The sequence below is a fragment of the Crinia signifera genome, chromosome 7, assembly GCF_055691185.1.
Source record: "Crinia signifera chromosome 7, ASM5569118v1, whole genome shotgun sequence".
Lineage (NCBI taxonomy): Eukaryota > Metazoa > Chordata > Amphibia > Anura > Myobatrachidae > Crinia > Crinia signifera.
This window is the reverse complement of record NC_139223.1, coordinates 123,267,101-123,411,279: the sequence shown is the minus strand read 5'-3', so window position 1 is coordinate 123,411,279 and position 144,179 is coordinate 123,267,101. Positions and strand designations below refer to the sequence as shown.

Here is a 144,179-nt window from a genome sequence, read left to right as displayed (position 1 = left end):
AAATGCTCTCTCCGGAGAGTGTTTAAATCACTGTCCATTACTGTGGCACTTGGGAGACAGTCCACAGCGCTGGTGTGGACACTGCCCCTCCGAGGGAGGGATTACACTAGACCACCAGGGTGGGGAGTGCAGGCAGTAGATTAATTCCAGTTAGTGAAGGTCCAGCATAAGGGGAGGCAGCACCTGCCTGCAGTCCCTCCCACTGGCTTTATGCGCCAGTTCACTGCTGTGCTTCCGCCTACAAGCTGTATTCCCACACTATCCTTCCTCTCCAAGATGGTGGAGGCCATCTTTAGAAACACTTTACAGGTTCTCCAGGATCGCTGTGCTCAGTCTCCTATACAACCGTCTCCTGCTGACAGGTTTTACTGCACTCTCTATCCTACCCTGCTACTAGCATACTGTGAAGAAGATACAGTGCTATATAGTCGATTGTACTTGTTATTGTACTTTAATATCTGCTGTGTGTATGTTATTGAATGTGCAAAATTTACTATACTGCTGTTTCTACTGTATATATTCTGATCACTATTGTTCACCTGGAACTAGGTGTATGAGGAGAAGGGAATTACTGGTTCCTAAAAACGATCCCGGTTGAGGATTTTACTGTGGGAGAGTTCTCCGCCGGTGGATTCACATTTGACTTGCCTAGTCAAACCCTCGGTTTTGCCTGTCATGTCAGCAACGTCCCTTAAGGACATTACTGATAGATGCTTGGGTTGGCCACGGCACCCAGAATTTTCACAAAAATAATGGAAGTCATGACTGCCTCTTTGCGACGTCAGGGCATCAGAGTGATTCCCTACCTGGAGCATCTCCTGCTACTAGCCAGTTCGCGGGAGGTGCTTCTCAGTCTTCTTCAGACCACCATGGTATACCTTCAGACATGGATGGCTGATAAACTGGAAGAAGTCTGTTCTGATACCAAACACACGGATGTTACATCTGGGAGCCCTGCTACACACCGGGGTTCAAAGTCTATTTCTGCCTCTGGACAAGTGTGGGCTGCTGCATGACAGCATTGGCCAGTTTCTTCAACCTCCCAGGGTCACATTTCATCATGCTATGCAGGTTCTCGACCTGATGATTTGACATGGTCGAGTGGGCACAGTTTCCATTCTTGCCCTCTGCAAAGACTGATTCAGACCAGATGGGATGATTGGCCTCAACATCCCAGGTCTCGCAGAATGTGGCTCACAATAATGGTGCGTTCATCCTTGACCTGGTGGCTCAATGAGACTATATAGCTATATATGAGATATATATAGCGCTATTCATGAGATATCTTTACCCCATCACTGTTACATATATATATGTGTGCACATACAGTCGGGCAAAAAAGTATTTAGTCAGCCACCAATTGTGCAAGTTCTCCCACTTAAAAAGATGAGAGAGGCCTGTAATTTTCATCATAGGTATACCTCAACTATGAGAGACAAAATGAGGAAAAAAAATCCAGAAAATGACATTGTCTGATTTTTAAAGAATTTATTTGCAAATTATGGTGGAAAATAAGTATTTGGTCAATAACAAAAGTTCATCTCAGTACTTTGTTATATACCCTTTGTTGGCAATGACAGAGGTCAAACGTTTTCTGTAAGTCTTCACAAGGTTTTCACAAACTGTTGCTGGTATTTTGGCCCATTCCTCCATGCAGATCTCCTCTAGAGCAGTGATGTTTTGGGGCTGTCGCTGGGCAACACGGACTTTCAACTCCCTCCAAAGATTTTCTATGGGGTTGAGATCTGGAGACTGGCTCGGCCACTCCAGGACCTTGAAATGCTTCTTACGAAGCCACTCCTTTGTTACCCGGGCAGTGTGTTTGGGATCGTTGTCATGCTGAAAGACCCAGCCACGTTTCATCTTCAATGCCCTTGCTGATGGAAGGAGGTTTTCACTCAAAATCTGACGATACATGGCCCCATTCATTCTTTCCTTTACACGGAGCAGTCGTCCTGTTCCCTTTGCAGAAAAACAGCCCCAAAGCATGATGTTTCCACCCCCATGCTTTACAGTAGGTATGGTGTTCTTTGGATGCAACTCAGCATTCTTTCTCCTCCAAACACGACGAGTAGAGTTGTTACCAAAAAGTTCTATTTTGATTTCATCTGACCATATGACATTCTCCCAATCCTCTTCTGGATCATCCAAATGCTCTCTAGCAAACTTCAGACGGGCCTGCACATGTACTGCCTTTAGCAGGGGGACACGTCTGGCACTGCAGGATTTGAGTCCCTGGCGGCGTAGTGTGTTACTGATGGTAGCCTTTGTTACTTTGGTCCCAGCTCTCAGCAGGTCATTCATTAGGTCCCCCCGTGTGGTTCTGGGATTTTTGATCACCGTTCTTGTGATCATTTTGACCCCACGGGGTGAGATCTTGCGGGGAGCCCCAGATCGAGGGAGACTATCAGTGGTCTTGTATGCCTTCCATTTCCTAATAATTGCTCCCACAGTTGATTTCTTCACACCAAGCTGCTTACCTATTGCAGATTCAGTCTTCCCAGCCTGGTGCAGGTCTACAATTTTGTTTCTGGTGTCCTTTGACAGCTCTTTGCTCTTGGCCATAGTGGAGTTTGGAGTGTGACTGTTTGAAGTGTTGGACAGGTGTCTTTTATATAGATAAAGAGTTCAAACAGGTGTCATTAATACAGGTAACGAGTGGAGGACAGAGGAGCCTCTTACAGAAGAAGTTACAGGTCTGTGAGAGCAAGAAATCTTGCTTGTTTGTTTTTGACCAAATACTTATTTTCCACCATAATTTGCAAATAAATTCTTTAAAAATCAGACAATGTCATTTTCTGGATTGATTTTTTTTCCTCATTTTGTCTCTCATAGTTGAGGTATACCTATGATGAAAATTACAGGCCTCTCTCATCTTTTTAAGTGGGAGAACTTGCACAATTGGTGGCTGACTAAATACTTTTTTGCCCGACTGTATAGATAGGAGATACAGAAGATTACTCGCAACGCCAGGCAGGTATGCATAAAACTCATAAATTACCATTCTCTGTCATATGAACATATCCACTGGAGACTGCATTGCTCCATTAAAGATATACGCTGAGACAACATATAATTGATATAAAGATTTAGGATATGACCGTGAGAAATCACACCTATGGACAACTGCCCTGGACTGTGACAAACTGCCATAAACGCAATATGCATCCAATAGACAAGATGCTTACTCAGCTACGATCCAATGTTTGGAAATATTGCTGTCAATCAAAGCTGCGGGCAGACTTCCCGCCCCCATCAAGCAGGAATCTGCTGATAGGGGAACACTACTGCCAATCACCAAAACGAACGGACCATCCGCCCTGCACGCCCACGGCAACAGGGTATTTAAGGAGCATCCGGTTCAAGAGTCGGGTTGGCCTTGAAAAAGCTGGAGGCGAAGCGCGCGCCGGCTAGCGGTGGTGCCTACTCGTTCGCCATTACATAGCACTGCATTTTTATTTCTGTACTTTTACCCACAGGTTACATTAAGCTCAGTCATGTCATGCACCGACTGCTGATCCCATACCCTGTAGAAGGGCAGCAGCGGTAACTTGACTAATAGCTTAACATCAGACACTCTATGAGATCGTGTCACGCTTAAGCTTCACCACGTATCCCCCCATATCACTGAAGACACAGTGGTTCTAGTGTACAGCCATAGAGCTGTTAGATTTGTCATAAGACCCTCTGTAATCTCAGTCTCAGTACAGTGTATGCCGCAGGGATCTTTGAATATTAAAGCACCATGTGTTGAATACCAGTGTCAACATCGGTAGACAGCATTTTAGTCTACCCATTTGATTAAGTTAAGCCTCAGGCAGCGGCAACACCAGGGCCATCCGCAGCCCACTCTCTATATATGCATCAGAAGCATATCACTACAGTGTATCTAAGTGAAAATATGTGTATGTATGTCGATGTATAATACAATGTTGCAATAAAGGTGTCTTTTGAGATAGACTAACAATTGCCCTTCTGCACTCGCAACTCCATTAACTTGCTGAATGACTTAGACAGCAAACCCTTTTGCAAAACTTATATTATAATCATTGTTCATCAACTAGAAGTGGGATGCTGCCTTAGAGAAATATATGCCACCTCATTAGAGGTAATATCTTTATGTCGACAGTGGCAGTTGACACACCACTAATAAACTCTGTATTCGGACAAAGACACATATAGGTGTCAGTTACTCTGAATTAAGGATTAATACCATGCTGCAGCAAGGTGTCTGACTACACGTATTGGCTTTTTTACGTACAAAACACCCCCAACCAACAGGCCATTGGGCCAGCACACAGCGTGTCGACTGTGGTAGTCAACACATGACTGTATATCTCTAATACCAGACACAGTAATTTATCAACCCACCTAAATCTCAAGGTGACAGTGCTAAGGTGTTTTGATTGTGCCAATAACTATCGTTTGGGCTTTAACACATTTATCTGCAGAGGCCCAAGAGCCAATACACAGATAAGAAACTATTAAAACCCACACATGAGAAACGTTGCACAGACTGCTCTGCATTCACCTAAATGCCAAGATGACCATTTAAGACGACACAGAGTCGACTGATGCAATTTTGACCTAACCCCAGTGGTATAGATCTCCCAGGAGAATATATATATCATCTCACGGGAACTATAACCTGGAGGTGATCTGACGATTTACACACAAACTAACATGCTGCATGGCTGTAGGCACAACTTCTTACCTGAGTAATAAAAACACAGAGACACGGTACCAACCCTACAATTTATTTTCTGGTGCATATACACACACGTGGATTCTGAGACAAACCTGTCAGATTATACCAGTGCGATATGAGTAGGCCACCGATTTTAAATAAACACACCTATCCTTACCTTGTATTCACATATAAATGTTACATGTGTGTTTGTCATATTTCGCTTAGTTTTAAGTAATTATCTAATAAAGGTTAAATTTTGTTTCATTTAAGGACCTAATAGGTGCACCCGATAAGTACATAATCTCTCTCTCTCTCTCTCTCTCTCTCTCTCTCTCTCTCTCTCTCTCGTCATCTCACAGTGGGATGGCCCTATTGGATTCCACAATGCATTCTTAGAATTCTAGTCCTTGCAAGGAAGGTGGACTCTAGCGGAATCCAAACTGTCGATCAACATATTGGAACTGTGAGCAGTCTTCAATGCTCTACAGTTGTCACAGGGTCTGCTGCAGGGCAGACCTGCCTGGTCCGAGCGGACAATGCCTCTACAAAATATGTACTGGGGTACATAAATCACCAAGGCATAAAGGCCATGAGGGAAGTCTCCAAGATCCTTCAGTGGGCCAAATGTCATACACCAGCCATTTCAGCACTTCCAGGAGTTTTAGAATCGGAGGCGAACTTTCTAAGCCGTCAGGACATACACATCGGGGAATGGTCTCTGCATCCCAAAGTATTCCTTTTGATTGCCAAGTGATGGGGCAAACGAGATGTGGATCTCATGGTGCCGTGCCACAACCACAAGGTGGTACTGTTTGGGTCCAGAGATCCTCGAGCGGCGTTCACAGGCGCGCTGTCCATGCCATGGAAATTTTATCTTCCATATGCCTTTCCTCCAGTGTCTCTTCTTCCACGAGTACTGCGAAAACTGAAACAAGACGGGGAAGTCTAGTACTGATGGGCCAGGAGGCATTAGTTTGCAGATATTCTACGTCTGTCTGTGTCTCCACCGTTTTGGCTGCCCTTGCTACAGGATCTTTTCAGTCCAGGCCCTTGCTTACATCCAGATCTGGATTGGTTGGCTTAGACGTCGTGGCACTTTCTGTGGTACTTGCGGCCCTTACTTTCCCCATTTGAGCCGTTATCGTCTGTGGATTTGAAAGGGCTATAGCTTCTGCCAGAAGAGTATCAGATTTGGGGGCTCTGTCCTGCGGCTCACCATTCTTGGTGTTTCACTAGGACAGGGTTGTTCTGCGTATGAAACATTCCTATTTGTTGAAAGTAGTATCCAAGTTCCTCATTAATCAGGAAATTGTGGTGCCGGCATTTAATTCCTCAAAACTGACTCCCGAAGAGAAATCTTTGGATGTGGTGCGTGCTCTATGTAAGACTATCAGACGTTCTGATTCCCTTTTTGTGTTGTATATCTTGCACACAAAAAAATTGGGTAGTCACAAACAGACTGGTCATTGCTCAAGCATATGAGCAGGCTGACCTACCATATCCTACTTGGATTTCTGCTCACTCAACCAGGTTTGAGTGTCCCTCCTGGGCTGAATGATGTGGCGTTTCTGCTGAACAGTTCTGCAAGATTGCAACGTGGTCCTCGGTCCATATGTTCCTGAAGTTTAATGCCTTTGACACAATCGCTTCCCAAGATGCTACTTTTGGTCGGTCGGGTTCTTTTGGCCCCTCAGGTGTCATCCTGACCTTAATTATACGGATTTTGGACATCCCTTATGTTAAACCTATGGGACCCATGAAGCCTTAAGAAGAAAAGGGGAGTTAACTATAACTCCCTTTCTTCAAAGTTCCTGGGACCACAGGGTGCCCTCCCTGACGCACCGAATATATTGGGTGCATCTGTGACCTTAATCACCGGTCCTTTTCTTCTTTGTATGAATGTGTCCATTTTCTGTCTTCTTTCGATCTCTACTTCCTGCTGGGTCTTGCTAACCAAACTGATACCCCTTTTCCACTTGCAGAGCCGGGTCATACCAGGAATGTGTTCCCGGATGCTTCCCAGGACACTACCCGGGAATGTACCCTTTCACACTGCACTCAGACCTGGGATCAACCCAGGACAGCCCCATTCACACTGATCCCGGGAAATCCTTGCAAATACATATGCATGTCATTAGAAAAGGACTCCAGGGCATCAGCATTTGTGAGCCCAAGAAAGCTCCAATCAGCAGCTTTTTTAAAGTCCCATGTACCTGATCCCGGGTACGGGACCATTCACACTGATCGCATCCCGGGTCGATTCTGGAATCTACCCAGGTCAGGACCTGGGTAGAAATCCCGAGATATTCTTTCAAGACCCTTTCACACTGAGCTAAAACCCGGGTTGATGCGCGTTCATGTGCAAAAACCCAGGATATTTTTGCAAGTGGAAAAGGGGTATGAGTGACCCATCCATGGAGGCTGGGTTAAGGGGAGAGGAGCCAGGTATGATGGGATGCCTGAGGCCGGTTTCACACACTCCGGCTCCTGCCGGACGGTGAAATTCCGCACGGCCAGGGAGCCGTGCCGCACACATTAGTTGTGAATGGACACTATTGTGTCCATTCACACGGGACGGCCACGGCCCGGCCGCACGGCTGCAGCCGGATCCCGCCACTGGAAGGGACGGCTGCCGGGCTGTGGCCATCCCCTCCATGATAAAGTACTGAGTGCGGCACGGCTCCCTGGCCGTGCGAGAGTTCACCGTCCGGCAGGACCCGGAGTGTGTGAAACCGGCCTGACGCTTTGGAGATTGGTGCCCTTGTCTTCTGCATCCACCTACAACCCCCGATGTTAACCCTGTGGTCCAGGAACCTCAAAGAAAGGGAGTTAACTGAAGGTAGGTTTTACCATAACTCCCATTTTTTACAATTTGAGTAAAGTTCTGGACATCTATTTAAAAGCTTTTTCTGTCTGCTGCGCCAGGTGTAATGTACACAGGAATTTGAGAGCTGTGGATTTTTTGTTGTTGTTTTTTTTACATTTCACCGGCGTTGGCTTATCTCTGCACCGGGGTAGAGGGTGCCACCGGGCTGCCGATTCAACAATGAATTGGCTGTATGACACCTTTTACCTTGGTATGTAATGCAACTAAATGAGTTACCATGGTAACAATTTAAAAATGCTTCCTAGCATTTCTGGACACAAATTTGTTAACCTTTGCTTTGCAGGTAAGGCACTGATACATTTCCTGGCACCGTGGGCCTAATTTCAGGTCACAACACATTAGTGGCGCTCAGCAAAGTGTCCATGCTTGGTACCAGTTCCCAGATCAGGACTGCACATGTGCAGCATGAGTCCTGAGTCATTGGACACAGTATGGGTTCAGACATTAGTAGGTGTTGAAGGTGACCCAATTCTGCACCCGGAGGTGCAGTAATAGATCACAAATGTGTGTGGGGGGGGGGGGGGGGGGGAATATATATATATATATACCAGGAGTGGGCTGGTTACCACTACATGAAACACAATTTCCACTGGCAAGCTGCATGCATGGAATCTAAGTCACCGCTTCAGGGTTGATAACTCACAGTACCTCCTGCTAGTGTCTCCAGTCTCTCGGCGCTGCAGGTCTGTGGTGATGGACAGACAGGCATGTACAGGTTACCAGAGGGCTTGAACCCTGTCACGCTGGCCATGCCATAAGGACATATGCAAATTGGTGAGTATTACTCACCATTCCCTGACATGTTCCTGGCCCTCAGATAGCACTGCCTCCGGTGGACAGAAATTTACAACGCGCATGTGCCGGGCTTACTTTAGTTTACAGACAGCCCCTGAGTGCGGAAGCCGGTGCATGGGCTGCGTGCTGACGAAGCACGCTGGCTGCCGGGACCGCAAGGCAGCACTGGGAATGGGCGGAATCAGAGGTGCCCCCGGTATCAGCGAAAAACGGTACATTCGGTACATTTATTTTTAGCCGGTACAGTCCGTTAAAAAACGGTACTGTACCGGCTTAATCGGTACAGTTGGAGGGTATGTATTCCACACACACAGTTAGTGTGCTGTGGGTAGAAAACATTTTTATTTATTTATTACACGTTCTCCATCATCGATTCTCCTGATTTAATAATAAGTGGAGTGGGTGGTAGTGATAACAAGTACATCAGGTATGGGCGCAAAAAAAAACTGAGCTGCTTTGTCAAGCTGCGGTGTACTGATATAGGCGGGATTCACTAATAACCCCTGCTGTACATCGCCGGCATTCGCATTGTTAATAATTGCATATGCGATTATTAAAGCCAAGGCGAAGGCCGGTGAGGTACAGCGGCTCCCCCCTCCCTGCCTGCACCCTTACCCGCTGTGTGGGTGCTCCGTTTCCTCCTCCCTGCACTCAGAAGAGGTGCAGGGAGGAGGAGGTCACTGGTCCGGGCAGCACAGCAGGAGGCTGCCCGGACACAGGTGAGGGGGGTGCGGCGCTGATCGGCGGGGGGTGCGAAGGGAAGCCCATAGGCTTCCATGGGGTTACGCCATCTAGAACTGGCGTAACCCCCCGCAGTGAAGCCCCGGCGGTGGGGCTTTGCTGCATATTAAAATGTGTTAAAAACACCGAAAACTGGGTTTTTACAGCATTTTCAGTTTGGTGCACCAGTCCTGTCAGGTAAATAATAAACAAGGAAAAAGGGTGTACACTGCGCTAAAATCTAGTAAACAATTTGTTTCAATATTCGGTACATGTGAATTAGCCGGGCTGCCGATTTTGTCCTTAAGTTTAGTTAACTTAAGGACACCCGACCGACGCGATGCCCGCGATTTACCCCCAAATCGCGGGCATCGCGTCGGTCGCGGCCGTTATAAGGGGACTCGACCGACGCGATGCCCGCTATTTCCCATAGACAGTAATGTTAAAATTACTGGACCCGATTTCCCATGTTAAATGTATGTTAAATGATGTGCAAAATAAAATGACAATGTGAAATGGGCCAATATGGCCATTTCACATTGGATATGTTTTAAAAAAAAAAGTTTCATGGCCCCCCACCACCGTTAACGCCACCCCGCTATTGACGCCAACCCGAAGCGTGGCGAGCGGCGGCGGTACGCGTCCTCCGACCTGTTCATACCCCTACTATCCACGTCGGCGTGGAGTTTAGAATAGAAAGTGAGCCCGAAGCGTGGCGAGCGCAGGGGATACCTTCACAGGTATACGCGTCCCCTCGCGGGCTTCACAGGTGTCCGCGTCCCCTCGCGGGGCTCGCCACGCTTCGGGCTCGGTGGCTCGCTGCACTCGCCACACTTTCTATTCTCAACTCCACGCCGACGTGGATAGTAGGGGTATGAAAAGGTCGGAGGATGCGTACCGCCGCCCCTCGTGGGCTCGCTGCGCTTCGGGTTGGCGTCAATAGCGGGGTGGCGTTAACGGGGCCATGAAACATTTTTTTTTAAAACATATCCAATGTGAAATGGCCATATTGACCCATTTCACATTGTCATTTTATTTTGCACATCATTTAACATTACTGTAATAATTTTAACATTGCTGTCTATGGGAAATCGGGTCCATCGCGTCTTTTAACATTACTGTCTATGGGAAATCGCGGCATGGCCGCGACCGACGCGATGCCCGCGATTTTTCGGGCGCGATGAAAAAATCCGCAGCCCGGATAACTCACAAGTACCCAATATTCAATAGAGTGCAATTATGGTGCCACTAATATATTTGTGGCACCATAATTGCACACTCTATAGAATATTGAAACAAATTGTTTACTAGATTTTAGCGCAGTGTACGCCTTTTTTCCTTGGTTTAAAAATAAGCCTGAACCAAAATAGATGAACAGAAAGCTTGGAAGAAACAAACAAACAAAAAAGCTTCTGATACACTACATTTCCCGTGAGGCTTCAGGGCTGTGGTCATGTGATGAGTAAGAGCGAATGAGCTAGGCTGAGGCGGAGGAGCCTACAGTACAAGTAGCAGCGCGCGGCTTCGGTCGGATTCACTGTGGTGCGTGGACTGAGGACTCTGCGGAAATGAGACTGAGAGCAGCATGGCGGGTGCTCGGTGCTGGCAGGCTACAGCGGCGGACGGGGCTCCTTCTTCTGGCGAAGGAGTTAGAGTGTTTGTTACCCGGTGAAGACTAGGAGCTGCGGGGAGAAGGTAATGTAACCGTTCCATGGGCTGCTGATAAACCACGGGCGTGCTGCTACTGGCCCCGCCTGGCATCGTGTGTATGTTCCTGCTGCTTCTGTCTGTGCGGTGCCCAGGTGTGTGTTTAGTTACGCTAGTCACCATATTCCCGTGAACGATATAGCATAATACATTATTCCCTGGGCCTACACGGATGCGGCCTCTCGCTTATGGGGCGAGTGCCTAATACACTCTCTATAATGTCCAGTACATTATGCACTCTTAAGTCCCCCGTACGCTAGGCCGAGGTATCGGTGGCTAAGTTTTGATCATATACAATGACTGCAACTTAATTTATCTGATCCTATGCACCGCTCCTGGTGTATGATAAACTGCTATTGCAGCATTCGCAATTTCCTATTTCGATTTGATGTGCGTGGGGCCACGCATCCGACCAGAATGATTAGTAAATTACATACAATGTGACACTTCACATGATTTTATTGGCCTGATTTCTTTAGAAAAGGGCCAACGTGAACTAATGTATGGCCACATCTACAGTACATTCTTATCAATCACTTTCATTGTACCAGACGCCCACACACTAGAACAATTTTTTTTGCTGATTTCATGCTTAAAAAATTGGACGATTTTTACAGATAATCTGCCGAAATCGTTAGGATGCGTGCTCCAGTGGATTTTTTTGCTTAATCTTCTGATCTTACATGCTTAAAAGATCAGACTATTTAGCTGAAGATCCATAGGAGCGCACATGGGATCTTAAGGGAAATCTTTATACAAGCCTAATTTATGCACACGCCTTATGATCGCAGTTCTTTCTAGTGTGGACATCTTAATTCACAATACCCATAGTGTTCAAACTGGTTCAACAAGGTCATTACCATACTAACAGCACTGACCTGTTAAATTGGCTTTTTGTTATAAACTAAAGCAATGTTTCATGTTTGCCCTGGTGTTTTTTGAGTGTATATTTGAGAAACAAATATGGCTGCCATCATATGGCTCCTCCCCATTACCTTCCCCCAGATCCATGTGCTCGCAACAATAGTACAAACTGAGATGCATAGATCTGTGAATGCCAGCAGCATTGTTATAGTATTGTGGGGATATCTGAATAATTATATCTTATAATAAAGGTTCTCATGGGCTAGTATTGTGTTATGCCTCTTTCAGACCGCACTTACCCGTTATTTTGCCATATTTTTTTTTTCATAGTTTTAAAACCGTAAACACCCCTTTCACATTACAGCTAAAACACGGTAAATTGCCTTTTTTTTTTTTTTTTTTTTTTTTTTTTTTTTTTTTTAAATGGCTTTAAAACTTTTCTAGCTGTAATGTGAAAGGTCCAGAGAGAATTTACCATTTTTAAAATACCTGTAATCCAAAATGGGTTGAAAGCAGTGTCCTACCCGTTTCAGAGCCAATCCATTTGTAGTGTTATAGCTGGCAGACCCGTTTTTAGAAACTTTTTAAAATACCTGGTCAAAGCCAGGATTATGCTGCTTACAGACCGCATAACTGGCTTTGACCCTGTATTTGGAAACGTTTCCAAAAATGGGTCTGCCAGGTAAAACCCCTTTCACACCGCATCTCTTAAACCTGGGGTAGCCAACCCTAGTCCTAGTGAGCTACCAACAGTGCATGTTTTGCAGGTCTCCTCACAGAATCACAAGTGAGCTAATTAGCTCCACCTGTGGATCTTTTAAAATGTCAGTGATTAATGAGTGCAGCAGCTAGGTTATCTGGAAAATGTGAACTGTTGGTAGCTCGCCTCCTGCAAGCTGCAGCTGTGTGCTCCTGCTGTCCGCCCCCAGGTCATCACTGATGCACAAACGGAGAACCCTGGTGAGGACACAGCAGCAGCAGAGTGCCGGGGGATTCATCCAGGGCTTCCCTCTGATGATACTGCGTAGTACAGCAGTGTATACTGCATGCGTTGTTTTTTTTTGGGGGGGGGGGGGGGGGGCGGCGGCTCCAGTGCTATGAATATTTAATGAGTGCTCATCAAATTCACTGCGCTGAAATACCGTTTCAGACCCGATTTTGATGTCAAAATACCGGGTCTGAAACGGGTAGGACCCTCCATTTTAACCATTTTACAAAAACTGTTTTTGTAAAACGGTAAAGTGATTCTGCACCTTTCAGACCGCACAGATTACCATTTTAAAACAGTTAAAAATCGGCAATATACCGGTTTTTAAGTGCGATCTGAAAGGGGCATAAATCACATGTGCTGGCTTTTTGTATCCTAAGAAGCCTGGAGTGGAGATGCGGCAGGCCACTCCAGTGCAGATTAAAGCTGATTTGTACTTTTGTTAAGTTATTTTATATAGCGCATACATATACTACAGAGACTATTTGAACATTCACATCAGTCCCTCCCTGCCCCAGTGGTGATTACAATCTATATTCTCTATATTCCACATATGCTCATGCAATACAATATTTGAATGGTAACTTTCTGTATTTGGTAATGTGAGTCTTTATAATGTATGTGAGCATTGAAGCATAACAGTTTAGTGGTCCCTCCAGGATCAAAGATGGGTGGAGAGGGAAAGAGGGCACCATGAATTTAGCAATCCTGGGATGCCGACATCATTGTTGGGGGGGGCCTGCCTAGCACCTGGAGTGAACACTTACTGTACATGAAAATACTCTACTTCACTACATCTAGCGTAGTCTTCAGTAAAATTATCTTAACGAGTTGAAGGTATTTTCTGGCTATAACATTGCAAAGAAATAATCAAATGTATGTAAATGTGTATTTCTAATCTTTATAAGAAAACACCAGATTTCAGATGTACTTTGGTATTTAGATTTTTCTACTATCACTTGTGACTTTTTTTTGTTTTTGTTTGTTACAGCCCCTATTGTGATTGTAATTGCCTGCCCTGAGATGTCTGCATGTCTTTAAAATGGCAACACTGTGACAACAGGCCTCTACTCCTTGGAAGATGTTGCTGTGGATAATGTGGAACACTAAATGTACTGTAAGTGAACTCTTATATTACAATCCCTTGTTAATGAATTGTTTGAACTATAAAACGCCATGCTTTCATAGCACTAGGTTTACTCAAAGGCTTTAAATTGTGGAGAACCTGGAGCCTGCTCTGGAATGATGACAGAAAAGGCCGAATTGCAGTGTCTCCCTAAGCAGTTTACTCTCTACAGGGAGGTTCAATGACAAATCCCCTTGAAGCGAAAACATAACTGACCTTTGCAGTCTCCAGGCTTGTTCTCCGATGTGACGTAATAGTTCCTCACCCAGCCTCCATGACTGCCAACTTTATGTAGTCCTTATAAATATACAACTAGTAGCTCACTTGTATTTCTAGTCGCAGTATAAAATATGGAGGTCTCCATGTGTGCAGCTCTACCACCACCCTGCCATTGTGAGACTTGTAGTTCTGACTACTGCATTGGTTCTCAAACTGATCAAGGCACCTACAGTGCAGATATTAAAGGTATCATGGCTGAGCACAGATTGACTCTAACATGATTTTTGGTTCTACTTAAAACCTGGGTGGTCAGTTTTATTGAGGACCATTGTGAACCTCTGGACTCCTGTATAGTTATAGACTGACCCTTTCTCTTAAGGGTATGGATTGTTGGTTGACAGTTATTAGGTCAATCAATAGTAGTCGACAGGCAGTAGGTCAACAGGAGGGTTTTGTTTTTTCCAGGTCTACCTAATGACCTAGACCCTAATGACCGCATACATCTCTTGAGAAGCATAGCCATGTTTTCTAATACTTTGCACCATAACTTTTTTTTTTTTTTTTTTTTATCAGGTGATGCTGGACACATGTTTAAACATCATTGACCTGTTGTGAAGCAGTCTGCCGGTAAGAGCATTTTCTATCAGCCCCCAGATGACAAAATGGAGTCCCTGACTAGTATTTGTGGGTTTAGCCTTAGAATGGCTGAGGAATGATGACAGAAAAGGCCGAATTACAGTGTCCCCTTAGCAGTTTGCTCTCTATGGGTGGCATAATGAAAAAAATCCTTGAAGCGAAAATTCAACTGACCTCAGCTTGATCACTTTGTTTCACTCTGTAGCTATTCATTGCTGCAATAGGATCTAACATCTTCTCCATTCCCCTAGATAAGGTACAGTGATGTGGATTCCAGTGTGACCTAGATGCTGCAAGTACATGGATCTATCATGGACGACTTTTCTGCAGCACAGCCCGACTTGGAGAACCTGCCTGCAAAAATATTCACCAACTGCATGTGCGGGAATTCTTATCCTTATTCCATGGGAAGTGACATCCATATTCCTGTTGTGTAGGACTACGTCTGGCTTCACTACATCTGCATAACCCCCCTTACAATGACAATCCATAAATGGTGCTTACACTTATCTGACTGATATGATACTGACATGAACCTAATTCTGCCATGGCCCCAGACCACCATAGATGTCTCTATATCTATAGATACTAATGCAGAAATAAATAAATGCACACACTTTTGGGGTGATTTAATTGTTAATAACACCTATTGGTTATTACTCTTGTCATGATAAAAGCATTTGGTTTAGTCTCTTAAAGCTGCTAAACTTGTCCGACCAACTTGGTTAAGGTCAACAAATATGAATGTTCCCACACTTCTGTTTGCCACCACATGTGTCATTGGGCCCACTCACAGCATTCAAGCCTGGATGGTGCATCAATTTAATTGCATTAATGTGCCCACTGATCAGCACTACAATAAACTATTTCAGATTTCTTCGCTTAATGCGTTTGGGTTTTTTGTTTTTTAGTTAAGTGTTCACTAGTATAATCCGTATTGTATGTTTATTTAGTCGTTTGGTTTTGAAGCGTTTTCTTAGTGATCTAGCTACATTAACCATTTGAGTGTCAACATCTGTGAGGGATGTGCAAAATATCTGTTAAATGCCGGTGTTCACATTTGTTGAAAATTGTAAAAAAAATGATTGTCTTTTCAAAGTCATTACAGGGGATTTCAAAGTCATTACAGGGGAAATCTACTAAGATGTGTATTGTAGTTCACATGTGATGTTGCTATGGGCAACCAATCAGATCTGGTCTACCATCTTCTAGAGCAGGCATTCCCATCCACGGTCCTCCAGGCACACCAACAGTGCAGGTTTTGTAGATATCCAGGCTTGAGCACAGGTGACTTAATTAGTACCTGAGTGATTCTGATTAAACCATCTGTGCTGAAGCCTGGATATTACTAAAACCTGCACTGTTGGTGTGCCTTGAGGACCGTGGTTGGGAATGCCTGTTCTAGAGGGTGCTAAATAATTAAATTCTGATTGGTTGCCCATAGCAACATCACATGTGAAGTAGAATACATGTTGTAAATTTCCCCCTAAAGGTCATTATGATGAATACAAATGTCTGCTTGGCAATTTTGACAAATTCACTTGCCATTCAAAGGATTAAGTAATATTGCTCAGAAAATAGCCTGAAATAGCCCTGCGTGTGTGTGTAGGCCCCATAACTGGGCAGCAAGGTGTGGCCATGATGATGCTGTGAGTCAATTCTCTATAAGGACATGTCCTTAAATTGTAGGGTGACCGTTTTTATATTGTGTAAAAGTGCAGGGCATTGACCTTTGGGAACAGTTACAGCATTGTAGGGTTTGCACATTGGACTCATTGGGCGGTATTCAATGAGCCTGATTCGCCAGGTTTTTATGGCGAATTTGTGCTGTTTGGCGAATTTCTGACAAAAACGGTGAATCACCCTATTCAATGACCACATGGCGAATACATTTTTTCGCCATGATTCACCGAGTAGCAATCGCTATCTTTTTATGGCGAAGTGGAATGTGAACTTTTAAAATAAAGTGTTTTGTTTTTTATATTTGGTGTCAAAAAATCAGGAATTTTATTCTGAGGAGGGGTATGCTATTTTTATTCATGTGCTGTAAGCACATGAATATATATTTAATTTTAAAAATAATTTTTTTTTTTTAACACAGCAGCCAGCAGGGGGTGCCGGAGCCGAGCCGCTCATTACATATTCCTATATTCACTGCACGATCATTACGATCGTGTGTAGTGAATATAAGCTCCGCTGCTGGCACCCCCGGGGGGGCAGCCTGTGCTGACTGGCACCTGGGGAGCCCACCTAACCCCCCACAAAGGTCTGGGCTAGGCAGAGAGACTACCATCTCTCTGCCTGGCACCGTCCTCAGGCTCCCTGCGGCAATCGCCGCAGGAGCTCATATTCGCCAGTCAGGGGCTCGCTGCCCCTGACTCGTTGAATACTGGAGCCCGCCGGCTCCGGAACGTGGCGAATGTGCAGCGAATCCAAAAAAGGATTCGCTGCACCTCGCAGGTATTCACATTGAATACCGCCCATTGTCTATCAATGATTTCCCAACTGTGTGCTTAGGTATCCTGGGGTTAGTGGTCGGGTACAAATTAATAATCATGGTCATTGTAAAAGGTGAAACCAATGCTGTTGGTCATCAATCATAACATTTGTGAAAAATGAGAAATTAATCATAATCCTCTCTATAACTGACCATAAGGATGACCTAGAAACACAATTTACTGACTGTAAAATTTGATTCTGAATGAAACTTTTGGCTCTGGGGTGCATTGAAAGAGTTTTGATGCTATCGAGTGCTGTAATGTGCCTCTGTCCAACAGGAGTCACAAACCTAAAAAATGACACTAGGTGAGAGTCCAGGCACTACAGCTGGAAAGATGTGAACCAATGTTAGTCTCTCAATCATTATATGTGATGAAAAAAAAAAAAAACCATGACACCACTTATCTCAGAAAGGAACTTTTACCCTAGATTAGTGGTTCCCAAACTTTTTTGAATCATGGTACCCTAGAGCATCAAAATGTTTTCAAGGCACCCCTAGGGCAAATGCTTATCGTGAAATTCAGAAACAAAATATAAAATTAAGTACATTGTATTTGTCAGTTATCTGGTGAGGGACAGGTTTTGCTTCTATTTGTCCACTTATAAAATGATTGGCAGCCACACACACTGGTTTTGCCTGGTAATTGACTATATATAATATGAATTGATCCTGGTCCACCAACCCAAGGCACCCCTGCAAGTGTCCTGAGGCACCCCAGGGTGCCTAGGCACACAGTTTGGGAACTACACTAGATACTGTGTATGTCTTGAATTTTAATACAACATAAAGGTGTAAAATAGAGTTGGAAACTTCAACCAATATTGTATGTATGGCCAATTAACATGCCAGTATATTTTTGGATTGTGGGAGGAAACCCACGCAAGCACGAGAATGATATACAAACTCTGCACAGTTAGGGCCATGCAATGTCTAATGTATTCCCTATGGCTACATACACTAATATCTATAGATGAGAGCTAGGTTATTTGAATACTGTGACTCCATGTGATATGGTCAATGATGCTCTTAAGTGCCACACTATCTAACTTGTATTGTGACAGATATGATCTTCAAAGTTTGAAATCCTGCTGATTTGGTTGACTTTCTTCATGGTATTGTAATACGCAGGTCAAGAACATAATACAATGACAATGATGGGTACTCTTTACCTAGAACGGCGCCTGCGATCAGAATCGCGGGCGTCGGGGGTAAAAAATCGCGGGCATCGCGGGTACATCAAAATCGTGTACCCGCGATCACCGCGATTTTCCCATAGGGAACAATGTTAAAAAGCCTAATTGATCGCGATTTTAATGTTAAATGCCTCAATGCCCGCGATTTTCCCATAGGAATCAATGTTAAATGGGCTACAGAGCCCAAATAGACCCAATTAACCCTTAAATGTCACCCCAATTTTTTTACGCCACCCCACGATCCACGCCAACCCGAAGCGTGGCGAGCGCAGCGAGCCCGCGTCCTCCGACCTTTTCATGCCCTACTATCCACGTCGGCGTGGAGTTGAGAATAGAATAGTGTGGCGAGCGCAGCGAGCCACCGAGCCCGAAGCGTGGCGAGCGCAGCGAGCCCCGCGAGGGGACGCGGATACCTTCACAGGCAAACGCGTCCCTTCGCGGGCTTCACAGGTGTCGGCGTCGCCACGGACACCTGTGAAGTCCGCGAGGGGACGCGTATAACTGTGAAGGTATCCGCGTCCCCTCGCGGGGCTCGCTGCGCTCGCCACGCTTCGGGCTCGCTGCGCTCGCCACACTATTCTATTCTCAACTCCACGCCGACGTGGATAGTAGGGCATGAAAAGGTCGGAGGACGCGTACCGCCGCCCCTCGCGGGCTCGCTGCGCTCGCCACGCTTCGGGTTGGCGTGGATCGTGGGGTGGCGTAAAAAAATTGGGGTGACATTTAAGGGTTAATTGAGCCTATTTGGGCTCTGTAGCCCATTTAACATTGATTCCTATGGTAAAATCGCGGGCATTGAATGCAAAATCGCGATCAATCTGACTTTTTAACATTGTTCCCTATGGGAAAATCGCGGTGATCGCGGGCATCGCGTCGCGGCCGTTTATGTACTGCCCGCGATCCCGCGATCACCCCGATGGGCGCCGTTCTAGGTAAAGAGTACCCAATGATGTAATATGCAGCAGTCATAGGAAATATACATTTGCTCTTTTAGGCATCCAATGTGGATAATTTTGATTGCCAGTGTCTAGTCTCATACCCCATTCACACCAGCCTAAATTACCGGGTTGGCCCGCGACTTGCGCTGGTGTGCAAGGTTCCCAGGCCAAATTCCTGGGAAAATTTCCCGGGTATTCAACCCTGCTAGGGGTTGCTCCTGGGAAACAGGCCGGTGTGAAAGGTACTTACCCGGCATCCCGGCTTGGTTCCATCCAGGCAGCAGGTTCCAGGATCTGGGCGGCTGTGTGCTTGTAGCGCTATTTGCCAGGCAGCGGGGTGGGAAGAGCTGCTGAATTTGAAAAGACTGGCTGGACGCTCTCAGCCAATCAGCTTCCGGCCAGTCTTTTCAAAATGCTTTCAAATTCTCCCGCCCGGCAAATAGTGCTACAAGTGCTCAGCTGCTGCTGCCGGGTCACCGCAGTCTGGACCCTGCTGCCCCCTGACACCAGAAAATGCAGGGGCTAGGCCGGTGTGAAAGGGGCCAACCCGGGAATGTCCCTGCATGATCCAGGGACCATATTCCCGGGTAAGTCCCTGCATTTTCTGGTGTGAAAGGGGTATCATTTGCATAATGTTGCTCAAATGAATATGTATTTAGTACTTTAATGGCAAAGGAATTGGTTTAACACGCGTACAACGTTGCAGATCACTCAACGGAATTTAGTGTAAGAGAAAGCCACGGATGCTGCATTGGACCTCTTTATTTTTCTACATACAGTACTCTGTCACATACAGATGTATAAATATTTATCAGTGCAAGCTATTCATGTACAGTATGTATGTTACTACAAGCTGTCTGATTTATGGGAAGAAGTTGCAAGAACAATGCTCAGTACAGCACCAAGAAGGGTATCCACAGATATGGGAGGTCAGAAGGCAATGCTTTCTGAAGAATCTGACATTTCCTAACCTGGTCAGACCAGATACAAGTGAGGCCTGTATGTGTTCACATCTTTTGATGAGGCCGGAGTATTCACCAATTGCCTGTTCACCTGTGTTCTCGGTGTTCCTGTACTTATCTCCTGCATATCCACCACAATATCAAGTCTCCCCAGTTCTTTAGCTCCCGGACATAGGCTTATGGCTTTTTTTTTTTTTTTTTTTTACTTCCTCTATAGTGATCTTTTGTTTTACTATTTCACGTTCTTTGTTGCTTATATTAGGGAACTCAGCAGAGGTATATCGTTTCTTATAATATTGAACAAATATTTCCGCAAGAGCTGGGGCAGTTTCTACTAATATTTATTATTTATTTACACTTTCTTATATAGCGCAGCAGATTCTGTTACAATGGTAGAAAGTGATAAAACAAACTGGGTAACGACAGACCGACTTGGAGGTTAGAGGGAACTGCTGTAAGCTTACAATCTATAGGGACATAGGAGGGAAGCACAAGGACAGGCATCAGTAATATCATAGCTTGTAGGTCCAGAAGGGAAGCTATATAATACATAAGTGCCTCAGAGGGTTATGCGTGTAGAACGTAAATATGATAGGCTTGCCTGGAGAGGTGAGTTTTCAGGGAACACTTGAAAGTCTGGAGGCTAGTAGAGAGTCTTATTGTGCGTGGAAGGGCTAATCCTTGTCCTGTTGTTATCTTTAGAATATTATTTGATGGTGTTGCATTCCTGACTAATTGAGCCATATAAGTTCCAGGTCTGTCCCTACTTAAATATCTACTATTTGTCTTATTGCACACACTTGTAATTCATTAGTCCATTATGTATAAGCTTGTAGCCATATTTTTTAGCCTCCTAGTGATTTACTTCTACTTTCTAAGTCCTGGTTCTTTTTCCTAGTGACTTTTTTTAACATGTGTAATTTTCTTAATTAAAAATCCCCTTAAAACTGCCTTTCCTGCATCCCATACAGTATCGTTGGAAGCAGATCTGGTATTATTACCCATTCCAGCACTATTTCCGACCCAGTGCCCATCTGCTCCAGCCATGATGGATGACACTTTCAAATCTTGCATCGTTCATTCTGCTGTTGCATAATCTGGATCATAATAGGCGCATGGTTTGAAGATATTTTACTTTATTTTTTAAGTAGTTTATCATCAAGAAAAGCCATATCTATCCATGACAAAGAATTATGAGATTGTGAGTAGCATGAATATGCAAGTATATCAGGATTTTTCTCCCTCCATATATCCCTCCACCTTATATCCGATATAAATTTATCAAAACCCTTGTTTCTTATTTTACTTATCCCACCCACTCTATTCCACCAGTTGATACTAGAGTCCAATACGTTATTAAAATCTCCCAGGCACACTGATTCTGCCCCATTGGACCTCGCCACAAATTCTAATGCTCGTTTCAATATATCAGTGAATGAATGGAATGGTGGAGGAACATATACTGCCATAATACACATATTCATGTTATTTAGCTGATAGTGTAAAAAAATATCTTCAGTTTTTACCAATCACTTTGTCTTGACACACCAACAATATATTCGGTACTTATGTAATATCTGGACTCCCATGTTAAATGCACCCCATTTTTTCATACCCCTTGTAACGATCAGATCAGGTGATCGATCAAATTAACGTATGCCTCCTGTTATGATTATCTGTTCAATCAATGTATGTCTGGTATGTTTGGTAAAATCATGCCGCCTGTGATTATTATGTGGGAGATCAGAACATGTCATGTATTATGTGTGTGGACTATTGGTGACCCAGGGAGTGTAGCCATCTGTGGACTCCTCTGGAGTTAGGATGTAAGATAAGATCTGAGACCCCTCATAAACCAGATTGGGGGGGAGAGCAATAGTGTCCAGCCAACAGGCCAAAAGGTGCTCTGGCCCTGCACTAAATCACCTCTTATCACTTGAGGAATGTAGAAAATCTACTTCAAAGCAGGGACAAATTCTTTGTGGGAAAGATCCTATATCTAGGGACCTTCACTAGGCTCAGCAAGGGAATGGTTAAAAATCCCAAGGGTGGGAGGGATGAGGGAGTCTTCAAGGTATAACTAAGACCCTTCTCCCTATAGTCAGTGTCACTACCTGGGGGTCTAGCAAACAGGCTGTAGGCGACGAGAGATTTCTTGTGGAGAACCCCCCCACGTCAGGATCTGTATTTAAGTGTAAGATAGGTTCTGTCATTTTTTCCTTTTATTTTATTTCTGAAATTGCATTTAAAACTCATGTGTACTTTTAAAATCATTGTAAAATCTTGTAACTATTTTCTAAAGCTCTGTAGTATTTCTAGGAATAAATAAATACATATTCTCAGTCCTGGTTCTGTGTTCTTAAGACTCATTAGCCTCAGAAGAGAACGCTCCAGCGTGTTACCATTTGTATATTGTATTGTGCGGTCAGGTGCGAGCCAAGCCGCCCCTTGCGCAGTTTCAAGCGCTAAAATCAGGTTTTGGCTGGTGGCAGTGTACCTCAAAGAAAGGACCCGAGTGTCCTAAGTGAACCCCAGTCACGGCCGGAGCTGCTCAGATTGACGTATCGGAGCAGGCGACCGGTGGGTCCGTGACATTTGGCGGCAAACGGTGGGGTGGAGAATTAATTTTTCTCTTTAAGAACTTAAGTGAGTGTGGGTAGAATTTTGTGAGAAATACCCACATCACCAGAATCAGAACTCAGAGCTTTACTATAGTTTTAAAAGTCACACAGTGGATGCAATTTCTGTTCCCTCCCTTCTCTTGTTTTCTTTCCTATCATTTTATTTGACAAGTGTGAGACTCAGGATGTCTGATTACCGGATGATGAGACGTGATGATCTGGCGACTATATGTGTACGGAGGGACATCCCTTGGTCTGGCCTGAGTAAAGAACTGATGATAAAGGCACTCATGGAAGCCGATCGGGTTCTAGCTGCTGGAGGAAGCCAGTCCAGGGACACTCCTACTCCAGGGACTCAGTTGGCACAAGACAACACAAGTGATGCCCCGCCAGGGTCAGATGCATCTGCTGGCAACAGTGAGTCTACACTGCAGAGTTACCTTCAAACTGCTGTCAGGCAAATGAAGGACCTGGACCCCACAATGGCCGTGCAGCTACTGCAGCATTACCAGGCAACTGCTGACAGAGAAGCTGCAGAGCGCCAGGCTGCGGCCGACAGAGAGGCTGAGCAGCGCAGAGCCGAGCTAGAGGCTGCAGAGCGTCAGGCAGAGCGTGAGTACCAGTTGGAACTGGTGAGGCTCAGCGGCCAGAGCGCTGTTGGTAACCCGGGTAGGAGAAAGCCCCGGCATGACCAATTTCCCGTGCTGGAGAAAGATGGTGACCTGGATACTTTCTTCAGGAGTTTCGAAAAGACTTGCCGGCAGTTTGCACTGGACCCCAGTGAATGGGCAAGTTATTTAACCCCTGGGCTGAAGGGAAAGGCTTTGGATGCATTTGCTGACCTTCCCCAGGAGCTGGATGGAGATTATACTGCCATAAAGAAAGCCTTGTTAAAGCTTTTCAACATCACCCCTGAGGCATACCGACAGAAGTTCAGAGACTCAAAGCGCAGTCCCTCTGATACCTATGGGGGCCTGTTAGCACAACTGTCAACCCTATTGCATCAATGGGTTGAGGGCTTGCAAGTAAAGGACTATGATAAATTGAAGGACCTCATTCTGCAGGAGCAGTTCATTGCACTCTGCCCAGCTGAGGTTAAAGAGTGGGTCCTGGACCGGAATCCCGAATCAGCAGAAAAGGCTGCCACCCTGGCAGACCAATACACCAGCACCAGGGCTTCTGTGGCAAAGAAGACCTGGGGGACGCCCGGGCAAGTCAGCTGGAGAGAGCGGAGACCCGGAGAATCGCCCCAGCAGGCCTCTTCAACTAAACCAGCAGCCGCTGCATTTGTTGGGGGGGTGGGGGGAAAACCTGTTTTGGCAACTGGCCGCAGGTGTTTTACTTGCGATGAAGTGGGGCACATCAGTTTCCACTGCCCCAAGAGGAACTCTCCTGTGGGGGGCCCAGCCGTGAAACCTGTGCCTGTCGTCCTGTGTGTAGGAGGACCCCAGGAGAAACCCCGGGACAATCTACAATCAGTCCAGGTAGGACAAACGGTGGCGCTTGGGCTATTAGACTCGGGTGCAGATCTGACGCTCATAGAACCAGCATTGGTGGGCCCAGAGGACATCATCCCAGGAAAGACTATTGCTGTACGGGGGGTGGGTGGGGTCCACCCTGGTGTTCCTATGGCCAGGGTATACCTTGATTGGGGGGTTGGAAGAGGCATCCGTGATGTTGGGGTGCTGGACAATCTACCTGCCAGTGTGCTTTTGGGGACTGATCTTGGAAGGATGCACACTGCCTATGTCAATGAATGTGATGTTGGTAATGACACTGTGTTACTAGCTAACCCTTCTGTCCCTCAGGCGACCCCTGCTGAGCTTTACAATAGTAATGTTAATGTATGTGATGTTGCAGATTTGTGTTTAGCAGAACCTATCCCTTTGCAAATGTACAGGGGGGGAGTAGGGCACAATGTCTGTACTAAGGTAGAATTATGTGATGTATCATGGCCAGATAATGTTGTGGAAGCACCAGTATCAGGGGTTATACAGAATACTGAGGCAATCTCTGTGTTAGCAGTTCAGACAAGGAGAGCTGCAGCCCAGAACAGCTGTGATTTAACCCCTGCCTGTGTGGAAGGGGACTCCCTGGAAGTAGACCCCCCTCCCCTCCTGTAGAAGTCTCCAGTTCAGATACTGTCTTGGAGGAGGGGGGGGGTTTACCTGCCTTGTTTCCCCACACTGATCAGCTGCTCAGAAGTGAGGCATTCAAAGCAGAACAGCAGACCGATCCAAGCTTGGCCGCTCTCAGAGAGCAAGCCAAGGAGGTCCCAATGGGGGATAGCTTAGTCAGAGTTTTTGTAGAAAATGGGCTGTTATACCGTGAGCCACATTCCTCAGAGGACCCTGAAGATGAAGGTCCTCACAGGCAGCTGGTGGTTCCACAGGCTTATAGGGAAGGGTTAATGAAAATAGCTCATGAAATTCCCTTAGGCGGACATATGAGTCCGAAAAGAACTCAAGCCCGTTTGAGACCCAATTTTTTCTGGCCTAGCATGGGGAATGATGTACCCAATTACTGTCGCTCCTGCCATGCCTGCCAGTTAGCTGGGAAGCCCGGTGACCAGGGCCGAGCACCTCTCATTTCATTACCACTTATCGCAGAACCATTTGAGCGGGTTGGGGTAGATCTTGTGGGGCCCCTAGCTATCCCCAGCAGCTCAGGGAAACAATATATTCTCACTGTGGTGGACTATGCCACGAGGTACCCCGAAGCTGTAGCACTCTCCTCCATCCGCGCAGACAAAGTGGCGGATGCACTCATATCCATTTTCTGCAGGGTGGGGTTCCCAAAGGAGATGCTAACTGACCAGGGTACTCAGTTCATGTCCAAGCTCATGCAGAGTCTCTGTAAGAGGATGCAGGTGGATCACCTCATCACCTCTGCCTATCACCCCCAAACGAACGGCCTCTGCGAACGCTTCAATGGTACCCTAAAACAGATGTTGAGGGTCTTTGTGGAGTCCCAGGGAAGGGACTGGGAAAGGTTCTTGCCGCACCTCCTGTTTGCATACAGGGAGGTACCTCAAGAATCAACGGGCTTCTCCCCCTTTGAACTCCTGTATGGGCGCAGTGCACGTGGACCCCTGGATTTGATTAGACAGGAGTGGGAGGGAAGGTTGATCACCCCGGAAACATCCGTGGTGCACTATGTGGTGCAATTCAGGGAGAAAATGCAGTTCCTAATGGAAATGGCACAGAGCAACCTGAAGGCTGCACAGACCAAGCAAAAACAATGGTACGACAGACAGGCTAGAGAACGTATCTTTGAGGTGGGGCAAAGGGTATTGGCTCTGGTTCCCATGAGACAGAACAAGCTGCAGGCTGCCTGGGAGGGTCCCTACACTGTAGTACAGCGTATTAAAGATGTTAATTACATTGTGGAAAAGGGGGAGGGACGTAAGAGGCAGAAGATGTATCATGTCAACATGCTCAAACCTTATCATGAAAGGGGGGCTTGTGTGTTTGCTGTGTGTAGTTTGCCTGAGAATGATCAGGAAATTGACCCCCTGATGGATTTAGCAGCTGCTGCTTAGGAGGGGCGATCCCTGTCTGATGCCCACTTCAGTGATAAACTGACAGAGGCACAGCGAGAACAGCTCACTGACACACTGCAGCCCTACAAGTCACATTTCACAGGGAGGCCTGGGAAGACCCACTTGGTAACTCATCATGTAAACACAGGTAGTCAGACCCCCCTCAGGCAGCCAGCATACCGGGCTTCTCCTGAGGTGCTGGAAGCCATGAAGAGGGAAATTGATGAAATGCTGCAGCTTGGGGTGATTCAACGGTCTCACAGTGCTTGGGCTGCCCCAGTTGTACTAGTCCCAAAGAAGTGTGGGGGCACCCGCTTCTGTGTAGACTATAGGAGGTTAAATGATGCCACTGTGTTTGATGCCTATCCCATGCCCAGGATAGACGAACTGTTAGATCAGCTGGCCCAGGCACGTTACATCACTGTCATGGATTTGAGTAGAGGCTACTGGCAGATCCCACTGTCACCTGAGGCCCGTGAGCGGTCTGCATTTATCACACCATTCGGCCTGTTTGAGTTTCTGGTCATGCCATTTGGAATGAAAAATGCACCTGCGTCCTTTCAGCGCCTGGTTAATGACCTGCTGGAAGGCCAGGAGCGACATGCCGTCGCCTACCTGGATGACATTGCGGTGTTCAGTCAGACCTGGGAAGAGCACCTGATCCATCTGAACAGTGTGTTAAGCAAAATCACTGGGGCTGGGTTGACGATCAAACCAGAGAAATGCCAGCTTGGGCTGGGTGAGGTACACTACCTGGGCCACTGTGTTGGAGGTGGTACCCTTCGCCCAGAGTCAAGCAAAGTAGAGGCTATAACAGAGTGGCCCACTCCCACAACCAAAAAACAGGTCATGTCCTTCCTAGGTACTGCTGGGTACTACCGAAAATTTGTACCCCACTACAGCACCCTAGCAAAACCCCTGACAGACTTAACCAAAAAGAAGTTGCCCCAGGTGGTCAATTGGACGGAGGAATGTGAGGGGGCATTCTTGGCACTGAAGTCTGCATTAGCTAAGTCACCTGTGCTGCAGGCCCCAGATTTCCAAAAGAAGTTTGTAGTGCAGACTGACGCTTCCAATTATGGGTTAGGTGCTGTGCTCAGCCAGGTCAATGAGAAAGGAGAGGAGCATCCCATCCTGTTCTTAAGTAAGAAATTGCTCCCCAGAGAAGTGGCCTATGCCACCGTTGAGAAGGAGTGTTTGGCGATTGTGTGGGCCCTCCAAAAACTCCAGCCATATCTGTACGGACGGGACTTTTTAATCATTACAGATCACAACCCACTAGTATTTCTGAATAGAGTTGCCGGAGATAATGGAAAACTGCTAAGATGGAGCCTCATACTGCAGCAGTACACCTTTACCATCCAGCACAAAAAGGGTGCCCACCACAGTAATGCGGATGGACTCTCGCGGCGAGGTAGTGAATAGCGCACTGACGAGACGATGACGTGGGTCACCGCCTCTGTGCGCCATTTTAAAAGGGGGAGGTGTAACGATCAGATCAGGTGATCGATCAAATTAACGTATGCCTCCTGTTATGATTATCTGTTCAATCAATGTATGTCTGGTATGTTTGGTAAAATCATGCCGCCTGTGATTATTATGTGGGAGATCAGAACATGTCATGTATTATGTGTGTGGACTATTGGTGACCCAGGGAGTGTAGCCATCTGTGGACTCCTCTGGAGTTAGGATGTAAGATAAGATCTGAGACCCCTCATAAACCAGATTGGGGGGGAGAGCAATAGTGTCCAGCCAACAGGCCAAAAGGTGCTCTGGCCCTGCACTAAATCACCTCTTATCACTTGAGGAATGTAGAAAATCTACTTCAAAGCAGGGACAAATTCTTTATGGGAAAGATCCTATATCTAGGGACCTTCACTAGGCTCAGCAAGGGAATGGTTAAAAATCCCAAGGGTGGGAGGGATGAGGAAGTCTTCAAGGTATTACTAAGACCCTTCTCCCTATAGTCAGTGTCACTACCTGGGGGTCTAGCAAACAGGCTGTAGGCGACGAGAGATTTCTTGTGGAGAACCCCCCCACGTCAGGATCTGTATTTAAGTGTAAGATAGGTTCTGTCATTTTTTCCTTTTATTTTATTTCTGAAATTGCATTTAAAACTCATGTGTACTTTTAAAATCATTGTAAAATCTTGTAACTATTTTCTAAAGCTCTGTAGTATTTCTAGGAATAAATAATACATATTCTCAGTCCTGGTTCTGTGTTCTTAAGACTCATTAGCCTCAGAAGAGAACGCTCCAGCGTGTTACCATTTGTATATTGTATTGTGCGGTCAGGTGCGAGCCAAGCCGCCCCTTGCGCAGTTTCAAGCGCTAAAATCAGGTTTTGGCTGGTGGCAGTGTACCTCAAGGAAAGGACCCGAGTGTCCTAAGTGAACCCCAGTCACGGCCGGAGCTGCTCAGATTGACGTATCGGAGCAGGCGACCGGTGGGTCCGTGACACCCCTACTATCCAAATACGCATGGAGTTGATTTTATATAGTGTGGCGAGCGCAGCGAGCCACCGTGCCCGAAGCGTGGCGAGCGCAGCGAGCCCCGCGAGGGGACACGGTCTCATAAGAAAAACGGGAGCCCAGATATTACATAAGTACCATATATTCTTATGGACTAGAATTGATACCCCTCTAGAAGCATTTAAAAAAAACGTGAACTCCCCATGCCTAGCAAATGTATTTCACTTGTCTACATCTGGGCCCCGTATTGTTTCACCTTATTCATCACAGTGGGGCAGATGTACTATTACGCCAATGACCTTTTATAACGGGTTCTGCATAATGAGGAGAAGTGGGCACCCATTACAGCAGGGCTGGGCAACACCGGCCCTCCAGATGTTGATGAACTACACATCCCAGCATGCCTTGCATCAGTTTCAGCATGGCCACATAGCAAAACTAATGCAAAGCATCCTGGGATGTGTAGTTCACTAATATGGAGGGCCAGTGTTGCCCAGCCCTGCGTTACAGCCTGATGTATTAACCCCCTTGTGCCGATAGGGAGAGCCGTTATGTCCTGTGCCTACAGCTCTCCTTATTGGCAGCCCTGCATATATGCCATGTAAAATTAAAATCTCCCTTCCCCCCATGCCGTCTCTCTGGGCATGCGCAAGATCTAGAGCGCAGCCCGGAGCGAGCAGCAGGTGTATAGGGCAACGCTAGGGCTGGTGAATCGGCCAAGGCGGTTTAACGCCTAGGTGGCTGTTCACATATAGCCCCAGCAGCTGATTGCAGGGGACAGCCCCATTGAGCGTTATTAGTGGGCTGTCCATAGCGCAAGTTGATACATCTGCCCAAGGAGCTCATTTTATTTTATCATTCAACCCACGTACTTTCCAATATACACTCTTCACCATTACACTTTGATGTTCTTAGAAATTCATTTATCAACCACATATTGCAAGATCTTCCTTCCCACCTGGCCACAACGGCCATCTCCTGACCTTGATTCCATACCCCACACACTCCCCGCCATCCTTCCATATGTCCTGATTACGGCTTGTGCTGGGGACCCTGGAAGATTGGAAAGGTATCGCTTTGCTCCTGGGCCAGTGAGAAGGGACGAAAAAAGTCAGCTGCAAAAGTGATGATGTCATCTGGTTTCCTGAGGAGTAAAAACTGCATGAAGTCATCCAGAAGGATTTTTATTTCTGGGTGGCGGCGAAGGTAGGTTTCATGATCTGAGATGAGTTCCTCCTGGAAAAGAGGCATGAGACGTTTGACTAAGGCTGTCTACACATAGGATCTGATTGAAAGTTGAATCTATGAATGCTTATTTATATTTATATGTATAAGCAAAGATGCACACTTGCAGTTCGACATCTGCATTTTAAGATGCACAGGCCTTATTCTTAAATCTAGTTTACAGATGTATCCAAAGGATTCAGGGGCAGATTTATTAAGCCTGGTGAAATGATAAAGTGGCCGGTTATAGCGCCCCAGCTAATCAGCTCCTTACTGTCAAAGTTACATGCCCGGTTTAGGAAGGGACAGTTAGGAGCTGATTGACTGCTGTGTTATCATAGGCCACTTTATCACTTCACCTGGCTTAATAAATCTGCCCCTGAATTCTTCAGAGGTAAATGATGTCTATGGAGAGGCACAGATGTGCTACACACAGACATGTTTGTGAGTAAAATGCATCCTACTTCCCCATTGTATGTGCTACGAAGGCAATTCAGTGCAGTGTGAGCGGTCAGATGTAGGCAGTCTGTGCCCGATATCTTTCCAAGTATAGGTATGCAGGAAAATTACCAAAGATTAACCATCCGAATTAAACAGTGTTGTTAGCAGCCAGACATGGAAGGGATGTCTGGTGGCACATCACTAGGAATTGAATCACCCACTATTCCCTATTCATTCTGTACACAGGTACCTTTCTGTCCTGGAATTCTGAAAGCAATTGAGCATCCTCCTCAAAATTCAAAGCCTTCTTTTCAAGCACAGGTTTGGGGTCTTCTTCCTCTACAAAGATATTTGAGAAACGTGAAGGGGTATGAAGGCCACATACAAAGCAAAGGAGAATCACGTGTCCAACAATCATCCAGTATGAATGCTCAGCACAACAACAAGGTCTGTGGCCAAGTCACTGTAACTGCAGAATTGCATAATGGTCCATTTATCCTGATCACTGAATTACGCTGTGTACGCTGGCTGGTAGGAGGCACTGCAGATAAATGATCCTTATGTTGCGTTATTTGATAGCATTAGTGTATGGAATAAAAAAATACTTTTTTAAAATTCTTTCTATATTTGAACAAAAAATAAAACAAAAAATTATGCAAACAGAGTCCAATGGAGTAATCTCCACCAGTGTACTAAAGAGGTTGTGTAAAATCACCCCCTGAAAATAATATAAAGCTGAGAGTTCTTTGGCCAATTATATTAAAATAAATTTGTGAATTTAGTACCAGTGGCCTGATTCAGAATGGATTGCAATTTGTCAGACTATGGAATGACTGCGCGTGCATGGCACATGTGCGGCCTCAAATAGCATCAACATTCCTGACCACTATGTACTTGCAGTTTGATCGCAGTAGTCGCAGTTTGACTGAAACCTGACATTTTCAGGGCGTGTTGTAAAAACGCAGGTGTGCCCAAGCCTTGTTGAGATACGGTAATATGCAGACTGTACGGTCATTAATAAATCACATATCAGGGGCGGATTGGGCCACCAGGATACCAGGAAAAATCCCGCCACTCTGACCCAATCCACCCTCTTTTGGGCCGGCTGGTCCTGCCTGCTGCCCAGCCTGGAGACTCAGAGGTCAGTCCGGCCGCCTGCAGCGCTTCCGGGGAGCGGTGGACTGGCCTCCCATCATAAGCATGCCTGCGCACAAGGGGTTGCACAGGCACCTCCTAATGACGCGCCCTCCCCGCTGCCTCCTACCCTATGATTTAAAAACATTGATGGTTTGTGACCGATGCCGAATAGTTTTGACATCGATGGGGGAGAACCAGATGTTTTCCCACCATCAATGTCAGGCTTAACTGAATAGTTTTGTTTTTCTTTATTCATCTAGACCGGGACACGGAGCATAGCTCCGCCCCCGACACCCATGAAGCCCCGTCCCTATATTTTGAATGGCCCAGAGGCCACTCTTTCAAAGCAAATGGATGACCATCATTATGTAAAAACATCGATGGTCATCCATTGCATACTTATACACCATTGATGGTCAGTTGAACTTTTGCTATCGATGGAAACCATCGATGGTAAAGGCAACGATGGCCATCCCTACCTCTGCCCGTCACCTCCATCTCCCCTCCGCCCGTCAGCAGGAGCTCCTTCCCCCAACGCCTCCTTCCCTTCTCTGCCTGGCAGCAGCTGCTTTGCCCCACACGTTGTTGCAGTGGAAGCTAGCTCTCGCCTCCCACTGCAGGCTCCAGGCAGCTCCTTCCCATATACATGCCACTGTGTATGTAGCACAATGTGAACATTATATGTGTGTGGCACTACAGGGGGCATTAAGCATGTGGCACTACAGGGGCATTATATGTGTTGCACTATGGTGGGCAGTAGGTATGTGGCATTATTGGGGCATTGTGTGTGGCACTAAAAGGTCAGCATTATGTGTGTGGCACTATGGTGAGCAGTAAGTGTGTGGCACTATTGGGGCATTGGACACTAAAGGGTCAGCATTATGTGTGTGGCACTATGGGGGCATTATGTATGTGGCACTATGGAGGCATTATGTGTGTGGCACTATGTGGGCATTATGTGTGTGGCACTATGGGGGCATTATGTGGCACAACTGGGGGGGGGGGGCATTATATGTGGGCAACAAGCATGTAACCCTCCCAGACAATGAGCATGTAATCCCCTGGGCAATGAGCATGTAAATCTCCTGGGCAAAAGGCATTTAATCCTTCCTGGCAATGAGCATGTAATTACCACTGGCAACAAGCATGTAGTCCCTGTGGTAATGAGCATGACCCCCCCCCCCCCCCGTGTGAAGGATCATGCAACCCCCCGGCATGGTGCATGTAAACCCTGGCATCAAACATGTAACTCCTGACAACGAGCATGTAGGTAAGCGCACTTATATGTCATAATATTTGATTGGCATTATGATGTGTGGCATAATGTGTAATGAGCAATATGGTGCATGGTATATTATGTAATGTATACATTTATACATCATATAAGTGTGGTGTAATGGGTAATTTGGTGTGTGACATACTGTGTAATGGCATTGCTGTGTGTGGAATAATGTGTAATGGGCACACAGCATATGGCATAATGTGTAATAGGCAATTCGGTGTGGGGGCGTAATATGTCATGGGCATTATGGTGTGGGACGTAATTGGCATAATGGTGTGTGGCCTAATATGTAATTGCTATTATGGTATGTGGCCTAATATATAATTGGCATTACGGTGTGAAGCGTAGTGGGCAATACAGTGTGAGGCATAACGTGTAATGGGCATCACAGTGTGAGGTGCAATGTGAAATGGGCATTACAGTGTGTGGTATAACGTGTAAGGCATATGGTATAATATGTAATGGCTGTGTGATGTGTAATAGGCATTACGGTGTAAATTTTTGGCGCATGCCTTCGGCGCGCACTGTCCCTATTGCCAAGCCCTGGCATAATGTGTAATGGGCATTATGGTGTGGCATTATGGGTGATGGGCATTAATGTGCATGGGATTATGGGTAATGGGCATTACTGTGCATGGCATTATGGGTAATGGGCATTACTGTGCATGGCATTATGGGTAATGGGCATTACTGTGCGTGGCATTATGGGTAATGGGCATTACTGTGCATGGCATTATGGGTAATGGTCATTACTGTGCATGGCATTATGTGTAATGGGCATTATACTTTTAATTTTTGCAGAGCGCCTTAGGTGCACACTGTCCCTGTTTCTAGTATGTGTGTGTGTGGGGGGGGTTTGATTCACTCTTCACCCGAACGCCACAGCCTGGCCCTGCCGCCCCCAAGAGGAGAAATCCTATCCACTGCATTGACCATAGACCCACCGAGCCAGAGCTTTCCACCGCTTGCAGGGGAGCAAGTTTCCCGGGCTGGTTTTAAATCCCAATCCGCCTCTGTCACATATCATTTTTGAGATCCATGTAAAAATATGTGGAAGTCTAGTTACACACACTCCATTTTAGGATAGTATGGCCGCCATTTTGGTTCGCAGAGTTGCGCAAATAAAGTTTCCATACCCGAGTATGTGTGACAAAGTGGACCAGAAGAGTAGCCATACTATCACACATAAATTCATAATAACATACTGACACTAAATAAAATATAGTTAAAGGTTTAGAACGCCACACATAGCTTAGTTAGCCCTGCATACATCTGACTGTATCATGTTTAGTACCGTTCCGTTCCGTTCATTGTGCGAAGTATTCCGGTCATTGCGAATATTTCGCAATATACACGGCTCGATAGTTATGGACATAATCCATATTCCAGGGACAGTTTCTGTTGAAAGTATGTAACAAAGGAATCTGGATGAAACTGGTTCTTATCACTGCTGACGCCGAAACCATCAAACAAAGGACTCTTAAAGTTCACCCCCCTGCACCTAGTCAAACCAGTTGTATCATCTAACCCCCCAATCACAGTGGACCTGACATACGATCTCTGACCAATGGAAATGGCCTTTGACCTCCCCCTTCTGACCCTATAAGATAGGCAACCCAGAGCAGTCACAGTCACTTCGGCACATCTACCTTTCCCTGACTGTCTACCGGACTATAGTTCAGCCCTGAACGATAGTGAGCTCTGACCGGACTGCGCTTCGCATATTTGATGAGACGGGTAACGGTTGCATTCACGGTATTTATTCTTATTGTATTGTTGGCTGGTTGTGTCTTGTATCTGTATTCTTTCCCCTTAGCAGAGCCTGTTTAGTATTCATTGTTAGCATATTGTATCACTTGTTAAACCTGTATTTTCTATTCCTGTAACCCCCTTTTGTCCATTAGGGACTTAAATACAACCTTTTTATGGAGTTCTTATCTCCTTACTTCTATACTGTGGTTTGTGTCTGTTATTCGCATTTAGCGATAAAGGTATATTACGGACACTGTCCATAAAGGTATATTCGCAGATTAGAGACAAACTACTGCGAAGGAATCTCTTATTAAGGTATTGGTTCTTGGTGTACAATATACAATCAAAGGTACGCTACGCTGCGCTACGTTTTGTTCGCATGTAGTTAGGTATAAAGGGTACGCAGGTTGCGGACTTATTACGTAACCTGCGCTTTTCACTTATTGTCTCTCTGGTCATATTTAATCGCCATTAACAATTGGGGGCATCGTCCGTCCGCTCCACATTCCGGAACTCAGTACCAGGCGTGCGACCCGACCTATACCAGCAAAAGGGTGGAAGTATTATCCATTGCTGGATAGGCCAGGTCCGCGGCAGTGCGGGGTTTGGGAAGTGCTAGCGTTGAACCCGGAGCACAATAAGTGAAAACCACGTGTTTAAAGCATATATTAAGTATTTAGTAAACTGTACTTCTGCCTGCCACAAGTAGTTTAACGGGGTATAGTGTCTTGAGTTGCTTGTTCATTACAGTATATGTACCACGTGCGATAAGGTTCGCACACGTGGAGTCTGTGTTTATTATAGTACATAGAGGATCCCCTCTGTGCAAAACTATAACTTTTATTGTTAGTTACTGCAAAACCAGGGACTCCGCCACGTGGCGACAAGTCCTGGGCCTTTTACAGTAACGTAAAGCGTCTAGTGTGTATTACGCAAGGTGCGCGCGCACGTGCCCACATCGGGAAAGTTTCGCATCTTTGTACGTGATTTACGGATTAAGTGCAGGATTTATTTCGCATCTTGATACGTAACTTTCGGACGGAGTTAAGGGATTTATTCCACATTTAGGCGCAATTACTGCGTATAGCGAAACCCGAGCGCAACCTTGCAAATACACTATAGAACACGTGGGTGGCCGATTCATCGGCGGCCTGTGAACAACGCACGTACACACGTGGCAGTTCATTGGTACTGCACATGCAGCACACATAGGAACTCAAAAGGTGAACAGTATTAAACCACTAGCTTTATTAAAACAGTATAGTAATATACTGCGAATGAGGCGGTGATTAATAAAAGAAAAATATTTTTTTTTCTTTTTGTTCATTTTTTTATTTTAAAACAAGTAACTCAAGCATTATTTTAATAGATTCCTATAGCGTATTATAAGGGATTTATACCTGCATAAGTATCTAGTGAAAAGCTACCGGCCTGGGAAGATTTTCTGTACAGAAATATTTCAAAAATAAGCATAAGACCAAGGTGTAACTAGCGCCCAGTGTGAAAAATAACTGAGGCGAACGGGTGTGTGACGGCACGACTCAAGCGCAGTGTAGTCCAGTGTAGGACAGTCCAGTTAGGACTGGGTTCACGTGCCGACGTGCCCATAGGAACTGCCCCTTCAGTGGAATTGATTCCGCTAGGAGGGTACAAGAAGATACATCGGAACGCACTTGTTTCCGATTAGCTACTTTAGAAATCCAATTTTTGGGGGTACAGGAAAACAAGTTTGTTGTACCCTGGAAAAATTGTGCCGCACCAAGCAAGTTGGCTAGAAGTTCGCTGCTAGTTGAAAGACTTGGTGATTGAGTATCATACCTCGTATCCTTCGCACCTGCTTGACTGTGGGATGTTCTAGGAAGCTGTAGAATGGAGTGTTTGGGGAGCTCTCAGACAATTAATAACCCACCGATATCTATTAAGCTGTGAACGTTTATTCCTGTAATTATGGGTAATAACGGGTCACGCTGTGATAACGTGCATGTTAGGGAGGAAGCAAGCCGGCCAAAAGGATCGGCTGCTTTTATTATGTGCTGTAAGCACGGTGAACTCGCAGTTGTTTACCAAAATAAATGGAGAAAAATGACACAAGGCAGCAAGTTAGAATTTCCCAGTGTTGGTAGCTTCGATCCAGAAATCTTATCAGCAGTAAAAGATGAAATATGCCTACTCTCCAGTCGTAAGGAGAGAGTGAAGCATATAGATATTCTTAAATTGTGGCAGAAGGAAGAACAGGAACAATGGGGAACCAGAGGTCTGGCAATACTTGACGCAATCAGCCACAAAAAAAATGCAACCGCTGCCACAATAGAATCAGCTCCCCCACCCCCATATGTGCCGAAGGGGTTAATGACTCATAAGAAAGACATGAGTAATAATGTATCCATTGCTAACTTGTACCCTGTTTTTACCCCCTATAAGCAAGATACAGATCCACAAAGGAGATTCCTGACATCAGCCATCCCTTGCGAAGCTAGCGGAAAGGAGAGAGAGGCTGAGACAGCCCAAGCTGCTGCTGCCGTTCTGGTCGAGGAGATGGCTGATGCCAGGAACACGATTGGAGACACAGGTAAGTACACACAACACAGCACAGAGATAGGTGCTCCTGGGATGTTGTCCAATGGTGCAGGGGGAATACAGATCCACCCTCTGCACACAGTGGAGCCTCCTTGTGGACGGGGAGACAGGGATGAGGTAATGCCTGTAAAGGATAGTGACATGCACAATACATGGACACGATTGGAACGTCATTCAATCATCAAAAATTTCCCTGATCCCAGCAAAGATCTGGCAAAGTGTCAGAAATTTGTAAGGGAGCGAGGAAATTCAGATGAGCCCACCAATAAGGATTGGCGATACATGTTGGGAGCTTGCCTCCCTTCACACATAGATGTCCAGAAGTTCATTCGAGACAGTGGGGTGGAGGGCGATAAGATTTTAACTGAACAGGGCAACCAGGAAAATATACGCCTAATAAATATACAATTGGGTGTATATTTCCCAGCGACAGTTGAAAATACCCTAGGGTTCACCATCACACAGAAAGATGGTGAGTCCACCAGCGGATATTTCAACCGTGCTTTACAGGCGTTGCCAAAACACTCTGGTATCCCCAGCCCCAGGGACAACATACATCTTAAGGGAGGGATTGTCTCTGTGCTGATACAAGGTCTTAGGGAAAATCTGAGAACCAACATAGAAACCATTCACCCCAACTGCAGACAGATGTCAATACACACTTTAAAGAAATCTGCTGTTGATCTGGACAAACGATTTATGACAGAAAGACAAAACCAAATAGTATGTTTCAAATGTGGAAACAATGGACACATAGCCAGACATTGCAGGGTAAGTAACCATAGAAAACATAACACATATGTAAGTAACTGAGAGACACAATGGGAGAAGACAGGTAGGTCTCAACACATAGCCATAGCTCCACCTAGTAGCCAACGCCGCCCTAAGCATGACACATATATGCAAACAGGGAGTAGGACACACATACACCCCACATCCAGGTAACATAAGACAATATCTGAGGGAGGAGCCTCAGATATGGGTAAGTGGAATAGTTTAAATATAAAGTTCTTTTTGTATCAAACCCGTTAACAACATTCCCTCCTGGTCTAGGTTGTGCCAAGCAATTAGTAGCAGCAATTGGGGTAACAGGAAAAATACAGCATTACCCACTGACGAAACCAGCAGATGTTACAAGCGGGCCTCTGCATACCAAACACTCTTTTCTGTTGGCTGCAGCGGCCCCGACTAACCTCCTGGGTAGAGATTTACTATGTAAAATGGGATGTGTCATCTATTGCACCCCTGATGGGGTATTTCTGGACACTCCTAGAAATCTTACACAAGAAGTGCAAGATATGCTGGACAGTCCTCAGAGGCTAATGTTGTATTCCACTGTTATAGAGTCAAATCCATCTAAGGTAGCTAAAAACTACAGCACAAATACCGAGTTCCCTTTGAACTAAAGATGGGAAGGATACAGGATCAATGGCAACCATAGCTTCAATAGAAACCCTGTTAAAAACAGAAAGTATAGCGCCCCAAAGTACAGCTTCACCATTCGAAATCTGAGGTTGAGCTGGAAAAATACCCAGTGAAATAACAAGGTTCCCAAAAGAGAACTTTTAGCTAAATACCCCTAGACACAGCCCATAGTCACAACCACACTGGGAAACAGAAAGAAAGGGAGGGCTTACAAATCAGAACAGGAGTTGAAAAGGGTAAGAACCAAATAGTTGAGAGCCAATTCCCCCATAGTGCTAAATCCTGGTGTCATCAAAATAAAAGAAAAATTTTCGGTTGAAAATAAATGTACACATTACTGTCATTAATATTTTCTACCCTTTTTGAGTTTTTCTCTCTCTTTTTCCAATTTTTTTTTCTCCTTTCCCTACTTTTCTGTTCCAGAAACCTCAGAAAGCCACCAAGCCCCTCCCCCGGGTCTTGCAAGATCGCACACTGTCCTTACGGCCCACAAATGGGTAAATACCAATACAATGGGTTAATGATCTATTGTTATGTCCTTTCCTCATCCACAGCACCAGCAGTTGGCGATAGACAACTTCTGGTGTATCCTCCTGAGGCAGGACATAAGGTATCTCAGGACGGATTGCGGTTGCGCCTGAACAAGGGGGGGAGGGGGAGGGAAATCTGGGACACATTAGTAACCATAAACCCACAAATCATAGAAAAATAGTTCGAAAGATCTGTCGCACTCCCAGCAGAGAAAATACCCATTGTGAATATGCGATACCCCATAAAGCCACAATAGTAGTCACAATATATTTTTCAGTAAATCTTGAACAAAGTCCCAGTAACTTTAAGCATTGCTCCTAATGTTACCCAGGGCAACCACAGCCACCATCTTGTGAAAAGCAGTCCAAGTAATGCACAAAGCATTCCCCTTCTACAAAGAATGAAAAGGGTTGTAAAACGCATTTACATATAAATAGGTACAATCGCAAAACCCATGTCTTCACAGACAAATGTGGATAGTAAAGAAGAAGAAACAGGCTTGATTACAGCCTTTTGCCATGGGTAAAACTGACACAAGGGACCATGTGATTTAGAATATTAGACCTGCTGAGGGGGCGACAGATATAGTGACGTAAGAAACCTGGCGATGCCAGCCTGACCAATGTCGTACTGCAGTGTACAATTAAACCCTATTACTTAAGCACTTCATACTTGTCTACACAGTGTAGTTGCCATAGCACTACTGGTATACAAAACTGAGAATGTGGTGTGTTTTAACTGTTTATGCTCCTCATATAAGTCTGGACACTCCTAAAATTCTGCCTAAACATGTGAAAAATATTCATCAGCCAAGTTCACTAAATGGGAACTTGCATTGATGTTACCAGTAAAATGGGTAATATTGTAAACCCAGCAACACTCTTACCAGGTGTGCCCGCCAAGGCACAAAGGGTGGATTGGTGCTGAGGTTGCTGGAATGGTGGAATTTAGTGGGAGCCGAGACGAATATGATTGCATGACATGTTCGAATCAGACCTTTTGCAGCATGCCCCCAAAGGGTGGTAACAACCCATTGGAAGAGGTAATTCATTTTTTTTCTCTCCCTCGTTCTTTCCACAACACCGAGAGGGAAAATTGTACACTGGCTATACCGTAATAGATGGAAAAGGCATAGTAGAGGCTGAACCCATTGGACGTCTCACTCAGCAACAGCAGTCTCATTAGTAGTACTGCGAGCTGAGAGAGAAAAACAGCCAATATTCATGCCGACTCCAAGTATGTTTGTTGGGGTAATACAGAAGATCTTAGGCCCTATGGCGCCTCAGATGTTTTGTTTCAGTAGCTGGCACTCCAGTGGCGCAAGCGTTGTAAGTTTAAAAGATTTCTGGGTACTTATGTAGTATCTGGGCTGCCGATTTCTAAATCGGGTCGAATCGGGCACATCGCATCGCATGCGACCATCGATGCGATGCGATGCGATGCGATGACCCGATTTTTCCATAGGAATCAATGTTAAAATGGACTGAGTCCATTTTAACATGGAATTCAATGGGAAAAAGGGGTCCTTTTCATACCCCTACTATCCAAGTGGGCATGGAGTTGGATATAAACCTGTGGCGAGCGTAGCGTGCCACCGAGCCCGAAGCGTGGCGAGCGTAGCGAGCCCCGCGAGGGGACACAGAATACCGGCCCCTCGCGGGGCTCGCTTCGCTCGCCACGCTTCGCTCGCCACGCTTCGGGCTCGGTGGCTCGCTACGCTCGCCACAGGTTTATATCCAACTCCATGCCCACTTGGATAGTAGGGGTATGAAAAGGACCCCTTTTTCCCATTGAATTCCATGTTAAAATGGACTCAGTCCATTTTAACATTGATTCCTATGGAAAAATCGGGTCATCGCATCCGATGGTCGCATGCGATGCGATGCGATGCGATGCGATATCGCATCGCATCGCATCTGATTGTATGCCTTAACTTAAGGCATACAATCAAAAAATCGGCAGCCCAGATACTACATAAGTACCGATTTCTGACAGTCACACAGCTGCCGGACAGAGTGGCTGTTATCAAGTGTAAAGCCCACATCTTCGATGAGGATTCAGTGTCACTTGATAATGAACATGCTGGCAAGGCAGCTGGGTGAGCCATGCGCTCTGCGGATAATGTTTGTGTTCCCCCTGTAAATGTCAGTATATTCACATAGAAATACAAGATTTGTGTCCCCTGCAGGAGAAGCAGTCTGGAAGCCGAAGGGATGTGGACAGGAATAGAAAGATGGACAAGGAAAACCAGTAACTCTGAGAACATGCCAAACTGTCAGGACAGAGATAGCCCATGGCCTGACTTGTCTTGACAGGGAAGGTATGTGGAAAAATTAGTCCGAAATTACTAGTGTGCCCACAGACAGGTAAGACGACAGGATCATGCCTTACTTGTCTGGGGGAAAGAAACTGCAATGGCTGTTCCCACAGAGCCATCTCCACATCCCTCCTCCAGCAGGATCCTCTGCAGGTAATACAAAATTGGCTTTGTACAGTCCACTCTAGAAGCATTTAAGTTATTTTTTTTTTATATATATATATATATATATATATATATATATATATATATATATATATGTTGACGTTTGTGTGTATAGATATGGCAGCCCAGAAGCACCCTTGAGTATGCAAATATATATATGAAAGGTTTAAGTCATGTGTGAACCTTCAGGGACTGATGGTACACCCCATAATCTCTTTTTGTAGTAGTAAAATCACTCTCAGAACTCTACCTCATTGGTCCCCATCGAAACATTGCTTGACGGGCAGCCACAGGTTATGGTAATCCCACAAGGAGATCCTAGACCACAAATGCAAGTGATGTATCCACACCTGGAAAACTGCAGCAAAAGGACTTTGTTGACACCTGTTGTGAACTGTCATAACCATGAACCAGGAGATGTTGTTGTTGTTTCCCCTGCTTTGCCATATACAGGTTGCTTGATAGACCTTTGGAAAGGACCACCCCAGATCTTGTTGACCAGCACTACCTCAATAACAAAGTCGCAGAGAGAGAGATTCGGGTACGTTCGTCCTACTGCCAAAGGAACAGAAAACCAAAAGGTCCTTACACTCGAGGGCGAAAGAAAGAAATCGCTAAGAGGCACCATTTCGGGAGGACTGGAGAGCAGCTAAGGTCAAGCAACCTGTACAAGCTACAAAAGGGACTGTGACACACCCCACTGGTAACAGGTTGGAAGGATCACTACAAAATTTTTCCTTTCTCAGTTTTCTCTATTGTTGTGGGTCCTATTCTTGTCTCCCCCCCCCCACTATCCGTTATCTTCAAAATCAAGGATACCGCCGCCGCACTGCTGCCAGGCATTGGACGGACGATACAGAGTTCTGAGAGTGTGTTACCCATCCCAGTTTGGGTCAAGGTAGAATCTATAAACTTGACACATTACCCAGGACCGGATGTTTGATAGTGATAATACCATCATACTTAAAAGCATACCAAAAAGAGAGACAACAAAGAGTTCAAGGGTCTGTTGTCACAAACAATACCTACCAAAGGATGCCATATCTGAAAAACGTGTATATGTTGTAACCACCCCTGTTTTTATTTTTATCCCAAAACTGTACATTATCCTTCGTGACCCTGAGTAGATTGTTCGATAAATGCGGCCCATCGTTTATCCGTGATCCTGGATCGGCCAAGAGCAGATGGTTTACTCCCCTTATATGTTTTATTCATGTATCCCAATTTCTCTGTTAGGATTATGAATTTCTGTATTGCTGTGTAAAATGTTTTGTATTGTAACAGTTTTATATTTACTGTTAAAGGGTGGACTGTGGAAGTCTAGTTACACACACTCCATTTTAGGATAGTATGGCCGCCATTTTGGTTCGCAGAGTTGCGCAAATAAAGTTTCCATACCCGAGTATGTGTGACAAAGTGGACCAGAAGAGTAGCCATACTATCACACATAAATTCATAATAACATACTGACACTAAATAAAATATAGTTAAAGGTTTAGAACGCCACACATAGCTTAGTTAGCCCTGCATACATCTGACTGTATCATGTTTAGTACCGTTCCGTTCCGTTCATTGTGCGAAGTATTCCGGTCATTGCGAATATTTCGCAATATACACGGCTCGATAGTTATGGACATAATCCATATTCCAGGGACAGTTTCTGTTGAAAGTACGTAACAAAGGAATCTGGATGAAACTGGTTCTTATCACTGCTGACGCCGAAACCATCAAACAAAGGACTCTTAAAGTTCACCCCCCTGCACCTAGTCAAACCAGTTGTATCATCTAACCCCCCAATCACAGTGGACCTGACATACGATCTCTGACCAATGGAAATGGCCTTTGACCTCCCCCTTCTGACCCTATAAGATAGGCAACCCAGAGCAGTCACAGTCACTTCGGCACATCTACCTTTCCCTGACTGTCTACCGGACTATAGTTCAGCCCTGAACGATAGTGAGCTCTGACCGGACTGCGCTTCGCATATTTGATGAGACGGGTAACGGTTGCATTCACGGTATTTATTCTTATTGTATTGTTGGCTGGTTGTGTCTTGTATCTGTATTCTTTCCCCTTAGCAGAGCCTGTTTAGTATTCATTGTTAGCATATTGTATCACTTGTTAAACCTGTATTTTCTATTCCTGTAACCCCCTTTTGTCCATTAGGGACTTAAATACAACCTTTTTATGGAGTTCTTATCTCCTTACTTCTATACTGTGGTTTGTGTCTGTTATTCGCATTTAGCGATAAAGGTATATTACGGACACTGTCCATAAAGGTATATTCGCAGATTAGAGACAAATTACTGCGAAGGAATCTCTTATTAAGGTATTGGTTCTTGGTGTACAATATACAATCAAAGGTACGCTACGCTGCGCTACGTTTTGTTCGCATGTAGTTAGGTATAAAGGGTACGCAGGTTGCGGACTTATTACGTAACCTGCGCTTTTCACTTATTGTCTCTCTGGTCATATCGCCATTAACAAATACCATTGGGATAATCTAATAGCGTTTGAGATAGCCAGAGGTGCAAAAACCCAGCCGATCTTTGTGGAAAAATATTTACCCAGTTTTCAGGTCAATAAAGACATAACTTACCCGGTTCAGATAATATGGGCATCTGTGCAATTTTCATGGTAATGTCAGTACCAACCTGGACTCTACTGACCAAATGCCTATGAGAAACCAAAAGAGAGGTATTAAAATCAGGCAATGCCCATTGGCTATTTTGCCAGCACAAATGCTTTACAGATGGGGTCATCTCCTTTGTATGTGCCAACTTTTATGTTTTATTTTATGTTTTCATAAATGTCCCTGGACAGTACTGAAGCAGTAGATCTTACTGCTTTGTAAGGACAAATCATCTACATTGTGCAATGTGCCCATGATTGCGCACTGCCACGTGTCATCAGCTGCACATTCCAGTCGGCAGAAGATATCGCTAGTGACCCAGTGCAGTGTAAATAAAGGGTAGAACGATATGTTGTTCTGTCATTACTATATGTACAGCCAAATTCCGCTGGTCCAGGCTGAATTTCCTTCAGCCCAACCATCTGATCAATTGGCTGTACCTCTATTGCAGGGATGGGGAACCTTTGACCCTTCAGCTGTTGTTAAACTACACATCCTAACATGCTCTGCAACAGTTTTAGCATGTCCAAATAGAAAAAATGTAGCAGGGCCTGCTGGGATGTGTAGTTCAACAACAACTGGAGGGCCGAAGGTTCCCCATCCCTGCTCTATTGTGTAGCAAGCTTGATCATTGTTAGGTGGTTAAACACTGACCTAAAGTCAGTAACCACATACCCTCCAACATGACCCATTGCATTCGGTGCACAATGCTCTGCTCCTGGACTTCCCTGGTAATGTATGATTGCCAGCACCTGTGTGGAACTAGGTAACTGACGAGAAGGGTGTTTCAACACAGGTGATGACAATCATACATTACCAGGGATGTCCAGGAACAGAGCATTGTGTACCGAATGCAATGGGTCATGTTGGAGGGTATGTAACCCCTGATGATTTCTTAATCGTCAGCAACAGACCAAGAATAACTGCCTTCTGCACTCAGGCTCAGTTATGCCAGGCTAACCACCTTCCTTTGTGGCACATGGTCTCTATGGACAGGAAAGAATTCCTATAATCTCCAGTAGTGCTGGCCACGCAGGTCTACCTACAGGTTTTCCAGACTAGCTGCTGCACAGGTGTAGTCATTATAGTGCTGCATTCATTCCTAACTGACACATTCTACAGATCTACAGGGGATGCAGTTACAATCCCGGCGTTCAGAATCCCGACGCCGGAATCCCGACCGCCGAAATGCCGACACATTCTCCCTCCGTGGGTGTCCACAAGCCCGCAAGGGGGGGCGATCCACGTCCCCCCCTTGTCGGCATTTCGGCTGTCGGGATTCCGGCGTCGGGATTCTGAACACCGGGATCCCGACCGCCGGGATTCAATACTGAATCCATTCACAGGTAGTATGGAAAACTGTTGGTAGATCTCAAGGACCGGATTTGCCACCCCTGATCTATATGTCCCAATAAAATGATAATATTGCTAGTTTAGAAAATAAAAATAAATGGCTGACTGGATGCTATGGATTACAGTTCTTGTGTGCCAGATATTTAACCAAATATCCCTATCAGTTTCACCCACACTGAATATAACACAGTCTTGTGTCTTGTGCAAGAAGCATTACCCATCTGGTAGAAAGTAGCACTGCCATGTAGTAGGGATATCCTCTGAATGTATTGTCCTCTCTAAGCCATAAACCTCCACTGTTGTTTTGCCAATAACCTGATTACGGCATCCAAGCTGTCGCTGTAACATGCAGAATAACATACAGTGAGCAATGGTGGCAAGTGTAGTATATTATATTCTGTGACAGGTTTCATGGTTTCACATTAGTTCCTCCGCCCTCTGATTTACCCCTCCATGCCATGTGGTATGGCTATTACTGAAAAGCAAAGGCTAATTACTTGTTCTATATTGTTCTCTGTGATCCTTGATTACATTTCTGTTTTTATTCCATAATCTGATGTTTGTTTTGGTAAATGTTCTTAAAGGGGCATACACACACTGAGCAATTGTGTGCTAATTTCTAAGCAATCTGACTAGATTGCTTAGAAAGTAATCATAGATATCTCCGTGTGTATACCCCCGAGTGATTAAATATCTCCTGCTAACTAAGTCAGTGCATACAGTCAAAATCTAGTGAAATTGCTTAGCAGGTGACTGCAAATCTGTGTGTGTGTGTGTACAGGATGACAGATACTGATCGCAGTCTCTCATTCTGAACCACTACCCTGCAAAATTGCTTAGCACAAATCTCTGCATGTGTATGTGCTCCCCATGGGAGATCCGGACACCAGGAAATCGCCGACCTTACATAGCTTAGCAAAATTGCTCAGCACACTTCTTTATGTGTGTATGCCCCTTACATTTTACAACAAGTACAATCAACAAGTTTTGCCATAGGGGAAGAGAAGCATAATGCGGAACACATTGATGGCAAACTTGTAATGTGTAAGATGGGCAGTGCTGTTAGTTGCTTCTCTGTTCCCTTAGTGTAACATCATTTTATCAACTACCCAATATTCTAACATCTTCATTTGAATTCTACGGTTGGTGCAAATCTTTTACTTTCCACATTTTAAGCAACTTACATAGGTTGAAACACACAACTTTGTATCAGCATCGAAAGTAAGAAACTCCATGTTTTCTACGTTCTTCCTATTCCTTGCCAGAAGACGCATGAGCAGTAAATTAGAGGCCTCTGAAATCAACCCAGTCAGTGAGCTTGAGTCATGCGACACTGTTTCCTCATGGACTTGCTATGGAAATATGACAATTAATCTCTGTGCAATGATGCCTCATACAACATAGGTGTTCAATGTGTAAGTCAAGACTCCATGCTGTGTAATACCCCTTTCACAGTGCAAATGCTGTGTGGGGTTAGTGATAGGCTGCGGGAAGGGAGGGTTAGGCACTTAAAAGGGGAGTTAAGGTTAGGATAAAGGGTGGAGCAGGGCCGGATTAACAATGGGCCTGATGGAGCTGTAGCTCCAGGCCGACTACAAATTTCCAACGAGCCTGGCCCCACGTCGCTAGCCCTCTGGGAACCGAAGATACCGCCGGGCAAAGCTAGACTGTTTTCCCCATAGCATAACATGGGACCCGCTAATTCCAAACCCCACCCGGTTCCAATGGCTGCCAGTCCCTCCTCTGGCATCACAAATGCTCGAGGTTGATCTCAGTCAAACCAAAATCGCTGAGCCTTCAATCTTATATCAGGCTGGTCCATATGGGTTAATTGGTTCCAGAGATTTTTTTCATTTCTGAAATGTAATTTCATGGCTGTTCATGTTTTTTAAGGGCAGATTTCTCTGGAACCAAACGGCTCAGATTCACAGGACTAAAATCATTTGAAGCCCACTCAAAATTTCTTAAATATGATACTGGTCTCATGTAAATGGGTCAGTTGGTTCCAAAGATATAGATGGTTGGTTAAAGGGGGGGGGGGGGGGAGTGGCAGTGGCAAACGCAGGATTTTCAGAAGGGGGTTTCCAGAGGGGCGGAGCAAATCACGGAGATGGACACTTAGGTGACCCAGTATATGCTGGGTCAGTTAAAGTTTTATAGATAGACCAAATGTATATAAATAATAATAATAATAATAAAATATATATATATATATATACACATATACACACACACATATATATAATATATATATATACATATATACATACATACATATACATACATACATAAATACAGGGGCGTCAACAGCAGTGTAGACCCCTGGGCATAACACTGTATTGGGGCACCTAACGATCCTCCAGCAGTAGGGGTGGGGGAAGCTTTGATGTCCCGCGGGTGGTAGGGGGTATTATATCAACCGCTCAACATGTAGGGCCTGGATCAGTAATTTCCTCTAATTACCCCTTTACTGCACAGATGCTGGGAGATGGGGTGGGAGAAGGGGGCACTGAGCTGAATGAAGGGGCCCTGATACATAACTTCCAGGGTGGTAGAGGATGTTTAATATGCAGAGGAGGGGTGTATAGTGGAGTGGGCTTATTATTCATCATTTTCCGGTGGAAGGACAGCTTGCTTGACTGCAGATATCTCCAGTTCCCAGAAATAGATTTCTTAGATTTTAATGGAATTAAAAACTAGAGAATCCCTCCTATCAAATAGTATTGGGGACTAGGGGATCAGAGTTCAGGAGGCAGAGCAATCTGCCAACGAGTATATAAAACTACATACCAGGTGTGTGGAGCTGGAGCAGTAACCAGCTGCTGGAAGGCTGATATCTCTGGTTCTGGGAACAGTAGAGACAAGCTACTAGTGTTCCTCAAAGGGGGAGAATCTCAGCTTTTAGAATTTACCCTCGGAAAAAACTCTAATGCTGCTTTCAGACCGCAAAACTGGCTTTGACCCTGTATTTGGAAACGTTTCCAAAAACGGGTCTGCCAGGTAAAACCCCTTTCACACCGCATCTCTTAAACGGTATATTACCGTTTAAGTGCGGGTTTTTTTACACTGGCAGACCCGTTTTTGGAAACTTTCCAAAAACAGGGTCAAAGCCAGTCTTCAGCGCGTGCTGCCCCCGCACCCCCCCCCCCCCCCCCCGGGTTAACACCCCCCAAATCCCCCCCACCCCAGGGCTAACAAACCCCCCCCCCCTGTGCAGCCGGTGCCTCCGTTGCGTGATCCGGCACTGCAGTTGGTTGGGGAAGTACTTATGAAAAAAAGCGTCTTTCAGAAAATGGCTGCCCCATAGGAAAACCAGTTTTAAAAAACTGTCTTTCGTATGGGGGCAGCCATTTTCCGAAAGTCACTTTTCTTATAAGAAAAGTGACTTTCGGAAAATGGCTGCCCCCATACGAAAGACAGTTTTTTAAAACAGGTTTTCCTATGGGGCAGCCATTTTCTGAAAGACTCTTTTTTTTCAGAAGTGCTTCCCCGACCATACTTCACTGCCGGGATCCACAACGAAGGTACCAGCTGCACGGTGGGTGTCGTCACACGCGCCGCGTGGGGGGGTGTCGACACATGCGCGGGTGGGGGGACACGCGCGGCGGGGGGCGGCGGGGGGCGGCTCCAGTGCTGCGAATATTTAATGAGTGCTCATTAAATATTCGCTGCTCTGAATTTAGGACCCAGCTCATTGGCTGGGTCCTAAATACCGTTTCAGACCCGATTTTGATCCCAAAATACCGGGTCTGAAACGGGTAGGACCCTGCATTTTAACCGGTTTGAAAAAACGGTATTTTCAAACCGGTTAATTGGATCTGCACCTTTCAGACCGCACAGATTACCGTTTTAAAACGGTAAAAAAACGGCACTTTTCTTATAAGAAAAGTGACTTTCGGAAAATGGCTGCCCCCATACGAAAGACAGTTTTTTAAAACAGGTTTTCCTATGGGGCAGCCATTTTCTGAAAGACGCTTTTTTTTCAGAAGTGCTTCCCCGACCATACTTCACTGCCGGGATCCACAACGAAGGTACCAGCTGCACGGCGGGTGTCGTCACACGCGCTGCGTGGGGGGGTGTCGACACATGCGCGGGTGGGGGGACACGCGCGGCTCCAGTGCTGCGAATATTTAATGAGTGCTCATTAAATATTCGCTGCTCTGAATTTAGGACCCAGCTCATTGGCTGGGTCCTAAATACCGTTTCAGACCCGATTTTGATCCCAAAATACCGGGTCTGAAACGGGTAGGACCCTGCATTTTAACCGGTTTGAAAAAACTGTATTTTCAAACCGGTTAATTGGATCTGCACCTTTCAGACCGCACAGATTACCGTTTTAAAACGGTAAAAAAACGGCAATATACCGTTTCCAAAGTGCGGTCTGAAAGGGGCATTCGTCAGACAGAACCTGAAATATCTGACTGGGAAAAGCAATTAACAGGCTTGGATGGGGACCACTGCTTTGAAGTCAGATATCTCAGATATCAGATATCTCTGGTTCCCAAGGGCCGATTTTTTAAATTCTTGTACCCATGGAAAGAGAGGACCCTTAGCTTTCAGCCTATGGCCCTACTCCTGGGGGGTTTTCTGGGTACTCAGAAACCCCCCCTGCATGCGCTACTGAGTGGGGTGGTTTTCTCTCCCCCTCACACCAGAAAATGCAGGGACTAGGCTGGTGTAAAAGAAGCCAATCCGGGAATGTCCCTGCATGATCCTGGGACCATATTCCTGGGTAAGTCCCTGCATTTTCTGGTGTGAAAGGGGTATTATTTCAAATAGCCGGGACCTGCAGTCATCTGAATACAGCTGGGCAACCCCCTGCTCTCTGCCCGGCTGTCAATGACTGTCATTTCTGCCTGGCGACGGCTGTCCCCCAGTTGCCCCTGGCAATGAGCATATAGGAAAGTAGCACTTATGTAGCATAATTTTTAATAGGCATTATGGTGTTTGGCATAATATGTTATGGACATTATGGTGTGTGACTTAACATGTAATGGGCATTATGGTGTAAATTTTTTATGCGCGCCTTTGGCACCCAATACCCCAGTTTATGAAGCATATTGTGAATTTTTGCTCAATCCATTTGGTATAATGTGTATTTTGGTTCAATCCATGTGGCAAAATGTGAATTTTGCCTTACTCTGTGTGGCATAATGTGAATTTTGACTCAATCCATGTGCCATAGTGTGAATTTTGTCTCAGTGTGAATTTTGGCTCATTCCATGTGGCATAATGTGTAAGAGGCAAGTACAGTATAATGGGGTTATTATTGTGTTGCATGATTTCTATAGAGGGGTATATGGTGTGGTAAACTAAGGCGACCACATAAAAGGTGCTGAAATGTTGTCTACCAAGTTTTGGCTTTCAGTATTTTTTTTTGACTGGAGTGTCACCTCACCCCGTAAGTATCTTAGGACATCGGTGTCCTGCGGGTGTACCTTTGGAGGGCACCCGGCAATATATATCCCTGCATCCTGTGAGTGTCGGAAATTGTAATATATGTATATATATATATATACAGGTCGGGTATCCCGTATCCGAATTATTCCAAAAACCGTGGTTTTTTGGAATAATTCAATTTTTTTTATTGTCCCCCCCCCCCCCAACCCTCTTTTAATACTTACCAAGTCCTCCGGCGTCCACGGCAGGCCTTCAGCATCCTCTCCGGCGTCTCCAGCGGTCCCAGGACTGCTTTGCGCGAGTGTGCGCGCGTGCCGGTGACGTCACCGGCGCGCCTGGGAACTTGCGCAAAGCACTCCTGGGACCGCTGGAGACGCCGGAGACAGTGCTGGTGGCCTGCCGTGGACACCGGAGGACTCCATGGACGCCGAGGGACCATCGGGGACCCACCAGGGGCAGGTAAGTATGGCAAAAAAAAAATTATTCCAAAAACCGGAATTTTCCCTTATCCGGAATGCTCGTGGTCCCGAGCATTTCGGATAAGGGATACTCAACCTGTATATATATATATATATATATATATATATATATATATATATATATATATATATATATATATTATAAATATGGGCAAGAGCGCGGCACTCAGGACGATGTAGAAATAAATCAACACGTAGCCAAGCTAATGTGGTTGACGTTTCAGCCTTGCGGCTTTTATCAAAACAGCTAACATGTTAGCTGTTATATATATAGTTTGGAGGCTTATGTGTTTCCTGCGACCATATAGAATGGACTCACCCCTAAGGAGGTAACCCAGATTTGGGACACCGGAGTGCCAGAGAAGATACTGTGCGTGTGTGTGTTTGTATGTATATATGTGTGTGTGTATATATATATATATATATGACTTGAAAACAGTACATAAACATATATATATATATATATATATCATCCGATGCTCTCAGTGCTGGCGATTAATGGTCGGCACTGCAGCCCAAAGTCTGCAGCCACCGCTGGAAGGTAAGTATATCTGCAGCTTCTATTTTCCCTCTTTTCTGTGCCAGTCCCTTGCATATGCCAACCTCTTTGCCATTTTCCACCCTATACTAAACCCTTTGCATTTTTCCTATGCCAGCCCCCTGCCTTTTCCAGGCATATATAATTAGTTGAAAGTACAGTATGTTACTACTCCCATCCTTGCTGGCGGGTCGCCAGAACGTACACGCTGGCGACCCGCCAGCAGCCACGCCAGCGAGGAGACTGAGACGCGCGTGCGTCTCACGCGCGTCTCAGTCTCCGTCGCCAGCGCGACGGAAACCCTGTCCGTCTCCGCCTCAGGGAGACGGACAGGGTTAGGGGGGGTTAGGGGGGGTGCGGGCAGGTGGCGGGGACCCCGGGTTACCGCCGGCAAGCCGGCGGGGACCCGGGGGAACGGATGGAAGCGCCGTCGGAAGGGGACGCGCGCGTCTCTCGTGCGCGCGCGTCCCCTTCTCACCATCGCCATGGCGCTGGCGGGGGATGGCGGCTGGCGACGCCAGCGCCATCCCCTGACAAGATGGGAGAAGACCCATCTGTATATACACAAATAGAGACACAGCCATGAGCAGACCACCCAACCAGAACACTGGTCACGCCCCCCACATTATTAGGTGCTGGCCACAACCCCTATTATTGCGCATAATAGGCCCTTGATAATTTTCAGCTCCAGGCCCAGTTAGACCTTAATCTGGCACTTGAGTGGAGGTTGGGTTTGTTTAGGTGTATCCAGGAACAGGTCAGACGGTACTTGTTTCCTATCTGGGCGCCCAGGTTTTCTACGTACGGCACCGTAATGAAATCTGATCGCATCGCATCGTACACATACACGATATTGAACGATGCGATGCGATCCGATTCGATTTTCCATAGGAAACAATGTGAAATGGCTCAATTTAGCCAAATTATCATAGGAACAATAGTAAATGGGCCAAAAACACCCCTGAACATTGAAATGTCCCCCCAAAAGTAGTTGACGCCACCCCGCCATCAACGTGAACCCGAAGCGTGGCGAGCGCAGCGAGCCCGCGAGGGGCGGCGGTACGCGTCCTCCGACCTTTTCATGCCCTACTATCCACTAGGGCGTGGAGTGAGAATAGAATAGTGTGGCGAGCGCAGGTAAACGCGTCCCAAACGGGCTTCCCAGGTGTCCATGGCGACGCGGACACCTGGGAAGCCCGCAAAGGGACGCGTTTACCTGTGAAGGTATCCGCGTCCCCTCGCGGGGCTCGCTGCGCTCGCCACGCTTCGGGCTCGGTGGCTCGCCACACTATTCTATTCTCACTCCACGCCCCAGTGGATAGTAGGGCATGAAAAGGTCGGAGGACGCGTACCACCGCCCCTCGCGGGCTCGCTGCGCTCGCCACGCTTCGGGTTCACGTTGATGGGGGGGTGGCGTCAACTACTTTTGGGGGGACATTTCAATGTTCAGGGGTGTTTTTGGCCCATTTACTATTGTTCCTATGATAATTTGGCTAAATTGAGCCATTTAACATTGTTTCCTATGGGGAATCGGATCGCATCGCATCGTTCAATATCGTGTATGTGTACGATGCGATGCGATCAGATTTCTCTACGGAGAATAGCATGGTGCGCAATTAACTTAGCGGGCGCCCAGATAGGAAACAAGTACCGGTCAGACTGCTGGGGGTTAGGGTTTGGCTACTTCCAGGAAGGTTAAGGAGTGTACACATGGTGCAATGTACACAGGGCCAGATTAACAATGGACCTGATGGAGCTATAGCTCCAGGCCCACTCTCCAAATAGGCCCATTTTGTAGTTGATGGCCAGGGCTTTCCAACGAGCCCAGCCCCGCGTCGCTAGGCCCCTGGGAACCGGAGTTACCGCCAGGCAAACCTGGAACGTTTTCCCCATAGGATAACATGGGACCCGCTAATTCCGACCTCCACCCGGTTCCAACGGCTGCATCACAGAAGCTCGAGGTTAATCTCAGTCAAATCGCTGGGCCTTCAATATGATACCTGGTCCATATGGGTTCATGGGTTCTAGAGATATTATGGGTAAACCATTTTTTTTTTTCCTTTCTGAAATGTAATTTCATGGCTGTTTATGTTGTTTGAGGACAGATTTCTCTGGAACCAAACTGCCCAGTTTCACAGGACCAAAATCATTTGAAGCCCACATTTAAAGGGGTCAGTTGGTTCTGAAGATATAGCTGGTTGTTTAAAGGGAGGCGGGGGTGGTTTTATTTATTTATTTGCAGTTTCTTATATAGCGCAGCAGATTCCGTTGCGCTTTACAATTTTCTCGAAAATGCAGGGACTAGGCTGGTGTAAAAGGGGCCAGTCCGGGAATGTCCCTGCATGATCCTGGGACCATATTCCCGGGTAAGTCCCTGCAATTTCTGGTGTTAAAGGGGTATTATTTCAAATAGCCGGGACATGCAGTGCTCTAAACACAGCCGGGCAGCCCCCTGCTCTCTACCCGGCTGTCATTTTTGCCCGGCGGCGGCTGTCCCCCAGTTCCCGCGAGCATGTAATCCCCTTGGTAATGAGCATGTAATCCCACATGGCAACGAGCATGGAACCCCTGGCAAAGAAAATGTAGGTAAGCAACACTTATGTAGCATCATTTTTCATGGAGATTATGGTGTGTGGCTTAACATGTAATGGGCATTATGGTGTAAATTTTTAATGTGTGCCTTTGGCACGCAATGCCCCTGTTTATGAAGCATATTGTGCATTATTGCTAAATCTGTTTGGTATAGTGCAGGCATGTCGAAACTATGGCCCTACAGCTGTTGTGAAACTATCAATCCCATCATGCAATGCCACAGTTTTGCTATTAGGGAATGCTAAAACTATGTCAAGGCATGCTGGGACGTGTAGTTTCACAACAGCTGGAGCGCCACTGTTTGGACATACCTGGTATAGTGTGTATTTTGGCTTAATCCATGTGGCATAATGTGTAAGAGGCAAGTACAGTATAAGGGGGTTACTATTGTGTTGCATGATTTATATAAGGGGTATATGGTGTGGTAAATTTAAGTGACCACATAAAAGGTGCTGAAATGTTGTCTACCAAGTTTCGGCTTTCACTATTCTTTTTATGACTGCAGTGCCTCCTCACCCCGCATGTATATTAGGGCATTGACATCCTGCGAGTGCACCTTATGGAGGGCACCCGCCAATATATCTCCCTACATTTTAACTATTCCAGCTCCCTGCCTTTTCCAGGCATATATAATTAGTTGAAAGTATTTACACAAATAGAGCCACACCCATGAGCAGACCACCCAACCAGAACACTGGTCACCCCTCCCACATTATTAGGTGCTGGCCACAACCCCTATTATTGCGCATAATAGGCCCTTGATCATTTTCAGCTCCAGGCCCATTTACACCTTAATCTGGCTCTGAATGTACATCTATTCGATCCAAAATCGGGATCGAATTGCATGTGTACACATTCAATTTAGACTATATAGTACAGATCTGTTCTATATAGTCTTGCCTGTCTATTTTTCTATTTTATTTCTATGCTGCGGGGCGCGTATCGGGATCGAACAGAAATTATATACGTTCTAAATCGAACCACGTGTATGCCCTTTTAGAATAGTGGGGACAGGGTTAGGGTTATCCTGCGGGAAGGAAGGGTTTGGAAGAAGGTAAGTATACATATCAGACTCCCTCTGTTCGGGATGCTGGTGTAGGTACAGTATTCTGACCACCTGCATCCCATCTGCCAGTCATCCTTACGTATTCCCAGTAATCTCCACCTACCTGACCCTGTGTAGTGACTTTGTTGATCACCATCTTGTCATCCTGCCTCTTCATGTGAATTTTTATGTCCAAGCGCAGATCTTTCATCTGAAATATGTAATAATTAGGGACTAGAGTTAATGAAATTAATTAGCAGGTTCTTCTTTTTTTGTGAATGCTCAGAAGCTTGTTTTCGATTATCTGCGTATGGTCGTGTTTAACTTCAAGATTATATAAATGAAAGCTTGTAGATATGGGTCTCTATATCATGGAGCTAACTTTATTATTATTATTATTATTATTATTATTATTATTATTAGTTAAAAGCCTGTCAAAATGATGGACACCAGGGCACATGTAATAGGGTGTGATTTTGGAAAAGGTACAATTTATTTTCTTACATTTGTGAAAAATCGCATGTTTTTCTGCAAATCACACATGTAATAGAGTAAGATATGCAATAAAAATTGCACTTTATTACATGTGTGATTTGAAGGGCGATAGCCATAGATGGCATGGAGCGGGGAACCCTTAATGGGGGGACCCCACTCCTCCAGGGACCCCAGCCAGGGCGGACGAGTCACGGGGAAATGCTTTGGCTGTGGGCACCGGTTTCCTGGTTGTGGCATTACACTGCTGGCCCTTGAAGCCTGGGGGCTGGTTTAAAAAATAGGTACTTGTGTATTTTGGCGGCGCCCATCGCATCGCATACGATAAGGCATGCGATGGTATGCGATGCGACGCGATATAATTTTAAAATTGTATGACATTGTACATGGCATACAATGCCATACAATGCGATGCGATTAAACATTGTATAAGCACTCTAATGGGTGCTTACAATGTGAAATGCACCCCCACGCCACCCCCCCCCCCCCCACTATAAACGTGAACCCGAAGCGTGGCGAGCGCAGCGAGCCCGCGAGGGGCGGCGGTACGCGTCCTCCAACCTTTTCATACCCCCACTATCCACGTCGGCGTGGAGTTGAGAATAGAAAGTGTGGCAAGCGCAGCGAGCCACCGAGCCCCGTGAGGGGACGCGGATACCTGTGAAGCCCGCGAGGGGACTCCGATACCTGTGAAGGTATCCGCGTCCCCTCGCTGAGCTCGCCACGCTTCGAACTCGGTGGCTCGCTGCGCTCGCCACACTTTCTATTCTCAACTCCACGCCGACGTGGATAGTGGGGGTATGAAAAGGTCGGAGGACGCGTACCGCCGCCCCTCGCGGGCGCGCTACGCTCGCCACGCTTCGGGTTCACGTTTATAGTGGGGGGGGGGGGGTGGTGTGGGGGTGCATTTCACATTGTAAGCACCCATTAGGGTGCTTAAAAGCACCCTTTATGGTGCTTATACGATCTTTCATCTCATAGGGGGCAAAAATCGCGTTGCATCACATGGCATGCGATGCATGCCATGCGATGCGATGAAAACATCGCGTGATGCACATCGGGGGCGCCGCTATAATACACAAGTACCAAAAAATATAGGGGACCCCTAATCCTTTTATCCCCACGTATATTTTAAACCAGGACCTCTACTGGTTTTTAAATACGGTGGGGGGGACCTCAATCATTCCCCCCCACCACCACCAGGCGTGCAAGCAGGGGGGAGTACCAAGTACATAGAAACCACCCTGGCCGCCGATATATCGGTCGTGGTCCCGATGTTTGCACGGCAGGTTTGAGCGGCAGCAGCAGTCAAGCTCCCTCCCTGCTGCGGCTGCCATCTCTATGACATGAAGATGCAGCTGCTGGCAGGCAGGGGGAGCAGCTCCTCTCAGGAGTTTTACAGCCTGAAAGACAAAGGGGTAGGGATGGCCATCGTTGCAATGGCCATCGATGTTGCCATCGATGGCAATTCTGCAACTGGCCATCGATAATGCTTAACTATGCAATGGATTACCATCGATATTTTTGCATATCGATGGTCATCCATTGTATTTGATTGACTGGCCTGTGGGCCATTCAAAACACAGGGGGCGGGGCTTCGTGTGTGTGAGGGTGGGTATGAGTATTCTTTCTATTTGTCCCACTTGGGGGCGGGAGGGTTAATATCCACCTATGTGAGCGATAAGGTAAATGCTATCTGAGACTTGTCTGGCCAGACACAGTAAAAAAAGTGGTTTATCACCCCTTTTTTATAAAAAATGAGAAAGGAAAAAGGGGTGAAAGGGAGAGACCTCCCTGTTCCTGCAGTGTGAACACCGGGTCGCATGTTTGTGGCTATATTTCAGCAATAGTCCAGTATTTATAAATTTCTGGAAGCCCAGGCTCCTGGTTGGAGTGAAGATGGCAAAGTTTTCAAACCCAATGGATTTATTGCAGGTAACAGGGCAATGGTCCTTCAGCACTCCAGAGATGAGGATTGCTCAATTTACAGATTTGGTAATGACGCGTTTCCCCCGCCTCCGTAGGGACTCGGCGGCTTCTTCAGATAGAGAGCTCACTATCTGAAGAAGCCACCGAGTCCCCACAGAAGTGGGAAAACATGTCATGTTCCCAAATCAAAAGCCGTGGGTGGATAAATCTGTCCGAGATGCTCTGAGATCCCATTCCGCTGCGTATAACTCGTGGATCGCCAGTGGGAACATGTCCGAGTATAAGGCTATATCCTATAGCATACGCAGAGTAGTGAAGGAGGCGAAGCGGCGCTATGGTCAGAAATTAGAGTCACAACTTAACCAGAATGGCTCTAGGAGTCTGTGGCAGGGACTAAGGACTATGACGGATCGGTAAATGCAGACGCTGCTCTGGCTGACGAGTTAAACTCCTTGTATGCTCGCTTCGAGGCTACAGCTCACAACGCTAATAGTGGTAGTGCAAACAGCACAGCGCTAAGGGCGGCACACTACTGGAGCGTACCGGAGTGGTTAACTCATTCATCATCTCAGAGCATAACGTGAGGAAGGCATTCAGGAGAGTGAACATAAGGAAGGCAGCAGGACCAGATGGCATTACAAGTCGGGTCCTTAAGGCCTGTGCAGACCAGCTTGCTCCAGTGTTCACTGAGATATTCAACCTCTAACTAGACCAGTGTATCATCCCGACATGCTTCAAACAGTCCATCATTGTTCCAGTTCCCAAGAAACCACAGCCCACCAGCCTGAACGACTTCCGTCCAGTGGCCCTTACCTCAGTAGTGATGAAGGGCTTCGAACGACTAGTCAGAGACTTCATCACCACTTCTCTACCGCCCACCCTGGACCCGCTACAGTTTGCGTATCGTCCTAACCGATCTACTGAGGACGCCATTGCATACCTCCATCATGAAGCCCTGAGCCACCTGGACAGCAGAAGGGGGAATTAGGGGGAATTATGTAAAAATGCTATTCGTCATTTAATACAATAATACCCTCCATACTCACCACTAAGCTGGAGATCCTGGGCCTCAGCCGATCCTTGTGTTGCTGGATATCCAACTTTCTGTCAGACAGACCACAGGCGGTACGGATGGGCAACCACGTCTCACCCTCGCTCACCCTCAGCACTTGGGCCCCCTGCTCTCTATACTTACGATTGTGTGGCCACTTCGAGCTCCACCAACATCATTAAGTTTGCAGACGACACTGTGGTGGTGGGCCTGATCTCTAACAATGATGAGACAGCCTACCTAGAGGAGGTTAGCAACCTGGAATCTTGGTGCCAGGTCAACAATCTCTACCTTAACGTCAGCAAAACTAAGGAGCTAATAGTGGACTTCAGCACAAAGCAGGAGAGGAACTATCAGTCCCTGACCATCGGCGGGACACCAGTGGAGAGAGTAGACAGTTTCAGGTACCTGGGTGTCTACATCATACAGGACCTGACTTGATCCTGCCATGTTAACTCACTGGCGAAGAAGGCCCAGCAGCATCTCTATCATCTTGAAGGACTTTAGACTATCCTCAAGTGTACTAAAGAATTTCTATTCCTGCACCATTGAGTGTATCCTGACAGGAAATATCATGGCCTGGTTTGGAAACAGCACTAAGAAGGAAAGGCAAGCTCTCCAGAGGGTTGTGCGATCAGCAGAGCGTACGATCCGTTTAAAGCTCCCAGACCTGGATACTATATACAGCAAGCGATGCCGGACCAAAGCCAGGAAGATAATACATGACCTCAGCCATCCCAACAATGGACTATTCTCTGTTATGGTCAGGAAAACGCTACCGCTCATTGGGGCAGATGTATTAAGCCTTAAAGCCTTAACAAGAGATAAATTCAAGGGTAATAAAGAGAGATAAACGTCCAGCCAATCACATCCCAACTGCCATGTTACAGGCAGTGTTTGAAAAAAGTCAGTAAGGAGCTGATTGGCTGGACATTTATCTCTCTTTATCACCCTTGCATTTATCTCTTGTTAAGGCTTAATACATCTGCCCCAGTGAAGGAAAACACAGAGCGCATGAGAAGGAGCTTCTTCCCGCAGGCCATTAGGGCACTCAACCACACCTCCTAGTACCGGGACTTTCTTTCCTTCTGGATCTACCCGACACATTCTCTCTACACTCTTCCACAGCCAAAGTAATGTAGGACAGTTGCATAAAAAAGCATATCACTACATATTGAATTTGTATGATTTTTGTATATAACAAATACAATTTGAATTTGATTTGGTTTTGATTACCAAATCTGTATATTGAGTAATCCTCATCTCCGGAGTGCTGGAGGACCATTGCCCTGTTACCTGCAATAAATCCATTGGGTTTGAAAACTTTGCCATCTTCACTCCAACCAGGAGCCCAGGCTTCCAGAAATCTATAAATACTGGACTATTGCTGAAATATAGCCAGCTGCGGGTGGGATGTCAGTGCTGCGGGCGGGTTCCGGGATGTCCCATCCCCCCCCCCCCCCATCCCCGCAGATTTACCTGTATTCGCTGCGGTGGTCCCGGCTCCCCTCCTGGCTTGATTCTGATGCTATGGAGATGGACCATTATAAAATGTCTGTCCTCATATAGCAGAAAGTTCTCTGAAACTGTATGGGGTCGGACATTTTGTGATGGTCCGTTCTTCATAGCATCAGAATGAAGCCAGGAGGGGAGCCGGGACAACCGCAGCGAATACAGGTAAATCTGCGGGGGGATGGAGGGGAGGGCATGGGACATCCCGGAACCCACCCGCAGCACTGACATCCTACCCGCAGTGCTGATAGGCACCAGAAACTTTTGGCGGGGCGCAGTATTTCAAGTTACGTCACTGAGTGATGTCTTTTATTAAGAAATTATTGAAACACAAAATATACGCATATATATATATATATATATATATATATACTGTATATATTTATATATTTACACATCCCATTCCCTAACCCCCCATCACCCTCCCTTAACCATACAATACCAACTTGACAATCTTAGTTTCTCCAATTTTCTTCTTGCATACACATTTACCACCTAATCCATCCTCCTTATACTTCTCATACACTCCCCATGCAATCCTAGTTATTCCCATTCTCCCCACTTTTCCTTCTTTCATTCCACAAAATACCTTTTTCATTCATTTTTCATTCATCCCTTCATGCTTCCCATACCCACTAACACTCTCTCGCCTTTCAATCCCATTATTACCATCACTATTCCCATCACGTCTTAACACCACACTGCCATTCTCTTTCCAAACCCACAGAACATCCTTCCACCCTCCCCCACCTTTCACACTCTGACCAACATTAACATCAGTCTCTACCCAATGGAGCATATCATCTACAGTATATTCCCTATCACATTTACACACACTAGGGTTAATTTTTGTTAGGAGCCAATTAACCTAACAGTATATTTTTAGATTGTGGGAGGAAACTGGAGCATACGGAAATAATTCATGAAATCACGTGGAGGGTATACAACTCGTACAGCCACAGGGAGAGTAAAACCCAAGACTTCACTGCTGTGGTGAAGTAATTCAAACCACTACCCAGGGCCAGTCCTACCATTAGGCATGGTATGTAGCCATGTAGAGCACCACACTGTGGTAGGCACCACCGCTGCTGTGTCTGGCCACGACCTGCTTAACTCCAGCTTCACTCCGTCCTAGACACCGCTGGCTCCTTTCTTCTATGTTCTCTCCAGCTGACATCCAACAGCTTAACGGACCCGATGATCATCTTCCTTCTCCTCACCTAATATGTCCCTGCCACCCACTATCTCCCTGTAATCTTGAGGGTACTATTGTTTGGCCACGCCCCTTCCTCATGAGATCGCACTCCTAATTCACACACTGCTACTTTGTAATATTTATCTCATCTCTGAGGGCCAAATTCAATATTTGCTTAATAATAAATTAAGCTAGGGCCTGCCATGCCATTACCCCCAACATGCCCAATTTTTGTTGGCAATTCCATCATTGAGATTATAATGATAGGAACCAATTAATATACAGCATCAAAGAAAAGTATAAAAAAATGTTTTGTTCTAGTAGCAATGATAAAATGTCCCTTGGATGACATCATTCTTAATTCATATTATTACAGTGATGGTACCTTAGCTTACCTTAAAATATTCGTGGTGGTGCTGCTCCAGTGTTTCCATCTGTGGTGAGATATAAGCTGAAGAAATAGAAATAAATGAGTGTTATACAAAGGACAAGAGTATCACAGGCTGGGGAATCCAACACATCATCACAATAGAGAATGGAGCCAAATGTATAAACAAGCAGTAATGTAGGTGGTAAAGAGTTCATAAGTGGATGCAAGAGTGCAAGGCAGCAAATTTGTAGCCCTGCTGATTATCAGACGACTGCAAATGCGCATGGTGTGCTGTGTGCATGTGGGAGCCATAGTTTGAAGGCAGCCAGCTATGGCTAGCCATCGTTCGCTGCCCGCATGGTGATTGACACCCAGAGGCTGTGTGGTGGGCGGTCACCCTGCGTTTTCTGGAAGTGCCCCAGAAAAAGCAGGTGTTCCGCAGCTGTTGGGAGGGAGGGTCGCTAACATCAGCAGCAGCCTCCTTCTTCCCACGGCCATCCCAGTGCCAAGTAAGTCCTGGCTTACTCAGCGCTGCGGATAGAGAGGAAAACCATGCAATGGTGAGTGATTGCGAATGGTTTTCCCGTATGTGCATGGCTGTGAATTAATATGCAGCCGTGCACATGGACAGGAATTCATATTTGAGGATGTCATGGACCGGCGTTTACCTGATGGCTGGGCTCTTAAGGATCGCAGTCCAGAGATCAAGTCTGAATCTGCCCAATGTCCAGTTGTAGTAATTACATTTTGTAACACAATAAAACATTAAAGGGATCCCTCCATCTGCTATGCTCACACATTGGACCTTATTCTGGTTGGCTGCCATTTTTGCAGCCTTGCGAACCCACCAGATTCCACCCCCCCCCCCCCCACCCCCATCGCACCCCACGATCCCCCATGAATACCTGCACTGCTGCAAATGGATGATTTGCATAATCATCCATTCGCAGCTGGGGAGAAGTCATTCGATGGTCAGCGACCATCAAATGATTTCTCCAGTACTCGCAGATCAGAGACACCTCTATGGTGTCTCTGATCTCCGAGCGCCTTGTGCGGGAAGAAGGTGTCAGCTGCCCACCCCCCGCACCCATGTCACCGGGCGATTACCCAGCGTTTCATGGGAATGCCCATGAAATGCTGGGTGTTCCCATGGGCAGCCCCACCCACCCCCGGCCGCACTGCTAGATGCGAGTGTGACGGCGAACATGTAGTTCGCCGTGCCCACTCGCACCCTGCATCTGCACATGCGCTGAAATGCACCTGCTCATGCATCGATGCAAAACATTGGTCCCCTGGGCGACCAAACCAACCAGAAACCGAACCTACAGATCTAAATGGATGGATCCCCAGTGATGTGCTAGCAGAAGGTAAAGTGACTGGTCAGAATAGTAATCCTATTGAAATAAAGAATCAGGGCACTTCAGTAAGCTGTAGTAACTGGCCTTGTAGAAATAAACTTATTCTAATTATTTTACTCCCAAAAAATGTACAACTCATATGGTGTTTGTGCCTGTGTGAGAAATAGATGTAGTTTCACTCTCTGCCAGCAGATGGCAGTATTTCGGAGACTTATTGACAATAGACATATCTATCGATGCTAATCTACAAGTTGATATGTCTGTGTGTTAAAGCAGTTCCAAGAAGGGATGGGAAATGCATCATATTATACTTATAACTATAACAAAGAGGTTTCCAACTCCAATCAAACCCCCCTAATAGTCCAGGTATAAGAGTATTCATGCTTGAGCACAGGTGCTTGAATTCAGGTGATTTGGTCACGAGTTTAATCAACGGTACCCAAAGGTGGATATCCGCAAACCTTGGACTGTTATAGAGTCTGGTGTTTGGGGAGCACTGCTATTAATATAATGGGAATGTCACAGAAGTAGATAAACGTTTACTGACCTATTGTGGAGGATCTATATGGTACATCATCCATGGCACCATAGAAGCAAGTGTCAACAAGGAAACATTTCTCATCCTCTTTCCCTTCTTGTTCATAGTAAGCGGACTGGACAGTGACTGTGAAAGACCCCAAGTTTTGACCGGAATCCGAGACTGTCTCTATGGACTCAGTAAACAGGCAGAGATTCAGCTCTTCTAGACCTGGTGAAAGAGGACACTCATAACATTAACATTAATGACTGACACAGCAAATATATAAATATAAAGACATATAAGATAAGAATTGCGCACATATATGTACATAAAAAATAAAAATATATATAAGGATTGAAATTTATATACAGTATATATCTATACAAATGTTCCTTTCAATACAGTTTGTACTACGAGGTGACAGAAATTACGTGGCGCAGTGCTGCCTCAATTCACAGTCCCCTGAAGTTACACCCTAACTTCACAGAATATACATATAGAACAAAGAATTGGGAACATAGAAAAGTGGCGCAATAAGATACTTGATATTCTTATTTTAATGGGCTTCTCTCGAGATTCCAGCCGGATTTGTTCTCGTTTCGATATTGGCAACCGGTTATAGGTGAGTGTTCGAGTAAGGCAATCAAAAAAATAAAGATAACGAAGATTGATTAACACAAAAGTATGTGAAGTGTCAATTAATATAAACCATTTTTATGGTGGTGACAAAACGTGATGTAAGTGCATTCAGCAGGCGTACCCAGACTCACGTTGTGTCGTGGGGATGGTCCTCTCATCAAGGTTTCTTTGGTACGTCCTGGAGATGTTACTGGTGGGTCCTCAGTGCGTTGACGGAATTTGTCCGAAATTGTGCTCAAAAGAAATTAAAAGTGTCTTAGTTCCACTATAGCCTCCATATGTCACAATTGAATAAGTGTGTGGGGCCGCTGAACAAGGGTATTAGACCAAAGGCAGCGTACCTCACTTACGTGATAAACAGAAGGAAAACACACATAAAGGTTTCTTTAAGGTTTGGAGATAAGCGGGCGTACCCCTACTCACGGTGCATTTAGATGGTGAAAAGCTCATAAAGGTTTCTTTATGTAGAATTTTCCTTGGTGTGGACAATCCTGTGGTTTAGAGGATTTGGGGTGCCTCAGATTTGAGGGATTTGGTATGACCCAAAATTTTTCGTGTGTACATAAAAAAGGAAAAAAAGGTGATGTCTACGATCTTTTTTCAAAAGGTTTCACACCTTATAATTAGGGGGGTGTCGTGGATAAAGAGAAGGGCTGTGGTTAAAGCGCATACCTTACTTACGTAAGGAAGTGATGGGGGAACACATATAAAGGTATCTTTACTTTATTTCATAGATGGTAACAAGTGTAGGCGTACCCCTACTCACGGTGTAATTGTAGAGTATAAAACCTATCAAGGTTTCTTTCTCACGATTCTCTCTGGATAAGGTGGATTCAATAAATATGGATATCACCCTGGATCTTCCCCGGTGTAGATATCATAGAAATAAAGGAAAAATATTTCCCAAGGTATAATTTGGTGTATGTAGAATACTTGGATATATTTTCCTAGAAAAGGGAGATGGTGCGTACCCTACTCACCCCTATAAGTGGGGGGAACACACCCGTAGCGGTTTCTTTTGATCCACTCCTTATGTGGAACCAGAAAATTGGAGCCCAGAAGTCGATATAAAAAGGTATCACAAAGTTTTTAATCCAGAAAACATTTTCCTTACAAGTCCCATAAAAAATGGATTGTGAGAGCCAACCTCACACAAAATCCACTCCAAAATATTTTACAAAAACTTCAGCAATAAAAAACAAGATGAATAAAAAATATAAAAACAATACATACATCCGCAGGAAAAAAAGAGGTGGCTGTTCACTCTTAGCTGGCACGATCTACGCGTTTCGGTCCCTGTGACCTTTATCAAGATAAAGGTCACAGGGACCGAAACGCGTAGATCGGATGTATGTATTGTTTTTATATTTTTTATTCATCTTGTTTTTTATTGCTGAAGTTTTTGTAAAATATTTTGGAGTGGATTTTGTGTGAGGTTGGCTCTCACAATCCATTTTTTATGGGACTTGTAAGGAAAATGTTTTCTGGATTAAAAACTTTGTGATACCTTTTTATATCGACTTCTGGGCTCCAATTTTCTGGTTCCACATAAGGAGTGGATCAAAAGAAACCGCTACGGGTGTGTTCCCCCCACTTATAGGGGTGAGTAGGGTACGCACCATCTCCCTTTTCTAGGAAAATATATCCAAGTATTCTACATACACCAAATTATACCTAAGGAAATATTTTTCCTTTATTTCTATGATATCTACACCGGGGAAGATCCAGGGTGATATCCATATTTATTGAATCCACCTTATCCAGAGAGAATCGTGAGAAAGAAACCTTGATAGGTTTTATACTCTACAATTACACCGTGAGTAGGGGTACGCCTACACTTGTTACCATCTATGAAATAAAGTAAAGATACCTTTATATGTGTTCCCCCATCACTTCCTTACGTAAGTAAGGTATGCGCTTTAACCACAGCCCTTCTCTTTATCCACGACACCCCCCTAATTATAAGGTGTGAAACCTTTTGAAAAAAGATCGTAGACATCACCTTTTTTTCCTTTTTTATGTACACACGAAAAATTTTGGGTCATACCAAATCCCTCAAATCTGAGGCACCCCAAATCCTCTAAACCACAGGATTGTCCACACCAAGGAAAATTCTACATAAAGAAACCTTTATGAGCTTTTCACCATCTAAATGCACCGTGAGTAGGGGTACGCCCGCTTATCTCCAAACCTTAAAGAAACCTTTATGTGTGTTTTCCTTCTGTTTATCACGTAAGTGAGGTACGCTGCCTTTGGTCTAATACCCTTGTTCAGCGGCCCCACACACTTATTCAATTGTGACATATGGAGGCTATAGTGGAACTAAGACACTTTTAATTTCTTTTGAGCACAATTTCGGACAAATTCCGTCAACGCACTGAGGACCCACCAGTAACATCTCCAGGACGTACCAAAGAAACCTTGATGAGAGGACCATCCCCACGACACAACGTGAGTCTGGGTACGCCTGCTGAATGCACTTACATCACGTTTTGTCACCACCATAAAAATGGTTTATATTAATTGACACTTCACATACTTTTGTGTTAATCAATCTTCGTTATCTTTATTTTTTTGATTGCCTTTCAATACAGTGTCCAGTCAGTAATGCTGGAGCATGTGTATTCCTTCAGGGATAATTTATACTACACAGACGAAGATTTAAGAATAACGAAAAAATGAAGAAAAATAATGATGATAATAATAATAATAAACAAAATGTATATACATAAATAACAAATGGTCTGAATTATTTCTGACAAATAACACTGCACAAAAATGCTGTCGGTTCAATTAACATCATTTTTGTGCAGTGTTATTTGTCAGAAAGAATTCAGACCATTTGTTATTTATGTATATACATTTTGTTTTTTATTATTATTATTATTATTATCATCATTATTTTTCTACATTTTTTCGTTATTCTTAAATCTTCGTCTGTGTAGTATAAATTATCCCTGAATGAATACACATGCTCCAGCATTACTGACTGGACACTGTATTGAAAGGAACATTTGTTCTACGCATTAATAAGAGATTTCTTTGCACAAATAAAAACCATTTTGTTTTAACCAATCGTTGGTAGAATCTTAGTGACAGAGCGCAGCACTAAACCAATCTCTATATACTGTAAACCACAACGGACCCAGTCACCCGTTAAAGTGCAGCTGCTAGTCCTAGGTACACAATAATAGATTCCGTGCGCAGGTATACCCAGAAAACAGCCCCAATCCCCCCCTTTACTGTTTTTTTCTATTGCAATATATCTATACAGTAGATCTTTGCTCTCACAAAGATCCTACCCAAAGGGTCCTGACGGCAGGGTAACTCCCGAAACAGCGTTGACCGTCTCACTCTAAAGTTTGCTTTTTCACTAAAGACCTGGAGTAACGCCTGTTTATTTACACACACACACACACACACACACACACACACATATATCAAATCTTGGGACCGGCACTAGCTCAATAGAACAAATCAACTGCTCCAGGTACCTGCTATCCCCAATATATGGGAAATATGTAATGTCCTGAATCAGCGGCACTCAGAAGACTTGATCAGCCTGGGCAATGACAAACACTAAGCTGAAATGAGTATTGACAATACTCATTTGAGTTTAGTGTTTTCATTGCCCAGGCTGATCAAGTCTTCTGAGTGCCGCTGATTCAGGACATTATATATATATATATATATATATATATATATATATATATATATCACACAATAGCGGTTATGGCGCCCAATGTGTAAATGTTATCGTCCAAATACAATAATTGTTATCCAAATCCAAACGAAGTGAAAAGGAGATTTCTTCCAACACTTGTTTATTCAGTCTTCACAGGATTATTGGGTAAAAACGGCAAGTAGAAATTATGGTACTTGTGAGTTATCTGGGCGTCCGATTTTTTGATTGTATGCCTTAAGTTAAGGCATACAATCAGATGCGATGCGATACAATATCGCATCGCATCGCATCGCATGCGACCATCGGATGCGATGACCCGATTTTTCCATAGGAATCAATGTTAAAATGGACTGAGTCCATTTTAACATGGAATTCAATGGGAAAAAGGGGTCCTTTTCATACCCCTACTATCCAAGTGGGCATGGAGTTGGATATAAACCTGTGGCGAGCGTAGCGAGCCACCGAGCCCGAAGCGTGGCGAGCGAAGCGAGCCCCACGAGGGGACGGTATTCCGTGTCCCCTCGCGGGGCTCGCTACGCTCGCCACGCTTCGGGCTCGGTGGCTCGCTACGCTCGCCACAGGTTTATATCCAACTCCATGCCCACTTGGATAGTAGGGGTATGAAAAGGACCCCTTTTCCCATTGAATTCCATGTTAAAATGGACTCAGTCCATTTTAACATTGATTCCTATGGAAAAATCGGGTCATCGCATCGCATCGCATCGCATCCGATGGTCGCATGCGATGCGATGCGATGTCCCGATCCGACCCGATTTAAAAATCGGACGCCCGGATAACTCACAAGTACCGAAATTATTATATAGATATTTCTACTTGCCGTTTTTACCCAATAATCCTGTAAAGACTAAATAAACAAGTGTTGGAAGAAATCTCCTTTTCACTTCATTTGTATTTGGATAACAATTATTGTATTTGGACATTAACATTTACACATTGGGCACCATAACCACTATTGTGTGATATACTTGGGTTTGGTTATTCCCTATCCCTCAGGGAATTTAGTGGTAAGGCTGCCATATCTTGATATACTAATACTGTTAATTTGGTGGTAGCCCGATTTGGAATATTGGGGTATATATATATATATATATATATATATATATATATATATATATATATATACAGTGTACATACATATATATCACATATATGAGAAATCCTCATATATACTTTTCATTTTATGTACCTACAGTATATGTGCGCAACTCTTATCTTATATGTCTTTGTTATTTGTTCACTTTTTTTCATTTATTGTAAATGATACTTCTGAGTGGAATCACTGGTAATCACCGCCTTTATGTTAAAGAAATAATTGTTAGTAAGTCTATTCCCCCGTTTCTTATATATACACAAAAAATCAGGTTTGCCAAATATGTTTGAACTCTGGGAAAATGGCGGGAGGCATTGCATAAATAGCAATTGTTTTTTAGGACAGAAGAGTATAATGGATGCGCTCTCCTTGTTAGCTAATGAACGAGAATTAAATTGGTGGACTTGGGAAACCTGGTCCAGCATTGAAGACATATAGGGTGACATTTAATGTGATGCGAAAATGTGACTTTTGCTATATTTTCGTCAAAAACGGCCGAAATCGCACTTTTTCACGAATTCGCATATTCAATGAGATGCGAAAAATGGCAAAACCCGCAGATTTTGCCGCAAAATCGCACTTTCTGAAAGTGCGATTTTTACTCGCGCCGGAACTCGCATCCAGATGTTTTCCCATTGAAAAGTATACAATCATTGAGATCTGTGCATGGTCCTGTGTTAAAAAATGTGTTAAAGTGTTTTTTGGGGGAAAAATGGCGTGGCATCCCCCTCCTGAGCATAACCAGCCCCGGTCTCATTGAGCCAGACCTGGTTCCAAAAATATGGAGGACAAAAAGCATAGGGGTCCCCCGTATTTCTGAAACCAGCCCCGGACTCTAAGACCGGTCCTGGTTCCAAAAATACAGGGAACAAAAAATATATACAAAAAATATATATGTGTGTATGTATGTATGTATGTATGTATGTATGCATGTGCTGGTGCCTTGAGGAATGAGGATGGGACCTTGTAAACATATCATAATTCTATAAGAAAAATCACCCTTGTGGCTACTCACCAACACTGGACATAAACTCCACGGCCTCTCTGCTTGCACTCAGGACCTTGATAGAGTCAGGAGCCTTCAAAGTTGGTGAGCAACCTGCCGACATCTTTTAAGATTTCTGTAAAAAACATTTTTTTTGTTAGTTTTTGTTTTTTGTAAGTCATTAAAAATCTATTTGCTGTGCTTATTCCAACCTTAACTAAAATCTGCAATCTCTCTCTTGCTACTGGTACTTTTCCTTCTCTGCTCAAACATGCAGTGATTACTCCCATTCTGAAAAAACACAATTCTGACTTTAACTCTCTCTCTAACTATCGTCCTATCTCTCAGCTCCCATGCCTCTTCAAGCTACTGGAGAGACTTGTCTACTCTCGCCTCACAAACTTTCTTAACTCTCACACCCTATTAGACCCGCTTCAGTCAGGCTTTCGCTCTCAACACTCCACTGAGACAGCACTGTCTAAAGTGGTGAATGAACTGGTCACTGCTAAGTCTAAAGGTCATTACTCACTACTTATTCTTCTAGATCTTTCTGTTGCGTTTGACACTGTGGATCACACTCTTCTCTTACAAACACTACACTCCCTAGGTCTTAATGATACAGCCTTTCCTGGTTCACATCTTACCTATCTGAATGCTCTTTCAGTGTTCGCTTCTCTGACTCTACTTCCTCTTCACTACCTCTGTCAGTCGCAGTTCCGCAAGGCTCAATCTTAGGTCCTCTGCTTTTCTCATTCTATACTTTTCTTGGCAAACTATTCAGCTCTTTCGGATTTCACTTATATGATACTCAAATCTATCTATCAACCCAAGAGTTGTCATCAGTGGTTTTGGGCCGAGTCTCTGAATGTCTCTCTGCCATCTCATCTTGGATGTCTTCTCGCCAACTCAAACTCAATATTTCCAAAACAAAATTACGTATATTCCCGCCAACTAAGAACAGTTACCATCCTGACCTCTCCATCGCTGTTGACAACTCAACAATCTACCCTACCCCACAAGCTCGTTACTTAGGGGTCACCCTTGACTCTGAACTGTCCTTTCTTCGCCACATTCAATCTGTCTTCAAATCATGTTACATGCATCTAAAAAACATATCCAAAATATGACCCTATCTCACACAAGACACTACTAAATCTCTTATCCATGCACTCATTATAACTCGCATTGATTATTGCAATAGTCTCCTAACTGGTCTTCCCAAGAACAGACTCTAACCACTGCAATCCATTTTAAATGCTGCTGCTAGGCTGATCTTCCTTGTAAGACGCTCATCGTCTGCTGATCTGCTCTGCCAGTCCCTTCATTGGTTGCCTGTATCTTACCGTATTCAATATAAAACACTTCTACTTGCATATAAAGCTATTAATCACACTGCACCAGCATATATCTCTTTACTTATCACAAAATATCTCCCATCTCGACCACTCCTCTCTGCACAAGATCTGCATCTCTCTTCTGCACAGATCACTAGCTCCCATTCACTATTACAGGACTTTCATCGTGCTGATCCCATCCTATGGAATGCCCTTCCACGCAAAATAAGCCTCGAAACTTTAAAGTGTTCCCTGAAAACTCACCTCTTCAGACAAGCCTATCATATTTAAGTTCTACACGCATAACCCTCTGAGGCACTTATGTATTATATAGCTTCCCTTCTGGACTTGTAACTTGGTGGGACTACTATGCTATTACTGGTGCCTGTCCTATATCCCCTTAGATTGTAAGCTTGCAGCAGGGCCCTCTAACCTCCAAGTCTGTCTGTTACCCAGTTTGTTTTATCACTGTCTACTATTGTAAAGCGCAATGGAATCTGCTGCGCTATATAAGAAACTGTAAATAAAAAAATTAAAAAAATGGTACACTGAGCAAAATGGTCACTGAGCAATATATAACCCAAAATTGCTCAGCGACCATATTGCACCATGTCTACACACCTTTAATGATTTACATAGAATCTAAAGGGGTGTACACATGGAGCGATCCTTCTAAGCGATTTTGACTACATAGTCAAAATCGCTTAGAAGGTTAGTAAAGATCTCTGTCAAGGTTAGACAAATCCATACCTCCCAACTCTCCCGCTAAATGTGGGAACGTCCCAATTTTTGGGGACATTCACGCATCCCTCCTGCGGCCGGCAGTGTCCCGCTGAGGGGGGGGCAGTTGGGAGTCCCCCCCAATCTCACAGAATAGACGCTGTGCGCATGCGCACAGTGTCTATTCGTGGCCGAAAACGAGGGTGCGACCTAATTTGCATAAGCCACTCCCTCATTTACGTATGCCACGCCCCCTTTTCGGGCGAATAGGGGGAGTGTCCCTATTCTAGTGTTCAGAAAGTTGGGAGGTATGCAAATCGCCCTATAATATCGCTTAGTAAAAAAGAGTTGCCAGGCAAGAATATTTTGACTAGATCGCTGGCTGTCTAGTCAAAATCACTGCTATTCACTGCTGAGGGAGATATTCACTAGGCGATCTGCAATGAATACCAAGCAAGTATGTTAATTATAGTATAGTCAAAATTGCCCATAGACAAAATTGCTTAGTCAAAATTGCTGGTGCATTTAGTCAAATCGCTTAGTCAAAATCGCTTAGTTAATGTCGCTCACTAGCAAAAATTGCTCCATGTGTACACCCCTTAACACCTACACACAGGGGAGGCAGCGCACTGTGTCATGAAATTACTAATCCTATTACTAGGGCATCCAGATGGCTGTCAGACAATGTCTAGGTCTACAGTCAATAGGTCGATACCAAAATGGTCAACATTGACAAAAGTTCGACATAAGCAAAACATTGACATGGTCATGGTCGACATGAGTACTTTACAGAAGAATATTTTTTAACTTTTTCAAACTTTACCATCCATATGGACTGTTTGCGAATAGTAAAGCGGTAGTGGAGTGTGGCGAAGCGAGCCATCTGAGGGGACACAGTACACTTATTGGAGAGCCATGTGCTCAGGTGTAGACATTGGCACAAAATCAAGTTGAAAAAGTCATGTCGACTTTTTTTGTGTTGACCTTTTCCATGTCGACCTTTTGTCAATGTTGTCCTTTTGTTTTCGGCCTAATGGCTGTCGGCCTAATATCTGTGAGCTTTACCCCACCCATTACTAGTTCATAATGAACCGATAGGCTGCATTCTAACAAATACCTGTACGCCCATATACAGAAGTCTAATGCAATGCTATAGCAAAAGAATTTGAATTCTGGTTGGCTCACTAAGCAGTGAAAGTTCGCTACTTAGTGAGCCTTCTAATACCACCCGTCGCACATGCGAATGCCCGCCCTGCGCCACGGTCCGCACATCCCCATGGCAAATATAGGAAAATGATTAATCATGACTAGTCTGGCAGGGACTGCATACTTTTACATGAAGGTAATGTGGAGGATCCGTTACAGGATTTAGAACAGCAGCAGGGCTAGAGAGATCCAGTCTGGGTTTTTAAGATGTATTGTGAATCTCTGTATGTTGATTAACAGCACCTGTTACTTCCTCTTATATGTTTGTCCAGAGCAGGGGGTCATTGCTCTGAATGCCTAAAGGATGCTGGGTGATAGGCGGGAACATGGGGATTACGTTAGGTGTTCTCTGGAGTGTTTCCTTACTGTGAAAATCCTGCTATGCTGTAACTGAAGAATTACCATGTTGTTACCTTCTATGCTACCTGTAACAAATAAAGAACACGACTTTACTGCTATCCAGTCTATGTGATTCCTTGTCCCTTAAAGGGGTTATGCAGAGTTGATCGCTGTTGTGCAAATTCACAAGGTGATCGATTATCGAATTGCATGCATACAGATCATAGCGTGCATGCGCCAGGCCAAATAGCAACAAATGTCGGCGATTACTTTTGTTTGCAATACCCCCACAACTTGACAGAGAGAAAGCCACCGTTTTTGTGGGTGACAACATGTTATTTTCTGGAAGTGTCTGGCCCCGGCCTCCATCATCCTGTTTCTGCCGCAGAGTTGTAAAAGGATCAGAGTTACGCATCAGGCTGAGAAAATCATTAGATGGTGAGTGAGTTGCGTATGGATTTGTAGCTGGTTGGCAATCAGATATACTTTCGGAAGTAATTTGCAGACTTGCAGAAGCTGGGTGTTCACTCTCTGGGCAGCGACTATCTAATTGCAGGCCTCAGCAAATTCGCACAGCTGGAAACATGTCTGAATCAGACCCATAAATCCTGTTTCAAGCGATCTGAACAGTTGTGGCTCTCAGATTCCAGATTCAATCAATAACGTCTGACATCTGACTTCACAAAATGAGAGAAGCTATTGTGAAAAGGATCACAAACATGGGGACTCAGATGTAGACTGGTTTATTTTGAACAGCAGGTCCCAGCATCTTAGGTTAATCCATATGCAATTGTTAATACAGGCAGTAGCATAGAGGCAATCTCAGCATCAAAGACTTTTGCAAAGGCTCCAATGGTCCCTACAATAGCCCGCACACCCCAGCCTATAGGCCCCCATACATTAGTCTGACTTGTCCTAAGGACAAGTCGGACCTGATTTCCCCTGCAGCTCCCCGGGAGGGGACACACGATTAGGCACTTGATGTGCCAAGGTTTGCATATGATAAATCGCATGGATTTATCATATGCGGTCCCCGGGGAGCTGCAGGAGGAGGGAGCCGTGCGGGAGGGATGACAGCGGGCGGGAGATGCCGGCTATAGAGAGCCGAGCAGGGGGAGGCTGCATAGGGAGCTGGGCAGGAGGAGGGTGACAGCGGGAGCAGCGCGCTGGGCAGGGAGGATGACACTGGCTGCCGGGCAGCGGCGGGAGCAGGGAGGAACACAGATAACTTGAAAAAAAAAAATGCCCATACAGAATGACTAGCAAGCTATTGATTGGCTGAGACCACATAAGATTTAGCAAATCTTATGTGTAGCACGTCCGACCTCCCGACCCGATGCGCACGGGACCGCGCATCGGATCAGACGGGGTGTCTGCAAGTGCGATTTGGGCCGATTTCACGGCCCGATTCATCCGAATAGGGTGTAATCGTGCCCAAATCGCATAGTGTATGGGGGCCTTATCGCTTGTTCGGCTAATCCACCATCAAGGACAAGGTGCCCTGGAAACCCTTATATCAAGAAATCTCAGATGCTGCTGATTACACACCTGGGATTCTGCTACTGCTTCCAAAACCTGGTCTGGATCCTCCACATTACTTTCATTTGGGGAGATGCTGTCTCTGCTACACTATGTAACTGTTATATATATAATAAACCAATTCCACATCCATATGTGAAAACATTTACAGTAAATATTGTCTGATTATCCTATACAAAATGATCTGATCTTCCCCATAATGTTTTTTTGTTGTTGTTTGCAGTGTAGTGAGAATTCTAGAGAGATATGTAGTGATGTAATGTCGGGAGGTAGTGCAGTGATTGTAGTACAGTGTAGTATTAAGTACAGAGGGGTCAGTGATGTAGAGGATGGAGTGCATATAGATGGAGCCACTGTCATTTATGCTACCTATGCAGAGCCGGCCTTAGGCATAGACAAACTAGGCAATTGCCTAGGGCATTTGGAATGCCTAGGGGCATCAGCAGCTTCTGCTGATTAAAATGAAATGCCTATATTCTGTGTGTGAGGCTGTATCTGCATATGAAATAGTGTATTCATGGAAATCACTGTAACATAGCATTCCGTATGCAGGTACAGCCACAGTCACTCACAGATTATAGTCATGCTGCATATCATTTTAATCATCGGAAGCTCCTTGTGTGTACTGTCATAACAGTGGCCAGAAGCTGCATGGCCTATTGAGTCAAGATGTATCAGGAAACATCTGTATCCAAGCAGAGGCAGAGGTCACAGTGTTAGCGGCTGTGCGAGTGCTGTCTGCGGGTGGGTTGGTTGTGCTATAGTGTTCGGCATATGTGTAAGGGGCATTATGTGTGTCATGTATAAACACATTATTAATGTGCGACATATGTGTAACAGGCATTATGTGTGTCATTTGTATAAGGGCATTAATAATGTGTGACATATGTGTAACAGGCATTATGTGTGTCATTATGTGAATGAGGAGCATTAATAAAGGTTGGCATTATGTGTAAGGGGCATTATGGTAATAAGGACATTAATAATGTGTGTCATGTGTAAGGGGCATTACTGTGTGGTATTATCAGGGGTGCCGAGAGAAAGGGGTAGGGGTACAAATTACCCAGGCCAAAGTCTGATGGAAGGGCCCAGTGGGGGCCCCTCCCCTTAAGTGACAGCAGCAGCACATCAAGGCACATCTCACTGTGTGTACACACCATTAGAAGGAATTTGTCAGAAAGAGTGAACCAAAATAACCCCCTTAGTTACAGATTTGCTAAAAATTTGTGGGCACATCATTAAAGTTCAAGTGCTTTGCTACACATATTACCATATGTGCAGCCTAGTCATGTTCTGTGTGGGGACTTATATGTTAGCTGGGTGCCCACCATAGGCATGCGCACATTGAGTGTAAAGGGTGCACAGGCACCCCCTAAGGCTGTGCCCCCACCCTCACTTATTGCTGCTACCGGTAGTAATACCAGCAATACCTTTTACCAAAGACTTTTGCTTTTTAGACCTGTATTTCATTAAAATAAGCGCCCATCAATCAATTATGTGTGTTTTGCATTATTAATTGTATTACACCATTGTCATATCACTACATATCTGTGTCATCCAGATATGATTTTGACTTTGTTTGCATGTACTGTTACACAGAGTAATTAGAAGATTAAAACTGAAATAGGCAGGATATAATGGTGTGGCTGAGAGACGTTTTATATTGTAGTGAGTGCACGCCTGATTGGCGGTGTTAGACATGTCCAATAGGTGGTGCTAGGCACACCGCTTTGACAGTGCACCCCCTAATAAAATGTGCTGCGCACGCCTATGGTATAGTAAGTACGCTCATACCCCCACTTTCCATGTCGGCACATATTTGAATTTATATAGTGTAGCGAGCGCAGCGAGCCCCGCGAGGGGATGCGTAAAACTAAGCAAATAGCTTAGTGGGCGCCCATCTAACATATAAGTACCCTTCTCACCCATAGCAATCCTAATTTTGGTACCTTAGGCACCTAACTGGTGACCCCAATCCCCACACTTTGAAAAGAAACAGTGTGCTTCCAAAGCACGTGAGAGTAAAAGAGGTGTGTTCTTGCTGTGAAGAGGAGGGGGGGAAGGGGATTAGTGTCCCTTATTCCTTTGATAGCTCCTTGTTGACATTACACCACTGCCCTTTGTAGGATGGGGGTGAGAGGCTGGGCGGCAGGGCTATCTTAACAGAATAATAGGTCCCTGTGCAAAGCAATACACTGGGGCCTCTACACACTCATTCACATAAATAAGTAATAAGAGAATAACTTATGCCTCCTGCAGTCCCGCACAATCTCCCCCACCTGCTTCCTCGTTACTGCTCTCAAGCATGCATAATGTAGCCACTATACGCATTATGATGCATGCAGTTGAATGCAGGATGGAGGGATATATCGTACACAGGTCGTGCAGTGTGTACAGACACCGATATATCCATCAGCTGGGTATTAGGTGAGGTGGGATACACAGGGGCGTAACTAGAACTTTGTGGGCCCCATAGCAAAATTTATAATGGAGCCCCCCCTAACTCAAGTATCTACCAGTACGCATCGCACCGTGTGTGGCCACCATTATTGTGCCCCTTTAATAGATATTTTCAAAATAAAGAATGCACACATTCTAAAAAAAAGTGTGTGGCCTCGCTTCAAAGGTTAATGCCCCTCACACATACACCGCAAATCCCCTTGCGTATTATGCGACACACTGCAAATCCCATTACACGACACACCGCAAAGCCCATTACACATTATGCGACACATTGCAATGCCCGTTACACATTATGCGACACACCGCAAAGCCCGTTACACATTATGCAACACACCGCAAAGCCCAGTACACATTATTATGAGACACACCGCAAAGGCCGTTACACATTATTTGACACATTGCAATGCAATTACACATTATGAGACACACCGCAAAGCCCATTACACATTATGCGACACACCGCAAAGCCCGTTACACGTTATGCGACACACCACAAAACCCATTACACATTATGCGACAATTACAAACTTACCAATGTTCTTTCTTCTTCTGTCCCACGCTGATCCTCTGGCACCGCAGCTCCTCGCTGCTTCACAAGTGTGGTAGTACGAGAGGCCTGTGCACCAGCATGTGGGAGCATAGGGGTCCATTTAATAATGCAACAATAGCAGTAGTTAGGGGGGGGGAGGCAGGTGTGCATGCTGCTGCAGGGCCACCAGCAGGAGTTAGATAAATGGGACTGTGTCTCAGTCCCAAAGACCCCAAGGGGCACAGCAGGAGATTGGTGACCCAGGTACAAAGCTCCTGAGCTTCAGGAGTCCGGTGCTACTTCTGCCCCTAGGACTGTCTGTCTCTGCTCTGACTCTGAGTCAAGCAGATTGGGGACTGAGTCTGGCTGGCAGCCAAACTTGTAGAGACAGCGCAGCGGCGGCAGCATTTTGAATTTGCTGCTCTCCTAAAGTAAATCACAGCTCACGGAGGGCAGCCAATCAGGAGCAACTGCCGATCTTTGAGCAGTGATGATTAGTTCACTCACTGACAGCAGCAAATTCAAACTGACACTGCGATGTCTCCACAAGTTTGCCTCAGTCCCCGATCTGCAGAGCAGAGACAGACAGTTCAAGGGGCGGAACTTGCAAGTAGCAACGGTCTCCTGAAGCTCAGGAGCTTTGTATCTGCGTTTCCTGGGGACTGGAACACGAGGAGCCTGGAGGGGAGTGGGGGTTGTAGTACGCAGCGGGGAGGGCAAGGTATCAGCAGCAGCCGTCGTGGGGCGGCCGTGGCGAGTGGCTGTGCCTCTCTATGGACACAGCCACCATCGCAAATCACTGGGATAGTGGGATTCATCCCTTGGCTGAACTTCACTGTCACTCAGTCCCACTGCCGTGCTGAGCTAGGCAGACAGTCCCTCCTCCCTCACAGTCTCCCTTCCGGACTAGCGCCCCCGCCCGGCTCCTTACTCTGCTCTCCCCTCCGGCGAGTAGCTGAACATACAGTCGGCCGCAGCTCCCTAAAAAAAGAAAAACCTAAGCACGGTGCAGGGGAGTGCTTGCTGCCTATCGGGCCCCCCCAGCCACCGGGCCCCATAGCAGCTGCCCCCCCTGCACCCACGTTAGTTCCGCCACTGCATCATTCTGATGTGTACTTGGCTAAGTGGGCAGGGGGGACGCACAGCACAGTGCACCTCGTATGGGAAGGGAATGCAATATGTAAATAAACTGCGCTTATGGTTGATAGTGGAAAGCAGCTCTTATTGTTGTATAGAAAGATTTTTATGGGTTAATAATACAGCGCTAAATGTTAAGGGGCGAGTGTCACCTGAAAAGTAAAAGTTGGTTAAAATGTTTACATTCCTTTTGGAGAAATTGTGGAGAGGTGGCCTGTGCTGTCCCCACCTTCCCGAAAGAGGCAGCGGTATTCTTCAGCAAAGTGCTGTCCGCTTGCAGATGGTAACCTCCGATCGAAGCCAATCGGAGGCACATGCATACATACAGGCCACCCTTATTCTGGTTGACTCGCAAGACTGCATATTGCACAGTCTCGCGAATCCACCAGACGCCGCTACAAAACTGCCCACACCCCCCTCGCATGGTGCAATTCCCCACAGGCATGTGAATGGATAATTTGCATAATCATCCATTCGCAGCCTTGCAAGCAGGTCAGCGACCATCAAATGATTTTGGAAGCGCTCGCAGGTCAGAGACACCTTTGTAGTGTCTCTGATCTGCGGGCACCCTGTGCGGGAAACGGGCGGGTAGCTCACATCCGCTGACGTCAGCTTCCCAACCCCCGCACCTGCGTCATTGGGGAATTACCATGACAACTCCCAGTGTGTTCATGGGAAGGCCCATGAAAGTTTGGGTGAATCCCCGGCCTGCCACCCTACACCCGCACTGTTGTGTGCGAGCGCCCGACAAATAATCTATTCGCCGCGGCCACTCGCACACAGCGGACACGTAACTGATTATATGCATGCACAGTCAAAAAACATTGCTCCCTGTGCGAACATGCAGGGGAGCTTGTCAACCAGAATAAGGGCCACAGTGTGTATACAGATATGGAACACATACAAACACACACACACACACACACACACACACACACATAAATAGTGTGGTTTAAAATGGTTTCAAAAACAGAATCCAGTCAGTGCACAATTCAGGTGCCTGGGGCACTGACAATTAACATTAACAAAGGCTTTTACACACACACACACACACACACACACACACACACAAACACACACAAACACACACACACACACAACAACAAATACATACAATAACTTTTACATTCTAAGTAAAAACAGGAGACGCTTGTTACATTGTTGAAAAGGTAACTACTACGTGTATCCAGCCTGGGATTATTTTACAAAATCATGACTGAGTATGTACAGTACCTGTATTGGTCCAGCCAGGGCCGCCCGCACTCAGTAGTTGGTTCCAGCTAAACGAGGCAGGAGAGTCAGGTCATCTCCATATCAACCAGCAGCCGTGTTCATGGTAACAGAGGTCGACGCTGTGACTGTATCTCTGCACCGCCACCTAGTGCCTGTTCCAGGTACAGCATGGATCACTCGTATGATATATGCATAACATAATTTAAGAAATAAAGGTACATAAACCATCAAAGTCTAGGAATTTAACATAGACATTGGAAGATGCATTCACATTTGAGGCCGATTTATAGATATTTATGGATTCATTTTTTCATTAGTGTACAATAAAGGGTACTTGTGTACTACCACGATATTAGTCGCACGACATATAATCGCATCGCATGGCATACACCAGATGCACTGCGATGCGATTTAAAATTGTATAAGCCCCCTATACGATTTTTAATAGTATAAGCACCCTAATGGGGGCTTACAATGTTAAATGCACCCCCACGCCACCCCCACTATGAACGGGAACCCGAAGCGTTGCGAGCGCAGCGAGCCCGCGAGGGTCGCAGGTACACGCCCTACGACCTTTTCATACTCCCACTATCCACGTCGGCGTGGAGTTGATTTTATATAGTGTGGCGAGCGCAGCAAGCCACCGAGCCCAAAGCGTGGCGAGCGCAGCGAGCAGGGGCTGGCTGGTAACTTTTAGCCTAGGAGGCAAGTCCAGAGCACTGGCCCATACCACCCCCCCCCTAACTTTCCAGAAGACGGAATGCTTGTGCGCGCCAGAGGTATATGTGTGGCTCTGGGGGCATACTTGGCACTGTGGGGGCATATGTGTGGCACTGTGGGGGCATATCTGGCTCTGGGGGCATACTTGGCACTGTGGGGGCATATGTGTGGCACTGTGGGGGCATATCTGGCACTGGGGGCATATATGTGGGGGCATATCTGGCACTGGGGGCATATAAGTAATAGGCATAATGTGTAATGGGCATTATGGCATGGGTCATATGTTTTGGGTGTGTGACGAGTAACAGGCATTACTGTGTAAATTTTGGCCACGCGCCTTCGGCTTGCAATATCACTGTTTGTAGTTTATCTGGCTCCTGCACTTTGATCCTGGTCCCCACAATTTGTGTGCAGGATGCAATGCACCAGTCCAAACAGAAATGTCATCGTGTTCTAAAGTTTTGCAATGTAGCCACTCCCCCTCATGTCATATGACCACGCCCATTTTTGTCGCGCGCAGCACAGTACCACTATATCGTTTTTTCTACTTGCACCACTGATTACACCCCATACTGTGATGGCAATTACCCAATGCTCCCCACACCATAATGCCCATTACGCCCCATACCATGATGCCCATTACACCGCACAATGTGATGTCCACAGTGCCAGATTTGCCCCTACAGTGCCAGATATTACGCCACAGTGCCAAATACACATATGCCCCCACAGTGCCAGATATGCCCCCAGAGTGCCAGAGACACATATGCCCCCACAGTGCCAGAGACACATGTGCCCCCACAGTGCCAGATATTCCCCCACAGTGCCAGATACACATATGCCCCCCACAGTGCCAGATATGCCCCCACAGTGCCAGAGACACATATGCCCTCACAGTGCCAGATATGCCCCCACAGCACCAGATACACATATGCCCCCACAGTGCCAGATATTCCCCCGCTGTGCCAGATATGCCCACACAGTGCCAGAAACACATACTGTATGCCCCCACATTGCCAGATATTCCCCCACAGTGCCAAATACACATATGCCCCCACAGTGCCAGATATGCCCCCACAGTGCAATGGGTTAGTGGCAAAATATTTAAAGATTATTTCTCCTGTAGTGCAAATCAGATATATTTACCACTCCCAGGAGTAATTTATATTCTCCAATACGTCAAAGCTCTTCCGGCAATTTACACTGGAACCAGTTTTGTGCCCTCAGGTCTGCAAGCATCTATTTGCCGCGCATGAGGGGATCGGGTGCTGAAGTGCTTGCCGGCAGAATGTCAGTGAGTAGAGAATGTTTGTGACGAAAAATCCCCGGAGACAGGCAGGCGGGGAAACGCGTCCTCTAGTGCTGGCCGCGGCAGCCCTCCTGCGCTGGCCGCGGTAGCCCTCCTGAGCTGGCCGCGGAAGCCCTCCTGAGCTGGCCGCGGCTTCCAGAACACGTCCGCGGCTACAGAAAAATGGTCGCCGGCCTCCTGCACTGAGGACATCAGTGCAGGGGGCCGGCGGCCATTTTCCTGTAGCCACGGCCGTGTTCTGGAAGCTGCGCCCAGCGCAGGAGGGCTGGAGGAGGTGGTGATCCAGCGCGGCCCGCAGCCAGTGAATGGGTAAGCGGCCCGGGGGGCACATGGCACCCTGCCCCCCGCCCCAGGCCGCCCCTGTCAGCGAGCCCCGCAAGGGGACGCGTATTACTTTACATGTATTCTGCGTCCCCTCGCGGGGCTCATTACGCTTGTCACGCTTCTGGCTCGGTGGCTCGCCACACTATATAAAATCAACTCCACGCCGACGTGGATAGTGGGGGTATGAAAAGGTCGTAGGACGCGTACCGCCTACGCTCGCCACGCTTCGGGTTGGCGTTGTATATGCAATAGAATGCCATACAATGCCATACAATTCAATGGTATACAATTTAAAATTGTATAACATCGGCTGCCATCGCATCGCATCGCATACCATCGCATGCCTTATGGTCTGCGATGCGATGGGCGCTGTGCTAGTACACAAGTACCCAATAAAGTATTATTCGAAAACCTCCTGCAGCAGCGGCAGCAACAGAGACTCTGCCCCAAATTTAGCAGCAGCAGGGAAATAAGTGGGAGTTTTAGCAGAGCTTAGGGTGACCAACTTTCCAATGGGCGAACCCGGGATGGGGGTCTGGGGGGGGGATTTTTTGGGGGGCGATATAAAGTCCTTTTTGGTGTGTTTTCCTTGCATAAAACTGTAGTATATATATATATATATATATATATATATATATATATATATATAGCAGACGGTTTGTTCGGCACTCCGGACGAAGAGTCATATACCGTGGTGCCTTCCTTCCAAATGACATACAATATAGACCAAGGGTTTGTTGTAGACCCACAGGAATAAGGCGGCACTCCACGGATTTAGGTAAAGTTAGGTGAAGATTTTATTGTCAATAGACAGTATACATGTTGCCAGTCGTCAACGTTTCAAGGCCACCTGGGCCTTTTCATCAGGACGTGCAAATCGGTGCATAAAGTGCGGTGCAGTGAAAAAAGATCTTTTTTCACTGCACCGCACTTTATGCACCGATTTGCACGTCCTGATGAAAAGGCCCAGGTGGCCTTGAAACGTTGACGACTGGCAACATGTATACTGTCTATTGACAATAAAATCTTCACCTAACTTTACCTAAATCCGTGGAGTGCCGCCTTATTCCTGTGGGTCTACAACAAACCCTTGGTCTATATTATATATATATATATATATATATATATATATATATACATATACACACACACACGTGTGTGTGTGTGTGTGTGTGTGTGTGGGTATGTATATATATATATATATACATACCTCCCAACTGTCACGATTCCGTCGGGACAGTCCCGATTTTCGGGTCCTGTCCCGATGTCCCACCCGCGGCAGGCATTGTCCCGCTGCGGGGGGGTGGCAGTTGGGAGACCCCCCAATCTAGTAGAATAGACGCTGTGCGCATGCGCACAGCGTCTATTCTCGTATGAAAATGAGGTTGCGGCTAATTAGCATAAGCCGCGCCCTCATTTGCATACGCCCGCCCCCTTTTCGCCGCGCGAGTATCCCTATTTCCTCCGGACGAAAGTTAGGAGGTATGTAGATATATATATATATATTATATTTTTACATAATTCACATAAACATAATATAAATTATTGCACCTGAAAACTGTACCTAGTTGGCAGCAGCAGCATCTGTTTTAATTTTGAAGGGCCGGGGAGCCAGCAGCTACTGCCAGGACAGAAGGGTGGGAGCCGGGAGGCTCAGCAGTTATGTACTGAATTGGACTGTCCTGGATCAGCCGCGTGGCCCATTTGTGCGTGCCACTGTGACTGTGCTGCAGTTAGGGTTACCAACTCATCCCTTTAATCCGGGACACATATTAATTACACAGGTTCTGTGGCTGTTTAAAACCAGGTGAAATGGAGTCTTGGGTGTGGCAGTTTAAAACCTGTGTAATTAATATGTGTCCCGGATTAAAGGGATGAGTTGGTCACCCTAGCTGCAGTGGAGGTGCGTAGCAGCAGGTACCAGGGCAGTAGTAGCAGCCCGTCTGACTGTCCAGTCACGTTGCCGGCCGGCCGCCAATGCCTGACCGCGCCCGTCCTGCACAGCATTACTGGGAGTGTGGGAGGGGACGCGGTCACGCGGCGGCCGCACTAACCAATGGTAGGGAGGCACCCTCCGTGTAACAGCTTCCCCTCCCACACTCCCAGTTAAGCAGCTGCACCCGGGCAACGCACAACTGCTGCTCTCATGTTGTATTATTATTTAGGTCTGGCCCGGGTCTTGCCTTATAAATCTGTCAATATTCCAGGTGTAGTTCCAGCAGCTGCAGTAAACTGTGAATGACATCACTGATGTGTGGGTATGGGTAAAAACCGGACCGGACAACACCCCAGCTCCATTTATCAATATCATACCCTCCAATATGACCCATTGTATTCGGTACACAATGCTCTGCTTCTGGACTTCCCGTGTAATGTATGATTGCCAGCACCTGTGGGGAACTAGGTAATTGATGAGAAGGGTGTTTCAACACAGGTGATGACAATCATACATTACCAGGGACGTCCAGGAACAGAGCATTGTGTACTGAATGCAATGGGTCATGTTGGAGGGTATGCAATATATGTAATTTTGGAGCTTGTAGTGTCTGGTTGGGGGGGGGGGGGTGGAGGGTATGCCTTACCGTGGGTGTCCTGTCTGGTGAGCCTGCTCTGACACCTGTCATCAGGGGGAGGAAAAGGGGGAGAATACAGCCCCCTGCGTGGCCAAGGAATATAATCATACCTCCCAACATGACTCATTCCAGGAGGGACACAATGCTCTGCTCCTGGACTTCCCCCTGAATGTTTGATTGCCATCACCTGTTTTGAACAGGTTAATTGATAAGAAAGATGTTTCAGCACAGGTGAGGGGAATCATAAATTCAGAGGGAAGTCCAAAAACAGAGCACTGCGTCCCTCCTGGAGAGGGTCATGTTGGGAGGTATGGTGTAGTTAAATCCGGACCAGATGGGGAGGCTGTAATCTCCCCTTGCCCATGTCCCTGGTGAAAGCTATCACAGGGACCCCCAGACAAGACACCCCCCGGATGGGACAACTCCCAGACACTACAAGCTCCGGAATGCAGAGTTTGATGTCCGGTCTGTTACACTCTCTGTTTGGCTGGCACAGTGGCGCCTGCCGTCAGGGCTGCCACCAGACACAATGACTGACACAATAGGAAACCCCCCCCCCCCCTCCATTGTGTTTCCCATGCGTATTGAAGAAACAGAAAGAATGGATGGCAATTGTAGGGCACCCCCGCATGATATTGGTGAGCCAACTGAGCCAGGAATTCTTTATTACTACCAGATAAGCAAGTGGGCAGAATTTATTACTATATCTGCTATATGAGTAATTGTGGGGACATAACTGTTATCCACCTTGTAATCAGGTGTGCAGGCAGGGCCGGTGCTACCACTAGGCAGCTTTAGGCAGCTGCCTAGGGCGCCAGCCACTGGAGGGCGCCCCCTCTGCCCAACATTCAAATATACTATATTCTTTTTGTCACATGACTTATGACTGGCCGCCACTTTCCTCCGCCAGCAGCAGAGAAGCAGGCGAACATGGCACCGGGAGTCACTGGGAGAAAGTGTCCGCAGCGGGAGCCGCGGTGAGTAATTAGCAGCGGGAGCCGCGGGGAGGAATTAGCAGCGGGAGCCGTGGGGAGAAGGATCCAGCAGCGGGAGTCAGCAGTGGAGTGCAGTAACCTTCCCCGCTGTTCTGGCCTGCAGTGCACTATTTTGTGATACAGCGCCCGCAGTAGTGGCTGTCTGCAGTCACTCTCCAGGGAAGTTGAAGTTATCACAGTGTGCCGGGTGCCCTGGCTGGGGAGAAGGGGGAAATGCAAATATGAATGAATCAATGTATGCAGTGTATGGTTGTATGTATGAGGCATTATATGTATGTATGTATGTATGTATGTATGTATGGGGACAGTCACTACATATAGATGCAGAGCCAGATTAAGGTCTAAATGGGCCTGGAGCTGAAAATGATCAAGGGCCTATTATTCGCAATATTAGGGGTTGCGGCCAGCACCTAATAATGTGGGGGATGTGACCAGTGTTCTGTTTGGGTGGTCTGCTCATGGTCTGGTCTGCTCATGGGTGTGTCTCTATTTTGTATTGTAAATACTTTCAACTAATTATATATACCTGGAAAATGCAGGGGGCTGGCATAAGAAAAATGCAGGGAGATATATTGGCGGGTGCACTCCAAAGGTGCACCCGCAGGACGCCGATGTCCTAAGATACTTGCGGGGTGAGACTGCACTCCAGTTATAAAAAAATACTGAAAACCAAAACTTGGTAGACAGTATGTCAGCACCTTTTATGTGGTAACCTAAGTTTACCACACCATATACCCCTTATACAAATCATGCAACACAATAGTAACCCCCTTATACTGTACTTGCCTCTTACACATTATGCCACATGGAATGAGACAAAATTCACACCGATTCACACTATGGCACACAGATGGAGTCAAAATTCACGTTGTGCCACACAGATTAAGGCAACAGTCACATTTTGCCACATGGATTGAGCCAAAATACACAATATACCAGGCATGTCCAAACAGTGGCCCTCCAGCTGTTGTGAAACTACACGTCCCAGCATGCCTTGACATAGTTTTAGCATTCCCTAATTGCAAAACTGTGGCAATGCATGATGGGACTTGTAGTTTCACAGCTGGAGGACCATAGTTTGGACATGCCTGCACTATACCAAACAGATTGAGCAATAATGCACAATATGCTTCATAAATAAGGGCATTGCGCGCCAAAGGCGCACATTAAAAATGTACACCATAATGTTCATTACATGTTAACCTTCACACCATAATCTCCATTACGTATTATGCCAAACACCATAATGCCTATTAAAAATGATGCTACATAAGTGTTGCTTACCTACATGTTCATTGCCAGGGGCTCCATGTTCATTGCCAGGGGTTCCATGCTCATTGCCATGTGGGATTACATGCTCATTGCCAAGGGGAAATTCATGCTCGCGGAAACTGGGGGACAGTCTCCGCCGGGCAGAAATGACAGCCATTAACAGCCGGGCAGAGAGCAGGGGGCTGCCCGGCTGTATTCAGAGCACTGCAGGTCCCGGCTATTTGAAATAATACCCCTTTCATACCAGAAAATGCAGCGAATATGGTCCCAGGATCATGCAGGGACATTCTCGGACTGGCCCCTTTTACACAAGCCTAGTCCCTGCATTTTCTGGTGTGAGGGGGAGAGAAAACCACCACGCCCCCTTTAAACAACCAGCTATATCTTCGAAACCAACTGACCCATTTACATGTAGCCTTCGAATGATTTTGATCCCGTGAAACTGGGCCGTTTGGTTCCAGACAAATCTGCCCTCAAACAACATGAACAGCCATGAAATTACATTTCAGAAATGAAAAAAACAAATAGTTTTACCTGCAATATCTCTAGAACCAATGAACCCATATGGACCAGGTATCAGATTGAAGGCCCAGCGATTTGGGTTCGACTGAGATCAACCTCAAGTTTCTGTGATGCTGTAGGGGGAACTGGCAGCCGTTGGAACCGGGTGGAGGTCGGAATTAGCGGGTCCCATGTTATCTTATGGGGAAAACGTTCCAGGTTTTCCGGGCGGTATCTCCAGTTCCCAGGGGGCTAGTGATGCGGGGCTGGTCTCGTTGGAAAGCCCTGACCCTTAGCTACAAAATGGGCCTATTTGGAGAGTGGGCATGGAGCTATAACTCCATCAGGCCCATTGTTAATCCGGCTCTGCCTACGGGTACAAAACAATAATATAGCCAACCTAACTGAAAGGGTACATGGGCAAACACAAGCTATATCAGCACAGACTAATGCCTTGATTGCCATGCAGGCACAATTAAATTCAAGAATTAAATGCACTAGGTACAGCTACATCCACTATTAGTAGTGTGTCAAGTACACCACTGAGCGGTTTACCCACTTCACCACCACGTAGGAGTGTGCGAACCAGGGGTGAGCTGGGGTCAGGGGCAAAGGGGGGATGTGCGCGTACACAGGTACCTAAAAAGTGATTGTACAAGTTGCACGTATCAATTTTTGTTCTTTACAGTTTTATCATGAAGAATATTTTTGTGAAAATGTATGGTCCAGTAATAGGACCTAAAATCATTTTTTTGCATTAGTAAAGACGTTCCTTTACTGTAAAATGTGTCTGTGTTTTTTTCAATCCTAATGTTTTTATAATAAAACCGAAATGGTGTAACCTACTATGGTAATGTGCAGTGAGGGTGTTGAACTAATTTGGTATGTAATTTTTAAAATTGCTATACAGCATCGTAAAAATATACCAAAATAGCCAGCCCTCCGGCATTGGGGTGGTCCTGGAATCGGTCCCAGAGAGCTGAGTGACACAGAATATAGGCATCATGGCAGTTCCCTGGGTAGCCTGCAACCACACTGAGTATTTTTAGGTTGGCGTCACATACCACCTGCACGTTCAGAGAGTGACACCCATGCCGATTGACGTAGATGTGTCCCCTCACGTGCGGTGGCCGAAGCCCAATGTGGCTTCAATCTATGGCTCCCACCACATTTGGGAATGCTGAGAGCCTATAGAAAGCCACCTTAAGGTCCTGCCACTCGGACTCACAACGTGGGAATCTGATATATGTGCACCACAACTTCTTGAAAGCAAGTAACACTTGAGTGAAATGCTTAGAGAAAGTGGCTTGTGAGACCCCCAATGACCATGAGGTCACAGACTGATTGGAGACTGTGGCCAAGAAGTAGAGGGCACACATTCATTTCTGCAGCCCAGACACTGCATAGTTGGCACCCCCATAAGGGTCCAAATCATCTCTCACCTGCTCATATAAGTTCAAAAGGTTATTGCGGTTCAGCCGAAACATCCCCACAACCTGTTGATCAGAGAGGGAGTTCAGGTACAGCCTAGCACGATACCTATGTGAAGCACGCAGTTCTCGGGGTACCTGGATCTGGCGCGCAGCTTGCTCCCTCCTTCTGCACAGCTTCTCCAAATGATGAAAGTCACAAACAGCCAGCTCCACACCATTCTGCACAATCTCCATCTCTCAAACCCTCACAGGTGTCCTTAATGATGTTGGGGTATATGTAGGGGAGTTTATGATTAAAAATGAAGACACCTGTGAGAAAATTAACCATTTCTGCACTTGACCAAAGCTGCTTTTAGGTCAATTCGCCCATCAGCACCTGGTCTGCACCAGTGGGGATTTTTAGACACTTTTGAAATGCGAATTCCGTTTGCGCATTCCATAAAATAAGCAATATGTATACTTTTGTATGGGAAAACATCTGGATGCGATAAAAATGTGAATTGAAACCGGCAAGTGAGAGTGCGAGTTATCACACAAAATGTTTACGGGATTTAGCGCACCCGATTAAGTACGTGATTTCGGCAAAGTGCAATAACCCCATTTTGTTGCCTAAAAATCGCAAAAAAAACCCCAAAAAGCGCATCTTATTAAATGTCACCCTCCATGTCTGGAAATAGGATTTCCCCACTTGGGGTCTGAATATAGGAAGTAGGTCCGCCTCTCCACATGCCTTGAATAAGAAACGCTTTGGCCGTGGAGAGAAGGGTGGACAACACTGGACTTCACTGGGACAAAGGCTCCAGGGACGCCCGTGATATAAAACCAAGTGCCTGATTTGTCTACAAATGCTTTGTGGACAATTTTACTCGGTGAGAGTCTGCTGCTCTTGTTTTTATGTTGAATTGTTTGTTGTGAATAAAAAAGCGGTATTACACTATACCAGCTTCATTTTCTTTCATATACTACAATTAGAATTGGAAGCATTGGTGACTTGATGGTGACGTTACTGCTCCCTAACAAGTGAATTGTGTCTACCTTAAACAGTAGACCACCTTATAGGGTATGAGTCTCATCTACTTCAAAATTCCTCCAAATGAAAATATATGCATAATTGCAAAAACTGTATTACACTATTGTGGTTTTTCTGTTCCTTTATTTTGGGTGAGAACATTAATGAACGTGAAAAAAAATCTCTGTTGGCACCAAGAATTTGTCGGTATCTTTTCTTGTATTTATTCAAGTGGAGTTACCACTCCCCCAACTAATGTCAGCACAAATCTCTGCATTTGTATGTGCTCCCCATGGGCGATCTGTACACCAGAAAATCGCCTACCCTAAATAGCTTAGCAAAATTGCTTAGCATACATCTCTACATGTGTATGCCTCTTAAAACAGTAGTGAAATGCAATATACAGATGTGTCCTCATACATCCAGCCTCAACACGCCATGCAGCACGTGATGAGTGAGCCACCTGGTCACATGCGTCTTAGTAGCATCTGAAATGTAGACATGTGAAAATGTTAATATTCTGCAAGGACTAGATGGGTAGGATTGGGCTATGAGATGGGAGGTTAAGGATAGGCTATAGGAGGGTAAAGGGTACATTTACTAAGATGGAAGTTCTATTGAGGATGTGATGTTGCATATAATAACCAATCAGAGTCTCCTTCTTACTAATTTAGCAGCTTTTAGAATCTAGAAGACAATAGATAGAATCTTGTTGGTTGCTATGGGCAGTAAAGAGAAACAGTTGTCTAAATCGCTAGGGAGTCTCGCAGTGTGTAGTGTAGCCCTGCAGCCACTATGCTGGAGGACTGTGAACCTCCAAAAAGTACCACAAGAAAGAAAACAGCGTGGGGCGCTCAACGGTACACACAAATATTTAATAACATTTATTAAATCTAAAAACACAAAATAACATAAAATGACACTAAAAAATATTTTATAATGATAAAAGGTTCATATATGCACATATGGGCTTAATAACTCTTATTTGATCGATAAACCAATAGCTGGATTAGCAGTTTTAGTCCGTTTTGGTAAGTATCACAATATACTGCAATGGCTGAATAGTTCTTGCTCAATTAGTAGGACCAAGACTCAGCTGTAAAGTGCAATAATCGCAATCTATCCAGCATCCAGTGTAGTCTGCTCAATGGACCAATACGAATATTTAGCTCCAAATAAGAATGTGTATTACCTCTCAAGATTCCACATAGGTAATTAGTCCAGGCAGCAGGTGTCCGTGTATTTGTAAATGGAAAGGAGTGCCTGCATCTGTGAGCTCACACGGCTCACCAATTTAGTGCAGTCTGTGTCGTAGGCTGTGCCGTTCTCCTCCTATCCACATGGAGGTCACCCGGCTCTGATATCTGTCAACCCAGCTGAGATGTAACAGCTAGCACCGCTTCTCCTGCCGGACTCACATTGTGCAGAGCTCTGCCACAGCGCCGGCAGCGCAGATGTGAACGCACCAGTCGGGTCCCTTGTGGCAATAAATATGCGGGCGGCCGGGTGTCAGTTTGACCAGACTCCTTAGGAAAACTAATTTCTCCACTCCAGGGTGGCTTTCTCAATTCCAGAGATGTCGTCCTCATCCTTTGATTCCTCACCCTCTTCAGTGTGTACTTACTCATCCTCACAGATTATCAATTCATCCCTGCTAGACTTCACAATCACAGGTCCCACTGTAGTCTCTGGCGGCAATTGCTGGTCTTCATTCAAGAATTGATAATTAATTTCGATGAACATCATCTTCTCCACATTTTGTGGAAGCAACCTTCTACACCGCTCACTGACCAGGTTCCCTACTGCACTAAAAACTCTTTCAGAGTACACACTGGAGGGGGGACAACTCAGATAAAATAGAGCCAGTTTGTACAAGGACCTCCAAACTGCCTTTTTTTCCTGCCAGTAGAGGTATGGACTGCTTGACATGTCTACTTGGATGCTGTCACCAAAGTAATCCTCCACCATTTTTTCAATGGTGACAGCATCCAATGCAGCGACAGTAGACATGTCAGCAATCATTGGCAGGTCCTTTAGTCCGGACCAGATGTCCAAACTTGCTCCTGCCTGCCCGGCATCCCCGCCAGCGGGTTGTGTTGGAAATTTCAGCTGTTTCCTCGCAACCACAGGTGTGGGAGAAATGAGGGAGGAGCTCTTGCCATGTCATGGTCCACTTCAGATGACAATCTCCTGACCAGCAGGTCTTTGCACCTTTGTAGACTTGAGACTGCCGGAAACAGAGACACAACATACTCTTTAAACCGAGGATCGAGGACAGTGGCCAGAATGTATTCCTCTAACAGACCAACCTCATATCCTGACAAAGCGTATGGAGGGCTTCATCCATAGGAGCTACATGCTTTGCAGAATTGCAATGCTTTAGCTCCTCCTTCACTTTCTCCAGCTGCTTCTGCAACAGCCTGATCAGGGGAATAACTTGACTAAAGCTGTCAGTGTTGGAGCTGACTTCATGTGTGGCAAGTTCAAACTGCTGGAGAACCTTACACAACACTGAAATCAGTCTCCACTGCACTTGAGTCAGGTGCATCCCGGCTCATCTGCCTATGTCATAGGTGGCCGTGTAGGCTTGAATGGCCTTTTGCTGCTCCTCCATCCTCTGCAGCATATAGAGGGTGAAGTTCCAGCGCGTCACACCACCTCTTGTTTGAGGTGATGGCAGGGCAGGTTGTGGAGTTTTTGCTGCCGCTCCAGCCTTCGGAAGGCAGTGGCAGAATGGCGAAAGTGTCCAGAAATTTTGCGGCAAAATGATACGCCATTAACCCCACTCCCAGAACACAATATACCCCCCTTGCCAGCACACATAATTATACACCATCCCCCCTCTCAGCGCACATAATTATAGGCCATTCCTTGCAGCACACATAATTATATGCCATCCCCCCAGCGCAAATAATTATACACCATTCCCTCCCTTCTCAGTGCAAATAATTATAAACACCCACAGCCAATGCACATAATCATACACCACCCATCCCTTCCAGCGCACATTACTCTGTGACCCCCAGCAAAATAAGCTGACACTCCCTTAGCACACTCTGTTAGTGTCGTCGTCTTCCCCCCACTACACTAATCTGTGGCACTCTCCGCAGAAATCACCACCAGGACCTCCCCAAAAAGTAGTTTTTACCAGAGTCTCTTTTGTGCATGCTATTCAGCTGCTCCACTCGTCGCATCAGCTGGGCTCCTCCAGTCCAGTCTCCAGTGACTGTGCACCATGTGAGTCAAGAGAGGGGAGGAAATGACGGAAAAGGAGACGTGGGAGAGGGGAGGGCCAGGCGATGGTCTTGCATGTATGTCAGTACCTCACAGTTGAGACAGGGTGATAAGTAGAGACCTCTGACAGGGCCGCTGCTGCCTGTGTGACAGGCGCCGCGGCAGCGCAGACTGGCAGCCAGTAGCGCACAGCAGGGTATTCTCATACCCCGTGCGCTACTGGCTGCCAGTCTGCGCTGCTGCGGCGCCTGTCACACTGGCAGCAGCAGTGCTGTCAGAGGATGCAGGGAGTGGCTCTCCAGGCCTGCGCGTCCCTGCACCAGCACCACATACCTTGCTGTGCGGGTAGCGACGGCCCTAGCCACCGTACAAGAGACACATTTTAATGGAAATCCCCAGCGCTGTCTGCAGGGGATCTCAGAGGCAGACACGTAGCTGCGGTCCCCACTCTGCGGCCCTCCAAGTAGGGTGAGCGGCCGTTTCTGCAGGGCATTAGGGCCAGCCCACCGGAATCTGACCCGGTGTCCCAGCATGCCAATCCGCCGCTGCCTATGGGCACCTTCACAGTCCATGTTTTAAGGATATCCTGGCTTGAGTCCAGTTGTTTATATTCAGTTGACTGATGTAATTCTGTTCTCTCACATGGACATCCTTAAACTCTGGACAGTAATTGCAGAATTTGGGAAATTCAGCCTACACTGTTTTTCTGAAGATCATGTGGTGTTAATTCCAAGATGTATCGCAAGACCCGTGACACTGACCCACAATATCATGTAATATTTTGGAGCTCTATAAATCATGATAAAAATATTATGTTATACTGAATCAGCTAATGTTAGCCCACATTTATACATATGTAAACAATAATAAGTGTAAAATAATGACTTGGAGACATATTGGCGATGAAAAGGGTCAGGTTTACTAATTAATATCTGAAGTTTACCAGAGTTTAAATGTTCAAATTATTAAATTATCAATGAGTTGGATTTAATTGTCAACACTTTAAAAATAATTAGCAGCTTAGCAGCTCTTCCAACACACCCATGAGGTGGCTGCTCAATGTCGTTTTTTTTTTGGGGTGTCGCCAGTAGCCCTAATCCCCATCTTGTTCACGTCAATTCCCTCCAGTTTCAAAACAGATAATTAAAAGAGAAAAACACTGTAAACATGTAACAACAATTGTTGGAACTGGAGGGATCAGTGACAAGTCTTTTAATTGTTTGAAAAATTCAAAAACTGTAAATTGAAAATAAAAACACTCTAAAAGTGTAAAATATTTTGAACTTTAAAATTAAACAGGAACTTACCGCTTTAGACCATGATCTTTGCTGCGGAGCCGTCAGTAGAAATGATTTGGGTTCAAGAGTCTCATGCGGCACAGAGGGCAGATGTTGTTGACCTGCAGCCATTCTGTCAGACAGGGAACATGGAAGGTGTGGTGACAGTACGATACAGCCATTTCTGTACCTACCCCAATGTCAGAGATACAGATGGAGCAGTACTCTGGTTCCTCTCCGTCTGCAATGGTGCGCCTGCTGTAGGTGGGGAGATGGGACAGGACGAGCCGCATGATGCTGTCCAGCAGGAGGTGATCTACTCTGTCTGCAACTGCCTGATGGTCTCTTCCTCTTCGTCCAGATCTTCCTCTTCCCGATGTTGGTCCAGATCTTCTTGCTGACTGACTCCCACGGGATGGTCTGCGGCGTCCTGACCTCAGCCATGTCCCTCTGATGTTCGGGCTGGGTCCATCTAAAACGATATTTCATATATTGTAGATATAACAAATAGCCATATGAGAATCAGATATTGCTGGTGTACAATAAGACTTCCAGCAGTAACATGATTTATATATTATATTACTATACAACTGAAAAACAGAGCTGTAACAGTATGAGTGTATGGATGCAGGCCCCAATGCTTAGCGGTTCCTGATCTGTAACTGACAGCATGGGAGGTGCCAGCCAGTAACACAGGGACACTGGCCAGCCACCACTACTATAATCCCTCCCACTACAATGGCCAACTGCTAGAGATGAGACATTGGTCTAAGATTTAATTTACTAAACAAACATTTTACTGACCTTCATTTCCAATCAGCTGGGATAACTCTCGGCGGCTCATTGTAGCCGGAGGCAGAAGGTGATCAAATTAAAAAAAAAAAAAAAGAAAAGGGGGGAAAAAGAGAAAGAAAAAGCACAGATGTAATTGTGCGCTGAGCTCCACTCACTAATAACTCACTAGGAGAATCTCTGGTAGCAAATAATCGCCTGCAAATTGTTCTCACCTGAGAGGCCTTTTCTCCTGCGTCCACATCAGCTGCTGTCCAGGAAATGCCAGTGATATTGTTGTGCACTGAGGATTGCAATGTGGCATGCGGGCGGCAGTTGGTGATGGTCATGCGGCACATCACATCTACAGTATACCCCACATTATTCTCTTCCCTCTTATGTTACACAGGGGGACAGGTGGGAAACCACCAAGAACAGGGTGTTTTAAGGCATATACTCAAACTATCTCACATCTGCTGCCAGGACTACTGGATTGTACAGAGCCACATGGAAATGCACATACAGAGTATATACACACATTGGTCTGGGTTTGTCAATCGCACAGATACTAATCACCTATAAAGTACCCCTTTATTGGTGTCTATCTACACAGATCATGAGTCATTTTTCTGGGGTGTGCTACCACTGGACAATAAGCAGGGGCTGGCTGGCAACTTTTAGCCTGGGGGGCAAGTCCAGAGCACTGGCCCATAAGTAACAACGCATCATTAAATGGCGGCTTTTCGGTAAAAAAATATGTATTAATAAAAAAAAAACATAATAACGACACCACAGGCTGCTCCCCCTGTATAATAACAGATCACCACAGGCTGCCCCCCAGTATTAAAATAACAGAATAGGACACCACAGGCTGCTCCCTCTGTATAATCATACCAGAACATCATAGGCTGCTCCCCCTGTATAATTATACCTTACACCACAGGCTGCTCCCCCGCATAATAACAAGAAGACACCACAGGCTGCTCCCCTATATTCAAAGATCAGGACACCACAGGCTGCTCCCTCTGTATAATTATACCAGGACACCACAGGCTGCTCCCCTTTATAATTATACCAAGACTGTCCTGGTATAATTATACAGGGGGAGCAACCTGTGGTGTCCTGGCAAGACACCACAGGCTGCTCCCCCTGTATAATTATACCTTACACCACAGGCTGCTCCCCCTGTGTAATTATACCAAGACTGTCCTGGTATAATTATACAGAGGGAGCAGCCTGTGGTGTCCTGGCAAGACACCACAGGCTGCTCCCCCTGTATAATTATACCTTTCACCACAGGCTGCTCCCCCTGTATAATTATACCAGGACACTACATGCAGCTCCCCCTGTATAATTACATCAAGACTTTTCTGGTATAATTATACAGGGGGAGCAGCCTGTGGTGTCCTGGCAGGACACCACAGGCTGCTCCCCCTGTTTATTTATACCAGGACACTACAGGCAGCTCCCCCTGTATAATTACACCAAGACTGTTCTGGTATAATTATACAGGGGGAGCAGCCTGTGGTGTCCTGGCAGGACACCACAGGCTGCTCCCCCTGTATAATTATACCAGGACACCACAGGCAGATCCCCCACCCCCATTATAACACCCAATACATAGTACTGTAACTTGCTTTTAGGCCCGGGTCCGTGCTCCACTGCTGCGGCTCCCATCTCTCTGCCCTGCCTTGCTTCCCCACGCTGCGGCTCCATCCTCCGAGTAGCAGTCCTTCGTCCACCGCGGCCTGCCCCTTCCCCCCTAGAGGCACGAGTGGTTGGCCAGGAATCTGGCCAAGAATGTCAATGTAACAGGCGGCCGGCCCGGGACTCAGATTGAAGGCCCAGCGATTTGGGTTCGACTGAGATCAACCTCAAGTTTCTGTGATGCTGTAGGGGGAACTGGCAGCCATTGGAACCGGGTGGAGGTCGGAATTAGCGGGTCCCATGTTATCTTATGGGGAAAACGTTCCAGGTTTTCCTGTCGGTATCTCCGGTTCCCAGGGGGCTAGTGACGCGGGGCTGGTCTCGTTGGAAAGCCCTGACCCTCAGCTACAAAATGGGCCTATTTGGAGAGTGGGCATGGAGCTATAACTCCATCAGGCCCATTGTTAATCCGGCTCTGCCTACGGGTACAAAACAATAATATAGCCAACCTAACTGAAAGGGACCATGGGCAAACACAAGCTATATCAGCACAGACTAATGCCTTGATTGCCATGCAGGCACAATTAAATTCAAGAATTAAATGCACTAGGTACAGCTACATCCACTATTAGTAGTGTGTCAAGTACACCACTGAGCGGCTCACCCACTTCACCACCACGTAGGAGTGTGCGAACCAGGGGTGAGCTGGGGTCAGGGGCAAAGGGGGAATGTGCGCGTACACAGGTACCTAAAAAGTGATTGTACAAGTTGCACGTGTCTATTTTTGTTCTTTACAGTTTTATCATGAAGAATATTTTTGTGAAAATGTATGGTCCAGTAATAGGACCTAAAATCATTTTTTTGCATTAGTAAAGACGTTCCTTTACTGTAAAATGTGTCTGTGGTTTTTTCAATCCTAATGTTTTTATAATAAAACTGAAATGGTGTAACCTACTATGGTAATGTGCAGTGAGGGTGTTGAACTAATTTGGTATGTAATTTTTAAAATTGCTATACAGCATCGTAAAAATATACCGAAATAGCCAGCCCTCCGACATTGGGGTGGTCCTGGAATCGGTCCCAGAGGGCTGAGTGACACAGAATATAGGCATCATGGCAGTTCCCTGGGTAGCCTGCAACCACACTGAGTATTTTTAGGTTGGTGTCACATACCACCTGCACGTTCAGAGAGTGAAACCCATGCCGATTGACGTAGATGTGTCCCCTCACGTGCGGTGGCCGAAGCCCAATGTGGCTTCAATCTATGGCTCCCACCACATTTGGGAATGCTGAGAGCCTATAGAAAGCCACCTTAAGGTCCTGCCACTCGGACTCACAACGTGGGAATCTGATATATGTGCACCACAACTTCTTGAAAGCAAGTAACACTTGAGTGAAATGCTTAGAGAAAGTGGCTTGTGAGACCCCCAATGACCATGAGGTCACAGACTGAGTGGAGACTGTGGCCAAGAAGTAGAGGGCACACATTCATTTCTGCAGCCCAGACACTGCATAGTTGGCACCCCCATAAGGGTCCAAATCATCTCTCACCTGCTCATATAAGTTCAAAAGGTTATTGCGGTTCAGCCGAAACATCCCCACAACCTGTTGATCAGAGAGGGAGTTCAGGTACAGCCTAGCACGATACCTATGTGAAGCACGCAGTTCTCGGGGTACCTGGATCTGGCGCTCAGCTTGCTCCCTCCTTCTGCACAGCTTCTCCAAATGATGAAAGTCACAAACAGCCAGCTCCACACCACTCTGCACAATCTCCATCTCTCAAACCCTCACAGGTGTCCTTAATGATGTTGGGGTATATGTAGGGGAGTTTATGATTAAAAATGAAGACACCTGTGAGAAAATTAACCATTTCTGCACTTGACCAAAGTTGCTTTTTGGTCAATTCGCCCATCAGCACCTGGTCTGCACCAGTAGGGATTTTTAGACACTTTTGAAATGCGAATTCCGTTTGCGCATTCCATTAAATAAGCAACATGTATACTTTTGTATGGGAAAACATCTGGATGCGATAAAAATGTGAATTGAAACCGGCAAGTGAGAGTGCGAGTTATCACACAAAATGTGCGAATTACGGGATTTAGCGCACCCGATTAAGTACGCGATTTCGGCAAAGTGCAATAACCCCATTTTGTTGCCTAAAAATCGCAAAAAAAACCCAAAAAGCGCATCTTATTAAATGTCACCCTCCATGTCTGGAAATAGGATTTCCCCACTTGGGGTATGAATATAGGAAGTAGGTCCGCCTCTCCACATGCCTTGAATAATACCCCTTTTACACCAAAAACCCTGGTCGGACCCTGGTCTTTGAATGCTGGAGTATCCAGGGTCTGACCCTGCTTTATACCCCATTTACACAGCACTTTGACCTGGGTCGGACCTGGGTCTGCACCATTTACACTGAACCTGGGTCAGCCCTGCCTTAAATAATATTTTATATATATATTTATAGAAAAATATATATATATATATATATATAGAAATATATATATATATATATATATATATATATATATAGAAATATATAATATATAGAAATATAATATATATATATATAGGGCTGACCCAGGTTAAGTGTTTTTTTTTTTTTTTTTTTAAGGTGCTGGGGGTGCCGGAGGGTACCTGTCCTGCCTGCTGTGCTTGGTGTACCTGGGGGTACCGGGGTGCTGGGGGGTGCAAGGGGTGCTGAAGGTACCTGTCCTGTCTGCGGTCGGATCTCAGCGGAGAAGATGATGTGCGCCGTTGCTGTACCACCCCCCCCCCCTCCCCGGCAGACGGTCCCTGCGGCGTGCGGCGTATGGAGTGTCAGTGGCGGGGGTCCCTCTGGCGCATGGGAACTAGTACTAGTTCCTATGCGCTGGAGGGACCGCCGATACTGACACTCCATACGCCGCAGGGACCGGCTGCCGGATGCGGGGGTGATACAGCAGCGGCGCACATCATCTTCTCCGCTGAGATCCGACCGCAGGCAGGACAGGTACCCCCAGCACCCCTAGCACCCCCGTACCCCCAGCACAGCAGGCTGACAGGTACCCCCCTCTCCTCAGCAGCCGCAGGGACCCCCCTCCTCCCGCAGCAGCTGGGAACATCTTCCCCAGCGCTGCACGCTGTGGACCCGCTGCGGGTGCCTGCACCCGCAGCGGGACCATTTACACCGACATTTACACGGGTCCTATCCGTGTTCTACCCAGGTCAGGACCTGGGTAGAGGACCCGTGTAAATGGAAACGGATACCCCCCATTTACACCGCCGCGGATCCGGGTCTGACCCGCCGCTGACCCGGATTTTTCGGCGGTGTAAAAGGGGTATAAGTAACCGTTTTGTTTTGAAACGCTTTGGCCGTGGAGAGAAGGGTGGACAACACTGGACTTCACTGGGACAAAGGCTCCAGGGACGCCTGTGATATAAAACCAAGTGCCTGATTTGTCTACAAATGCTTTGTGGACAATTTTACTCGGTGAGAGTCTGCTGCTCTTGTTTTTATGTTGAATTGTTTGTTGTGAATAAAAAAGCGATACCAGCTTCATTTTCTTTCATATACTACAATTGGAATTGGAAGCATTGGTGACTTGATGGTGACGTTACTGCTCCCTAACAAGTGAATTGTGTCTACCTTAAACAGTAGACCACCTTATAGGGTATGAGTCTCATCTACTTCAAAATTCCTCCAAATGAAAATATATGCATAATTGCAAAAACTGTATTACACTATTGTGGTTTTTCTGTTCCTTTATTTTGGGTGAGAACATTAATGAACGTGAAAAAAAATCTCTGTTGGCACCAAGAATTTGTCGGTATCTTTTCTTGTATTTATTCAAGTGGAGTTACCACTCCCCCAACTAATGTCAGCACAAATCTCTGCATTTGTATGTGCTCCCCATGGGCGATCTGTACACCAGAAAATCGCCTACCCTAAATAGCTTAGCAAAATTGCTTAGCATACATCTCTACGTGTGTATGCCTCTTAAAACAGTAGTGAAATGCAATATACAGATGTGTCCTCATACATCCAGCCTCAACACGCCATGCAGCACGTGATGAGTGAGCCACCTGGTCACATGCGTCTTAGTAGCATCTGAAATGTAGACATGTGAAAATGTTAATATTCTGCAAGGACTAGATGGGTAGGATTGGGCTATGAGATGGGAGGTTAAGGATAGGCTATAGGAGGGTAAAGGGTACATTTACTAAGATGGAAGTTCTATTGAGGATGTGATGTTGCATATAATAACCAATCAGAGTCTCCTTCTTACTAATTTAGCAGCTTTTAGAATCTAGAAGACAATAGATAGAATCTTGTTGGTTGCTATGGGCAGTAAAGAGAAACAGTTGTCTAAATCGCTAGGGAGTCTCGCAGTGTGTAGTGTAGCCCTGCAGCCACTATGCTGGAGGACTGTGAACCTCCAAAAAGTACCACAAGAAAGAAAACAGCGTGGGGCGCTCAACGGTACACACAAATATTTAATAACATTTATTAAATCTAAAAACACAAAATAACATAAAATGACACTAAAAAATATTTTATAATGATAAAAGGTTCATATATGCACATATGGGCTTAATAACTCTTATTTGATCGATAAACCAATAGCTGGATTAGCAGTTTTAGTCCGTTTTGGTAAGTATCACAATATACTGCAATGGCTGAATAGTTCTTGCTCAATTAGTAGGACCAAGACTCAGCTGTAAAGTGCAATAATCGCAATCTATCCAGCATCCAGTGTAGTCTGCTCAATGGACCAATACGAATATTTAGCTCCAAATAAGAATGTGTATTACCTCTCAAGATTCCACATAGGTAATTAGTCCAGGCAGCAGGTGTCCGTGTATTTGTAAATGGAAAGGAGTGCCTGCGTCTGTGAGCTCATACGGCTCACCAATTTAGTGCAGTCTGTGTCGTAGGCTGTGCCGTTCTCCTCCTATCCACATGGAGGTCACCCGGCTCTGATATCTGTCAACCCAGCTGAGATGTAACAGCTAGCACCGCTTCTCCTGCCGGACTCACATTGTGCAGAAGCGCTGTCGGAAGCTCTGCCACAGCGCCGGCAGCGCAGATGTGAACGCACCAGTCGGGTCCCTTGTGGCAATAAATATGCGGGCGGCCGGGTGTCAGTTTGACCAGACTCCTTAGGAAAACTCATTTCTCCACTCCAGGGTGGCTTTCTCAATTCCCTCTTCAGTGTGTACTTACTCATCCTCACAGATTATCAATTCATCCCTGCTAGACTTCACAATCACAGGTCCCACTGTAGTCTCTGGCGGCAATTGCTGGTCTTCATTCAAGAATTGATAATTAATTTCGATGAACATCATCTTCTCCACATTTTGTGGAAGCAACCTTCTACACCGCTTACTGACCAGGTTCCCTACTGCACTAAAAACTCTTTCAGAGTACACACTGGAGGGGGGACAACTCAGATAAAATAGAGCCAGTTTGTACAAGGACCTCCAAACTGCCTTTTTTTTCTGCCAGTAGAGGTATAGACTGCTTGACATGTCTACTTGGATGCTGTCACCAAAGTAATCCTCCACCATTTTTTCAATGGTGACAGCATCCAATGCAGCGACAGTAGACATGTCAGCAATCATTGGCAGGTCCTTTAGTCCGGACCAGATGTCCAAACTTGCTCCTGCCTGCCCGGCATCCCCGCCAGCGGGTTGTGTTGGAAATTTCAGCTGTTTCCTCGCAACCACAGGTGTGGGAGAAATGAGGGAGGAGCTCTTGCCGTGTCATGGTCCGCTTCAGATGACAATCTCCTGACCAGCAGGTCTTTGCACCTTTGTAGACTTGAGACTGCCGGAAACAGAGACACAACATACTCTTTAAACCGAGGATCGAGCACAGTGGCCAGAATGTATTCCTCTAACAGACCACCCTCATATCCTGACAAAGCGTATGGAGGGCTTCATCCATAGGAGCTACATGCTTTGCAGAATTGCAATGCTTTAGCTCCTCCTTCACTTTCTCCAGCTGCTTCTGCAACAGCCTGATCAGGGGAATAACTTGACTAAAGCTGTCAGTGTTGGAGCTGACTTCATGTGTGGCAAGTTCAAACTGCTGGAGAACCTTACACAACACTGAAATCAGTCTCCACTGCACTTGAGTCAGGTGCATCCCGGCTCATCTGCCTATGTCGTAGGTGGCCGTGTAGGCTTGAATGGCCTTTTGCTGCTCCTCCATCCTCTGCAGCATATAGAGGGTGAAGTTCCAGCGCGTCACACCACCTCTTGTTTGAGGTGATGGCAGGGCAGGTTGTGGAGTTTTTGCTGCCGCTCCAGCCTTCGGAAGGCAGTGGCAGAATGGCGAAAGTGTCCAGAAATTTTGCGGCAAAATGATACGCCATTAACCCCACTCCCAGAACACAATATACCCCCCTTGCCAGCACACATAATTATACACCATCCCCCCTCTCAGCGCACATAATTATAGACCATTCCTTGCAGCACACATAATTATATGCCATCCCCCCAGCGCAAATAATTATACACCATTCCCTCCCTTCTCAGTGCAAATAATTATAAACACCCACAGCCAATGCGCATAATCATACACCACCCATCCCTTCCAGCGCACATTACTCTGTGACCCCCAGCAAAATAAGCTAACACTCCCTTAGCACACTCTGTTAGTGTCGTCGTCTTCCCCCCACTACACTAATCTGTGGCACTCTCCGCAGAAATCACCACCAGGACCTCCCCAAAAAGTAGTTTTTACCAAAGTCTCTTTTGTGCATGCTATTCAGCTGCTCCACTCGTCGCATCAGCTGGGCTCCTCCAGTCCAGTCTCCAGTGACTGTGCACCATGTGAGTCAAGAGAGGGGAGGAAATGACGGAAAAGGAGACGTGGGAGAGGGGAGGGCCAGGCGATGGTCTTGCATGTATGTCAGTACCTCACAGTTGAGACAGGGTGATAAGTAGAGACCTCTGACAGGGCCGCTGCTGCCTGTGTGACAGGCGCCGCGGCAGCGCAGACTGGCAGCCAGTAGCGCACAGCAGGGTATTCTCATACCCCGTGCGCTACTGGCTGCCAGTCTGCGCTGCTGCGACGCCTGTCACACGGGCAGCAGCAGTGCTGTCAGAGGATGCAGGGAGTGGCTCTCCAGGCCTGCGCGTCCCTGCACCAGCACCACATACCTTGCTGTGCGGGTAGCGACGGCCCTAGCCACCGTACAAGAGACACATTTTAATGGAAATCCCCAGCGCTGTCTGCAGGGGATCTCAGAGGCAGACACGTAGCTGCGGTCCCCACTCTGCGGCCCTCCAAGTAGGGTGAGCGGCCGTTTCTGCAGGGCATTAGGGCCAGCCCACCGGAATCTGACCCGGTGTCCCAGCATGCCAATCCGCCGCTGCCTATGGGCACCTTCACAGTCCATGTTTTAAGGATATCCTGGCTTGAGTCTAGTTGTTTATATTCAGTTGACTGATGTAATTCTGTTCTCTCACATGGACATCCTTAAACTCTGGACAGTAATTGCAGAATTTGGGAAATTCAGCCTACACTGTTTTTCTGAAGATCATGTGGTGTTAATTCCAAGATGTATCGCAAGACCCGTGACACTGACCCACAATATCATGTAATATTTTGGAGCTCTATAAATCATGATAAAAATATTATGTTATACTGAATCAGCTAATGTTAGCCCACATTTATACATATGTAAACAATAATAAGTGTAAAATAATGACTTGGAGACATATTGGCGATGAAAAGGGTCAGGTTTACTAATTAATAGCTGAAGTTTACCAGAGTTTAAATGTTCAAATTATTAAATTATCAATGAGTTGGATTTAATTGTCAACACTTTAAAAATAATTAGCAGCTTAGCAGCTCTTCCAACACACCCATGAGGTGGCTGCTCAATGTCGTTTTTTTTTTGGGGTGTCGCCAGTAGCCCTAATCCCCATCTTGTTCACGTCAATTCCCTCCAGTTTCAAAACAGATAATTAAAAGAGAAAAACACTGTAAACATGTAACAACAATTGTTGGAACTGGAGGGATCAGTGACAAGTCTTTTAATTGTTTGAAAAATTCAAAAACTGTAAATTGAAAATAAAAACACTCTAAAAGTGTAAAATATTTTGAACTTTAAAATTAAACAGGAACTTACCGCTTTAGACCATGATCTTATGTTTGGTTGTTCTGCTTTGCTGGGGAGCCATCAGTAAAGGTGGGAGAAATGATTCGGGTTCAAGAGTCTCATGCGGCACAGAGGGCAGATGTTGTTGACCTGCAGCCATTCTGTCAGACAGGGAACATGGAAGGTGTGGTGACAGTACGATACAGTAATTTCTGTACCTACCCCAATGTCAGAGATACAGATGGAGCAGTACTCTGGTTCCTCTCCGTCTGCAATGGTGCGCCTGCTGTAGGTGGGGAGATGGGACAGGACGAGCCGCATGATGCTGTCCAGCAGGAGGTGATCTACTCTGTCTGCAACTGCCTGATGGTCTCTTCCTCTTCGTCCAGATCTTCCTCTTCCCGATGTTGGTCCAGATCTTCTTGCTGACTGACTCCCACGGGATGGTCTGCGGCGTCCTGACCTCAGCCATGTCCCTCTGGTGTTCTGGCTGGGTACATCTAAAACGATATTTCATATATTGTAGATATAACAAATAGCCATATGTAACATGTGAGAATCAGATATTGCTGGTGTACAATAAGACTTCCAGCAGTAACATGATTTATATATTATATTACTATACAACTGAAAAACAGAGCTGTAACAGTATGAGTGTATGGATGCAGGCCCCAATGCTTAGCGGTTCCTGATCTGTAACTGACAGCATGGGAGGTGCCAGCCAGTAACACAGGGACACTGGCCAGCCACCACTACTATAATCCCTCCCACTACAATGGCCAACTGCTAGAGATGAGACATTGGTCAAAGATTTCATTTACTAAACAAACATTTTACTGACCTTCATTTCCAATCAGCTGGGATAACTCTCGGCGGCTCATTGTAGCCGGAGGCAGAAGGTGATCAAATTAAAAAAAAAAAAAAAGAAAAGGGGGGAAAAAGAGAAAGAAAAAGCACAGATGTAATTGTGCGCTGAGCTCCACTCACTAATAACTCACTAGGAGAATCTCTGGTAGCAAATAATCGCCTGCAAATTGTTCTCACCTGAGAGGCCTTTTCTCCTGCGTCCACATCAGCTGCTGTCCAGGAAATGCCAGTGATATTGTTGTGCACTGAGGATTGCAATGTGGCATGCGGGCGGCAGTTGGTGATGGTCATGCGGCACATCACATCTACAGTATACCCCACATTATTCTCTTCCCTCTTATGTTACACAGGGGGACAGGTGGGAAACCACCAAGAACAGGGTGTTTTAAGGCATATACTCAAACTATTTCACATCTGCTGCCAGGACTACTGGATTGTACAGAGCCACATGGAAATGCACATACAGAGTATATACACACATTGGTCTGGGTTTGTCAATCGCACAGATACTAATCACCTATAAAGTACCCCTTTATTGGTGTCTATCTACACAGATCATGAGTCATTTTTCTGGGGTGTGCTACCACTGGACAATAAGCAGGGGCTGGCTGGCAACTTTTAGCCTGGGGGCCAAGTCCAGAGCACTGGCCCATAAGTAACAACGCATCATTAAATGGCGGCTTTTCGGTAAAAAAATATGTATTAATAAAAAAACAACCATAATAACGACACCACAGGCTGCTCCCCCTGTATAATAACAGGACACCACAGACTGCTGCCCTGTATAATATCAGAACACCACAGGCTGCCCCCCAGTATTAAAATAACAGAATAGGACACCACAGGCTGCTCCCTCTGTATAATCATACCAGAACATCATAGGCTGCTCCCCCTGTATAATTATACCTTACACCACAGGCTGCTCCCCCGCATAATAACAAGAAGACACCACAGGCTGCTCCCCTATATTCAAAGATCAGGACACCACAGGCTGCTCCCTCTGTATAATTATACCAGGACACCACAGGCTGCTCCCCTTTATAATTATACCAAGACTGTCCTGGTATAATTATACAGGGGGAGCAACCTGTGGTGTCCTGGCAAGACAACACAGGCTGCTCCCCCTGTATAATTATACCTTACACCACAGGCTGCTCCCCCTGTGTAATTATACCAAGAATGTCCTGGTATATTTATACAGGGGGAGCAGCCTGTGGTGTCCTGGCAAGACACCACAGGCTGCTCCCCCTGTATAATTATACCTTTCACCACAGGCTGCTCCCCCTGTGTAATTATACCAGGACACTACATGCAGCTCCCCCTGTATAATTACATCAAGACTTTTCTGGTATAATTATACAAGGGGAGCAGCCTGTGGTGTCCTGGCAGGACACCACAGGCTGCTCCCCCTGTTTATTTATACCAGGACACTACAGGCAGCTCCCCCTGTATAATTACACCAAGACTGTTCTGGTATAATTATACAGGGGGAGCAGCCTGTGGTGTCCTGGCAGGACACCACAGGCTGCTCCCCCTGTATAATTATACCAGGACACCACAGGCAGATCCCCCACCCCATTATAACACCCAATACATAGTACTGTAACTTGCTTTTAGGCCCGGGTCCGTGCTCCACTGCTGTGGCTCCCATCTCTCTGCCCTGCCTTGCTTCCCCACGCTGCGGCTCCATCCTCCGAGTAGCAGTCCTTCGTCCACCGCGGCCTGCCCCTTCCCCCCTAGAGGCACGAGTGGTTGGCCAGGAATCTGGCCAAGAATGTCAATGTAACAGGAGGCCGGCCCGGGACTCAGATTGAAGGCCCAGTGATTTGGGTTCGACTGAGATCAACCTCAAGTTTCTGTGATGCTGTAGGGGGAACTGGCAGCCATTGGAACCGGGTGGAGGTCGGAATTAGCAGGTCCCATGTTATCTTATGGGGAAAACGTTCCAGGTTTTCATGGCGGTATCTCCGGTTCCCAGGGGGCTAGTGACGCGGGGCTGGTCTCGTTGGAAAGCCCTGACCCTCAGCTACAAAATGGGCCTATTTGGAGAGTGGGCATGGAGCTATAACTCCATCAGGCCCATTGTTAATCTGGCTCTGCCTACGGGTACAAAACAATAATATAGCCAACCTAACTGAAAGGGACCATGGGCAAACACAAGCTATATCAGCACAGACTAATGCCTTGATTGCCATGCAGGCACAATTAAATTCAAGAATTAAATGCACTAGGTACAGCTACATCCACTATTAGTAGTGTGTCAAGTACACCACTGAGCGGCTCACCCACTTCACCACCACGTAAGAGTGTGCGAACCAGGGATGAGCTGGGGTCAGGGGCAAAGGGGGAATGTGCGCGTACACAGGTACCTAAAAAGTGATTGTACAAGTTGCACGTATCTATTTTTGTTCTTTACAGTTTTATCATGAAGAATATTTTTGTGAAAATGTATGGTCCAGTAATAGGACCTAAAATCATTTTTTTGCATTAGTAAAGACGTTCCTTTACTGTAAAATGTGTCTGTGGTTTTTTCAATCCTAATGTTTTTATAATAAAACTGAAATGGTGTAACCTACTATGGTAATGTGCAGTGAGGGTGTTGAACTAATTTGGTATGTAATTTTAAAAATTGCTATACAGCATCGTAAAAATATACCAAAATAGCCAGCCCTCCGACATTGGGGTGGTCCTGGAATCGGTCCCAGAGGGCTGAGTGACACAGAATATAGGCATCATGGCAGTTCCCTGGGTAGCCTGCAACCACACTGAGTATTTTTAGGTTGGCGTCACATACCACCTGCACGTTCAGAGAGTGACACCCATGCCGATTGACGTAGATGTGTCCCCTCACGTGCGGTGGCCGAAGCCCAATGTGGCTTCAATCTATGGCTCCCACCACATTTGGGAAAGCTGAGAGCCTATAGAAAGCCACCTTAAGGTCCTGCCACTCGGACTCACAACGTGGGAATCTGATATATGTGCACCACAACTTCTTGAAAGCAAGTAACACTTGAGTGAAATGCTTAGAGAAAGTGGCTTGTGAGACCCCCAATGACCATGAGGTCACAGACTGAGTGGAGACTGTGGCCAAGAAGTAGAGGGCACACATTCATTTCTGCAGCCCAGACACTGCATAGTTGGCACCCCCATAAGGGTCCAAATCATCTCTCACCTGCTCATATAAGTTCAAAAGGTTATTGCGGTTCAGCCAAAACATCCCCACAACCTGTTGATCAGAGAGGGAGTTCAGGTACAGCCTAGCACGATACCTATGTGAAGCACGCAGTTCTCGGGGTACCTGGATCTGGCGCTCAGCTTGCTCCCTCCTTCTGCACAGCTTCTCCAAATGATGAAAGTCACAAACAGCCAGCTCCACACCACTCTGCACAATCTCCATCTCTCAAACCCTCACAGGTGTCCTTAATGATGTTGGGGTATATGTAGGGGAGTTTATGATTAAAAATGAAGACACCTGTGAGAAAATTAACCATTTCTGCACTTGACCAAAGTTGCTTTTTGGTCAATTCGCCCATCAGCACCTGGTCTGCACCAGTAGGGATTTTTAGACACTTTTGAAATGCGAATTTCGTTTGCGCATTCCATAAAATAAGCAATATGTATACTTTTGTATGGGAAAACATCTGGATGCGATAAAAATGTGAATTGAAACCGGCAAGTGAGAGTGCGAGTTATCACACAAAATGTGCGAATTACGGGGTTAAGCGCACCCGATTAAGTACGCGATTTCGGCAAAGTGCAATAACCCCATTTTGTTGCCTAAAAATCGCAAAAAAACCCCCAAAAAGCGCATCTTATTAAATGTCACCCTCCATGTCTGGAAATAGGATTTCCCCACTTGGGGTATGAATATAGGAAGTAGGTCCGCCTCTCCACATGCCTTGAATAAGAAACCTTTTTGGTTTTGAAACGCTTTGGCCGTGGAGAGAAGGGTGGACAACACTGGACTTCACTGGGACAAAGGCTCCAGGGACGCCTGTGATATAAAACCAAGTGCCTGATTTGTCTACAAATGCTTTGTGGACAATTTTACTCGGTGAGAGTCTGCTGCTCTTGTTTTTATGTTGAATTGTTTGTTGTGAATAAAAAAGCGGTATTACACTATACCAGCTTCATTTTCTTTCATATACTACAATTGGAATTGGAAGCATTGGTGACTTGATGGTGACGTTACTGCTCCCTAACAAGTGAATTGTGTCTACCTTAAACAGTAGACCACCTTATAGGGTATGAGTCTCATCTACTTCAAAATTCCTCCAAATGAAAATATATGCATAATTGTATTACAAAAAACTGTATTACACTATTGTGGTTTTTCTGTTCCTTTATTTTGGGTGAGAACATTAATGAACGTGAAAAAAAATCTCTGTTGGCACCAAGAATTTGTCGGTATCTTTTCTTGTATTTATTCAAGTGGAGTTACCACTCCCCCAACTAATGTCAGCACAAATCTCTGCATTTGTATGTGCTCCCCATGGGCGATCTGTACACCAGAAAATCGCCTACCCTAAATAGCTTAGCAAAATTGCTTAGCATACATCTCTACATGTGTATGCCTCTTAAAACAGTAGTGAAATGCAATATACAGATGTGTCCTCATACATCCAGCCTCAACACGCCATGCAGCACGTGATGAGTGAGCCACCTGGTCACATGCGTCTTAGTAGCATCTGAAATGTAGACATGTGAAAATGTTAATATTCTGCAAGGACTAGATGGGTAGGATTGGGCTATGAGATGGGAGGTTAAGGATAGGCTATAGGAGGGTAAAGGGTACATTTACTAAGATGGAAGTTCTATTGAGGATGTGATGTTGCATATAATAACCAATCAGAGTCTCCTTCTTACTAATTTAGCAGCTTTTAGAATCTAGAAGACAATAGATAGAATCTTGTTGGTTGCTATGGGCAGTAAAGAGAAACAGTTGTCTAAATCGCTAGGGAGTCTCGCAGTGTGTAGTGTAGCCCTGCAGCCACTATGCTGGAGGACTGTGAACCTCCAAAAAGTACCACAAGAAAGAAAACAGCGTGGGGCGCTCAACGGTACACACAAATATTTAATAACATTTATTAAATCTAAAAACACAAAATAACATAAAATGACACTAAAAAATATTTTATAATGATAAAAGGTTCATATATGCACATATGGGCTTAATAACTCTTATTTGATCGATAAACCAATAGCTGGATTAGCAGTTTTAGTCCGTTTTGGTAAGTATCACAATATACTGCAATGGCTGAATAGTTCTTGCTCAATTAGTAGGACCAAGACTCAGCTGTAAAGTGCAATAATCGCAATCTATCCAGCATCCAGTGTAGTCTGCTCAATGGACCAATACGAATATTTAGCTCCAAATAAGAATGTGTATTACCTCTCAAGATTCCACAAAGGTAATTAGTCCAGGCAGCAGGTGTCCGTGTATTTGTAAATGGAAAGGAGTGCCTGCATCTGTGAGCTCACACGGCTCACCAATTTAGTGCAGTCTGTGTCGTAGGCTGTGCCGTTCTCCTCCTATCCACATGGAGGTCCCCCGGCTCTGATATCTGTCAACCCAGCTGAGATGTAACAGCTAGCACCGCTTCTCCTGCCGGACTCACATTGTGCAGAAGCGCTGTCGGAAGCTCTGCCACAGCGCCGGCAGCGCAGATGTGAACGCACCAGTCGGGTCCCTTGTGGCAATAAATATGCGGGCGGCCGGGTGTCAGTTTGACCAGACTCCTTAGGAAAACTCATTTCTCCACTCCAGGGTGGCTTTCTCAATTCCAGAGATGTCGTCCTCATCCTTTGATTCCTCACCCTCTTCAGTGTGTACTTACTCATCCTCACAGATTATCAATTCATCCCTGCTAGACTTCACAATCACAGGTCCCACTGTAGTCTCTGGCGGCAATTGCTGGTCTTCATTCAAGAATTGATAATTAATTTCGATGAACATCATCTTCTCCACATTTTGTGGAAGCAACCTTCTACACCGCTCACTAACCAGGTTCCCTACTGCACTAAAAACTCTTTCAGAGTACACACTGGAGGGGGGACAACTCAGATAAAATAGAGCCAGTTTGTACAAGGACCTCCAAACTGCCTTTTTTTCCTGCCAGTAGAGGTATGGACTGCTTGACATGTCTACTTGGATGCTGTCACCAAAGTAATCCTCCACCATTTTTTCAATGGTGACAGCATCCAATGCAGCGACAGTAGACATGTCAGCAATCATTGGCAGGTCCTTTAGTCCGGACCAGATGTCCAAACTTGCTCCTGCCTGCCCGGCATCCCCGCCAGTGGGTTGTGTTGGAAATTTCAGCTGTTTCCTCGCAACCACAGGTGTGGGAGAAATGAGGGAGGAGCTCTTGACGTGTCATGGTCCGCTTCAGATGACAATCTCCTGACCAGCAGGTCTTTGCACCTTTGTAGACTTGAGACTGCCGGAAACAGAGACACAACATACTCTTTAAACCGAGGATCGAGCACAGTGGCCAGAATGTATTCCTCTAACATACCACCCTCATATCCTGACAAAGCGTATGGAGGGCTTCATCCATAGGAGCTACATGCTTTGCAGAATTGCAATGCTTTAGCTCCTCCTTCACTTTCTCCAGCTGCTTCTGCAACAGCCTGATCAGGGGAATAACTTGACTAAAGCTGTCAGTGTTGGAGCTGACTTCATGTGTGGCAAGTTCAAACTGCTGGAGAACCTTACACAACACTGAAATCAGTCTCCACTGCACTTGAGTCAGGTGCATCCCGGCTCATCTGCCTATGTCGTAGGTGGCCGTGTAGGCTTGAATGGCCTTTTGCTGCTCCTCCATCCTCTGCAGCATATAGAGGGTGAAGTTCCAGCGCGTCACACCACCTCTTGTTTGAGGTGATGGCAGGGCAGGTTGTGGAGTTTTTGCTGCCGCTCCAGCCTTCGGAGGGCAGTGGCAGAATGGCGAAAGTGTCCAGAAATTTTGCGGCAAAATGATACGCCATTAACCCCACTCCCAGAACACAATATACCCCCCTTGCCAGCACACATAATTATACACCATCCCCCCTCTCAGCGCACATAATTATAGGCCATTCCTTGCAGCACACATAATTATATGCCATCCCCCCAGCGCAAATAATTATACACCATTCCCTCCCTTCTCAGTGCAAATAATTATAAACACCCACAGCCAATGCACATAATCATACACCACCCATCCCTTCCAGCGCACATTACTCTGTGACCCCCAGCAAAATAAGCTGACACTCCCTTGGCACACTGTGTTAGTGTCGTCGTCTTCCCCCCACTACACTAATCTGTGGCACTCTCCGCAGAAATCACCACCAGAACCTCCCCAAAAAGTAGTTTTTACCAGAGTCTCTTTTGTGCATGCTATTCAGCTGCTCCACTCATCGCATCAGCTGGGCTCCTCCAGTCCAGTCTCCAGTGACTGTGCACCATGTGAGTCAAGAGAGGGGAGGAAATGACGGAAAAGGAGACGTGGGAGAAGGGAGGGCCAGGCGATGGTCTTGCATGTATGTCAGTACCTCACAGTTGAGACAGGGTGATAAGTAGAGACCTCTGACAGGGCCGCTGCAGCCTGTGTGACAGGCGCCGCGGCAGCGCAGACTGGCAGCCAGTAGCGCACAGCAGGGTATTCTCATACCCCGTGCGCTACTGGCTGCCAGTCTGCGCTGCTGCGGCGCCTGTCACACGGGCAGCAGCAGTGCTGTCAGAGGATGCAGGGAGTGGCTCTCCAGGCCTGCGCGTCCCTGCACCAGCACCACATACCTTGCTGTGCGGGTAGCGACGGCCCTAGCCACCGTACAAGAGACACATTTTAATGGAAATCCCCAGCGCTGTCTGCAGGGAATCTCAGAGGCAGACACGTAGCTGCGGTCCCCACTCTGCGGCCCTCCAAGTAGGGTGAGCGGACGTTTCTGCAGGGCATTAGGGCCAGCCCACCGGAATCTGACCCAGAGTCCCAGCATGCCAATCCGCCGCTGCCTATGGGCACCTTCACAGTCCATGTTTTAAGGATATCCTGGCTTGAGTCCAGTTGTTTATATTCAGTTGACTGATGTAATTCTGTTCTCTCACATGGACATCCTTAAACTCTGGACAGTAATTGCAGAATTTGGGAAATTCAGCCTACACTGTTTTTCTGAAGATCATGTGGTGTTAATTCCAAGATGTATCGCAAGACCCGTGACACTGACCCACAATATCATGTAATATTTTGGAGCTCTATAAATCATGATACAAATATTATGTTATACTGAATCAGCTAATGTTAGCCCACATTTATACATATGTAAACAATAATAAGTGTAAAATAATGACTTGGAGACATATTGCCGATGAAAAGGGTCAGGTTTACTAATTAATAGCTGGAGTTTACCAGAGTTTAAATGTTCAAATTATTAAATTATCAATGAGTTGGATTTAATTGTCAACACTTTAAAAATAATTAGCAGCTTAGCAGCTCTTCCAACACACCCATGAGGTGGCTGCTCAATGTCGTTTTTTTTTTGGGGTGTCGCCAGTAGCCCTAATCCCCATCTTGTTCACGTCAATTCCCTCCAGTTTCAAAACAGATAATTAAAAGAGAAAAACACTGTAAACATGTAACAACAATTGTTGGAACTGGAGGGATCAGTGACAAGTCTTTTAATTGTTTGAAAAATTCAAAAACTGTAAATTGAAAATAAAAACACTCTAAAAGTGTAAAATATTTTGAACTTTAAAATTAAACAGGAACTTACCGCTTTAGACCATGATCTTATGTTTGGTTGTTCTGCTTTGCTGGGGAGCCGTCAGTAAAGGTGGGAGAAATGATTCGGGTTCAAGAGTCTCATGCGGCACAGAGGGCAGATGTTGTTGACCTGCAGCCATTCTGTCAGACAGGGAACATGGAAGGTGTGGTGACAGTACGATACAGCCATTTCTGTACCTACCCCAATGTCAGAGATACAGATGGAGCAGTACTCTGGTTCCTCTCCGTCTGCAATGGTGCGCCTGCTGTAGGTGGGGAGATGGGACAGGACGAGCCGCATGATGCTGTCCAGCAGGAGGTGATCTACTCTGTCTGCAACTGCCTGATGGTCTCTTCCTCTTCGTCCAGATCTTCCTCTTCCCGATGTTGGTCCAGATCTTCTTGCTGACTGACTCCCACGGGATGGTCTGCGGCGTCCTGACCTCAGCCATGTCCCTCTGATGTTCGGGCTGGGTCCATCTAAAACGATATTTCATATATTGTAGATATAACAAATAGCCATATGTAACATGTGAGAATCAGATATTGCTGGTGTACAATAAGACTTCCAGCAGTAACATGATTTATATATTATATTACTATACAACTGAAAAACAGAGCTGTAACAGTATGAGTGTATGGATGCAGGCCCCAATGCTTAGCGGTTCCTGATCTGTAACTGACAGCATGGGAGGTGCCAGCCAGTAACACAGGGACACTGGCCAGCCACCACTACTATAATCCCTCCCACTACAATGGCCAACTGCTAGAGATGAGACATTGGTCAAAGATTTCATTTACTAAACAAACATTTTACTGACCTTCATTTCCAATCAGCTGGGATAACTCTCGGCGGCTCATTGTAGCCGGAGGCAGAAGGTGATCAAATTAAAAAAAAAAAAAAAGAAAAGGGGGGAAAAAGAGAAAGAAAAAGCACAGATGTAATTGTGCGCTGAGCTCCACTCACTAATAACTCACTAGGAGAATCACTGTCAGAAAATAATCGCCTGCAAATTGTTCTCACCTGAGAGGCCTTTTCTCCTGCGTCCACATCAGCTGCTGTCCAGGAAATGCCAGTGATATTGCTGTGCACTGAGGATTGCAATGTGGCATGCGGGCGGCAGTTGGTGATGGTCATGCGGCACATCACATCTACAGTATACCCCACATTATTCTCTTCCCTCTTATGTTACACAGGGGACAGGTGGGAAACCACCAAGAACAGGGTGTTTTAAGGCATATACTCAAACTATCTCACATCTGCTGCCAGGACTACTGGATTGTACAGAGCCACATGGAAATGCACATACAGAGTATATACACACATTGGTCTGGGTTTGTCAATCGCACAGATACTAATCACCTATAAAGTACCCCTTTATTGGTGTCTATCTACACAGATCATGAGTCATTTTTCTGGGGTGTGCTACCACTGGACAATAAGCAGGGGCTGGCTGGCAACTTTTAGCCTGGGGGGCAAGTCCAGAGCACTGGCCCATAAGTAACAATGCATCATTAAATGGTGGCTTTTCGGTAAAAAAATATGTATTAATAAAAAAAAAAAACATAATAACGACACCACAGGCTGCTCCCCCTGTATAATAACAGGATACCACAGACTGCTGCCCTGTATAATATCAGAACACCACAGGCTGCCCCCAGTATTAAAATAACAGAATAGGACACCACAGGCTGCTCCCTCTGTATAATCATACCAGAACATCATAGGCTGCTCCCCCTGTATAATTATACCTTACACCACAGGCTGCTCCCCCGCATAATAACAAGAAGACACCACAGGCTGCTCCCCTATATTCAAAGATCAGGACACCACAGGCTGCTCCCTCTGTATAATTATACCAGGACACCACAGGCTGCTCTCCTTTATAATTATACCAAGACTGTCCTGGTATAATTATACAGGGGGAGCAACCTGTGGTGTCCTGGCAAGACAACACAGGCTGCTCCCCCTGTATAATTATACCTTACACCACAGGCTGCTCCCCCTGTGTAATTATACCAAGAATGTCCTGGTATAATTATACAGGGGGAGCAGCCTGTGGTGTCCTGGCAAGACACCACAGGCTGCTCCCCCTGTATAATTATACCTTTCACCACAGGCTGCTCCCCCTGTATAATTATACCAGGACACTACATGCAGCTCCCCCTGTATAATTACATCAAGACTTTTCTGGTATAATTATACAGGGGGAGCAGCCTGTGGTGTCCTGGCAGGACACCACAGGCTGCTCCCCCTGTTTATTTATACCAGGACACTACAGGCAGCTCCCCCTGTATAATTACACCAAGACTGTTCTGGTATAATTATACAGGGGGAGCAGCCTGTGGTGTCCTGGCAGGACACCACAGGCTGCTCCCCCTGTATAATTATACCAGGACACCACAGGCAGATCCCCCACCCCCATTATAACACCCAATACATAGTACTGTAACTTGCTTTTAGGCCCGGGTCCGTGCTCCACTGCTGCGGCTCCCATCTCTCTGCCCTGCCTTGCTTCCCCACGCTGCGGCTCCATCCTCCGAGTAGCAGTCCTTCGTCCACCGCGGCCTGCCCCTTCCCCCCTGGTTGGCCAGGAATCTGGCCAAGAATGTCAATGTAACAGGCGGCCGGCCCGGGACTCAGATTGAAGGCCCAGCGATTTGGGTTCGACTGAGATCAACCTCAAGTTTCTGTGATGCTGTAGGGGGAACTGGCAGCCATTGGAACCGGGTGGAGGTCGGAATTAGCGGGTCCCATGTTATCTTATGGGGAAAACGTTCCAGGTTTTCCTGGCGGTGTCTCCGGTTCCCAGGGGGCTAGTGACGCGGGGCTGGTCTCGTTGGAAAGCCCTGACCCTCAGCTACAAAATGGGCCTATTTGGAGAGTGGGCATGGAGCTATAACTCCATCAGGCCCATTGTTAATCCGGCTCTGCCTACGGGTACAAAACAATAATATAGCCAACCTAACTGAAAGGGACCATGGGCAAACACAAGCTATATCAGCACAGACTAATGCCTTGATTGCCATGCAGGCACAATTAAATTCAAGAATTAAATGCACTAGGTACAGCTACATCCACTATTAGTAGTGTGTCAAGTACACCACTGAGCGGCTCACCCACTTCACCACCACGTAGGAGTGTGCGAACCAGGGGTGAGCTGGGGTCAGGGGGGGAATGTGCGCGTACACAGGTACCTAAAAAGTGATTGTACAAGTTGCACGTATCTATTTTTGTTCTTTACAGTTTTATCATGAAGAATATTTTTGTGAAAATGTATGGTCCAGTAATAGGACCTAAAATAATTTTTTTGCATTAGTAAAGACGTTCCCTTACTGTAAAATGTGTCTGTGGTTTTTTCAATCCTAATGTTTTTATAATAAAACTGAAATGGTGTAACCTACTATGGTAATGTGCAGTGAGGGTGTTGAACTAATTTGGTATGTAATTTCTAAAATTGCTATACAGCATCGTAAAAATATACCAAAATAGCCAGCCCTCCGACATTGGGGTGGTCCTGGAATCGGTCCCAGAGGGCTGAGTGACACAGAATATAGGCATCATGGCAGTTCCCTGGGTAGCCTGCAACCACACTGAGGCCCTTATTCAGATCTGTGCGGATATTCCCGCATTCTTACGGAGCGGTCCGCACGCCACGGTGTTTTGCCGCATGCGGCCATCGTCCGTAGAAACGCCCACGTGTCCTCCGCATTCGGACGGACTCACTCTTTAAGAACAGGGCGTGTTTACGGACGACATACAAACCATGCGTGTGCGGGAGAAACACTCCGATTCGGCACGGTATTACAGAGTATTACAGAGTATGCTCGGGAATACCGCATCCGAACGGGAGCCAAGCGGTGCTACCGCACGTAAGCGGAGGATTTACGCCAAACAACCCACTATGAAGTATCTTCTGCAAGACATCACATGACCCACTTATTCAATTACCTATCCTCTTAAAAAACTGCTTATTTGGAATTGGAATCAATTAGATTCCAATATATCCTTACAAGCATGCCTAACACATGCATAGCACACATTAACCCTTACAGCAATTGAAGTGCAATGGTTTCAATTAAAGCACTGACAAGCGTCCTATTAGTGAGTAATGAGTAAAGGAGTAGATTCTATTGGGTTCAGGTGTTAATGGTTGTAGTCATTAGGCGTACGTTCGCCTACCGCATGAACGAGTGGTGTCCGCAAAGCAATAGTACACTTGTGGACACCGCACATTTCAGCCCTTTTTGCTCGCGTGCATTCGGAGTGGTTTCCGAATGTACGCCCCCCAACATAAGTGTACTCCCCCGTGTCCGCCCATGTTTCCGCCCCGTTTTGCCCACTTTGAAACTACGCCCATGTGTCATTCCGCATGACGCCCATAATACGCCCCTATTTCCCGACTGATTGCGGTGACCAGTTTTGGACGGGCTTTGTCCGAACTGGTACCGAGTCAAGGCGTGGCACATGCGCGTAGCGTTCTCCACGCATGCGCAGACGCCGTAAAGACGCGATCCGTAAGAACGCGGTAAAGTCCGCATCAATCAGAATAAGGGCCTGAGTATTTTTAGGTTGGCGTCACATACCACCTGCACGTTCAGAGAGTGACACCCATGCCGATTGACGTAGATGTGTCCCCTCACGTGCGGTGGCCGAAGCCCAATGTGGCTTCAATCTATGGCTCCCACCACATTTGGGAATGCTGAGAGCCTATAGAAAGCCACCTTAAGGTCCTGCCACTCGGACTCACAACGTGGGAATCTGATATATGTGCACCACAACTTCTTGAAAGCAAGTAACACTTGAGGGAAATGCTTAGAGAAAGTGGCTTGTGAGACCCCCAATGACCATGAGGTCACAGACTGAGTGGAGACTGTGGCCAAGAAGTAGAGGGCACACATTCATTTCTGCAGCCCAGACACTGCATAGTTGGCACCCCCATAAGGGTCCAAATCATCTCTCACCTGCTCATATAAGTTCAAAAGGTTATTGCGGTTCAGCCGAAACATCCCCACAACCTGTTGATCAGAGAGGGAGTTCAGGTACAGCCTAGCACGATACCTATGTGAAGCACGCAGTTCTCGGGGTACCTGGATCTGGCGCTCAGCTTGCTCCCTCCTTCTTCACAGCTTCTCCAAATGATGAAAGTCACAAACAGCCAGCTCCACACCACTCTGCACAATCTCCATCTCTCAAACCCTCACAGGTGTCCTTAATGATGTTGGGGTATATGTAGGGGAGTTTATGATTAAAAATGAAGACACCTGTGAGAAAATTAACCATTTCTGCACTTGACCAAAGTTGCTTTTTGGTCAATTCGCCCATCAGCACCTGGTCTGCACCAGTAGGGAATTTTAGACACTTTTGAAATGCGAATTCCGTTTGCGCATTCCATAAAATAAGCAATATGTATACTTTTGCATGGGAAAACATCTGGATGCGATAAAAATGTGAATTGAAACCGGCAAGTGAGAGTGCGAGTTATCACACAAAATGTGCGAATTACGGGATTTAGCGCACCCGATTAAGTACGCGATTTCGGCAAAGTGCAATAACCCCATTTTGTTGCCTAAAAATCGCAAAAAAAACCCCAAAAAGCGCATCTTATTAAATGTCACCCTCCATGTCTGGAAATAGGATTTCCCCACTTGGGGTATGAATATAGGAAGTAGGTCCGCCTCTCCACATGCCTTGAATAAGAAACCTTTTTGGTTTTGAAACGCTTTGGCCGTGGAGAGAAGGGTGGACAACACTGGACTTCACTGGGACAACGGCTCCAGGGACGCCTGTGATATAAAACCAAGTGCCTGATTTGTCTACAAATGCTTTGTGGACAATTTTACTCGGTGAGAGTCTGCTGCTCTTGTTTTTATGTTGAATTGTTTGTTGTGAATAAAAAAGCGGTATTACACTATACCAGCTTCATTTTCTTTCATATACTACAATTGGAATTGGAAGCATTGGTGACTTGATGGTGACGTTACTGCTCCCTAACAAGTGAATTGTGTCTACCTTAAACAGTAGACCACCTTATAGGGTATGAGTCTCATCTACTTCAAAATTCCTCCAAATGAAAATATATGCATAATTGCAAAAACTGTATTACACTATTGTGGTTTTTCTGTTCCTTTATTTTGGGTGAGAAAATTAATGAACATGAAAAAAATCTCTGTTGGCACCAAGAATTTGTCGGTATCTTTTCTTGTATTTATTCAAGTGGAGTTACCACTCCCCCAACTAATGTCAGCACAAATCTCTGCATTTGTATGTGCTCCCCATGGGCGATCTGTACACCAGAAAATCGCCTACCCTAAATAGCTTAGCAAAATTGCTTAGCATACATCTCTACATGTGTATGCCTCTTAAAACAGTAGTGAAATGCAATATACAGATGTGTCCTCATACATCCAGCCTCAACACACCATGCAGCACGTGATGAGTGAGCCACCTGGTCACATGCGTCTTAGTAGCATCTGAAATGTAGACATGTGAAAATGTTAATATTCTGCAAGGACTAGATGGGTAGGATTGGGCTATGAGATGGGAGGTTAAGGATAGGCTATAGGAGGGTAAAGGGTACATTTACTAAGATGGAAGTTCTATTGAGGATGTGATGTTGCATATAATAACCAATCAGAGTCTCCTTCTTACTAATTTAGCAGCTTTTAGAATCTAGAAGACAATAGATAGAATCTTGTTGGTTGCTATGGGCAGTAAAGAGAAACAGTTGTCTAAATCGCTAGGGAGTCTCGCAGTGTGTAGTGTAGCCCTGCAGCCACTATGCTGGAGGACTGTGAACCTCCAAAAAGTACCACAAGAAAGAAAACAGCGTGGGGCGCTCAACGGTACACACAAATATTTAATAACATTTATTAAATCTAAAAACACAAAATAACATAAAATGACACTAAAAAATGTTTTATAATGATAAAAGGTTCATATATGCACATATGGGCTTAATAACTCTTATTTGATCGATAAACCAATAGCTGGATTAGCAGTTTTAGTCCGTTTTGGTAAGTATCACAATATACTGCAATGGCTGAATAGTTCTTGCTCAATTAGTAGCTGTAAAGTGCAATAATCGCAATCTATCCAGCATCCAGTGTAGTCTGCTCAATGGACCAATACGAATATTTAGCTCCAAATAAGAATGTGTATTACCTCTCAAGATTCCACATAGGTAATTATCCCAGGCAGCAGGTGTCCGTGTATTTGTAAATGGAAAGGAGTGCCTGCATCTGTGAGCTCACACGGCTCACCAATTTAGTGCAGTCTGTGTCATAGGCTGTGCCGTTCTCCTCCTATCCACATGGAGGTCACCCGGCTCTGATATCTGTCAACCCAGCTGAGATGTAACAGCTAGCACCGCTTCTCCTGCCGGACTCACATTGTGCAGAAGCGCTGTCGGAAGCTCTGCCACAGCGCCGGCAGCGCAGATGTGAACGCACCAGTCGGGTCCCTTGTGGAAATAAATATGCGGGCGGCCGGGTGTCAGTTTGACCAGACTCCTTAGGAAAACTCATTTCTCCACTCCAGGGTGGCTTTCTCAATTCCAGAGATGTCGTCTTCATCCTTTGATTCCTCACCCTCTTCAGTGTGTACTTACTCATCCTCACAGATTATCAATTCATCCCTGCTAGACTCCACAATCACAGGTCCCACTGTAGTCTCTGGCGGCAATTGCTGGTCTTCATTCAAGAATTGATAATTAATTTCGATGAACATCATCTTCTCCACATTTTGTGGAAGCAACCTTCTACACCGCTCACTGACCAGGTTCCCTACTGCACTAAAAACTCTTTCAGAGTACACACTGGAGGGGGGACAACTTAGATAAAATAGAGCCAGTTTGTACAAGGACCTCCAAACTGCCTTTTTTTCCTGCCAGTAGAGGTATGGACTGCTTGACATGTCTACTTGGATGCTGTCACCAAAGTAATCCTCCACCATTTTTTCAATGGTGACAGCATCCAATGCAGCGACAGTAGACATATCAGCAATCATTGGCAGGTCCTTTAGTCCGGACCAGATGTCCAAACTTGCTCCTGCCTGCCCGGCATCCCCGCCAGCGGGTTGTGTTGGAAATTTCAGCTGTTTCCTCGCAACCACAGGTGTGGGAGAAATGAGGGAGGAGCTCTTGCCGTGTCATGGTCCGCTTCAGATGACAATCTCCTGACCAGCAGGTCTTTGCACCTTTGTAGACTTGAGACTGCCGGAAACAGAGACACAACATACTCTTTAAACCGAGGATCGAGCACAGTGGCCAGAATGTAATTCTCTAACAGACCACCCTCATATTCTGACAAAGCGTATGGAGGGCTTCATCCATAGGAGCTACATGCTTTGCAGAATTGCAATGCTTTAGCTCCTCCTTCACTTTCTCCAGCTGCTTCTGCAACAGCCTGATCAGGGGAATAACTTGACTAAGGCGCCCAAGGGATTATGTTGGTTACCTTGTGTTGTTACCCTTACATTACTTCCTAGAAATAATTCACGCGGACACCTTATTTAAAAATAAGACTCAGACAACCATGGCATAAGTTTAAAATGGTCAAGTTATTTATTTAGGTGGTATGACCCTTGTTAGTCTATCAAAGGGATGGCCAAGAAAGCACTTGAGACCAGCACCAGTCAGAGGTGTATGCCAATGGCAGCGACTGCATCGCTCCAATCTAACAAACACACCCCTTACGTAAGGTACAGCCTGCACCGTGACGGCTCCCCGCCCCCTCTAAGGTAGGGCGCGGACACCTCAAGGAAGTGCCCACCGTCCCCGCTCATTTCGGGACTCGCCCACCGTCCTGGCAAGGGGGGGTAATACCGCACGGTGACCACCTGACACCTCACCCGACTGCTGGTCGAGAGCGCCTTCTCGCCGATTTTTAAACTAAAATTAAATTTACCGAATTGTTTGGACAGCCCGAAGGCAATGAGCACCAGAGAGAGGAAAGAAAAGAAGGGATGGGAGGGTGGGGATCCAGATTCCAAGAGGAAGTTCCTACCCCAGAGCTGGACCCTATATACCCCACTTAAGCTACCTCCCCTCTTGGTGCTGATTGGCCCAGATGCACCACATGCTAACCTGCCTATGAATCATACACTGCTCTGTGCTGCATATGCATCTGCGTTTAACCCCCAAATCCCCAGGCTCTTAACTGCACTCTGGCCTATGCTGCCCTCATTTTGCCTAAGGCGCCCAAGGGATTATGTTGGTTACCTTGTGTTGTTACCCTTACATTACTTCCTAGAAATAATTCACGCGGACACCTTATCTAAAAATAAGACTCAGACAACCATGGCATAAGTTTAAAATGGTCAAGTTATTTATTTAGGTGGTATGACCCTTGTTAGTCTATCAAAGGGATGGCCAAGAAAGCACTTGAGACCAGCACCAGTCAGAGGTGTATGCCAATGGCAGCGACTGCATCGCTCCAATCTAACAAACACACCCCTTACGTAAGGTACAGCCTGCACCGTGACGGCTCCCCGCCCCCTCTAAGGTAGGGCGCGGACACCTCAAGGAAGTGCCCACCGTCCCCGCTCATTTCGGGACTCGCCCACCGTCCTGGCAAGGGGGGGTAATACCGCACGGTGACCACCTGACACCTCACCCGACTGCTGGTCGAGAGCGCCTTCTCGCCACTGCCGAGGTTCCCCAGACATAACACAAGGTCGCCCGGGACCAGGCCCGCCACCCCTCAAACTAGACCTAATGCCTTCCTATTGCTGAGTTACACAAGAAAAGATGTCACCCAGGAAAACCTCCATGCCCGCGTCAGACAGGTGAACCCCGTCAGACCTAAACAGGTGGGCCGACTCCCTGACTATCGTGGGGTGCTGTACCGCCCTACCCCCCATGGCGTGTACCCTCCTGGAAACAGCATGGTTCACTTTGCGCCTTGCCCTATCTATGGCAACTGCATTCCTGCAGCCCCGCCACTGAAGCCGGAGGACAATGTCAGACCACACTATCAGCACACCTGGCCAAAGGGCCGCAATGCGCTCTAGGTCCGCAGTTATGCTGCAAATGAGGGAGAGCCCCGTGTTTTTAACCAGGTCGTTGCCCCCTAAGTGTATTATCAGTGTGTCGGGGCGCACTGAGTTGCGGGCCTTTGCAACCAGGAGGCTGTAAAGCCCACCCCACTGAAGTCCCCTAACCCCCAACCACTGAACTGAGTTGGCTCGTAGAAGGCCTAAAGCCCTGGCGGCCATGGGATGCCTGGCCGCCCAAAAAATATAGGAGTGACCCACTACCCAAACTATCCCCCGAGATGGTGAGGGAAGGGAAGAAGCTGAAAAAGAAAAAACCTAACGTTAACATCAATATACTTTACACTGTAACACAACCAGAATGCAAGATACAGCCCAAGTGAAGGTGAAAAACTTAAAAAAACCTCCGGTGAACTTTGGTGACAGCCGAATTGAATTAGTTCTACCTCGGAGGAAAAAGTAAAAAATTCACTCCACACCGTCGATTCCAGAACGCTAGCCATTCCAGAACCGATTGTAAACCTACGTTTTTGGGCTGGCGCAACAGGCGCATACTACAACTTATCTACCTTATCTATCTTATCTAATCTTACAAATTTCTTATAAGCCGATGACTTCCACCTCCCGACCTTCTGTATGGCAGAAGGTGGAAGCCCCGCCGCCGCTGCGCACGTTGCAGCCCCTATGCGAAAAGAGTGTGTCCCATAGTCCTGTGCCCGCAGGCCTAAGTCGGTCAAGCACCGCCGAAACACAGCCCTGAACTGAAACCGGGTGAGGGACACGCCATCTGCGTGAACCAAAAACTGTATGGCTGACACCGGCCTGCGAGACACATAGTCCCTGCTCAACGCTACGGGACAAATGGCTTGGTCCACACTGGCTCGCAGGGTGGCCCAACTGCCCCTCCCCAACTGGTCAGTTTTGGATCTCTGGATCCTACACAGGACGTGGTCCTCATGGAGAACCACGTCCTCAGACCGGAGACCAGACTGGGCCTTTTTACTCGCAGCTACCAGTTCCCCGATCCTGAATGCCCCAAAGAAGGCGAATGAAAAGGCGACCTTCAGCAGCGCAGCCTCGAAAGCGCTATCAGCCACTCTATCCAGACAGGCTACCAATTCTCCCAGCATGCGCTCATCTATTGGCCGCCGAGTGTCAGGAGGCACTGGCCGCTGTTTAGCCCAGCCCCTTAAAGCTTTACTCAATATAAAAGACCCTGTGGGATCCTGTTCCCCTCTCAGCCGGGCGTGGAAAGCTATACCTGCCAAAGCCGCCGTCATAGCCGACTTTGACCTGCCTCTTACGTAATGGCCCCAGACAAATGCGAGCAACCGGTCTTCGACCGACTTACCGCAAGCGTCCGGTGCCGACTGGAACTCCTCCCAGTCCCTCCAGGCCGCCGTGTAAGCCCTGCGGGTTGAGGGCGCCAGTGACAGCAGTGCCAAGCCCGTCATGCCGATTCTATGATCTGCCATACAAGATTTGGACACCTAAGCCCCAGGGGTGACGCTTCAGGAGCAAGCTCCCGAAACTTTGTAAACTGAAACCTAGACAGGGCGTCAGCAATAGTGTTCTCTATGCCGGGGACATGTCTAGCCCGGAAATGAATGTTGTTCCTCAGGCAATGAAGCACGAGGTAACGCAGTAACCTAAGGGCCTCAGGGGAAGACGCCCTCTGATTGTTGATGGCGTGTACCACCCCCAGGTTGTCGCACCAGAACACTATGTTCCGATTCGCCAATTTTGCTGCCCACAACTGCACCGATACAATGATGGGAAACAATTCCAACAGTAAAAGATTGACCGTGAAACCCCTGTCAATCCATGACTGCGGCCACCGCGAGACACACCATTCCCCTTGAAAATAGGCCCCGAATCCGGTGGAGCCGGCAGCATCTGTGAAGAGCTGCAGCTCCTTGCTGGATTCCGGCTCTGTGGGCCATATTAGCTCTTTATTGAATTGTCCCAGGAATGCGGACCACACCTCCATGTCGTCTCGCATTTCCCGCGACAGCCTAACAGTGTGGTGGGGGTCCCGTACCCCTGCCGTGGCCCTCTCAAGCTTGCAGCAGAATACCCTACCCATGGGAATGAGGCGACAGGCAAAATTAAAGGACCCTAGCAGGGACTGCAATAGCCTCAGCTGTATCCTCTTCTTTCGCAAGCACTCAACTATCAACCCCTGAAGCTTTGTCACCTTATCTGCAGGTAGGCGGCAGCACCCCGCGGCCGAGTCTATTTCTATGCCTAAGTAAGACAGGACCCTAGTGGGGCCCTCCGTCTTATCTGCAGCTATGGGGACCCCCAGCTCCGTAAGCAGGGAAACCACCTGGGACAATATATGGGCGCATGTGCTGTCATCTCCTGGTCCCACAAAGAGAAAGTCATCCAGGTAATGGGCTACTCCCGCACAACCTGTACTGTTCTGTATGCACCAGTGCAGAAACGTACTGAATTTCTCGAAGTAGGAGCAGGAGACAGAACAGCCCATCGGCAAGCACTTATCTATGTAAGAGCCACCATCCAACCTGAAACCCATGAACCTGAAGGAACTGGGGTGCAATGGGAGGAGCCTAAACGCGGATTCAATATCCAGTTTGGCCATAAGGGCTCCCTGGCCGAAACCCCGAACTATGTCCAGCACCTCGTCAAATAGCTGGTACTGCACACTACAGAACTCGTCCGGGATGGCGTCGTTTATGGACGCGCCATGGGGGTGTGACAGGTGCTGTATCAACCTGTACTTGCCCGGGGTCTTCTTAGGGACCACCCCGAGGGGGGAAAAACACATGTCAGGTAGGGGGTCCCCTTGGAAGGGGCCCGCCATCCTGCCCAGGGCCACTTCAGCCTGAACCTTCTGGCGGACCACATCGGGAAAATCCCTGGCGGACTTGAGATTCCTGATGGAGGAAACTCGGATTCCGTCGGGTATGGGGAGGGGAAAACCGAAACTAAACCCATCTAATAAAAACCGTGCGTCAGCCCTGTTGGGGTACGCCATTAACCTGCGGGCCAGGGCCTCTACTACCATTGGGGACGGGGCCTTACTTTCCGCTAGTGCCGGCGTCCCCCTGGTCCCCGCTCTTGCCTGCTGACCTGCAAGATTTGGAGTAGTGCCCCCCCCCGCAGTTACTGCAGTCGTGGCGGAAGCGGCACTTGGCGCCCCTGTCACATTTGCCCTCGTTAAATGCAAAGCACTTCCCTTTGCCGCCGGCTTTGGAACTGGGTTTGGCCACAGGAAACGGCTTCCTGCCTGAGCTATCCGAGCTATGCTGCCCCTTACCTATGACCTCGAGCCATATCTCCACGTGCTTACAGCCCATGGGCATGACCCTTGACCCAGCATGGGCGAGGCGGAATTTCTCGTCATAATTCCGCCACGCCTGCCCCTTATAGTCCGTGAACGTCTCGTTCACCAGGAACAGGTAGCGCAAGACGTTTACGTGCTCACCGGGCCTTGTGCTTAGGTAACATGAAGAGAAGATCAGGAAACCTTTAAGCCAATTGTGGAAGCCTTTAAAGGCCGCCTCACTACCACTCCCCGCCTTCTTGGCTGCTTCAAAATCTTTTTTCATGTCGACTGTCAGTGTAAAGAAGTCAACAAACTTTCCCCTCTTGATCTTGTCCTTTATCCCCTTACGCAGGCCCCGGGCCATGGCGGTATTGGTGCAATGGACCATATCGCCTGCCGTGGGAACTAATTCCAGTTCCGCCTCCTTCCTAACCCGCTTAGTGCCCCCCACTTTCTTAGCAACCGCGCGCGCAACCATTTTTGCAAACTTGCGCGGGCGCTTGGGGGACCCAGACTCGTCACTGCTAGCCGACGAGTGGGAGGAAGAGGATGCACACTCTGAAGTATCAGCATGCTCACCGTCTCCTGAAGCCTCGCCTTGAACCACGGGGTCCACCCGTGGCGTGGCCGCCGGCCCAGCGGGAGTGGGTGCTTCTGTCCCAGACGTAGAAGCCGGGGTCTCGGTCCTCCTGGCAGCGGGTGCTGAGCCCCTGACTAGGGCTGGAGCCGCCACCGGTGTTGCTGGACGAGATTCAGGAGCCCTCCTGGACCGGTCTGTGTCTTCCTCTTGTGACGACCCTCCGAAGACGACACTCACACCACCGACAGAGGATACCTCGGGAGATAGAGGGGCAGTGTTAGGACCATATCCTGAACCCGCCACCCTCACCGACCCCCCCGCCGCTGTACCAGAGCTTCCCGGGCCCCCAGTCGCATAAACCTGGTTGACCCGTTGAGCCTGGGTGTACATGTTGGGGTGTGTGTAGGCCGCCCCTTGAAAAGCCTGCTGTTGCCCACCCGGGCCCTGTGGGTGTGGTGCACCGGCACCCTGCCATGCCCCTCCAAAATACCCCCCGGGAAACCCCCCAGCTGTCCCCGCTGTTTGGGGGAAGTAAGGGAAAGGGGCCGGTTGGTTCCCTGGGTAAGGCCCGTACTGTGGGTTGGGCATGGGATACCCCGGGTACCCCCCTGTATTTGGAGCGGGAAACGCCCACTGCTGCTGCTGCTGCACGGGGGCTTGCATATAGGCTTGCTGACCCGCCCCAAACCCTGCATGGCCAAACCCCTGGGGTCCCCCCTGCCCCACCGGAGCCCCGGCGAAACCCTGAGGGGCCGAAGGGAAGGGCTGCTGGCCCTGATGCCATTGTTGCTGCGGGGCCTGCCAACCCTGAAAGGGAGCGGCACCGCCATCCACCCGGCAGCCGACAAAAGCGTCCCCACGGCCACCGTCCCAGCCCAAGGGAATGAGCGGCCCCCTTACAGGGGCCATGATGTTTGTCAGGGCAGCCAGGGGGCCCTGACCCATGCTGCGCTGACCCCCTGCAGTCATCTGCAGAGGGCTCCATGTGGGGCCCCCTGTTATGACCTGCAGCGGGCTACCTGGACCCTGTGCTAACGAGGTACTGGTCCTGGGGGGCACCCCCATATCCCCCCCGCTGTGTGAAGCCCCACCATCACTCACCCCGCTGCCCGAGGCGCGCGGGGTGACCATTGAAGCCTGCACAGCCTGCGCTGGCGTTAAGACACCAGCAGATGGCGCCAAAGCGCTGTCCCCAGCAGCGCTACTCGCTGCTGGGCGCACTGAGCGCGCTGATGAAGCGGCGTGCTCCCCGCTCCCAGCAGAGCCCTGCTGAGCCGGAGAGACGCTTCCCTGTGTGGGGGACACCTGCCCCCCAGTAAAAGGCGGCGCAGGAGACGGCACGCGCACCCGCGATGACGCGGTCGCGGCCGTCCTGCTGCCTCCCCTCCCTCCGCCGCGCGCTGGCGGCGTCTGCCAACCACCGTGGAGGTGGTGCAGATCTCTTGGGGCGGCCGGACATGATTGCAGCTGCGCGATATGTAAAGGCCTACAAACAAGGTAAAAGGTTACTTAGCTTCGCGTGCTGCACTGTGTAGATCCGGATTCCAAGAGGAAGTTCCTACCCCAGAGCTGGACCCTATATACCCCACTTAAGCTACCTCCCCTCTTGGTGCTGATTGGCCCAGATGCACCACATGCTAACCTGCCTATGAATCATACACTGCTCTGTGCTGCATATGCATCTGCGTTTAACCCCCAAATCCCCGGGCTCTTAACTGCACTCTGGCCTATGCTGCCCTCGTTTTGCCTAAAGCTGTCAGTGTTGGAGCTGACTTCATGTGTGGCAAGTTCAAACTGCTGGAGAACCTTACACAACACTGAAATCAGTCTCCACTGCACTTGAGTCAGGTGCATCCCGGCTCATCTGCCTATGTCGTAGGTGGCCGTGTAGGCTTGAATGGCCTTTTGCTGCTCCTCCATCCTCTGCAGCATATAGAGGGTGAAGTTCCAGCGCGTCACACCACCTCTTGTTTGATGTGATGGCAGGGCAGGTTGTGGAGTTTTTGCTGCCGCTCCAGCCTTCGGAAGGCAGTGGCAGAATGGCGAAAGTGTCCAGAAATTTTGCGGCAAAATGATACGCCATTAACCCCACTCCCAGAACACAATATACCCCCCTTGCCAGCACACATAATTATACACCATCCCCCCTCTCAGCGCACATAATTATAGGCCATTCCTTGCAGCACACATAATTATATGCCATCCCCCCAGCGCAAATAATTATACACCATTCCCTCCCTTCTCAGTGCAAATAATTATAAACACCCACAGCCAATGCACATAATCATACACCACCCATCCCTTCCAGCGCACATTACTCTGTGACCCCCAGCAAAATAAGCTGACACTCCCTTAGCACACTCTGTTAGTGTCGTCGTCTTCCCCCCACTACACTAATCTGTGGCACTCTCCGCAGAAATCACCACCAGGACCCCCCCAAAAAGTAGTTTTTACCAGAGTCTCTTTTGTGCATGCTATTCAGCTGCTCCACTCGTCGCATCAGCTGGGCTCCTCCAGTCCAGTCTCCAGTGACTGTGCACCATGTGAGTCAAGACAGGGGAGGAAATGACGGAAAAGGAGACGTGGGAGAGGGGAGGGCCAGGCGATGGTCTTGCATGTATGTCAGTACCTCACAGTTGAGACAGGGTGATAAGTAGAGACCTCTGACCTCATACCCCGTGCGCTACTGGCTGCCAGTCTGCGCTGCTGCGGCGCCTGTCACACGGGCAGCAGCAGTGCTGTCAGAGGATGCAGGGAGTGGCTCTCCAGGCCTGCGCGTCCCTGCACCAGCACCACATACCTTGCTGTGAGGGTAGCGACGGCCCTAGCCACCGTACAAGAGACACATTTTAATGGAAATCCCCAGCGCTGTCTGCAGGGGATCTCAGAGGCAGACACGTAGCTGCGGTCCCCACTCTGCGGCCCTCCAAGTAGGGTGAGCGGCCGTTTCTGCAGGGCATTAGGGCCAGCCCACCGGAATCTGACCCGGTGTCCCAGCATGCCAATCCGCCGCTGCCTATGGGCACCTTCACAGTCCATGTTTTAAGGATATCCTGGCTTGAGTCCAGTTGTTTATATTCAGTTGACTGATGTAATTCTGTTCTCTCACATGGACATCCTTAAACTCTGGACAGTAATTGCAGAATTTGGGAAATTCAGCCTACACTGTTTTTCTGAAGATCATGTGGTGTTAATTCCAAGATGTATCGCAAGACCCGTGACACTGACCCACAATATCATGTAATATTTTGGAGCTCTATAAATCATGATAAAAATATTATGTTATACTGAATCAGCTAATGTTAGCCCACATTTATACATATGTAAACAATAATAAGTGTAAAATAATGACTTGGAGACATATTGGCGATAAAAAGGGTCAGGTTTACTAATTAATAGCTGAAGTTTACCAGAGTTTAAATGTTCAAATTATTAAATTATCAATGAGTTGGATTTAATTGTCAACACTTTAAAAATAATTAGCAGCTTAGCAGCTCTTCCAACACACCCATGAGGTGGCTGCTCAATGTCGTTTTTTTTTTTGGGGTGTCGCCAGTAGCCCTAATCCCCATCTTGTTCACGTCAATTCCCTCCAGTTTCAAAACAGATAATTAAAAGAGAAAAACACTGTAAACATGTAACAACAATTGTTGGAACTGGAGGGATCAGTGACAAGTCTTTTAATTGTTTGAAAAATTCAAAAACTGTAAATTGAAAATAAAAACACTCTAAAAGTGTAAAATATTTTGAACTTTAAAATTAAACAGGAACTTACCGCTTTAGACCATGATCTTATGTTTGGTTGTTCTGCTTTGCTGGGGAGCCGTTAGTAAAGGTGGGAGAAATGATTCGGGTTCAAGAGTCTCATGCGGCACAGAGGGCAGATGTTGTTGACCTGCAGCCATTCTGTCAGACAGGGAACATGGAAGGTGTGGTGACAGTACGATACAGCCATTTCTGTACCTACCCCAATGTCAGAGATACAGATGGAGCAGTACTCTGGTTCCTCTCCGTCTGCAATGGTGCGCCTGCTGTAGGTGGGGAGATGGGACAGGACGAGCCGCATGATGCTGTCCAGCAGGAGGTGATCTACTCTGTCTGCAACTGCCTGATGGTCTCTTCCTCTTCGTCCAGATCTTCCTCTTCCCGATGTTGGTCCAGATCTTCTTGCTGACTGACTCCCATGGGATGGTCTGCGGCGTCCTGACCTCAGCCATGTCCCTCTGATGTTCGGGCTGGGTCCATCTAAAACGATATTTCATATATTGTAGATATAACAAATAGCCATATGTAACATGTGAGAATCAGATATTGCTGGTGTACAATAAGACTTCCAGCAGTAACATGATTTATATATTATATTACTATACAACTGAAAAACAGAGCTGTAACAGTATGAGTGTATGGATGCAGGCCCCAATGCTTAGCGGTTCCTGATCTGTAACTGACAGCATGGGAGGTGCCAGCCAGTAACACAGGGACACTGGCCAGCCACCACTACTATAATCCCTCCCACTACAATGGCCAACTGCTAGAGATGAGACATTGGTCAAAGATTTAATTTACTAAACAAACATTTTACTGACCTTCATTTCCAATCAGCTGGGATAACTCTCGGCGGCTCATTGTAGCCGGAGGCAGAAGGTGATCAAATAAAAAAAAAAAAAAAAGAAAAGGGGGGAAAAAGAGAAAGAAAAAGCACAGATGTAATTGTGCGCTGAGCTCCACTCACTAATAACTCACTAGGAGAAGCTCTGGTAGCAAATAATCGCCTGCAAATTGTTCTCACCTGAGAGGCCTTTTCTCCTGCGTCCACATCAGCTGCTGTCCAGGAAATGCCAGTGATATTGCTGTGCACTGAGGATTGCAATGTGGCATGCGGGCGGCAGTTGGTGATGGTCATGCGGCACATCACATCTACAGTATACCCCACATTATTCTCTTCCCTCTTATGTTACACAGGGGGACAGGTGGGAAACCACCAAGAACAGGGTGTTTTAAGGCATATACTCAAACTATCTCACATCTGCTGCCAGGACTACTGGATTGTACAGAGCCACATGGAAATGCACATACAGAGTATATACACACATTGGTCTGGGTTTGTCAATCGCACAGATACTAATCACCTATAAAGTACCCCTTTATTGGTGTCTATCTACACAGATCATGAGTCATTTTTCTGGGGTGTGCTACCACTGGACAATAAGCAGGGGCTGGCTGGCAACTTTTAGCCTGGGGGGCAAGTCCAGAGCACTGGCCCATAAGTAACAACGCATCATTAAATGGCGGCTTTTCGGTAAAAAAATATGTATTAATTAAAAAAAAACATAATAACGACACCACAGGCTGCTCCCCCTGTATAATAACAGGACACCACAGACTGCTGCCCTGTATAATATCAGAACACCACAGGCTGCCCCCCAGTATTAAAATAACAGAATAGGACACCATAGGCTGCTCCCTCTGTATAATCATACCAGAACATCATAGGCTGCTCCCCCTGTATAATTATACCTTACACCACAGGCTGCTCCCCCGCATAATAACAAGAAGACACCACAGGCTGCTCCCCTATATTCAAAGATCAGGACACCACAGGCTGCTCCCTCTGTATAATTATACCAGGACACCACAGGCTGCTCCCCTTTATAATTATACCAAGACTGTCCTGGTATAATTATACAGGGGGAGCAACCTGTGGTGTCCTGGCAAGACACCACAGGCTGCTCCCCCTGTATAATTATACCTTACACCACAGGCTGCTCCCCCTGTGTAATTATACCAAGACTGTCCTGGTATAATTATACAGGGGGAGCAGCCTGTGGTGTCCTGGCAAGACACCACAGGCTGCTCCCCCTGTATAATTATACCTTTCACCACAGGCTGCTCCCCCTGTATAATTATACCAGGACACTACATGCAGCTCCCCCTGTATAATTACATCAAGACTTTTCTGGTATAATTATACAGGGGGAGCAGCCTGTGGTGTCCTGGCAGGACACCACAGGCTGCTCCCCCTGTTTATTTATACCAGGACACTACAGGCAGCTCCCCCTGTATAATTACACCAAGACTGTTCTGGTATAATTATACAGGGGGAGCAGCCTGTGGTGTCCTGGCAGGACACCACAGGCTGCTCCCCCTGTATAATTATACCAGGACACCACAGGCAGATCCCCCACCCCCATTATAACACCCAATACATAGTACTGTAACTTGCTTTTAGGCCCGGGTCCGTGCTCCACTGCTGCGGCTCCCATCTCTCTGCCCTGCCTTGCTTCCCCACGCTGCGGCTCCATCCTCCGAGTAGCAGTCCTTCGTCCACCGCGGCCTGCCCCTTCCCCCCTAGAGGCACAAGTGGTTGGCCAGGAATCTGGCCAAGAATGTCAATGTAACAGGCAGCCGGCCCGGGACTCAGATTGAAGGCCCAGCGATTTGGGTTCGACTGAGATCAACCTCAAGTTTCTGTGATGCTGTAGGGGGAACTGGCAGCCATTGGAACCGGGTGGAGGTCGGAATTAGCGGGTCCCATGTTATCTTATTGGGAAAACGTTCCAGGTTTTCCTGGCGGTATCTCCGGTTCCCAGGGGGCTAGTGACGCGGGGCTGGTCTCGTTGGAAAGCTCTGACCCTCAGCTACAAAATGGGCCTATTTGGAGAGTGGGCATGGAGCTATAACTCCATCAGGCCCATTGTTAATCCGGCTCTGCCTACGGGTACAAAACAATAATATAGCCAACCTAACTGAAAGGGTACATGGGCAAACACAAGCTATATCAGCACAGACTAATGCCTTGATTGCCATGCAGGCACAATTAAATTCAAGAATTAAATGCACTAGGTACAGCTACATCCACTATTAGTAGTGTGTCAAGTACACCACTGAGCGGCTCACCCACTTCACCACCACGTAGGAGTGTGCGAACCAGGGGTGAGCTGGGGTCAGGGGCAAAGGGGGAATGTGCGCGTACACAGGTACCTAAAAAGTGATTGTACAAGTTGCACGTATCTATTTTTGTTCTTTACAGTTTTATCATGAAGAATATTTTTGTGAAAATGTATGGTCCAGTAATAGGACCTAAAATAATTTTTTTGCTGTAAAATGTGTCTGTGGTTATTTCAATCCTAATGTTTTTATAATAAAACTTAAAATGGTGTAACCTACTATGGCAGTGGTTCCCAAACTGTGCGCCTAGGCTCCCTGGGGTGCCTCGGAGCACATTCAGGGGTGCCTCAGTTTGGTTGTCCAGAACTGATTCAAATTATTTATGGTCAATGTAATAGGCAAAATCCCTGCTTGTGGCTTCCAGTTTTTAAATATGTGGATAAACAGAAGTGAATTCTGTCCCTCACCCCATAACTGGACCTAAGGATGACATATAAGCACAACTTATTTAATTTAATATTGTTTTCAGAAATTCTCGGTAGCAAACTTTGCACCAAGGGGTGCCTTGACAAATATACTGATAATCTAGCGTGCCGTGATGCAAAAAAGTTTGGGAACCACTGTACTATGGTAATGTGCAGTGAGGGTGTTGAACTAATTTGGTATGTAATTTTTAAAATTGCTATACAGCATCGTAAAAATATACCAAAATAGCCAGCCCTCCGACATTGGGGTGGTCCTGGAATCGGTCCCAGAGGGCTGAGTGACACAGAATATAGGCATCATGGCAGTTCCCTGGGTAGCCTGCAACCACACTGAGTATTTTTAGGTTGGCGTCACATACCACCTGCCGGTTCAGAGAGTGACACCCATGCCGATTGACGTAGATGTGTCCCCTCACGTGTGGTGGCTAAAGCCCAATGTGGCTTCAATCTATGGCTCCCACCACATTTGGGAATGCTGAGAGCCTATAGAAAGCCACCTTAAGGTCCTGCCACTCGGACTCACAACGTGGGAATCTGATATATGTGCACCACAACTTCTTGAAAGCAAGTAACACTTGAGTGAAATGCTTAGAGAAAGTGGCTTGTGAGACCCCCAATGACCATGAGGTCACAGACTGAGTGGAGACTGTGGCCAAGAAGTAGAGGGCACACATTCATTTCTGCAGCCCAGACACTGCATAGTTGGCACCCCCATAAGGGTCCAAATCATCTCTCACCTGCTCATATAAGTTCAAAAGGTTATTGCGGTTCAGCCGAAACATCCCCACAACCTGTTGATCAGAGAGGGAGTTCAAGTACAGCCTAGCACGATACCTATGTGAAGCACGCAGTTCTCGGGGTACCTGGATCTGGCGCGCAGCTTGCTCCCTCCTTCTGCACAGCTTCTCCAAATGATGAAAGTCACAAACAGCCAGCTCCACACCACTCTGCACAATCTCCATCTCTCAAACCCTCACAGGTGTCCTTAATGATGTTGGGGTATATGTAGGGGAGTTTATGATTAAAAATGAAGACACCTGTGAGAAAATTAACCATTTCTGCACTTGACCAAAGTTGCTTTTTGGTCAATTCGCCCATCAGCACCTGGTCTGCACCAGTGGGGATTTTTAGACACTTTTGAAATGTGAATTCCGTTTGCGCATTCCATAAAATAAGCAATATGTATACTTTTGTATGGGAAAACATCTGGATGCGATAAAAATGTGAATTGAAACCGGCAAGTGAGAGTGCGAGTTATCACACAAAATGTTTACGGGATTTAGTGCACCCGATTAAGTACGCGATTTCGGCAAAGTGCAATAACCCCATTTTGTTGCCTAAAAATCGCAAAAAACCCCCCAAAAAGCGCATCTTATTAAATGTCACCCTCCATGTCTGGAAATAGGATTTCCCCACTTGGGGTATGAATATAGGAAGTAGGTCCGCCTCTCCACATGCCTTGAATAAGAAACGCTTTGGCCGTGGAGAGAAGGGTGGACAACACTGGACTTCACTGGGACAAAGGCTCCAGGGACGCCTGTGATATAAAACCAAGTGCCTGATTTGTCTACAAATGCTTTGTGGACAATTTTACTCGGTGAGAGTCTGCTGCTCTTGTTTTTATGTTGAATTGTTTGTTGTGAATAAAAAAGCGGTATTACACTATACCAGCTTCATTTTCTTTCATATACTACAATTGGAATTGGAAGCATTGGTGACTTGATGGTAACGTTACTGCTCCCTAACAAGTGAATTGTGTCTACCTTAAACAGTAGACCACCTTATAGGGTATGAGTCTCATCTACTTCAAAATTCCTCCAAATGAAAATATATGCATAATTGCAAAAACTGTATTACACTATTGTGGTTTTTCAGTTCCTTTATTTTGGGTGCGAACATTAATGAACGTGAAAAAAATCTCTGTTGGCACCAAGAATTTGTCGGTATCTTTTCTTGTATTTATTCAAGTGGAGTTACCACTCCCCCAACTAATGTCAGCACAAATCTCTGCATTTGTATGTGCTCCCCATGGGCGATCTGTACACCAGAAAATCGCCTACCCTAAATAGCTTAGCAAAATTGCTTAGCATACATCTCTACATGTGTATGCCTCTTAAAACAGTAGTGAAATGCAATATACAGATGTGTCCTCATACATCCAGCCTCAACACGCCATGCAGCACGTGATGAGTGAGCCACCTGGTCACATGCGTCTTAGTAGCGTCTGAAATGTAGACATGTGAAAATGTTAATATTCTGCAAGGACTAGATGGGTAGGATTGGGCTATGAGATGGGAGGTTAAGGATAGGCTATAGGAGGGTAAAGGGTACATTTACTAAGATGGAAGTTCTATTGAGGATGTGATGTTGCATATAATAACCAATCAGAGTCTCCTTCTTACTAATTTAGCAGCTTTTAGAATCTAGAAGACAATAGATAGAATCTTGTTGGTTCTATGGGCAGTAAAGAGAAACAGTTGTCTAAATCGCTAGGGAGTCTCGCAGTGTGTAGTGTAGCCCTGCAGCCACTATGCTGGAGGACTGTGAACCTCCAAAAAGTACCACAAGAAAGAAAACAGCGTGGGGCGCTCAACGGTACACACAAATATTTAATAACATTTATTAAATCTAAAAACACAAAATAACATAAAATGACACTAAAAATTTTTTATAATGATAAAAGGTTCATATATGCACATATGGGCTTAATAACTCTTATTTGATCGATGAACCAATAGCTGGATTAGCAGTTTTAGTCCGTTTTGGTAAGTATCACAATATACTGCAATGGCTGAATAGTTCTTGCTCAATTAGTAGGACCAAGACTCAGCTGTAAAGTGCAATAATCGCAATCTATCCAGCATCCAGTGTAGTCTGCTCAATGGACCAATACGAATATTTAGCTCCAAATAAGAATGTGTATTACCTCTCAAGATTCCACATAGGTAATTAGTCCAGGCAGCAGGTGTCCGTGTATTTGTAAATGGAAAGGAGTGCCTGCATCTGTGAGCTCACACGGCTCACCAATTTAGTGCAGTCTGTGTCGTAGGCTGTGCCATTCTCCTCCTATCCACATGGAGGTCACCCGGCTCTGATATCTGTCAACCCAGCTGAGATGTAACAGCTAGCACCGCTTCTCCTGCCGGACTCACATTGTGCAGAAGCGCTGTCGGAAGCTCTGCCACAGCGCCGGCAGTGCAGATGTGAACGCACCAGTCGGGTCCTTTGTGGCAATAAATATGCGGGCGGCCGGGTGTCAGTTTGACCAGACTCCTTAGGAAAACTCATTTCTCCACTCCAGGGTGGCTTTCTCAATTCCAGAGATATCGTCCTCATCCTTTGATTCCTCACCCTCTTCAGTGTGTACTTACTCATCCTCACAGATTATCAATTCATCCCTGCTAGACTCCACAATCACAGGTCCCACTGTAGTCTCTGGCGGCAATTGCTGGTCTTCATTCAAGAATTGATAATTAATTTCGATGAACATCATCTTCTCCACATTTTGTGGAAGCAACCTTCTACACCGCTCACTGACCAGGTTCCCTACTGCACTAAAAACTCTTTCAGAGTACACACTGGAGGGGGGACAACTCAGATAAAATAGAGCCAGTTTGTACAAGGACCTCCAAACTGCCTTTTTTTCCTGCCAGTAGAGGTATGGACTGCTTGACATGTCTACTTGGATGCTGTCACCAAAGTAATCCTCCACCATTTTTTCAATGGTGACAGCATCCAATGCAGCGACAGTAGACATGTCAGCAATCATTGGCAGGTCCTTTAGTCCGGACCAGATGTCCAAACTTGCTCCTGCCTGCCCGGCATCCCCGCCAGCGGGTTGTGTTGGAAATTTCAGCTGTTTCCTCGCAACCACAGGTGTGGGAGAAATGAGGGAGGAGCTCTTGCCGTGTCATGGTCCGCTTCAGATGACAATCTCCTGACCAGCAGGTCTTTGCACCTTTGTAGACTTGAGACTGCGGGAAACAGAGACACAACATACTCTTTAAACCGAGGATCGAGCACAGTGGCCAGAATGTATTCCTCTAACAGACCAACCTCATATCCTGACAAAGCGTATGGAGGGCTTCATCCATAGGAGCTACATGCTTTGCAGAATTGCAATGCTTTAGCTCCTCCTTCACTTTCTCCAGCTGCTTCTGCAACAGCCTGATCAGAGGAATAACTTGACTAAAGCTGTCAGTGTTGGAGCTGACTTCATGTGTGGCAAGTTCAAACTGCTGGAGAACCTTACACAACACTGAAATCAGTCTCCACTGCACTTGAGTCAGGTGCATCCCGGCTCATCTGCCTATGTCGTAGGTGGCCGTGTAGGCTTGAATGGCCTTTTGCTGCTCCTCCATCCTCTGCAGCATATAGAGGGTGAAGTTCCAGCGCGTCACCACCTCTTGTTTGAGGTGATGGCAGGGCAGGTTGTGGAGTTTTTGCTGCCGCTCCAGCCTTCGGAGGGCAGTGACAGAATGGCGAAAGTGTCCAGAAATTTTGCGGCAAAATAATACGCCATTAACCCCACTCCCAGAACACAATATACCCCCCTTGCCAGCACACATAACTTATACACCATCCCCCCTCTCAGCGCACATAATTATAGGCCATTCCTTGCAGCACACATAATTATATGCCATCCCCCCAGCGCAAATAATTATACACCATTCCCTCCCTTCTCAGTGCAAATAATTATAAACACCCACAGCCAATGCACATAATCATACACCACCCATCCCTTCCAGCGCACATTACTCTGTGACTCCCAGCAAAATAAGCTGACACTCCCTTAGCACACTCTGTTAGTGTTGTCGTCTTCCCCCCACTACACTAATCTGTGGCACTCTCCGCAGAAATCACCACCAGGACCCCCCCAAAAAGTAGTTTTTACCAGAGTCTCTTTTGTGCATGCTATTCAGCTGCTCCACTCGTCGCATCAGCTGGGCTCCTCCAGTCCAGTCTCCAGTGACTGTGCACCATGTGAGTCAAGAGAGGGGAGGAAATGACGGAAAAGGAGACATGGGAGAGGGGAGGGCCAGGCGATGGTCTTGCATGTATGTCAGTACCTCACAGTTGAGACAGGGTGATAAGTAGAGACCTCTGACAGGGCCGCTGCTGCCTGTGTGACAGGCGCCGCGGCAGCGCAGACTGGCAGCCAGTAGCGCACAGCAGGGTATTCTCATACCCCGTGCGCTACTGGCTGCCAGTCTGCGCTGCTGTGGCGCCTGTCACACGGGCAGCAGCAGTGCTGTCAGAGGATGCAGGGAGTGGCTCTCCAGGCCTGCGCGTCCCTGCACCAGCACCACATACCTTGCTGTGCGGGTAGCGACGGCCCTAGCCACCGTACACGAGACACATTTTAATGGAAATCCCCAGCGCTGTCTGCAGGGGATCTCAGAGGCAGACACGTAGCTGCGGTCCCCACTCTGCGGCCCTCCAAGTAGGGTGAGCGGCCGTTTCTGCAGGGCATTAGGGCCAGCCCACCGGAATCTGACCCGGTGTCCCAGCATGCCAATCCGCCGCTGCCTATGGGCACCTTCACAGTCCATGTTTTAAGGATATCCTGGCTTGAGTCCAGTTGTTTATATTCAGTTGACTGATGTAATTCTGTTCTCTCACATGGACATCCTTAAACTCTGGACAGTAATTGCAGAATTTGGGAAATTCAGCCTACACTGTTTTTCTGAAGATCATGTGGTGTTAATTCCAAGATGTATCGCAAGACCCGTGACACTGACCCACAATATCATGTAATATTTTGGAGCTCTATAAATCATGATAAAAATATTATGTTATACTGAATCAGCTAATGTTAGCCCACATTTATACATATGTAAACAATAATAAGTGTAAAATAATGACTTGGAGACATATTGGCGATGAAAAGGGTCAGGTTTACTAATTAATAGCTGAAGTTTACCAGAGTTTAAATGTTCAAATTATTAAATTATCAATGAGTTGGATTTAATTGTCAACACTTTAAAAATAATTAGCAGCTTAGCAGCTCTTCCAACACACCCATGAGGTGGCTGCTCAATGTCGTTTTTTTTTTGGGGTGTCGCCAGTAGCCCTAATCCCCATCTTGTTCACGTCAATTCCCTCCAGTTTCAAAACAGATAATTAAAAGAGAAAAACACTGTAAACATGTAACAACAATTGTTGGAACTGGAGGGATCAGTGACAAGTCTTTTAATTGTTTGAAAAATTCAAAAACTGTAAATTGAAAATAAAAACACTCTAAAAGTGTAAAATATTTTGAACTTTAAAATTAAACAGGAACTTACCGCTTTAGACCATGATCTTTGCTGGGGAGCCGTCAGTAAAGGTGGGAGAAATGATTCGGGTTCAAGAGTCTCATGCGGCACAGAGGGCAGATGTTGTTGACCTGCAGCCATTCTGTCAGACAGGGAACATGGAAGGTGTGGTGACAGTACGATACAGCCATTTCTGTACCTACCCCAATGTCAGAGATACAGATGGAGCAGTACTCTGGTTCCTCTCCGTCTGCAATGGTGCGCCTGCTGTAGGTGGGGAGATGGGACAGGACGAGCCGCATGATGCTGTCCAGCAGGAGGTGATCTACTCTGTCTGCAACTGCCTGATGGTCTCTTCCTCTTCGTCCAGATCTTCCTCTTCCCGATGTTGGTCCAGATCTTCTTGCTGACTGACTCCCACGGGATGGTCTGCGGCGTCCTGACCTCAGCCATGTCCCTCTGATGTTCGGGCTGGGTCCATCTAAAACGATATTTCATATATTGTAGATATAACAAATAGCCATATGTAACATGTGAGAATCAGATATTGCTGGTGTACAATAAGACTTCCAGCAGTAACATGATTTATATATTATATTACTATACAACTGAAAAACAGAGCTGTAACAGTATGAGTGTATGGATGCAGGCCCCAATGCTTAGCGGTTCCTGATCTGTAACTGACAGCATGGGAGGTGCCAGCCAGTAACACAGGGACACTGGCCAGCCACCACTACTGTAATCCCTCCCACTACAATGGCCAACTGCTAGAGATGAGACATTGGTCTAAGATTTAATTTACTAAACAAACATTTTA

General features: G+C 46.5%; 2 protein-coding genes, 1 long non-coding RNA gene and 2 other non-coding genes across 5 annotated transcripts; 4 read left to right on the top strand and 1 right to left on the bottom strand.

Annotated features, from left to right (window-relative positions):
* Positions 1-10,590: 10,590 nt before the first annotated feature.
* Positions 10,591-15,518, top strand: LOC146020515 (uncharacterized). The gene is made up of 4 exons (XR_014450802.1): positions 10,591-10,787; positions 13,643-13,768; positions 14,570-14,623; positions 14,884-15,518. It is a non-coding gene; the product is annotated as an uncharacterized LOC146020515 (long non-coding RNA).
* LOC146025499 (small nucleolar RNA SNORD89) lies at positions 13,886-13,999 on the top strand. Its single transcript, XR_014454161.1, has one exon. It is a non-coding gene; the product is annotated as a small nucleolar RNA SNORD89 (small nucleolar RNA).
* Positions 14,701-14,812, top strand: LOC146025496 (small nucleolar RNA SNORD89). The gene has a single exon (XR_014454158.1). It is a non-coding gene; the product is annotated as a small nucleolar RNA SNORD89 (small nucleolar RNA).
* A 7,096-nt stretch (positions 15,519-22,614) lies between the features above and the next one.
* On the top strand, positions 22,615-24,982 carry LOC146020513 (uncharacterized). Its single transcript, XM_083153703.1, has one exon. The coding sequence runs from the start codon at positions 23,032-23,034 to the stop codon at positions 24,967-24,969; it is 1,938 nt and encodes a 645-aa protein (XP_083009829.1). The 5' UTR covers positions 22,615-23,031; the 3' UTR covers positions 24,970-24,982.
* A 4,290-nt stretch (positions 24,983-29,272) lies between these two features.
* Positions 29,273-81,206, bottom strand: CATIP (ciliogenesis associated TTC17 interacting protein). Its single transcript, XM_083153705.1, has 10 exons — positions 81,095-81,206; positions 70,625-70,730; positions 64,202-64,402; positions 62,322-62,377; positions 55,872-55,958; positions 46,878-47,045; positions 45,911-46,032; positions 44,308-44,384; positions 30,773-30,861; positions 29,273-30,093 (listed from the first exon to the last, which is right to left on the bottom strand). Exons 2-10 carry the CDS (start codon positions 70,716-70,718, stop codon positions 29,890-29,892), a joined length of 1,098 nt encoding a protein of 365 aa, XP_083009831.1. The 5' UTR covers positions 70,719-70,730; positions 81,095-81,206; the 3' UTR covers positions 29,273-29,889.
* Between the last annotated feature and the right edge of the window lie 62,973 nt (positions 81,207-144,179).

Excerpts from the sequence above, each read along its gene's own strand:
- LOC146020513 (XM_083153703.1), top strand. The coding sequence starts at position 23,032 with ATGTCTGATTACCGGATGATGAGACGTGATGATCTGGCGACTATATGT.
- CATIP (XM_083153705.1), bottom strand. The coding sequence starts at position 70,718 with ATGTCGGCAGGTTGCTCACCAACTTTGAAGGCTCCTGACTCTATCAAG. Across the intron at positions 47,046-55,871 it reads AAGTCACTACACAGGGTCAG|CAAGTCCATGAGGAAACAGT; the intron begins GTAGGTGGAGAT and ends ATATTTCCATAG. Across the intron at positions 30,094-30,772 it reads CAGAATTCCAGGACAGAAAG|GAGGAACTCATCTCAGATCA; the intron begins GTACCTGTGTAC and ends CCTCTTTTCCAG.